Source organism: Leucopleurus acutus, assembly GCF_964270905.1.
Source record: "Leucopleurus acutus genome assembly, chromosome: 13".
In the NCBI taxonomy this organism is placed as follows: domain Eukaryota; kingdom Metazoa; phylum Chordata; class Mammalia; order Artiodactyla; family Delphinidae; genus Leucopleurus; species Leucopleurus acutus.
This window is the reverse complement of record NC_139155.1, coordinates 28,309,628-28,453,806: the sequence shown is the minus strand read 5'-3', so window position 1 is coordinate 28,453,806 and position 144,179 is coordinate 28,309,628. Positions and strand designations below refer to the sequence as shown.

At 45.4% G+C, this 144,179-nt stretch overlaps 1 protein-coding gene across 1 annotated transcript; it reads left to right on the top strand.

Annotated features, from left to right (window-relative positions):
- Positions 1-80,613: 80,613 nt before the first annotated feature.
- SLC14A2 (solute carrier family 14 member 2) lies at positions 80,614-135,429 on the top strand (the record flags this gene model as incomplete). Its single annotated transcript, XM_082852694.1, has 19 exons — positions 80,614-80,769; positions 89,520-89,700; positions 90,681-90,870; positions 93,398-93,526; positions 97,929-98,121; positions 102,025-102,172; positions 103,451-103,585; positions 105,119-105,168; positions 105,672-105,846; positions 121,003-121,125; positions 123,497-123,579; positions 124,635-124,794; positions 125,582-125,771; positions 126,091-126,219; positions 127,075-127,267; positions 130,223-130,370; positions 131,006-131,140; positions 132,211-132,260; positions 135,229-135,429. The coding sequence occupies 19 exons, from the start codon at positions 80,614-80,616 to the stop codon at positions 135,427-135,429; spliced, it is 2,769 nt and encodes a 922-aa protein (XP_082708820.1).
- Positions 135,430-144,179: the final 8,750 nt, after the last annotated feature.

Sequence of the window (144,179 nt, the reverse complement as noted above, 5' to 3'; positions counted from 1 at the left end):
AGCCGGCCCCGCTGGAGCCCAGCCAGGCAGCCCCATCGATCCCAGACCACGCCAGAGAGCCTTTGAAATACAGCTGCCTCTTCCTGGGCCTGCTCCCCGCACCCCCATGGTGTCATTTCCAAATCCATTACATTCCAACGGCTTTGAGATCTTTTAATTACATGTGACGAAACCTCACCATTGCTGGAATGAGACGGCCTGTGCTGACGATTTATAGGCCTCGGCTTTCACGCAAGCAGGGTAATAAATAACACGAAATGGGCCCTTCAGTATTAAAGACTTCAGAGCTACCCACTAAGCCATGACAGAAAGAAAAAAAAAATGACTGGGGAAAAAAATAAAAAAAAACAATAATGTCTGTGTCTCATGTGTTTAAAATACTGTATGTGAAACAGGGAATGTCAAAAATACGGGGTGCTGAGCAATAGGCAACTCATAAAATTTTATCTCTGGTATGAGGATTTCCAACCACATAATGAGGACTTTCCTTTTTTTCTCTCTCTTTTTTAATCCTGGGCAATTCAAGCCTGATGAGGTGACTGAGAGGGAAAATTGCCTGGCACATACATTTGCTTCCCCAGATTTAATGGCAGGGTAAGGACTGTAGGGTGAAGCAGCCCCCCGCTCCCAGCTCCCCCAGCACTTTCCTCGTGGCCCCCTTGAGCAGGCTCGTTCCCTGCCTCAGGCTCCTGCTGGCAGATGCTGGCTCGGGGAGTTACCAAGCCCAGCGGTGCTCGTGGGCCTTATCTGTCCTGCCAGAGTGGAAACTCCCCAAGGGGCGGGCCAGGCCTCCTGCTTCCTTTCTGTTCCCTCTTGGCACCTGGCACAGGTCTGAGCACACAACAGAAACCTCACAAAGCCTTTAAGATTAAGAAGCCAAGAATCAGGAATTCAGGTGGGTTCCAGTCCAGAGAGGCAAGAAATAGCACGTGAGAGAGAATGGTGAGAGGGAAGGGACAGGACTGGAGGAGAAGGAGGAAAGTCTCATCTCAGCCCTGCGCACGGGGAGGAACATGCGCTCAAGATGCCTTGAGCTCAGTGGGGCCTCCTCACCCACAATACAAATGAGAATCGAAGAGAATTGAGATCCAAGGCCTTTGGGGAGGCAGGGATATTTTGTGTCCCGAAGCTGCAGAAGTCTGGTCTTCTTGCCACTGTTCTGCTTCTCCCATGATTCCGCTGCATATGTGTGTCCTTCTCTGCTCCCACTCGCGACAGCCTGATGAGCGCACAGCCCACTGAAAATCACGGCCCACTGAAGTCACCTTGGCCCTTTAGGCAAATCTCTCAAACCAGGAGCCCCTTGTAGGTACCTGACCAGCCTGGAGACAGGCTGGCCCTGGATCAGGTGCCCACCTTAGTTCAATCAACCATCTGTAAGGGGTAGGTTTACAGGCACCAGCTTAGCTGCTCAGGGAAAGGAATGGGCCAGACGTGTGTCCACTGGGGAACCGACGAAGGACAGGCTTCTCTGGGGTCTCCACTACAGAATGGCTTGCAGAAGAAGCTGAACTTTGTTTGAGTCTTAAAAGTTGGTCCCAGTGTAAGTAAGTAGAGGTAATTCTAGACCTGAGAGAGTCTAAGAGCCAGATCCAACCCTGTCTGATGGCCGTGACATCCAAACCTTGTGGATGAGAGAAGGTCTAGATTTTCAAATCTGAAAGAAGGGAGAGAATTGGCAGAGGCCCCAAGGCAGGTGAGGGTGTGTGAGGCCACTGGGCAGTCTACTTTGCCTATGGCTGAGGCTTCTTCATGGCACATAACCTCCATGTGAACGGGAGTCACGAGTGCCACGTTGACTGCTGTGTTCCCAGGGCCTACACAAAATAGGTACTGATGTGTTGAGTGAATTAGTAACATAGAAAGGCAGAGCCCTCTTCCTGACAGCCGTCTCACTTCTTTGACAGGCTTTACCGGGTGCATCTGTCCTCCGGGCTTGTTAGATGAAAGAGAAAAGGGTCTTTTGGTTTTGGGTCCCCCAGGCATCAACAATCAGAAAGCCTAGCTTAAGTTTTCAGCTTTCTTGCCTGAAATAGCCTCCAGGATTATTGCAAAGGTATATTTCCCTGCTTAATAATAACTTTCTAATCTCTGTGGGCTAGGAATTCCCAGAGGGCATGGCTGAGAACTGCAGTTAGTGGCTTTGGAAGTCCCAGTAGAATAGAGAGTAGATAATCAGGGCCAAAATATCGTCGCCAAGGACTGCCTCTCCTGAAGGATGGGCAAGGGGAAAAAAGAGAATCAGGCTAACTCAGCAATGCCAGTATCTCAAGGTGAAAGGTATTTGCTCACTGTACTGCCCACAGGGAGTAGACATGACCTCTGACCTCTGGGCTGTTATTTATTTAACATTATTTAATATTTGTAATTTAATATTTATCTTTAAATTGAACCACTTTTTAAAGTTAGACTTACCCTAATAATATCTACAGTAGCAGGGTTTTATGAAGATGATAGCTAGCTAGCTAGCTAGATATAGATATACACACATATATATACATAGTATCTATAATATATTCTAAAGTATTGTATTATTAATTTTATATTATATATAACTGCATATCAAAATAAATATATAAACATTAAAATATGAAATATTCATCTATAGACAGCCTAAAATCATTCTGCATACCACTAGGGTATATGCTTGCCCTTTGGAAAATACTAGACTAAATGACTAAATGACTTTTATGACCCTTTTTAAGTTTAAGGTTCTCTGATTTCTGAAGAGAAGTTTGGTTTTGTGAGTATTTTGTGAACACCTGGAACACTCTTCCCTTTTCTCTCCTCTTTCCTAAATCATGGCCCTGCTCATATCGCACCTCCCCCATGAAGGTTTCTGTGCAGAAAAGAGATAACTTAGCAGGCCTGAGATCACCATCTTCAGAAAGACCTGCTTGCAAGGCTGGCCTTTGGCTGGCATTTGGGAACTTGGATTTTCGGAATGTTCCCACCATTCCTAACTGTTAAGCCTGGCTTCCTATGCCTAAAATGGTGTACAAACAATGCAATTTATGGTGAACACCTGCTTCCCTCTGGGGGTCTGAAATTATGGTATGTGCTAGGCAGAGGGTGTCTACGTGACCATCCCCAGTAAATACCCTGATCTCTGCATCTCTAATGAGCTTCCCTGGCAGATGACACTTCACATGTGTTGTCACAATTCCATGCTAGAGGAATTAAGCATGCTCTGTGTGACTGCACTGGGAGAGGACTCTGGAAGCTCACTCCTGATTTCCTCCAGACCTTGCGTCATGTGTCTTTTCCCATTGCTGTGTTTGCTTTGCATTCTTTTGCTGTAATAAATCTTAGTCCTGAGTGCAGCTATATGCTGAATCCTGAATCACTGAACCTGGAGGTAGTCTCGGGGACCCCACATACAGCTTCCTTCCATGACCATTCCACCCTCCGATTCTCTTCCTATTCTGAGCCCGTTGAGCAACTTAGATAGAATCATGCAACTCTCCCCTTTGTTTTGTCAGTTAATACATCGCTAGTAATACATGTTATCTCTGTCCCACTCATTAATAAGCTCCTATAAAACCAGGGACCATTTCTTACATGACTTTGATTTGTATTTGTGTTTTTGATTAATAATGTCTTCTTTATAGAAATTGTTCTAGGTTTCTTTCTTTAAAAGAATGCAAAACAAAACCAAATAAAAATTTTAGGTGCATTGGTTATTGTAAAAATAATTTAGAAAATACAGAGAAGCAAAAAAGAAAAATATTAAAATCATCCAAGATTCCCTATCCATAAATAACCATTTTAACCACTTGGTTATATATCCTTTTAGTGCCCTCACTATCCATAAAGGGTTTTTATGAGAATGGTATCATGATTTTTTGTTAGTTACCTTTTTTTTTTACTAAATATTTCATGAGTATGTGTTCTTGTGATCATGTGTTTATTAATAATGTCATTTTCAACAGTTACATAATAACTCGTTGTGTCCCAAACTGGTGACTCTCAAGCAAAACACCACCTACAGACATGCTTTTGTTTGGGGCAGCATAGTACTGACCTACACAATATATATAAATAATATGTTAACATTAGTTGCCAGTATCTGAATATTGGGAGGCTTCACATAAAAAGTCTGTATTTTCTGCTATCCTTTAAAACATGACCTTTGAAACATTCCCATCAGGCCTTATGGATGCAGCAGGGTGGAAGCTGCCCTCTTTAGGTGGAGCTTGTGCCCCAGCCTCCCCAAAACTGAAGCTGTGGGTGAGTTGCTGTTTATCATGCTCTTAAACTAATTATCTTTGGCTACAGTCAAGAAAGAAGAGAAATCTATCTTGTACTCATATGTCTATCAAAAGCTAGACCAAAAGGGACAAATAAAGAAGGTAGTTTTTTTCAACAAAATGGAAGAGAACATATTTCTGCAGTCCCCAAACTGTGTGTCCAGGAACTCCAGGGTGCCACAGGGAACTCACAAAGGCGCTGAAGGGTATTTTTAATTATCAAGGAACACACCGTGATACCTAATCCTGCCAGATACTGTACGAACTACGGGCTTGTGGGAGTTCATATGATATCGTCATACCTGCAAAAGAAAGTACCACACAAAAATCAATGTGGAACAGGAAATGAAGGTGGCGATGTCCAACCCGATTCCAAAGGTTTGACTAATTGAACAATGCCCAACAGGTGCATACATCCTATTAGTAAATAATGAGGATTATTTAAGAATAAAATATAAATATTATTTTTCTTTCAATTTATGTGTAATATTTTTTTCAAACAGCTACTAAGTTGTTAGGACTTAAATGCTAACTAGTTTTCTTGGACCTACATACTTAAACCTAACTATGAGGCGTTTATTTTGGCCTAGGGGTGCTGTAAAAAATACTACTGAGACAAAGCTTGGGTACCTTTGGCATATTCCTTGTAGACTGAAAGATAATGCACTGTGTGGTTTCACTCCTGCCTGACTGGTATCAACCCACATGGCCACTATGTCACTAGAGCCTGTAATGCCTGTATTAGCTACGTCTAGTGTCTGTCAGCTATCCCTGAGACATTTATATTGCCCTTCACTATTTAATAAACAAAGAGAAGCTTCTTCATAGCTAATATTCCCATACATTCAAGATTATGTTCTTAGAATAAACTCCTAGAAAAAGAATTGCTGAGTCAGATTAACCATACTTTCAAGGCTTTTGAAAATTATTTCTGGATTGACTCAGTTTAATTTGAGAATCCCCAAGACAGAGAAAACTTCCTGACACACAAGTAGCACTGAATTTGTGGGAACTGAGTTCAATCAAATCAAATCACAACGAAGCAAATCCAATCAAATTGAATCTCTAAAAGCACAGGACTATGCTTTTACTTCTCTTTGCCTGAAGCTTCCTCTACCTGTGGTACAGGCTCTGGCCACAGCAGTCAACAGCCCTGGAACAGGAGAGCTCTTGCTGTGGAAAAGGAGTCTGTGGACAGATTCTTTTACAAAAGAACTTGTCTGAGTCCTGAAAAGCCAAAGAGCTTAAGACTTAAGTCTGGCTTTGAAGCCAGACTGATTTTAAATCCTCCATTGACTAGTTGTTGACTTCAGGCATATTACTTAAACTTCTGTGACTCAGTTTCCTCATCTGTATAATGGGAATAAAAATAGAACCTATCTCATGAGGTTGCGATGAAGATAAAAATAACACAGTCTAGGTAAATGCTTTGTACAGTGTCTGATATTTTAAGTTCTCAATGATAGCCATTAATTTTATTTGTTCTCCTGGATGCTGTTGGATGTCCTCAAAGCAAGATGCACCTGGATTTCCATTGCTTCCTATAGGTTCTCTGCTCTTGCTGTTGGTCAAAAACGTAGGGAAGACACAGCAGTCTATGTCCAGCCTTCTTATCCCAGGAACTAATCCATTTCCTATCATGGTCCCTGGATCCTTTTGAGCCTCCCTGAACAGGAGGCACTTTCTAACCCCCTTCTGATTAGAATACTGGACAGGAGGTCCAGGGATTCTTGTCCTGGGTAGAGGCAGCTACCAGAGCAACCGGTTCTTAGAGTAACAAAGCCAAGACTATTGCCACCTGAGCTAAGCAAATGGAAAACGAAAAGAAAAATCGCTATTGATTTTGGCTTAAGAAGAAGAAGGGTTTCTTTCTGGTCTTCATCATGGTTAGTGACCCATTGCTTTGAGCATTAGAGGGCTAGGTTTCCACATGTAACATGTACTCTCAGGGAGAATTTTCTCAGGGACATTTAAAGCCTGACTTTGTGTCCCTGAAATGCCCCATGCCTCATGCCTCCAATCCCCTCCTAGTCTGTCTCATCCTGCAGAGATTTCTGTGAAGATACCACTTGGGTATCTTCAGAGAGCTATGAAGTGGGAAGCAAGCTCTCTAGAATACACTAAGCCAGCCAATGGGGATGGCCACAAGCCCCCCAGATACTTGAGTTTCACAGCCTATGCTGCACCTGATACATCTCTTAGCTTGGAACCCAGGAACTGCATGATTCCCTGCCCTGCGCCTTGTGGGCCCCCTGACGACAGCTTCGATCCTCATTTTATTCACTTTTAAAATGGGGGTGATAATGTCTATGAAAGGAAAAATGGAAATAACCTCCACGAAAGTGCCCTGTTAAAATATATATGTAACTATGAGGAATTTTAATTAAGAAAAAAAGTTGAAGCCCACTGTGTATTGATTGATCAGACCTATAGGAAGACTTCTTGTAGAAGAGGACTTTGGATACCAGAAGGGCTGCATAGCAGATGGATAACGAGAAAGTCTATGAGGGCCAGAGGGCCCTGGTGGGGATTGGCCTGGGGTGGACAGGCTAAGACTGAAAGATGGACAGGGTAGGTAGGAAAATGGATCCAAATAAGACTTTGTAAACCAGAAATTGGAGTCTTTTCTGACTAATCAATCATTCAAAATATTGTGATTGAGAACATTCCAAGGGCTCAGCATGGTGCCAACTTGATTACAGCTGTCAGGGAACTCTATAATCTGTTTGTGGGAGGTGAAATTGTCAGAGTCAAAACAACCAGAGATGATCCAGTAGGGGTAGTGGATGCAGAGCTAGGGGTCCAGGGGTGCTCTCAGAAAGGAGGAAGCTGGCCTGAGGTTGCTCTCGTCCTGGGCTCAGGGCTGGGGACGGGGTGAGAGGGTGGGGCTGAGGCTGCCACAATGTCCCTATTAGCTTTTCCCAATAGCGTATGACCAAGATTTCCTTCAGTGATGGACAAGGTGCTGAAAGAAATGACCACAGGAAAAATGATTTTTGACGAGGAAAGATTAGTACAGGAAGGAAGTAAAGGGTTCACAAACTTTAGAGCCGGATGGAGTCAGTTAACCCCAACACAGGGCTCTCATTGCACACAGACTGGAGCTTTGATGGATGATGTCACTTAACCTGGAAGTGAAAAGCAGGTCTCCAGCCTCATCATTTGGCAAACTTTCTACTCCTTGATGATAACCTAAATGGAGCCAGGGCCTAAGACCCTGGGCTACTATGGGGACAGGCCTGGATGGCATGCTGGGACATCTGCAGTGGGAATTGTAAATCCCTAGGCAGCCAGACAAAGGTGAAAAGGGACCCCAGGGAGAGAAGAGAGAGCAACACTCTTGATCAGTCCTGTAATAGTGCCAAAGCTCTGCCTCACCCCCATCTTTCTTCCTACACAGCCAATTCCCTGTGCTACACAGCCAGGATTTGGGATATATCTTGAACCTTGAGTGGAAGTAAAATGGACCAAGGGCTGGAAATACGACCACAGTGGCTCCTTTACCATTCTCTAGATTGGAGCAGGTAGAGAAATAGGAACTTGGCTTCTGATCCATTGATGCTCTGCCCCCAGTGGATACCTGGAGCCAATAAACTCCTGTGCCTCAAATGAAGGGCTATGATTTGTTGCGCTTACAATTTATGCAAACAATTGATATTCAGATGTGCCACAAGCATGGCAGGGCCAGAGCCAGCTGAGGTGTGGGAAGCATTTGAGAAGAAGGCTGGAGCAGCTGCCTTCCAAACTCCCGCACGCCAGCTCTGCACGGCCACAGCTCTGCCTTCCCCAGACAGGAGACAGCATGTTCCAGAGACACTTGTTAACATGAAAAGGGAGAGGGAGGTAAGCAGAGGGGAAGAGATCTGTTCCACCTTGCAGCTTTCCATCTATAGCCCAATGGAGTGTGGGTCATTTGTTATGCTTAATGAGCTAGTGCCACCTTATGTGGAGGCAAAAATGCCAGTGGGATGATTGGGCAGGTTGCTATGGGAGACCAGGGGACCTCCCTGAAATTTGTACAGCCTGGCAAAGGAGTTTTCAGAAGAGGAAAGCTCATCTGTCTCCTTCCGTCAAGGTAATAAGCCCTTGTGTTTGTACTGAGTTTTATGTATTTCAGGGCTTTTTTGCATCTATTGTTATAATTGAGCTTCATAACCATCCAATACACTAGGTGGGTCTATTGTTATTTTCCCTATTTATCAGGTGAAAAGACTTTGGCTCAGAGGAGTTAAAAAAATTGTCCAAAGTCATGAAGGAGATAGATGGATATATCTCAGAACACTAGTTTCCAGGTGTTTTTCCATATGTGTCTTTTTTTTAAAGAACACATCACCAGGGACTTCCCTGGTGGGCCAGTGGTTAAGACTCCACGCTTCCACTGCAGGGGGCGCTGGTCCGATCCCTAGTCAGGGAACTAAGATCCCACACCACATGCCACGTGTGGAGTGGCCGAATAAATTGATTATTAAAAAAAAAAAGAAGAAGAAGACCACTGATAGCAATCAGGGGAGCTTGACCAATTATACCAAATCCCATAGCAAGATGGAAAAAAACAATTTAAGGTGAATCAAGGGAAGTCCCACTTCATAGAGGACAAATCCATAGACCTCGTTACCAAAGAGAAATTTAGATAGATATCTGCACTCAATGCATCTGGAAGAAATGACCAAGGAAAGCTGGGGTGGGAGTCTCTAGCTGAGCAGGGTAGGGTTCCTTGCCCTGGCCCTCGTACCTTTCTAGGCCAACCTGTCAGCACCGCCCCAGCCATACAGAACCACAGCTGCTCCTTGAATCCATCAGACTCTTCCCATTTCTGTGCCTTCTTGCATCCTTTTCCTGAAACTTCAAGTTCTAACATCAAAAAATCTTAAAGCCTGTAATGAGTTCATTGCTCCCTACTCTGAAATCACATTGAAATGCTGGGATGTTCCCCATCTATCTCTTCCACTAGACTGTGAGCTCTTTGAACGTAGGAAATGTGATTTATTCATTACTCAATCCCCAGCATCTAAGAGGCCTGACACTTATTAGGATCCTAGCAGATGTTTATTAATTGAATGGTTCCATCATCATCATCATCTTAATTTAAATCAAAATCATTCATTGAGCATCTCCCTTGAACTGGTCATTATGTAAGTGATGGGGTGTGTGATGTTATCTCCACACTCTAGGGCTTGTGGAGACCTTTGGCAAAGCAAAAAGAGCATGTGCACCATATTGAATTCAAATAATTTAATTGACATAAGAGTCTGAATGGGGTGAAAATCTGAGCTGTTCAAGGATCTGAGGAGCCTTGAAGGAAGAAAAGGAATTATGGGACAACCTAAGACTTGATTGAGGGCTCTTCCAGGGTAAGTTCTACGGCAGCTGCAAGATCAACATGAGGCAAAGCCCAGGTGTCACCAAGCTGAGAGGTACAAAGGCAACACAGCTGCAGCAAAAGAAGAAAATGAAGGACTATTCTAAGGAACTATTTCTGCCATGGAGGTATCAGAGGAGTGAGGACTAGAGTAATAGGGAAGGCTCCATGGAGGAGGTAACATGAACTGGGCTTTGGAATTTATTTAGATAAACAAGATAGATAGGCAGTCCTAGAATAAGGGACACCAGTGGGCCTAGAACCAGTAATTAATCAATATGGCTTGGAACAAGCAACGAGTAGCTCTAAATCTATCCTCTACTGTAGGACAGATTCCACTGCAGGCAGAAAAGACATGAAGATATGATACCTTTCTTCGCACCAAGGAGCTGTTTTTTTTTTTTTTAATATGAAGAACTGAAGAAAAAATAAGGCCTCCAGATGGATTTTAAACACAGTGAGGAATTGGGCGGTGTGACGGCAGATGGCTATTTCAGCTGCACATGGGTAAAAATAATTTCAACTCCCCAATACCCAGGACTGCTCGGAACTTGTGAAAACCTCTTCAGGAAAAGTCTCAGTGTGATGTGCAAAGCCCAGAGCTGCCGCAGATGGGGTCCAGGGCTCAGAGCTTCCCGACAAGAAGAGACCTACCTCTTCTGGAGCAGTAGCACCCAGACCATTTGAGGAGGCTCCCTGCTCACAAGACTCTGCCAGGGCTGACCCTCCGTGTTAGCCCAGCCTGAAGCAAATTCTCAGGCGTTTCTTCCCTTGTGTTGGGAGAGAGGGAAGGGAGATGGGTCAACTTGAGGGCTAGGTGTGGGGCTGTGGGACGAAGACATCAGGAAGCAGAAACTATCTGAAGGGTATAGTGGTGCGTGTGTGCTCATTGTGGAGAAGACGACCCTGGAGGAGGGCAGGGTGGTGACTTTGAAGGTTGGTACGTCTGGGTGTCTGACAGCTGTGGAGTTTGCCAGACTGGCTTTCCTGGGGCAGGCTGGGTTTGCCCACGTTTACTGCCATCTGCATTTCACCCCAGAGATGGAAGAGGAGCCCTATGTGGAAGCTCACTTTATCCATGTGACTACCACCTTCTGGAACACTGACCTTTTGTCACACTATGCTGTAGAGGCTGCAGGAATGAGCCGCCCACAGAAGGCAGCCAGGCCACCAGAGCACGATGAAGCAAGCATGCTAGGGCTCCAGTGCCAAAGAGCAGACAGGCACAAGTAGGTAAAAAACAGGAAGGACATGGGTCTACCTCCCCCAGGAGACTAAATTCCAGAGGAATCATGTAGAACAGGAATGATTGACAGAAGCTCTTGGCTAGTTGTTCTGTGGTCCAAGGTCCAGAAGGTCAAAGGTCCAGGCAGGAGACCCTGAGGTGAGCTCTGACCCTAAACGGAGACAGTGCTTTCTGCCCTGGGTAATAGGTCCTGGTGATTAGGGACCACATTCATATATGATGTGTGCCATGGTTTCCTGGACAATATGGACTTGGCTGGGCAGTATGCTAGGTGCATATTAGCCAGAGGACACAAGTCACAACATGACAGAAAGGCTGGGGGCACACTGTGACATCAGGGAAGACTGAGTTCTAGAAAGGACTCATTTACTTGTGGCCCATCCAGTTTGGCCTTCCCATTTAATGGTGGGAGGATGAAGAGGACGGGGCCATGGGTTTATACACAGCAGTGACTCTCAGTGACAAGCACAACAGGAAGGTCTCTCCAAGTGGACTCAAGGGACCCCAGGGTCAGGACCAACCCCAAGGAGAAACAAGTGAGGGGATCTGTCTCAGGGTCTGGCCTATGGACTGGACTGGGGCTGAGGGCTCAATTCCAGCTGAAGAAAAACGAGTGTGCCTTTCTTCACATGCCACACCATCGAGGGCAAGGCAGAGAAGTATTAACAAAAGGTACTGTTGCTTTGTTGGTTCAAAAGGAGCCTTAACGGCTCCTTGTGTTTACGTGTGTGAAGGATGCTGGGGACCTGAGGTGAGGGTTATGTCTACCATGCCGGCTCCCGTACAGCCAGGCTCCGTGTCCAGCTCGTTCTTATCAGCCATGAGATCCTGCTCTCCCTTCTCTTGCTCTCAGCAGCCTTGTCTGTCAGGTCAGGGTGGACCGAACACCCTCGAGAGGCTTCATGTGACCCGCTCTGCCCCTTGTCAATCTCATTTCTTCACTCTCTCCCCAAGGCTACTACAGACACTTCCCAGTGATGTCCTCTCTCCCTGCTTCCCCCAGGGTCAGGGTCAACCACCAAGAGGAGGCAATGCCTTCTGACCCCAAATGGCAGACAGAGATGATACTGGGAACAGAGGAGGTCATCGGGTGAATAAAGAGACACTCAGGTATTGTGGGTGGTGGGGTTGGCTGCCCGCTAAGTCCGAGTCAGGGTGGGCAGTGCTGAAGCTGCCTCACGTGGGAGTCAAGGACCCGTGAGGAGGCAGAGGCTGGGGCTCCCGGGCAGGCTCTGCGGAGGAAGCAGCCCCTATGCAGCTGTGCACAAAGGGGGGCCTTCAGAGAGGTGGGTAAAGTGGAGCACAGTCACAGATTTGGCATTTTTCTCAAGGGTCCCTGGCAGTGCAGTAAGTATTACTGCATAGCATTCTTAAAAGGGCTTGGAGTTAACTTGCATCTGATATCCCAATTCATAATAAAATCAAACACTTAGATTTTGAGATTTTCAAGACAAATCCTTTCATCTTGTAGATTTAAAAACAAGACCCAGAAAAGTGAAATAATTTGTTTGTGGCAGATCCGTGACCTTTACAGGGCTCCCAGTACCAGGCTCTGGTCCATATATGTCCATCATCATCAGCTCAGCCTTGTCTTGAGCTTGAAAGGTACAGCAGAGAGAGGAGAGTGAAATGGACCCTAGCAAACCCTGTGTGACTGTCAGATGGGAGAGGCAAGGGCGTCTTCTCCACTTACGGACCAGGCGAGTAACTCCTGGTGCCCTTACCACAAAGTGGGCACCAAGCGTGGCTGGCTCTTCCATCCCCCAGGCTTCTCTCCTCCCCTCATGTGCGTGGTTTTCCCTCCTCCTTTCTTAGTCCCCCAGTGCCCTGGAGCTGGGTCCTCACTCACAGAGTACGGATCGCCTAAGTACACACTGTTTGCCTATCACACACTAAGGATTCAGCAGTGGACACCCCAGACAAAGGTCCTGTTCTCAAGGAGCTAGTAGTCTGTGGGGGAAATATGGTCAAACACAAATAAATATGAAGTCAGGAGGTGCTGGGTGCTGTAGAGGAAGTAAAACAAGGAAGAGGGACCAGGAGAGCTGGTGGTGGCGGGAGCTGTGTTAGACGAGGTGCGAGGGAAGGTGGCTCCAGTGAGGGATGACAGCAACCTGGAGGGGGGAGGGAGACCAGCCACTGGAACACCTGGGACTGGTGCACTTATGGGCAGAGGATAGCAGCAAGTGAGAAAGATGTGGGTGGTAGCTGGGCCTACATGTTTGAGGAGAAGCTGGGGGCTGGGGTTGGGGGCTGGGTCTTGGGCTGGGTTGAAGAGAGCAAAGGGGAGAATAATAACAGATGAGGTCAGAGCAGGAGGCCATGGCAAGGCTTTGACCTGGAGCAAGATGGCAGCCATGGGAGGGTTTAAGCTGAGGAGGATCTGACATCTTAAGAGCACCACCTGGCTAGAGTGTGGGGGAAGGGACGTGAGGGAGAAGCATGCTCAGGTAACAGTAGTAATCAAGGTGAGATGTGATGGGACCTGGATCAGTAATAGGGTAGACAGGGGCTCCCAAACTTCCCAGCTCAAAGACCCCATTTTTGCATTAAATAACCTCCCAGCATGATAACAGTTACCTTTTTTTTTTTTTTTTTTTTTTGCGGTACGCGGGCCTCTCACTGTTGTGGCCTCTCCCGTTGCGGAGCACAGGCTCCGGACACGCAGGCTCAGCAGCCATGGCTCACGGGCCCAGCCGCTCCGCGGCATGTGGGATCCTCCCAGACTGGGGCACGAACCCGTGTACCCTGCATCGGCAAGCAGACTCTCAACCACTGCGCCACCAGGGAAGCCCAACAGTTACCATTTTGATATCTGTTGATCAGGCAAACACTTAAGGTCCACATTTCCAAATGAATATTCACATTTCAGCAGCATTTACATACATCCGAGAGAGCCCTAGCAGATGCCTGTGAGTTGCACTGTTTATTAGGTCTGCAGACTATTCAATGAGTAGATGATTTCAGACCTCCTCCCCACATAGTCACCCCAAAATTGAGCACTGAAACTTCACTCTCTCACCTTTCCCGTTGCTCTGGCCAGCCTAAGCCCTGCTTCCTCAGACCTCTGATAGAAGGCTCCAATAAGCTTATGTGGGCCAGGGTGGCAATGGCAATGATAACTGAGCAGGGATTCATGACTTGGAATTGATCCACAGGTGGGATTCGAAAGATCCAAAAACAGCCCAAAACTGTAAGCAAAATATCAGTGAGCGTGTACTATTTAAAGTCAGCTTCCATTCACTTCTCAATGGTCCTTTACTAAGAAAAAGAAGGGGGGAGGGGTAAGAACCACAAGGTAAATCAGTTATTCTTCCCAGATACTATATATGCTTTAACAGGGACTTTCAATGCTTAACCCCTAATCATGAGCACCAGATAGCAGAGGATAGACATTTTATAACCATATCCAGAAAGACCCACACAAGGTATAGATAAAAATGTAGTATCTCTGATTCCAGAAAGACAGCTTTCTTTCCTTCCTAAAGTCGACCTTGAACCCTGCCTCTAACATGCTTAAAACAATGTAGGAGATGAAAAAAGGCCATAGGAGTGTTCCCATATGAGAAACAATATAAAGGCAAAATCATTCATAAGAAACTCAAGTATTTGGAGCAATAAGTAAATAAATATTCCATCCAAAGCCTGTATGCTCCCTTTGGATAAATTATGCTTGATTTGAAGGTCAAGAGCATTACAATGCCCTGCTTCACCAAGGTGTTATGAAAGCTGAAGCTTGTGGTTTGCTAGAAGAATTTGCAGGGTATAACTATGCACCCCTTCAACATCCCCACTGCCTTCCACATGATGTGAAACAATGTGTCACAGTCCTATACAGTCAAAGCAGTAATTTACAAGAGTCAGCTATTCCACAGGGCAGGTAGGCCATATTTCAAAATGGGAAAGGGAGCTGTGGGGAAGGAGTGGGGGACCAGCAGATCAATTTACAAAGATCCTGTTTCTCTGCCACTCTCTTGACCTTTCAGGCAAGACCTAATGCCAATTAGCTCAGTTATAAAGTCCATAATTCTTGTGGGGAAGGCTGTGTGTAGCACATGATCATTTTACAACGTTTGCCCTAATTTGCAGCCCCCAAACATGGACTCCTGGGGCTGCAAGGTGGGGGTGGGGGCAGTGTGTTGGCAAGCGATGGGAGCAGCTGGAAGGGATCACAGAGCACAATTACTGTCTGCGCATGGCCACATCTGGAAAACAGCTCCGTGCTGGCTTTAAAACGCTATTAATGAAGAATGGAACCTTGTGCTGGGAAGGATGGGGTGGGGGGTGATAGGAGGAAATAACGGGGGCGCCCTTCTACCCACCTTGGTGGGGATGAAAAAACAACAAAGGAAACAGCAGGCAGGGTATAAGACCAAATCCAAGGAGGAGTGGGTGTTGACAAGAAAGGGGAGGCAGAGAGATGCCGTGACTTTAGGGAGAGGTCTCTAATCCTTCTCATTTTTGCCAACTTCAAAACTGGGTATCCACACAGGACCGGCCCTTTCTGCATTGACTGGGCAGACATTTGTATATGGTGTGAGATTTTAGTGGCACCTGGAAGATTCTCAACTAAAAGAATGTACCCCACCAGTACCAAGTTCTACCACTAAACATTCAGTCCTGTGGTCAAGGGGTCCCCTCTCCTGACATAGATTTGAAAATGCAGATGCACCAGCTACCTTTGGGATCCCAGGCACATAGTATTTGCTCAATAAATATTTGTTGACTAGAACTGAATGAATGGGCTGAATAAGTCATTTTGTGACTATGACCAAATTAATTCATATCTCTGGTTTCTCAGCTATAAGGGTTACACTAGACCAGTGATGTCAATGTGAGGGCAGAGGGAAAGGGCAGCAGGTCTTTCCAAGGGGGTAAATCAAATTCCATGGGGAGGGGAGAAGGTAGCATTTGTGGTTTGGGAAAGACCATTCAATAGTATAATGTAGTTTTAGTTTGGAAAACTGAAGAATCTGCTCCTAATATTGATACAAGAGACTTCCTTAATATAATCCACAGAAATAAATGCTCGACCAAATCTTCCTGGCTGGTGAGGATTCATAAAATGACCGTAGAATTCAAAATGGGCACTTTCCATCCCAGCAAAAATCAGAGCATCTCTAGATCTCCCAGGGAAGGAGGGGGATTTATATTATCATGGATCAAAAAAAGGCTGAGGGCTTCCCTGGTGGCGCAGTGGTTGAGAGTCCGCCTGCCGAGTCAGGGGACATGGGTTCGTGCCCCGGTCCAGGAAGATCCCACATGCTGCGGAGCAGCTGGGCCCGTGAGCCATGGCCGCTGAGCCTGCGCGTCCGGAGCCTGTGCTCCACAATGGGAAAGGCCACAACAGTGAGAGGCCCGCGTACTGCAAAAAAAAAAAAAAAAAAGGCTGAGAAACTCTGAGCAGAGGGATTTGAAGTTCCCAACTCCAATCTTTTTCATTGGGCTGTTTCATGTTCCCACACTGATCAGACAGATCAGCTTCTCAGGTTCCCAGGGACTAAGGTAAATTTAAAGGGACAGGGCTTCCCTGGTGACTCAGTGGTTAAGAATCTGCCTGTCAATGCAAAGGACACAGGTTCGAGCCCTGGCCCGGGAAGATCCCACATGCCGCGGAGCAACTACAGCCCACGAGCCACAACTACTGAGCCCGTGTGCCACGACTACTGAAGCCTGCGTGCCTAGAACCCGTGCTCCGCAACAACAAAAGCGACAACAATGAGAAGCCCGCGCACCGCAACGAAGAGTAGCCCCTGCTTACCGCAACTAGAGAAAGCCTGCACACAACAATGAAGACCCAACACAGCCATAAATAAATAAATTTATTTTTTTAAAAAAACTTAAAGGGATAGTAAGAACACATTGCAGCGAGAACAGGGAGTCAGGGAAATATAATCAAACTTCACCTTCCTGGCCTTTGTGTCTGTTTCTCCGCCTGCCCGACACTGCATCTTTGACATTGCACAGGGGTGTGGAGGGCATGGCCCTGAACTTAGCATACGTTTCAGTGTTTGCCTGAAAACCCCGGAGGCCAGACCATAGACCTGTAGAGGTGAAAGGAAGCCTATCCACCCCTACCCGTGAGACAGAAATTCCCCATCAGTGTCTGTACAAGACACTCTACACCGTCTCATTAGATACCTCCAGTAAAACATAGAAACTAAGACCTTCAAGCAGCCTTGGGCTCAAGTCCTACCTCAGCCATCTACCAGAGAAGTGACCAGAGAAGGCCAATTTACTTAACCTTTCTATGTCTTGGTTTCCTTTTCTATAAAATGAAGATAGTAGTACTCCCCATCATGGGATTATCATGGGGATTAAATGAGATAATATGTGTTGTGTGATTTCCCTGCTGTTTGGAATTCTACATTATATGCAATCTGTGTGTGGTCACATTCAGCATGAGTTGAGCGTGTGTGCCGAAAATGACGTAGGCAGTTATTTCTGCTTAGAGTCGACCCCTCACATTTAACACCCATAGAGGGCGATGTTTGTGTCACTTTCCCACTCTTGAGAGCACAGGCTTCTGCATGCTTTTACCAATAATAAGTATAAAAAGTTTATACACATGAGAATTCTTTAAAATACTCTTACCAAAGAAAGCATTCCCCACATGTTCCAAATAAGCCCAAAATGACATATCTGCAGACCTGAGCGCAGCCAGCTTTCTGCTATAATGAAATATAGCATCAGGCCCCACCCATAAGTTTTAAGAAAAGAGCAGACAATACTAGTTCAGACAGCACCTTCGCTGGTAGTTCAGTTCTTGTTGGGAAACCTGCACCCTCTAAATGCCTACTTCTGCCCCCGTGGGAGTACTACCCACAAAAGGAGAAGCTCTCACCCAGATGACAGTTCACTAGATATGTGGCAACCACAGTGCTGTGCTCTCCATCTCTCACCCCCATCATCATTTCCCCATGTCTCCCATTTCCCTTCCCTAACAGTTCCTGCCACCTCGATCTGGATGTTCCCTGTGCCAGTGTCTCTCTTAAAAAGGGGGTGTACACTCAGGCAGGCTGCGAGCCCTGTTAACATGTCTAAGTTTGCATCTACTTTCCTGCCAGCCCTGTCATGCCACAGCTTCAGGGACTAAAGCTGTGCACACATAACTTCCTAAGGAAAAGGTATTTGGAAACAGCCTGGAGCAGTTGGGTTTGACTCACAGTCTCCTGTTGTCCCCCCAAAATGTCCCCAACACTGTTTCTTTCAGGGTCCCAATTCCCAGCATCTCTGGACTTGAATTATGGCCATGAGAAGTTCTTGCCTTCATAAGACATGTCAGAGGCCCCACTTATTGGGTCTGGGGTCTGTGGGTAAGCATCACCCCAGTGTGGCTTCCTCTCCTACTTTTGCCTGTTTTGTCTGGAGAGCTTTCTCTCTTTGAAGCACTGGGAGCCCAGCCATAGTTTCTTGCCCACTTAGTTACTCTTGCCTAGAGACCATTCACACTCCTAAAGCAGGTAAGGCACATAGGTGAGACTATCCCCAGACCCACATGGGTATGGACCTATGAGGATGCCCTCTTCCCAACTCCCAGTGGGCTGTAAGAGTGAATTCAGCCTGTGTCTGACGATTTGGGTATTTCCAAGAGTGACACAGGCATAAACCAATCTGATTGTCCCTGGCCCAGCACAAGGTGGGCACTCAGAAACACTTCAGGTATAAATACTTTGTCAGTATGCATAATTCCCAATCCTGGCCCACCATCTACCTTTTTGATCCATCTCTTACAATCCTTTCCAGCCACTCTGTTAGTTCACTTTTCCCAGCACTTTTTGCCCTCTCGCTTCCACATCTCTCTTTCTCTCTCCTTCACCAGTCCAAACCCTGCCTCAAGGCTCAGATCAAGCACCACACACTCTGTGAATCCCAGGACCCCACCTGGAAGAGAGCTCACCTCCTTGAATAGCCATGCCTTGTGTCACTAGGATGACCTTGCCTCGAATGGTGTTAATCTATGAATCTGGTTTACTCGACACCACCCCAGTGGAACTGCAAGACCTCGAGTATCAGGCACAATGCAGAGAAGGTGGAAATGAGAAAGGAATCGTGCTGAGGAAGACAGCCTCTGGGCAACCACCTTGGGCGTGAGCTTGTTTCTCAAGAGCCGGAGGAAGTGGTTAGGAATTGAAGGGGTGTAGAGGAGAGAAGAAGCCACAAAGGCAGCGTCACCATGGCAGGATCACAGAGGTGCTGCATGTTATGTAGGGAACAGTAATGAGTCTAGCCGCACTGGGATAGGGGGACGGGGTATAGGGAGGTGGGAGCTGAAGCCAGGTGATGGTCACGTGTTAACGCTTGCACCTTGGAGAGCATGAAAAGTTCTAATTCCCAAGTGTCCATTTGGTCACAGACACCAAGGGACAAGGTGTTAGTTGGTCACTAAGGACTCTATCTTCCCAAAAGATCATCAAATATTTTTGGTTTCCCTATGTGCCCAGTACTTTCCTAGGTGGATTAAAGGACACACTGAATTATAAACCAAAATAATCAGTGTCTTCAGAGAACTTAACAGTGTAAAAGAAAAGGTGAGGCACTGTGAAACAGCCACGATGCTAGTCAAGGAATATTGAGTCAGGCGGAGGTGGAGGCACTGAGCATTCCGAAGCTTAGGAATGGGAGAGTAGAGTGGTGGAGAGCAAAAGGTGCAGGTGAAGTTGAACCCCTTAACCCAGTGGCAAGAAGATGGGGTTTGGGTGGGGCTCTGATGATGGAACAGAGCGGGCTAGAAAGAGAGAAACAAGAAGGTGTGTTAAAGTGGGTTGGGGTGCTCAGCTCCACTCAGCAGAGAGGAGGTCTGTGCAGGGAGGCCAAAGTGGGAGGAAACACCAGAAAGACCTTCTGGCCGGTTTGTGGAAGGTTCCAGGGTCTAATTAAGAGGTTCAGATTTTCTTTCTCAGGGAACTAGGAAGTTGGGCATCCCAGATACATGAAGCCCTGTGGTATAAAATGTGTCCGGTCCTTACATTCTCCTCCCAGGTATTTCCATCCTGGATTTGATTCTGGGTCTTTCCTAATTAACTTTATGATTGCTGGTCATCTTCTAAACGTGTGGTCTTGGTGCTCTGTGTGCCATTTGACCAGATTACTAAAATCCAAGGGGCTGCTCTGTTTCCCATGTCCTCTGTGGAGTCGACTCAGTCCTGAGCTCTGATGGGGGTGCTTGAACCATCAGTGTCTATAGAGTCTTCCTCTGCCCGCATATCCCCACCCTGGGTCTCTAGACCAACTGTGAGCCATGCCCCTCCAAGGTCTTTCACTCACTTGTCGCTCGCCTATTCCTTCAGACTGGCCTGCGTTGGTCTGGCGTCCATCGTGCTGTCACACTGATGGCATTTATTTGTATAGCACTTGGGGTCGATAAACACTTTCACATATTTTACTTGTTTACATCTCAGCAGCCCAGCAGAGTTGTATCATGCCTTTTCTAAAAATAAGAAACCTGAGTCTCAGGGACGCTAAATGGCTTTGTCCAAAAAATAAAAGGTCAAAAAAATCTGTAACTTACCATTGCTACCCCACAGATGAGGACCCCATCCCCGCTGCCAGGACTTCCTCTCCACCCTGGTCTCCCCCCTCCCCCCACCTGCCTCTCTACCTTTAAACCCCTGGGGCTTAGCCCAGTTCCCTCTCCTTCCCAACCATGGCCTCCCATCCTCTCCCCTGAGTCTTCTCTTCTCCTAAGACTGGCTGACGACTAGGGTGCTGATTCCTGATGTCTCCTCACCTTCCCAGCTGCCTCTGAAAGAAACAACACCCCTGCATTCTATGGGATCTGATCCAATGTCCCTCCAGAGAAGGGTTAAGAAACCCTGGCTGGAGATAACCTTGATCTTCTCTGAAATGAGAATAAACCTCAGCCTTAGCCTCAGGTTCGGAACCCTTGTCCCTAAATCTCCTCGTAGGGCCTTCCATGCTTCGCTCTCTCTTCCAGTCCTGCTTGTCCCCACCCCTCTCCAGGAAGGATCTCTTTTACGCCGACTCTGGAAATTCTGAACAATGTGGAGTAGGCCCATCAGACTTGCAGAGGACACCGGATTAGGCTCTGGTATTCTCGTCCCTTTGCTCAGCACAGAACCAGTCAACTTAGGTCCTTCCCTGACAGAGCGATACAAAGATAAGGCATCTTCCCTGTCACCAAGACAGAAGCGACAGCACAGAGCAGTTTGCGGTTAAAGCCAAACAGGCAGTGCAGATAGGAGTTCTGAGGACTGGAGGGGGAAAGGTGGCATGTGGAGTCACAGGCAGGGCCTGGGCCAGGCAGAAGACGTTTATGGTTCAGAGCACTGCAGGGGGACATCCGGATGGGGAGCAGGTCAGGAACGAGTGAGGTATGTTTTGGGGACAGTGAGGAAGCCAGGCAAGATGAAAAAAAGGTGGAGGGCCTGTCTGGGGGCCCAGCCAGCAACTGGAGACTTCACCCTCATCTTGCAGGCCGCCAAGGTCCCTGGACTTTGCTCAGTGGTCATCTTCCCTCCCTCTTCCTGTTCCCTGCAGCCCAGCAGAGTCTGGGGAAGCTCCCTTGGGAGGTCACAGCAAAGTCAATGACTGGTTTGCTGCCAACCCAGCCCAGGTGTTCCAGGGCCAAGATAAGAAGTGGTATCTGTCCCTGTAGCCCACATGCCCCAGCCAGACCGAGGTCACGTAGCTGCAACTCACTACTGAGGAGGCTGGGAAATGGGGTCCGGGACTGGGCTGGGAAGAGGGGCAGCCCACTAAGAGGACACCTCTCCAGTCGCTACCTCATGGACAGCCATGTACTCACCAAGCCAATCTAGCAAATGTTAACATTCTCTTATTTGCTTCAGATTTTTATAATGAGAAGAAAATATCTAGAAGGAATTGAACAGTCTGGGGTCCCGTTCCCCATTCTCTCCCCTCCCTCTGCAGAGGCAAGCCCTACCAAGATTTACACGTATTTCTTTCTCACCTCTGTGTTCATACATGGATATATTCACATGGCTCCATAAAACGCTGTGTGGTATTGGTTTACGTGGCATTCAATCTACATAAATTGTATCTTAACCAACATATTGTTCTACAGTTTGCCTGTTTCACTCAACATTTCTGTTCTGGGAATCTATATATATTGATAACTCAACTCCATATTCTTTATTTTAATTGCTCTAGAGCATGTTATCATATACCGTATTCTTCTTATCTGTTCCCCATTGATGGACATTTTGCTCAGATTTTTTTTTATTTTTTTGTTATTTATTATTATATTTTTTATTTTTTCTATGCAAACAATGTTGCATTGAAATCCTATTTCCAGAGGCACACAGGTCACTATCCTGTTGTAGAGAAAATGCTGAGACTCTCCATTCCAGTCCAAATGCAATTATTAAGCCTCTATCCCACGCAAAACACCAAACTAAATACAAAGGATGCACCCAGAAGAGTTCCCGCCTTGGAGGAGCTTACAGTCTGGATGTAGGGATAAGCCTGTTAGAAGTGTGTGTGTTAAAAACTCTAGGACGGATGCAGACAGCCCATATGCAATTAAGAGATAATGCGAAGTTGACTCAATGCAGAGGAGCTGAAGGCAGTGAGATTAAGTGGAAAATCTACACGGAGATGGATTTTATCAGGAAAGCTTTCTTAAAAGAACTTGATCTTGATCAGGGCCTCAGAAAAAATATAAGATTGAAGTGCTCAGGGCTAAGTGCTCATGAACAGGAGAGAGGGCATTCCTGGCAAGGGAACCTTAGGAGCAAGTGCCCTGGGGCAGGACTAAGTGTGGAATGTGAGATGTCTGGTTTGGCTGGAACGCCTGGCGGAGATGAGCGGGAGCCGTTCTCTCATTTTCAAAGTTGAGCTCAGGCCCACATGCGGGATGGTGTCCACGTGGCCTGTTGCCTAGGGCAGCCAGCCCGGGTGGTATTTTTCCATTACCCTGAGCAGGGAAGAAGTTCAGTCACTTGTTGATAGCAATGTGACCATTCAAGGAGAAAACAATTAGGGATGCTGACCTCTGGGCCCTCGAGAGGAGGGAGGGAAGGAAAAAATTTTCCCCAGAGGGAAGGGGCCCGGGTGGGAAACATCCAAGAGGGTAATTGGTAAATATTATTGTTTCATACCATGTTTGCCTGCTCCGCTCAGGTCCCTCTGCAAGTGGTGAGTTTAAATCACAGTCTGACTTTGGCAGGTTTAATTGAGTCGCCACTGAAAAAGAAATTAACCCTGTGCTATTAATTTTTATAGTTCCTTAGGGCTTTTAAAAAGTGTTTGGATTTTCTAGGTCTTTGAAAATGAAAACATTAAATTTTATTAAAAGGAAACACAGGGGGGCTGGCAGGGCCCAGCCAGGCCCTGACCAGACTGTTGGTGGAAAGGTTTGGGCCCTCACAGGCAGCGTAACAAAACTTTTGTCCCTTTTAGAATTAGAGTTAGATGGTCTCCAAGGATGTGTGATGTCAGCCAGGCCCGTGTTCCCCACCGGCTCACCGTGGGTGCCCTTGTCAGTGCCACCCAGACCCTGTCCCACATCCAGACCTCCTGCTGGCAGCCACAGGCCTAGGAACAGCTGTGCGAGGGAGCTCCTAGCTGGGCCAAGGGGTACATAGGGCAGACCCAGCTTGGGGGGGTCAGAAAATTTTACAATTTGGGGGACCCTTTTGAAGAAAAAGAATTCAAAATTCCAAATACAAATTATGTTTGAAGGTGAGATTATATTTATAAAGAGAAAAAGCAGTCACAACAAATTACAAATTTTAAAAAGCTGACAAATTCCAGGCATCACAAAATCTAAAATAACTGTCTGACACTCATGTGTAATACTTTTCTTCCTACTTTTTTTTTAGCGACAAACTCTTTGATCATCTCTTTAAATGAGTATCATTTTTCAATCTCATTTTTATAGATAGAATACAAAGATAATTCAGTCTCTCCTCTAACAAGTTGATCCAATTTTGTATTTTATTATTCACGGTTTGAAAAGGTTTCTTTCCGTCTCACAATTTGTCATTGGTAATGCCACGTGAATTTCCAGAATTATTATCAACTTTGGAAAAACCTCTGTCAAGTATCTTTCATGCATGAACTATGAGATTTCAGGGCATTTCAACTTCTTTTTCAGCAACAAATCTAAGATACTCTGTGAATTTATGAAACTTACTACCAGATTGTCATCCAAGTCCTCATTGTAGTGGCGTATAATGAGTTTTATGTTGTCTCCGTCAATGTCACTATTTCCTGTCAAATCAGCAAGACATTTAAACATGAGGATTCTGATAAATTCGATGTCAGTAATTCCCATCAAAAAAGAAACAAAATGAATCGTGCATTTATGATTATATTACTTTGCATGATCAAATACATTCCTGACAAAAGAGAGCTTTCATTTTAAGGAGGCAGTGATGGGAACAGAATCCTCTGCCCACAGACCTGACGATTGGAGGAATCTCCCACCCACCTACTGGCTTCTGGCTCTGTGTGTGTTATACTCTCCCATTCTCCGTGCACTTCCATGTCCCGGCACCATAGGACATGCTCACTCAGGTCTCCCTCTGTGGCCCACACAGAGTCTGTCTGCACAGGGAAGCAGGGTGTTCCTTGAAGACTTCCCCCACAGTGACAGCTAGCCACATGCAACTTATAAGAGAATCGACTAAACACCATGTAAATATGTCCCACTAAACCCAAACCAACACACCCCCAACTCAACTGCCCCTTAGGTAGTTTCCAAAGGGGACACTCTGATGCCACCAAAATGAGGATAGTATGAGGGGGATAAATCAGAGGTGAAAGAAACAGTGATATTAACAGATTATAACTGATATATTTTACATTCACCAGCTACACGAAAATGTATGACCATGAAAACACACTGTGCTGATGGGGGCCCTGAAGTTGAAGTGTCATTAGCATCACAGAAAATTTACTTCTGCACACTATGGAAGATCTGGGGAGAGGACCTTGAATTAACTAACTATGCATCTGGAGACATAAAAAGAGCACAGGACTACACAAAACGCAAACATGACAAGGAAACTGAAGGGACTTGGTGTGGGGCTGCCGTTGAGGTGTAGACAAGTAGGTGGTCAGGGTGTGATGGAGCCCAGGAAGGCAGGAGGTGGACCTTGACCTGATTCAGATGGTGAAGAGGAGTGCAAGTGTGTGTGTGTGTGTGTGTGTGTGTGTGTGTGTGTGTGTACCTGTGCCTCTGTGAGCCTGTATGCTTGGGCATGTGTCATGTGGCATGTGAGCACGTGCAGGGAGGAAAGTAGTAAGGGATCAGCATGAGGTCTGCAGGGGGATCAGCCTGGCGTGATGGTGGACATCAATCCGTCACATGAGGAGGACTCTGAGGCCCAGGAAGGTGAGGCAGCCGGGCCCAGCTTCCACAGGTGGTCAAGGGTAGAACCCAGAGCCACACCAGGCCTCCCGACACCACGTCCAAGGTGTTCTCCTCCACTTCACACCCCAGCTTGGACTCCTTTCCAGGGCTGGACCAGCACATCCTGACCTGCTTCTCCACAGAGAGCACCCTTCTCAGCACAGGAAAGATGCAGGTGAGCCTACAGGCATCCTGCCTCCTCCTGAGGGTCACTGTTGCCGTAAATCAACCAGCCAGCCCTGCCCTCTTACCCTGTCCCCATTTAAAGCCACAGGCACTGGGTGCCAGGTGGGCGTTGAGTTCAGGGGAGATGTGCCTTTTGCTTCAGTGGCAGAGTAGTGGTGTTTTGTGTACTGCTTCCTTAAGGAAACAAAGTAGGTGGGGGTCATTTCTGTCTCAGAAGTAAGAACTCTAGGTGATTTATGCATTGTTTCAGGTGAGGAAACAAGAATGTGGAATAACTCCAATATCAGTTCAGGTAGAAAGTAAAGGAATAATAGTAACTTTAGATTTCTAGCCCTGTGCTAGGCACTCAGCGTTCTCAACCCTATAACGGTAATTCTTTGATCATGCCCATTTTATAGGCAAGGAAACTGAGGCTTAGAGAAGTGAAGGTGTTTGACCAAGCCACACAGGTAGAAGTAGCAGAGGCAGGATTTCAATTCAGAGGGTCTGCTTTCAGAGCCTGTGTCTTAACCACTATGATCTACTGCCCTCAATGGAGAAAAGTGGGATAATGCTCTCATAAGCACAGAACATTGACCAAACCCCCTAAAACATGGGACCATTTAAAAACCCTCTAAACAGAAAGCTGATGTCAGCCCTCTCCCTGCTATCTCTGACACACACACATACATAACACACATATACCACACACACACACACACACACACACACACACACACATACGTCCACATCACTGCCTCCCTGATCTGGCCAGACGTCCTCCCCGTGGCTGTCCCTATCCTGACAATTAAGGCTCCAGCCAGTCAGCTACCGATCTTTGACTCTTGTTTAATCTCCACATGAACCTTCAATACTTGCTGCTTTTGCCTTTTAATATTTCAGTGTATTAAAGGAAAAATCTCAGGGACAGGAGATTCTATCTCTATTAGCAGATAACTGCAGGACAGGGCAGGCAGAGAATACTTCCAGCTTTGCTCAGAAGGTCAGGTTTGCGAGAGATACCAGAGAGGGGGAGGGGGCAAGGTGAAAGGTTTTCAGAATGTGTGTGTGTGTGTGTGTGTGTGTGTGTGTGTGTGTGTGTTTTCAAGGTATTTTCATGTAACACTAAAGATGCATCTTTTAGTGGTCAATGGGAGTCTGGTGACTGATTTGGGTTGAGTATTTGAGAAAATCTAAATGTCAACTACTCTATTGTTCTGTCTCATTTTACAGCTGGTGTATGTGCACATAGCATGTGTGTGTGTGTGTGTGTGTGTGTGTGTGTGTGTGTGTGTGCAACTCACAAGGAGAGAAAGGACCAGAGAGTTAGCCTGACACAGGCTGAGGGATACCAGTTCCAAAGTTTCTTCGTAACTCTGTTTACCATTGTTCATGCCAAGAAGTAAAGGCCAACGCCTTCTCCCAGACTGAAGTCATAAATCTCAGGCCTGTGGGAACAGGGCCCACCCTTCCCAGCAGAGATAGACAGAGACACTGGCCCAGACACACGGAGTGTGGAAACTTCCACTGGCCTGCATTTGACCTCCTTACCTCCAAGTTCTTGAATCTTAAAGGGCCCCTGGCTGACAGAGAGCAAGCTGGCTGGACAGGCAGATCCATCTGCCGGTTTTGAGCTGTTGTCCTTGAGCAGGGGGCAGCTTCTCTGTCTTATTCAACACCTAGGATGCCTGAAAACTTCGGAACGACTCAGAGTGTCCCTTACATGCAGAAGCCTGAGCTTATTTTTACTCTACTTCTGAAAAAGCTAAGCTGTGTCTGGGGGTTAGCTGGGCGAGTGTGAGGCACACAGGGCATGTGCGGAGGCAGGACCCCTGGGCCTCGCTGCCCTGCTCTGAGCCAGCTGCTTGCCTTCTGGGCCTCCACCTTTGCCAACCATTTCATTGGAGAGTTGTTGAGTTCAAAGTCAAAGTGGTCAGTTATGTCAAGAGGAGGCCTGTTTAAGAAAAAAAAAAAAAAAAAACCAAGTAAGTGTAGATAATTCGTGAATAACAGACCCAAGCCACGGTCTTTAGAAGAGAGCAATGAGGACATGGAGAAGGGAAGCTATGGTCTCTCAGAACCTGCCCCTCAGAATCACAGGGCTTGACCCAGGCTTGTCCTTCCAGTGTCCTGACACTAATTACTGCAGTTGAACCAGGGTGGGTGTTGAGCTGTCCTCATCCCCTCAGCCAGACACTCACAGGATGCCCAGCTTCTGCTCCTGAGAGGTGCTGGGGGACTGGGCCTCTCACAATGGCAGCGTCAGTGCCCCGATGATGATGGGCAGCCTCCTTTCTCTGTCTTACTGCTTGTTCCTCATGTCCCCAAACCCTTCCCTTCCATTGCCACCCCCAACAGGACCTTGCCCCACCCATTCCCTGCCTTGTCTGCCTTCTGCATTTTGTGGCCTGTGGCCGTGGGGCCATGCTGATTGGTGAGCTCTGTGGGTGTGGCTGGCACACCACTTCTCGTGCCTGGCACTGTGGCTGCCCAATACGGCACCTCTACCAAGAAGCAGGAGCCCGGCATGGCCTTGCCTTCAGAGAGAATGTTGTCTAGCTGGAGGACTGTGGCAGTCATTAGCACTGTTGGTTAAATATGCATGGGCCTCCTCCATCCAAGGCGTGTAGTAGGATTACTCTTCCTGCTGTCTGTGGAGCGTAGAGTTCCAGCCAATGAGTTGTGAGCAAAAGCGTCGTGTCACTTCCAAGCCAGAACATCTCATTGCTGAGGCAAGACCTCACAAACGTTCTCTTATCTTTGGCATGAAGACCAGCTGCTTCATCAGCCTGAGTCTCTGAAGAACAACGTTGATCAGAGCCCACCACCCCCAACCCCCATAAACCACGTCAGACATTTAGTATGAGGAAGAAATAAGCCTAGTTTTTTAATCCACAGAGATATGGGGGGGCTGTCACTGCAGCACAACCTAAGCTACCCTGACTGGTACAGAGACACTTGGAGTGGAGGGAGATCTTGGATGAGACGAGAGTAATAAAGGGATGTGCATGGTCATATTCTGAATGTTACAGAACTGGTGGTAAGTGCCAGATGCAGTGAAAGAAGAATTTATCACAAGCTGGCATGGTCTGAGAGCACTTCCAGGAGTCTGAGTAGGATTTTAATTTGGTTGATGGGAGAGGGAGGAAATGCTCATCTCCCCAAGTTCCCCTTAAAACTCAGGCGCTTATTCCAGCCACAATGCACTTGCAACATTTCATTAGTCAGGAGGGCATCAGGCTTCACCTGCATCCCTCATGACCCCCTGCCCCCATCCCAACTGCCTCTCTACAAACACCTTCAATCTTCTATGTATTTCTATCTTCTCTCACCCTTACCTCCAGTCTGAGAAAATGTGGTGCCTTCCTCCTGTCCACATCCAATCCACCCACCAACGCTCAGGGGCTCTACTCTCAATGATCCACCCTTCCCTTCTCCTGTGTTCATGCCTCCCTCTCCACTTGTTCCTTGTCAACAGCCTGTAAATGCTCTCAAATGCTTCCCTATTTGAAATAAAAATCACCTCTAAGCCTTGAATCAATCTCTGCTCTAGTCTGAATGATTAATTAATATACCAATTCTATACTTCCCTATTCCTTTAGAATCCACTATGAGCTTCCTCCTTACAAAATCAAATTCAAGATTTAGGAATCAAATGCTATAAAAGCAACTCAAGGTATATTTAGCCCAGACTTCATATCTCATCCCTGGCAAGCGTTAGCCACATTGCAATATATCTGGGAAATCAGTATTCTATAAAATAGGGATTTCAAGAGGAAAGTTTACTTTGGCTGGCTAAATGTGGGTAATTAGGCATGCGGTAATGACAACAGACCTGATTTACTGTGAAATGCTCATGCCATTATGGTAAAATAATTTGGCTCATTAAATAATCTGTCTACCAAGAGTACTGGTCCACACCCTTATCCACTCTCAATGACAGTGGGAGATAGAGCTCTGGGGTGGAAGTCAGGAGTCCTTGGTTCCCAGCCCCTCTACCAGCTAACCAGCTGTGTGACCTTGAGTCCATCATGCGCCTTCTTCAGGCTTCAGTTTGCAGCCCACCCTTAATCAAGAGAGCTTGACTAAAATCCATGCATTGGTCTTTAAAACTGCAAGACTATTTGATTCTTTCTCATCATTCTTTTCTGTGCTAAATTATAGTGTTGTCAAGAATGAAGAAAGAATTGGAACTGTATCAATTTGTTCCAGATAAGCAGGAACAAAGTATCTTTCATCCTGTAGCAAGTGTGCCATTGAGGGGAACCAGCTGGTGAGGGATTGACATGAGCTGGTGTGTGGTTAATATCTCTTAATAGAGAGGAAGTTTAGGAAGAGCACAGCACCCTGTTCTCGTCCCAGCAACACCCCTGTTAGCTGTGTGATCTTGAACTTGTCACTTAACCACTCTGGGCTGCCTTTTGGCTCTAAAATTCCATGACATCTTACATGTTCTTGAAGACCCAATCTGCAGTCTCCCCAAACCCTCACCTCACTCTCACCTTGAAATGAATCTTTTTTTGGATTATATAGTTGGCACTTAACCCAAATAATGGATCTTAAAGAACCATGGCAGAAGTTCTTCCTCTCATCTCCCAAAGCAGACTGCCTGGGCAACTTCCTACTCTAAGACCAACCATGCCTACATGTACCCAAATACTGGGGTCTGAGAGTGACAGGAGAGTAGAACAGCAGTTTAGAGAATTCACAGCTTACTCAGAGTCCACTGTTTTCTGGCACACAGTACATTAGTAACTTGGAATTATAAAATTCTTATAAAAAGTAGCCATCCTTCATATTTACATTGTGTTGAAGTCTGCAAGTAGTGTGACACCATCATTTTAATTGATCCTCACAAGACTCTTCTGGGACTTTTGGCAGTATTACACGAAGGGCCAGGGACCTGGGCCATGGAGCCTCCTACAGCGCCGTTTGACACCAGAATTGTGAAGCAAGGGCAAAGAGGGTGTTAAGAAATTGGAAGATGTAAGTGTTTCCTTGTTTCTATATTAACAAATGCAGATAAATTAAGGAATTTACCCTATCTCCCTCCACTAGAGTAGAAACAACACAAGACCAGGGTCTTTTTATTGTTGTTGTTCTTTGTTGACTCCCAAGTGCTACAGTAGTGCCATGCATATAGTAGATACTCAGGAAAATTTTGATGAATGAATGAAGGCACATAGTATATGAATTTTTAAGCTCAAACTTGAGACTTTGGGGAAATGGTGTCATCAAAGACATGTCACTTTAAGCTCTAACCCTAGGCTCCTTGAAGTTCATTAGTTTATTTGCCTGAGCCTATGGGGCACTTCCTGAAGACTGGAAATTAAGAAGTGATTTATCCCACTTTACAGAGGAGGAAGCAGAGCTCTATGAATGAAAAACATGCTCAAGGATACACAATCCGGAAGGAATGGAAGCCAGGACTAGAACACATGTCAACTTGACAATCATTTATTTAATAAATTCTGTGTGCTGAGCATTGTGTAAGTTGCACTTTTAAATACAAGGGAGCCACGAGGGACTTCTGTTCCCAGCTGGCTTTCTTCCTGGCAGCCCTGTTCTTTTTATTCTCTTGACAGCTGTCCATACCCAGGCCTGGCCTGTGGGTTCCTGCCATTCAAGATGTTATGCCACAAAGCCTTCCATTTTTCCTTTCAGACCCTGACAACAGGCTTGCCATCCTTTTTCAATTCTAAAGATTTACTGGTAAATTCTATGGGGATACACAGAGGAGTATAAAAAAACAAACATGTGATAGTTATAAAGTCTAAGAAATTGGACAACATTTTTACAATTACAGTCCTGATCTGTAGCTCCTGACTGGTTATTAGGCATTATATGGAAGTCTTCAGATGCCTACACCCAGAGTCCTTTCTACTGCTCCACCATACCTTCTCTTTTCTTTTCTGGGTCCATATTTTTTAATATGCCAGCCAAGATCACTTATGTCTGCCAGACTCCCCAGCCTGCCAAGACCATGGCAATCTGCTCCATTATTTGAAAAGCCACCAAAACTCAGAGACAACTGATATCTGAAGCAACAGAAACATTTCCTCATTGAACACTATCTGTGCTGGACCCTCCTGGGGCAGCAGTTTACAACCCCAGCTGCACATGAGAACCACCTGGGGAGCTTTGAAAATATAACAGTGCATGGACCCCATGCTGGACTAATTAAATCTAGATCTCTGGGGTAGGATCCATTTGCTTTTCATTTTTATCTTTTTTTTTTTTTTTTTTTTTTGGCCACACCATGCAGCTCATGGGATCTCAGTTCCCCGACCAGGGACTGAACCATGCCATGGCAGTGAAAGCCCAGAATCCTAACCACTAGGCTACCAGCGAACTTCCCTGAGGTAGGGTCCAGATATGGATTTCTTAAAGCTCCCCTGTGATTCTAATATGTAGCCAAGATTGAGAACCACTGCTGTGATGAACTTGCTCCCTTTCCTCTGGGGTATCTGAAATTTTGTGGTTAGACTAGTCTTTAAAACTATTAGGAGTTAAACACATAGACTGGCTCCATGGAGCCAGCCAAGGTAGATTCCAAGATAAGTTTCAAGGGTTCAGGCCTCAGACTCTGTCTTCTTTCCTGAAAGTATGTGATCAGATGCCCCCAACACAACACCAACTGAATATCCCTTTGACCTTAGAAAAATCTAAAATATTACCAGTGACCTATTATGCCAGTTTTCTCACTCAGAGTTTCCAGATTCCTTTGCCCACTAATAAGACCCTCAATACCTGGCCCCAACATCCTTTTCAAACTTTCACTCATCCCTCAACACAGACCCAACTGCTGGTAGATGGTTCCCATCTGCAAGCCCATTTTAGTCTATATATTTAATCCTGGCATTCACCCACCTGGGCTGATCAAAAGTGCCCTTCCTCACTATCTGTCTCTCCACAGCTTATCTTTAAGTCTCAACTCAAAACCCATTTTTGATATGTAGCATTCTGTGTGACCATGCCAGCTCTCAGAAGCTGTTTTCTCTTTGAGTTTATTGTCCATCACATGTAGCATTTATTCTGACACTTCAAATACACTATATGGCCAAGTGAGTGTGTGTTCCCCAATGGGCTGTAACACCTACATGTGGTAGAAACCAAGATTTCTTGATTGTGAATCCAATGTAATATAATAAGAATCTGGGCTCCCTTGAGAATTCTGAGAGATTTTTAAAAGAATGCTGCTAGAGTGTACATGCAATGAATTATTTGATCTTTAGAAAACCTTGTAAATAGCGTTGTTATTTTCACCATGTCACCAGTCCAGAAAACTAAAATGAGAATAGTCCATCTTTATCCCCAAATATACCAAGACAGACAGAAAAACTGGTATGAGGAAATTAAGACTTAGAGTGAGTCACACAGGCTTTTAATAAAAGCGGCAGAACCAAAATTCAGGGTCTCCACTGCCAGCTCAGTATTTTTCAACTAATAGAGAGGTTCTCAGACTTTATCATACATCAGAATCACCTGAAGGGCTTGTTCAACTAGCAGATCTGGGTGGTGCTGATGGGTATTGGCTATCAGCAGTACCCATCAGATGGATACTGGTTCACAGATGGGTACTGGCTCACACTTTTGAGAACAACTGTTCTAATACAAGATATTTCCTAAAAGAAAAACAGACAGAAACAGAGATTCTGTTAGAAACTTAAACCAAAGTCATATGGAAATAATAAGAAATAATAAATGACTGGGCCTATTTATTTCAACATATGCTTGTCTATGAGAGCAATTTGTTATAAATTGCAAATAAAAACTCAAATTTGTAATAAAGAAATCATTCTTATTAAGACTTCAAGCCAAAATATCAATATGTTCAAAGGGGTTGAAATAAATTCTAGCATGATAGATGCATAATGGAATAGAAATAAACCAATGGAATGATTTAAAAAAAAAAATGGCAAGGGGAGAATGGAAGCCAGACCACCTGAGCTCTTTGCAAATTTCTTTATGCAGGAGGGAGGTTGGCAGCTAATCAACTGATCGCTCCACCAATCTGCCTGTCACTTAATCAGTTGAACTTTGCTGCATATCAACTTTTTATCATTATACTCTGCTGACCAAGGAGTGGAATATGAAAGTAGCTCAACAGAGAGTTCCTGCTCGTGAGAAATATGTGATCCAGTTTCAGTTACAAAATCTACAACTAAGAAAATTTGGAGAGCGATGTAGAAATTTTGTTAAAATTTAGTCACAATAATGTTATACGAAGAAGAAATTAGAAAAATCAAGATCAGGGTGAGTTGAAGTAAAAACAAAGAAAGAAAGAAAGAAAGATAGATAGATAGATAGAAAATAGATAGATAGATAGATAGATCTTCATGGCTGTAACCCAGGAATTGGTACATGCCAGAGTTTCACCGATTAGTTATTCAATGAATTAATTAATGGATAAAAAAAGTTTAAGAAGTTCAACTTGAACTAGATCTTTTTGGCCTTTCCCACTGCGGAGCACAGGCTCCGGATGCACAGGCTCAGCGGCCATGGCTCACGGGCCAAGCCACTCCGCAGCATGTGGGATCTTCCCGGACCGGGGCACGAACCCGTGTCCCCTGCATCGGCAGGCGGACTCTCTACCACTGTGCCACCAGGGAAGCCCACCCTGAACTAGATCTTTAAAACTGGGTAAGATTTGGATGCGTGGAGAGCAGGAGGAATGATATCTGAGAAAGAATGTGTCATGAGTAAACTGAGAGGAAGGAACCTGCTCACGTGTGTGTGTGTGTGTGTGTGTGTGTGTGTGTGTGTGTGTGTGTGTAGTAGAGGAGAGTAGGGAGAAGCAGTGAAGAAGTTTATACTTACACACAGAGGGTTCATGGAGGCAAAGAGGATAGTTTTAGGAAGTAGGTTTAGGACAGTAGATTAAGTCCAGAATGTTCCGTAGGTCTTCAGAGCTTTTCCCATATGAGAGGAGCCTTTGCTGACCCTTGAGCTGAGAAGATTTATGAGAGATACTAAAATTGAAAGCAATACCATCGCACACATACCATCCTACCCTCAAGGGAGAAGGCTGGAGAAAGGCTGAGCTCCCTGCAGTTGACACAATAGACTAAAGTCATGCTCTGTCTCCGCCCTTTGCACAGACCCTCTCCTAACATTTGCAGGTCAAGGCAAGAGTGCATATGGAGGCCCATGTGTGCCATATGGCTACATAGGTCAGAGTTATACATCAAGATAACAAACGTCAAATATTCAATACAATATGTCCCCTCCTCCTCCATTCACAGATATACCTTTATATCAACCTGGAAAACCAAGTTTGAATTTAGAATGCTCAGTTTTCTGTACCAAAGCCTAAGGAGGTATAGGGTCCAGGCTCTGGCCTATATCTCTTTCCTCTTCCCACCCTTGGCTCCATCCACATTTTAAGGGCCTTGTGCACGTGCATGTGAACATCCCAGACCATGTGTCCCAGCTCCTCCTCCTATAAATAGCCACCACCCGGCCAACCCTCAAGTCTTGGGGTGTACACAGCACCTGTGTGGTCTGTCCTCAGAAAGATGAACCAAAGAGGAGGCCCATGCAGTCCCTGGTAGTGGGCTTGGAGCCATTTGGTCAGGGAATTACAGATCCCAGGTACCCAAGGTGAAGTCTAGAAGAGGACAGTGGGCTACAAATGAGCATGTCTTTGTAGTCCTGTGGGTTTCTTGCCTAGGTGGAAGGTGTGGCTGGAAGGGGGCAAAGTAAGGAGCCTGCATCAAAGGCTCCTCTTGCCTGGGTCTAAAGGTGATTCAGCCCCTGACCTGCTGTGGGTCTGGATTCTACTGTTATAATCCACTGCCAATCAGTCTGCTTCCTCCACAATCCTGTCATTCTCTCCATGCTAGAAATTTCTCCTTTCCAGCTAATGAAGGAAGGGTCAATAAATCAGAATGCCAGCCTGGGCTCTCAGATGCACTCTTTGATAGAGAGCTCATTCTATGGGGAGCATGCCAAACAAAGCGTCCTGCAGGAGTCTTACCTGCGGAGATTTGTAGCCCACCCTTCACAGGCCCCCCTCCCCACACTCCAGATGCCTGCAGATCGAGGGTTTCAGAAGCCCATCTCATCACTTCCTTTTTAATCTCCATGTTAGCACTTGTGCCCTCCTTCAAGTGTTCCAAGGTAATTTTAAAGAATACCTCATTTTGCTTTCATTTTGCTCTGGCCTGGCCTTCCCATAAATCAGGGCTGAGGCAGGACTTGAAAGGACTGGGCTAATCAAGACTTCAATCTCGAGAAATGTTTAAATATAAATCAAAAGACTTGAAGGCTCTCCAGATCCTCAATTTTCTTTGAAACCCTGGTTTGTCTCATTTTCGTTTTCTCCCCTCTCCTTTTTTTTTCTTATTGGCCACACTGAGCTCTGAATTTTATCCTGGTGCCCCCAGAAATATTTCTAAATAGTTTTAGATGTTTTCTTTGAGGCATTGCACCAAGTGATACAAGAGGGCTATTACTGGTGCTCTGGGGTAGGGGGGTAGGGGCAGTCTATAGAATCTTGCTAGAACTGGAGGAATTTCAAATTTCAGGAATTAAATGATCCTAAAAGACATGAACAGTGATTCGGCAGTCAGAGGGAACAGGAATGAAATCAGCAGAACCATAACTTTGATCATGCCTCCTGTTTCAGATACCTTTGACTCTGTAACAAACCATCCAAACTGAGCGATACAAAATAATAGTCATTCTTTATAATTACCTCTCACGGGAATTGACTGGCAGCCCTTGCTAAGGGTCATCCATGAGGTTGCAGTCAGAAGGTGGCTGGAGCAGGGGTCTTCTCAAAGGCTCCCACACATATCTAGCACCTGGGTTAAGAGGGCTGCAACATCAGCTGGGTGTCCTTGGGCATCTCCTTCCCTCTCTATGTCATGTCTACATGTGGTCCCTCCAGCATGGTGTTTTCAGTGTACCCAGACTTCTTACCTGGTCTTTTAAAATGTAGGTTTTTTTTTTTAGATGTTGGGGGTAGGAGTTTATTAATTAATTTATTTATTTTTGCTGTCTTGGGTCTTCGTTTCTGCGCGAGGGCTTTCTCTAGTTGCGGCAAGCAAGGGCCACTCTTCATCGTGGTGCACGGGCCTCTCACTATCGCGGCCTCTCTTGTTGCAGAGCACAGGCTCCAGACGCGCAGGCTCAGTAGTTGTGGCTCACGGGCCTAGTTGCTCCACGGCATGTGGGATCTTCCCAGACCAGGGCTCAAACCCCTGTCTCCTGCATTGGCAGGCAGATTCTCAACCACTGCGCCACCAGGGAAGCCCTAAAATGTAGGTTTTATTGTTACTTAGGTATGGTAAGATCAGGAGACAATTTCCATTGAAGAGATAGTTTAGTACACTCACATATCCCAAGAGGAGGGGGCACATGGAGAGCCACAAGAGGAAGCACCAAGGTCTGTTAGGGGTGGGGGAAGGGTGGAACGTAGGGAAGAGCCTCTATTGCATTTCTGTGGGAGGAACTGGTGGTGCTTAAGACTGGCTTGTTTAAATAACCTCAGCAGGCTCAAGGGCATAGGAGCTGTCCCTAGTTGTCTGGTATCAGGCACTGGTGTCATTAGAGTAGGTAAATAATGGCCCAGAATGTGAGAGCCCAATAAAGGAGGTGGCTGGGGACATGGACTGTATTGGTTAGTTTGCATATGAAGTATGTGCTCCCAGGTGATTTCCTTGCTGTCTCTAGGAATTAGCTAATTTTGGAGGGACAGCCCCTTCAGGGTCAGCAAGACATCAAATATCAAAGCATCAAAATGCAGAAAATAAAAAAACACGGTTAATACACATGGTGACTCAGGGCTCCAAAGACGCATGTCCAAAGCTACAGAGAGCCAGGCAGAAGCTATACTGCCTTTTATGAGCTACCTTCAAAAGACCTGCAGTTATCACTTGTCACTTTCTACTTATAAGAAGCAAGTCACTAAGGTTAGCCCATAGTCAAGAGGAAGAGAATCAGCTTCACATTTTTAAAATTTATTTTTATTGAAGTATAGTTGATTTACAATGTTCTGTTAGCTTCTGGTGTATAGCAAAGTGATTCAGATATATATATATATATATATATATATACACACATATATATATATAAATATACATATATATATAAACATATATATGTATACATATATATATTCTTTTTCATATTCTTTTCCATTATGGTTCATTACAGGATATTGAATATAGTTCCCTGTGCTATCCAGTAGGACCTTGTTGCTTATCCATTCTATATATAGTTGTTTGCATCTGCTAATCTCAAACTCCCACTCCATCCCTCCCCCACTCTGCCTCCCCTGCAGCAACCATAAGTCTGTTCTCTATGTCTGTGAGTCTGTTTCTGCTTCATAAATAAGCTCATTTGTGTCATATTTTAGATTCCACATATGAATGACATCATATGGTATTTATCTTTCTCTTTCTGACTTACTTCACTTAGTATGATCATCTCCAGGTCCATCCATGTTGCTGCAGGTGGCATTATTTCATTCTTTTTTATGGCTGAGTAATATTCCATTGTGTGTGTGTGTGTATATATATATATATATATATATGCACATATATACCACATCTTCTTTATTCATTCATCTATCGATGGGCATTTAGGTTGCTTCCGGGTCTTGGCTTTTGTAAACAGTGATTAATGGCTTAAAGACTTAAAAGTAAAACATGGCACCATAAAACTCCTAGAAGATAACATAGGCAAAACATTCTCTAACACGAATTGTACCAATGTTTTCTTAGGTCAGTCTCCAAAGGCAAAAGAAATAAAAGCAAAAATAAACAAATGGGACCAAATTAAACTTAGAAGCTTTTGCACAGCAATGGAAACCATAAACAAAACGAAAAGACAACCTATGGACTGGGAGAAAATATTTGCAAACAATGAGACCGACAAGAGCTACCTTTTGATGGAAGGATTGCCAAAGAATTTGTGAACATGTTTAAAACCAGCACACCTCCCATAATAATCTCCAAAACTTTAATGGCTAATGGGCCCCTTTCCCCATACCTTATAATCCGGAAGTCTTAGACTCAAAAGCTGTGAAGTCTAATTGTCCCTCTCTGTTAGCATCACATTTCCCCAGCCACAATGCTAGGCAGGGTGTTGTGGTCAGAATAATCTTCAGGACTTCCTTAAATGGCAGGAGTCAAGGAGAGGAATTGTGATCCCAATGCTGTGAGTTACAGGAACTTGGCACAGTGAAATTCATCACGTAGTCAACATAAAAGTGTCAACTCTCCCAGTAGACATCCAAACTGCAAGGATGACATAAAGAAAGGAGGAAGCCAATTCTGCCCTCCAGGAACACGCTCTCTGGAGGAGGAGAAAAGTCGTGAAAAAATTAATGCAGGACGTGGAGTTAAGACAAATGATAAACTAGTCTTTGGAGAGGAATCAGGGAAGGCTTCATTGAGGATGTGGGCCTTAAAGGACTTCTCTGACATTGTCCCACTTTCATGATTAACTCACTCCCTTCCAAGGCCCAGAAGCCCTTTTAGCCAGAAGAACCAAACCTCCTGATCAGTCCCACAAAAAATAATGCTCCTACCTTCCCTGGAGCCACATCATTCTCCTCCCTAAGAAGGCTCTTCCCTCTCTCCTTCACTCATTAAAATCCTATCCTGCTTTTCAATCCACCTTTTCCATGACCCCTTTTCTGACTACCCTCAATCAACCACCACCATCTCTACCGCACTCTGAAGACATAGAACTTCTACCAAAAATCTCATCACATACATGTCACCATTTTTATATTGTTCACCATTATTTCAGGCTTGATCTGTTTTTCTCCCACTAGATTGAGGTTATTGCCGACCATAAACTACACATTCTGCTTGCCCTGAATGCCACCAACTGTCTCAAGGCCGCGTCTAAGTAGTTTATATATAGTATACTGGGCCATGATGTAAATATACAGTTTATTTAGGGCCCTGTACCAGCTTGAATGGAAAGAGTGCTCTTTTGACTAGTTTTCCATATTGGGACCCTACACAATTTGACTTGAAGGAAGGACTCTGTGACCAACCAATTATTGAAAGGCATTGTTGTGGAAACAGCATTGAATTAGGAATTGAAGTTTTGGATCATCAAGCCTCCCCATCGATAACTGCCATTCTTGTCCTACTTCTCTCACAGGGAGTGTATCAGTTAGCTAGTGCTGCATAACAATCTATCCCAAACTTAGAGGCATAAAAAACAATTAGTTTAGCTCACAAACTGAAGATTGGCTTGGGAATGGCTGGTCTAGGATGGTCCTGCTCATGGGTCTGCTGGCACATGGAGGGTCAACTACCAGTTGGCTTTGTGAGCTTGTTCATGTGGCAGAGGTCTTGGCTGGGATGAATCAGCTGGCTCAGTTCTGCTCCATGTGGCCTCTCATTCTCCAGTAGACTGGCCTAGACTTATCACATGGTAGTCACAGTGTTCCAACAGAGAGAACAGAAGCCACAAGGCTTTTGGCGGCCTAAACTCATGTTTAGCACAATGTCACTTCCACCAAGTTCTACTGGCCAATGCAAATCACAAGACTGGCACAGATCCATGGGATAGGGAAGTTTATTCCATCTTTTTTTTTTTTTTTTTTTTTGGCAGTACACGGGCCTCTCACTGTTGTGGCCTCTCTCGTTGCGGAGCACAGCCTCCGGACACACAGGCTCAGCAGCCACGGCTCATGGGCCCAGCTGCTCCGCGGCATGTGGGATCTTCCCAGACCGGGGCACGAACCCGTGTCCCCTACATCGGCAGGCAGACTCTCAACCACTGCGCCACCAGGGAAGCCCTATTCCACCTCTTGATAGGACAAGATACAAAGGCTCTTTATAAAGGGCACAGATACAGAGAGAGATGGAAAATTGGGGCGATTTTTGCAGTCTGTCTCAGGGAGGTTATGAAGATCAAATGAGATCACACATATAGAGGTCTTTGAAAGAATATACGACTTTATGCAAGGGATAAATATTGTCATGGGAGTTTCCTTTTTCTCATCAATGGGTTGGCCTGGTAGTGATGATCTAAGACACGTTCAGGTGTTCACATTAACAGGGATGTTCAGAGAGCAGGGATCTTACTTCCCCTCCTTAAATGGTTTTCTAAGTTACAGTTATTCTCAAATGTTTTAAAATTATGTTTCCTTCTCAAAAAGGGGGAAAATATGCTTCCATGATTACAGATTTGCTGTTGCTCAGTATATGTCATTGCCATGCCTGCAGCTTCCACATTAGCAGCATAGGAGCAGGTGGTTCACCCATTCATTTACTAGGCATGGGCCAGGCACTAGCTCTGCACTGGGGCTGCCATAGGCACTAGAGCTACAAGGACAAATAGACCCATCCCTACCCTCAAGGTGCTTATAGATTAGTGGGGGAAACACAGTGCAAAGTACTGGAAGTATAAACTGAAACCTGTAGGAAACACAAAAAGGAGCAGTTAATTTTTCTTGGGGGGAAGCAGGAAAATCTTTGCAGCAAAAGTCAACTGAGTGCTAGAGAAAGAGCCTACGCACCATGCAGAGAGCTGAGAGAAAGGTACACCTGATGGAAGGAGGAGTATGTGCAGAAGCGTGGGGCTGTGGAAGGGGATGGGGAGTTTGTGGAGCCCTGAGATGTGCCTTGAAACCGGAGTGTATGATGTGTAGGATGGTGTGTTGGGATATTGATGCTGGGGAAATAGATTGTGGCAGACCATAAAGAGGTCAGAATACCTCAGTCTTTAGGCAGAGCCATGAGATCAGACCTGGAAGATGTCTGCAGGCATCAGGGAGGCTTTCAGTCATGTAGGAAACCAGACAACCTGAGCCAGAACCATAGCGGGGTCAGTAGGGGATAAAGTATCCGTGAAATATCATCTTTCTGCAGTGGGAACACCTGAATGTGTCTTAGGAATAAGAAAGGGAGCTGAGAAGAGAGGGCAGGAGGGTTGAGGCCCCAGAGAAGCACCTGATAGGCATGGGCCATGTGTATGCCCAGCACTCCCAGCAGAGCTCAGTACCGCAGGGCAGGGCTGCAGGGTGGAAGGACAGGCATGGGATGACATGGGAGCAAGGGGGTCCAACGTCCTCGAGAGAGACCCCCTGGGGTGACCCAGCTCAGGATCCAAGCTAAGTCGAGAGGCCACAGAGCAGAGAGTCCAGAGCAGCAGGGGGACAAGAGAAGGTGCTGAGAAGTAGCACTCTTCATGGGCAGGCTTCACAAGAGAAAAGGAAAGCCAGAGGCTGAACAGGAGGAGAGAGTCACCATGCCACAAGCATTAGGCGGTGGCCAGAAGCCACACCCACATCTGCTCTGAGTCAGAGAGACCGAGCTTGAATACTGGCTCTGCAAGTACACCTGGGGCAAGTGGTGTATCTTCTCTTAGCCTCAGTTTTCTTGTTTGCAAAATGGATATAATAATAGTTCTACTCACACAGCTGTGGAGAAGTGCTTGGCACATAAGCAGTCAGTGTGGGCCTCTGAGTCCTGAGCCAGCCTCCGGGACAGTTATTCAGTCTAGTCTCCAAGTAGCACAAAGAGAACCACAGTCTGAGCTGCTCCTGGTCTTCCAGAGAAGCTGCCCTCATTTTCCTATGAGTCTGGGGAATAAGCCCTCCTGTCTGCACCCCCTTGCAGACACCTCTGAGAGTCCTGTGGCGCCCACAGCCCAGGGCCCACGTGACAGCCCTACTTAGAAATTTCCTTCCTCCCTGAGACCTCCACTTCCTTCTGAATGTCTACAGCCTCCTTCCACCTTCCAGCTCCAATAAATCAACCATCTGCCACCCAACATCCCTTAAGGTGTTTGAAAACAGCTTACGTAACTGCCGCCACCTGAGTCTTTCCGTTTTTTTTTCTTAAAAATATTTATTTATTTGGTTGTGCTGGGTCTCAGTTGCAGCACGTGGGCTGCTTAGTTGCAGCAAGCGAATTCTTAGTTGTGGCATGCATGTGGGATCTAATTCCCTGACCAGGGCTCGAACCCGGGCCCCGTGCATTGGGAGCGTGGAGTCTTAACCACTGTGCCACCAGGGAAGTCTCCCTTCCTTTTTTTTAAACTAAACATGCTCAGTTCCAAACAGACCTATGTCTAAGTTTTCCTGTTTGCATGTTTATTACAGAAATAGCTTGAGGGAAACATCACTGGAACTACTGTCATGACACTTAATCCATCACTGAGGGTTCAGAGCACAAGGCCTGGAAGCGGCACCTGGGTTCCACCTACTTCCTGGTCACTTACTAAGCCCTTCAGCTCCTGTTTTCTATTGTCCATTTTGATCCTCACAAAATCACTGTGAAGGAAGACAGGGAATATTATTCCCCTCTTATAGACAAAGCAGTTAAGGTGCCAATGAGGCAGAAATGTGTACAGGGTCACGCGGCCCATTTGCAGGCAGGCCAGCACCCTACAGGATCTCCGCACTCCCAGACCCACTGTATGCTTTGGAGGGCAAGATGTGGACCGGAGGGACCAGGCAAGGACCCATAGCAAGCGTCTGTAGGTGCTCAGAGGATGTGCAGGGAAAAGACTTGAGACTAGGCAAATTTCACAAAGAGAGAACTTGAAGGAATTGAGAGTCAGAAAGGAAACGAGAGGTGTCTCTGGAGCTGGGTGGGGGGGCAGGTGATCAAGTCATCAGGGTGAGGAGAGGAGGGTCTTGGGAGCAGCCTGAAGGATGGCTAGAGGAGAGCGATGCTGGAAGAAGAGAGCCTCCTTCACCCAGTGGAACTGTGTCCTCTGACTCCCCAGGGTGCCACTGATGGCTAGAGGGCAGAGAGAAAAAAAGCGAGACAAAGCTGTCATTTAGGACCACTTTCTGACATAGGTGGGCAGAGTGACGACAAGTGAGGTACAGATGAAAAAGGAAATGGTCAAATAGAACACGCGTGACCCTGTCCAGTTCAGAAAACCTTTGCTCTTGGCCCACTGGTTTCTGAAGCAGCACTAGCCCCAGCCACGGAGAGATGATGAAAGGAAGGGCCCGCCCTGGGCACCTGGTCCAGGTAGCTGAGTCTCTGCATCTAACAACTAAAGAGAGTAGCCCCCGATCTCAGGATAGACTGAGACAGCCCCTGACAAGTGAGGAAGGAAATGATACTGGGCCAGAGATGAGAAAACTTTTTTTTTCCTTATGTGCTACTGACCAAAACCACAACAATAAAAAAGAAATTAGGGTTTATTTATGAGAAGTAGAAAATATTCTTAAAACTTAAGAAGAGGATACAGAAAATAATCAACAAATATCATAAATGTTGAAACATAGAATTGAATCTAACTTGCCCATTTTAGAGATGAGGAAACTGAGGTCCAAAAGAGGGGGTGATTTTCCTATTATAAACAGCGAGCCTCTGGCCATGTGCTCTTTTCACCATCCTTTACTGTAACGTCTCTATGCTGCTCCTACTCTGCTGCTGGCACCAATGGACAGAGATCTTATTTCACATTCACTCTGCACTTCCAGTGAGACACCCCTGTATTCCAAAATTACCCACCCCCTTAGGAACACTCCAAACGATGAATTACCCCCCAACTTCCACACATGGAGTCTCTGAGTCCATTGCCCTTAGAGGGGTCCAGTCTGATCTCCTCACCACTCACCAGGGTCTGACATTTGAAGTCTGTCTCCTGCATGGAATCCCTGACCCCTGGGAGATGAGGCTTGAAAAGTTAAACGCTGTACATTCCAATTTTCCATTATTAGGAAGAGACATTGGGGAAGGGGAGAAGAAAGGAAAAGAGAAAATATGTCTGAGCCTTCTTTGCATGTTATACAAAGCCTTCCTTGTTGTGTTCCAAAATTCTCTTCCAGTCTTATCTAACATCACTCCCCCATCCTGTTTCCCATGCTGTGCCAACCCCAAGCTACTTGGCAACCTCATTCCCCCTGGAATGATCTTTCCCAGATTCTCTCCTGACAAACTCCTATTCATCCTTAAAGACCCAGCTCAAATAACCCTTCTTCTCTGAAGCCTTTCCTGCCCCTGTGTCTCACCCCTGTCCAGGCTCTGCAGGCTGTCCTATTTATTTGACCCCATCTTTACCACTGTCAGAGTAGTCTGCCCATTTCTGTTCTCACTCCCACTAGATCCTGAATTCCCCAGGAGCAAGACTGTGATTTATTCATCATAAATCTTCATGGTCTAAACTTTATACATAGTACTTATTCAATGATTGTGGATGAAAGAATAAATAAATAAAAACAATAGTACAGGCACTAGGGAAAAGAGACAGAGGAAAACACACAAAACTCCCACAAACCTGCACACCCAGAAAGGAAATCTTAGGAAACAAAACACCTAGAATAGAACTAACAGTGAAATATAATGTGAGGAGTGGTGTGTTGATAAACGAACTCTTTAAAAAAAAAAAAAAATCCCTAATTTCTAGCACTTGCCAATTTCCATGGTGTTAAAAATCCCACCACTACTGATTCCAAGCCACTAACCTGACCTCACTAAATACAGAGTTGGGAAGAAAGGGCACACAACTGGCTCTCACAAGCTGGCATAAGACAGTTCCAGCGACTGCTGAATATAAGCCACATATGTAATTTTAAATGTTTTAGTACTCCCATTAAAATTATTAAAAGGAACAGCCAAAATTAATCTTAATATCTTAACTCAATATATCCAAAATATTACTTCAACATCCAATCCTTATAAAAGATCATTATTAAGATATTTTACCTTCTTGATTTCATAATAAGTCTGTGAAATGCCAGTGTGTATTTTATACTGCAGGACACCCCCCACCCCCACCCAGCCCTGAACTGTACATGTGGCTGGCAACCACCGGTACTGACAGCACTCGTCTCGAATCAGAGTCAGAGCAACACAGAGTGACAGGGACATCCTGCCATTTTAATATTTTGTCAATGGTGATGGTTTTTAAAATGGCCTTGTCTTTTTACAACTCAGGCAGAAAGAGTGCTTGTCCCGTGGGTTGGATTAATTTCAGAGAGGCCAGATCTTCTGCACCTTAACAGGACCTCAGGCCTCCTCTCACCCACATGCCTGAACCCTCGGGACCCTGAGCGCTTACTAATTGCCACACATTCCTTCCAGCTTTCAATATGCGAGAGACTGAAGGCTGCTAATGAACCCAGCTACACCCTCCCCTCCACGGGCCAATTTATCATCAGAAATGGCCCTCCCCCTAGGGCTGCTCCTCCCCCACGCCACTGCTGGAGAGTGCTGGAGCCTGGGGAAGGGGACTGGAATTCTCAGAAGCTAGATGTCAGTGGAAGCACTCAGAAACGCACCTGTCGATTAGCCTAGGAGGCGAGTTACCGCGAGGAGCCCGCAGGGAGATGCCAGGCCTTCATCTTTGAAAGGCGGGTTCTGCGACTCTAAAGTGGTGGCCTGGCGGGCGTTTGCAAGTCAAGGGTTCAGGCTCCAGCTCTGTATGACTTTCAGAAATCCCTTCATCTCTGAAGCTCGGCTTATGCTCCTGTAATCTGACACTGCGAATCTGGCAGCAGGTTTCTGCATATAGGACAAAATGATGTTTGTGAAAAATGGTCTAGAAAATGTTACATGCTGGAATATTGAGATCAAAATCAGCAGGCCTTAGTAAGAGATGCACAGGCTGGAAACTGGAAAGCCTGGGCTCTTTTCTTGGATCTGTCAGAAACAGGCTATGGACTAGTCGTTTTACCTCTCTGGACCTTTTCCTTAGCACTAGAATGAAAGGGTCCGTCTAGGTGACCGTTGAGACAGACAAGACAAAGTTCTCTTCCCTCCTGTGACAGAGACAGACAATAAACAAATATGCTGATAAATATATAATACGCTATTAGGCGATGATAAATACTATGAAAAAAGTGGCATGATTTAGGTACAGAATGTCAGGGAGTGCTGCCCTAGATGCAGTGACCAGGGAAGACTGCCTTGTGAAGACCTCAGTGAAACAAGGGAGTGCGTCACATATCTGGAAACAACGCGTACAAAGGCCCTGAGGCAGGAGTGTGCCTAGCTAGTGCAGGGAGCGTGGAGAATGCTAAATGGCTAAGGAGCGGAGCACAAAAGGAGAGGGGGCGAGAAGTTAGACAGGAAAGATAGCTGGAAGCTAATTCTCATAAACCTTGGAGGCCTTAGCTTGGATTAGGGCCTTGTTCCCAGTGCATTGGAAAGTGATTGAAGGATCCAGAGCAGAGAAGCAGCAAGATCTAATGTTTCTTCTGGCTGCCGCATGGAGAATATTCTGTAAGTGAACAAGAGTGGAGGCAGAAGGGCAGGCCATCGCCATAGTACAGACGATGCTCGGTGGGGGCTCGGACAGGGCCCTGACTGGCTGCACTCCCCGTGCCTACCCCAGCCTATTGCAAGCTTGTGCACCCTTTGAGGACTTGCTCTTCCTTCAGAGCCCACAGGTCTCTTCCCTCCATCCTTCAGTCATGTGTCAGTGGTTGGCAGGCACCGGCTACCTCCCCCTGTAAAATGAATGGGGCTCCCACAGACCACACACTCCCAGATGAGAGGTGGGCGTCCCCAGGCAGGGACTGGTGGGGAAGGGTTCAGTTTTGGGGAAGCAGTGGTGATTAAATGCCAGCTATAACTTTGACCCTTTACCGCTTTAAGAACCTATAATAGAATGTGCATGACTGAGAATAATGTTATAGAAAAATATTCTTATTCTGCTTTATTTTTTTAATTACACACTCACAAACACAGTCCCTTAACTGTTACTAATAACACTTGGCTTGGAACACACCACTGCACAACCAGTTGCTTTCACCAGTGTGGCAACATTGGGAATGAGAATCCCCTTCCAGGATACCCTTTGGGGTACATGGTTATAAGACATCCTGCCCTGTCCTCTGATTCTGTCCTCATTGTACCTCTTGTCTCATGAGCCAGAAGGTAGGTTCCCAGCAGGCAAGAGCCACATCTTCTTCTTCTTGGTCTAGTGCACTGTCGGCACCAGTTGATAGATAAGCAGAAGGCAGTAGGATCAGAGATACAAAAGCTTCCAGGGCCTTGGCTCCAGTTGGCATCAACACCTGCCCTTGTGACCCTGTTAAACTAGAAGGAATCTTGGAAGTCATTTAATCCAGCTCTCTGATTTCCCAGAGGAAGAAGCCAACCCCCAGAGAGGTAAAGTGGCTGGCCCAGAGCCACCCAGCTAGGAAAGGCAGGTGAAGATGGTGAAGAAGGAGGGGAGGCCACCCCACTCTCAGCAGCCAACTGTGTTGGTGCTGAAGAAAAATGCAGCAGAACAAACCTCCATGTCAGGGCCGTCCTCAGTCATTCTAGGCAGTGGGAACAAACGGCAGAACTACCCCTATTTTGTAGGTAGAACAAGCAAAGGCCAAGATTGTGCTGAGTGGTCTAGACCATATATTGAATTGGGGTGGGGGGGAAGGAGTGACGAAAAAGCTGGGCTGGTCCTTTCTTAATCCTTGGAAAGGGATGGTTGGGATGAATATGATAATAATATGATATGGATACAATATGAATATGATAATAGAATATGATAATGTGTGATATGAATATGACTGTCATTCAGAGGGATTGAATTCTATGTAGCTTCGGAGAACAAAATGAAGGCCAGCAAAAGCAAAGAATGAGAATTTGGATCTGGGCTCAATAAGAGAGACAGCTGTCTGATCATTAGAGCTCTCAGAATGTAGAAGAAACTGCCTGAGGAGATGGTGGGCTTTCGAGTGCTGGAAGTCCTGGACACTGTCAAGAGGACCCCAGCTCTTCAGGCGCAGCTGGACTGGATGGCGCCTGAGGTTCCTTCTAAGCCTGATATTCAGCAGTTCTATGCAAAAGGAACTAGGCATTGGGTTTCCTCCCTTTGAAACCAGAAGGAGTTGCTCCTACCCGCTTGGCTGGAGGCATTCTCCCCAGTGAAGTCGTACCAAAGGATGACATCTAAAAGTCTTTCACTTCCTAAGGATGTGATGAAGAGAAATGGCCTTAGATCATGTGACTGCCATAGGGCCTGTGAAAGACTTCCTATACTGTAAGCTTAGAGATGGGGTTCAGTTGCCAGAGAGTGTTACACAAACTCCTCTCTGGGTGATCTCTGAGGAGAGGTGGCTACCCATGGACCTCAGTGCTGTAGATAAAGCAGTGTGGAGGCAGGGGGATGGACTTCGCGACCTCTCTACGTTCCCGCCAGCCCATTCCAGCTATAATTCAATGATAAAACCATTAGAGGGTCCAGAGGTGGTTTAGCCTCATTTCTCTCATCCTGGTGATTGAACACATTTTTTTAAATCCCATAAACCCTAAGCCATAATTCTTTTACAGCAGAGGGAAAGACAGGACAGTCATGCACAGTTTGAAGCAAGGGAGTTGCGGGGAGAGGTTAAAGGAGAGGAAGTCTTGTTTGGATTGTGGTTGTCTTTTTTCATTTGGGGTTGATTGGGGGGGATGTTAAATGTGAAGTTTGATGACCGAACAAAAGCAGAGCAAAAGAGAAAAAAGAATGTGAAAAAACTCAAACCTGCAGTTTTCTGATACACAGAAAGGAAATCCAAACTCCACTCATTATGGCGCATATTTCTGGCAGATCATAACATTAAATTACAACCCCGCAGCCTCGGCCAGGACCGGGGAGTTCTTCCCATGTGCTTCCAATTAAGCGCGTTTGAAGTTGCCCTGGATATTTATTTGTAGGGGATTTAATGCACAGAACGATTAAAGTTTGTTCTTGTTAGGAGTTTGGAGCTAGTTTGGGGGCCAGGGAGATGGAAAAGAAGAAAGCTAGGGAGAAAGGGGGACGTCCAGGGTACCCCCATGAATACGTGTGTATGTTAGAAAGTGCACAAAAACACATACACAAGCGCCCTTTGTTTTCAACATGGGGAGGGTCCAACATCTCTGACTGTGATTTTGTTTATAGGAAATCCTTTATAATGCACGTTTAGTGTTTCCATATGGAATTCTCTTAGGACATTTCCCCGCACCACCCTCCCCCCTCCCCTTTTTTATTTGGATAAGGCAAGAGAAAAGGGACTGTACATTCCAAAGATTCATAGTCATTCCGGATCAAATTCAATGGATTTTGGCAAGAGTTGAAAAACCCAGATGCAGGGCTTCAGTCTCCCGCTGAGCCGCCTCCAGCTGCGAGTGTCTGGTGGAGGTACTTTGTAAAATCATGAAAACCCTATTAAATTCATGAAATATGATATACTGTCATTTCAGACTAACTTTCCATTGAACTGTCCACGAAGAGAGAATTTGGTTAACTTGCAGAAGAAGGGGGAAGTGGCAAGGCTGGGGCAGGGTGGGAACAGGAGGCTCTATGGAGGAAAGTGCAGAGAGGTGCCGGGAATTCCTAAGAGGCTGCACATTCGGGTGGGTGTGGGGAGGTATGGGAGCTCCTCCAGACCCCAGCAGCACCAGGCTTCCTCAAGGTTTGACTCCTCTCAGAAAGGGGATGGTCACCACCATTCCTCTCCCTGTCAAGATGCTGACCAAGACTCCAGCTAAACCGGGGGATATTTAGGTTGCAGACCCTTGTTTTATACCTGAGGGACCCAGGATGGAGGGAAAGAGAATGATTCACCCGAGGTTCCTGAAAACCCAGGGCTCCTGAATCCACCAAAGCATGCCACCTCCCTGCACAGACAGGGCACCAGCTCTCTCTGTCTCAGATCAGAGCTGCTGACATTGTTTTTTGCAGGAACTCACAGACCCAGACTCCCCCCAACTATGAAATGACCCATCCTGAAGGAGTTGAATGCTCTTACTTCATTTCCTATTGAACTATAATTCACATCATAAACTGTTACATGTTTATTTTCAAACAAAACAGGGTGAGGACTCCCTGGAGATGAATTGGTTTTGTTTTCTGGAAACTGCCCCAGGACATGGCAATGGCAGGAGCTCACTTGTGTGTTCAGAGTTCGCCTTGCAGGAAGCCAAGTGGGGCCCTCCTTCCCCAGGCCTTGGCACCCTAGGGACCCAAAGTCCAGACCCCTGGAATGGAAGGGTGCACAGAGCATCATGACTCACTTGTCATTCAAGCGGTGGTCCCTAAAATAGGAATGTCACACTCTGCAGGCAGCGACATCTCTGACCCAGTTGTCAGGGGTGGCTTCATGCATGGAAATGATCAGAATAAAAACTGACTTTAATTAAGCATGTGCAGTGTGCTAAAGCGCTGTTCTAAGGGCTTGGCAAGAGTTAAATCATTTCATCCTAACAACGACGAGATGATGTCGTGATACCATTATCCCCATTTTGCATATGAGAAAACTGAGGCAAATTGCCCTAGGTCTCAAAAGAGACTAAGATCACGTAGCTGACATAGTCAGAGTCAGTTTTTGAACCTCAGAAATCAGGCTCCAGAGCCTAAGCTCTGAAACTACCCACCCCCCTCCCCACCCCACCCCCTCACCACCCCCGCCCAAACACAGACCTAATTACCAATGTCAGACACAGGTCTTAACTCTCCCCTTCTCACCCCATTGGAGGTATACTTTTTGAAATAAACACTTCACACTCTCTCCTTACCCTTTTGTTGTGTAAATACCCCCGAATGCAGCAATGAATTAAGTCACTAATACCCTAAACCAAGGCTTCGTAAGTTGTAATGAGCACACAAATTCCCTAGCAATCCTGCTGAAATGCAGGTTATCATTCAGCAGGTTTGTGGAGGAGCTGAGAGTCCGCATTTCTAACAGGCTCACAGGTGCTTCTGCTGGGCCACGGAGGCACTTTGAGCAGCAAGGCTGCAGGCTATTCACCTGGCTGCTTCCCTACACCAACAGAGACTTCCTCACGAAGGCACACGCACAGGAGGCAGCTGGCAGGGCCAAAGCCATTTCACTAATGTCACGGCTGTGACCCAAACTAGCCCTACTGCCACCCGTCAGTAGAGCCAACAAGTTCCCAAGCTTCAAGTCTCGGGCACTGGGAGACCTGGGGAAGGTGCAGAGTCTTTGGGGCCATGAGAAGCCCTTTGACTGAAATCTTTGCAGCAGCTGGCAACAGCCAGGCACCGCAGGAACAGAGTCCAGTATCTCTACATCCCTGGCAGGGGTGGGGATGAGTGTGCTGTAATCACTGAGGTCAGGAACAGTCAGCACCAATACCTCTCCCACATCTCGAAGGGAAGGCTGCTCGCCAAGAGACACGGGCCCAGTGTGGCAGCTTCCACCTTCTTGATGGTGAGTTTGGGCAGAAGTTTAACCTTTCTGGTTCCATTATTTGACATGTAAAACGAGAGGATCATACTAGAGAATCTTTCAATCTCTTCTCTCCTTCCTATCCCAATCTATGAGTCTCTAAATGCCTGTACGGTAAATAAAAATTCAGCCAATTATCTGCATGTCTAAATATTCTGATGTCTTGTTGTCAGTGCCACACATCAGGATATCAGATGGAACCAGGTTCCTTTCCATCTGGAGGCTGAGTACCATAAACACAGCTCTCCCACGAACCTAGGCATCCCATCCCCATCCACATCTTGGGAAGCAGATGCAGGAGGTTGATTGCCACAGCCAAGCCTGCTGCCAGAGACTGGAAGGTGGAGCCTAGTCCCCAGGGCTCTGCTTCACAGCCCAAACACACCAACTGTATTGTGCCTACCAGTTCTGAAGGCTTCACTCAGCCAAGAGAAACAGGCATTTTAGATCAGGAAGGGACAGCACTTGACCCCTGGCCTCCTCCATCTGGCTGTCTCTGACAAGGAGCCTAGTGAGGGGCAGGGGGCCCAGTGGACGTCTGGTCCACCAGAGCTGGGCTTGGATCCTCACTCCCCCAGATCTCAAGCTCTGTGATCTCTGATGTCACTGTGCATGTCATTCCTTATAAGACTAGGTGCAGAGTAGGTAGGCAATAAGGTGAAGCTATCCTTTCCTTCACATGACTGTTGATAATAAATCAGACACTCCCCAGATCTGTTCTTCAAACTGACAGAGTCCAAGGGTACCCCTGGAACCAGCATCATCAAACAACCAGCGATCCAGGGTTCTAAACCAGCACTGTCTAATAGAAACATAACATGAGCCATTGATGTGTGTTGCATACATAATTTAAAAGTGTTACTAAAAACAGTTTAAAATTTTTAAGTGTATTACATTTTTTAAAAGTAAGGTTTAATTAATTTTAATAATATATTTAATTGAGCCTAATATATCTAAACTAGTATCATCTCAACATGTAATTGACATTAAAACCTATTAATGAAAATTTTCACATTCTTCTTTTGTACTAAGTCTTTGAAATTTGGTGTGTATTTTACATTTACGGCACATTTCAATTTGGACTAGCCGTATTTCAAGTGTTCAGTGGCCACATGTGGGCAGTGGTGACTTACGAAACAGTGTGGATACAGAAGAACCGGTGGGGGCACCATGCCAGGGGTAGCGTTTAGCCTTCCCATCCTCTCTGACACCACCCCCCAGCCATTCCAAATAATAATCCTATTAATAACAATAAAACCCTAAGACTAATGTTCTTAGATACAATGACTAGGCATTTCCTCAATCTTAGGTAAAAGAATTTTTAGAAAAGTTTGCTATTTTTATTTATCTCTAGGATTCCAGCTAAGGAAAAACTCTGGGCTTGCTCATCACATGCAACTGGAAGGTATTAACACCTCACCCTCCCAGCCAGACTATTGCCCTTAAGCTCCTTCAATAAAAAATGTTTGAAACTATGACTGACCAGTGGAGAAGGCAAAAAATATACCTGCGGGAGCTCCTCACTGAAGTGTTCAGTGCTGTTTACTTTTTAAAAATGTTATTTAAATGAGGACCTCGAACACCAGAGCAGAGGACACTGGTAGGATAGCCTGCATGGCTGCAGGGTTTACAACAGTCAGGGCACTGGGGGCAGAGGGAAGCGTTCGTGAATACGAATGGCACAGATTATTTGCTACTAAACTACAGATTTGAGAAGCACCACGGTATAGATTCCAGCACAGGATACCAGGCTAGACGACTCAAGGATGCAGAGTATTAGGGGTCTTGCTATAGCGATGAAGGATTGAAGTATAAGACACATCACAGAATATTGGGCATTAGATACGAGACTCAAGGGAGCCAGGGCCTGGGGTGAAGGGAAAGCAGAGTCTGAACAACCCATGGCCTCCTCCAATCAGTTAGTGGCAGCCTCCAGCCTCGCCACTCCCTCCCAGCCCTCCTCTCTCCCTCCCACACACTCTGCAGCATTGCAGGCAGTGTCCTTGTTCAAGCTGCCTGACTCAGTCCTTGGGAGCCAGCATCAGACTGAGACTGCTGCCCCTAGCAGATGCATTAAGGAGGTTTTTGCCACCCCGACAATCATGAAGACAGTGCAGAAATGGGATCGTGGGGCCCGTGTTGCTCATGCTTCATGGAGGCCCTCCTGTTGAGCCATGTAGATTACATCCAAGAAAAAGAAATCCACCCATCATCATGGACGGGGGGGGTGGGGGGATGTGGGGGGAGAGGCATGGGGAGAAGGAGGCCTCCCCCAGCTCACAAGGACCCTCTCCCTGCCAGCCCTCCTTTAAACTCCACCTATGCACCCAGTTGCCCTCTCCCGTCTCTCCATGGCAGCATGAGGCTAAATTAATAAATGTGGGTAAACCATGTGGAAATGTTTGGCTTGCCAAGCGCTCTAAGTGAGTTTGAAATACTATTGGAAGCAGTGGAAATTGGCACCGCTATCTGGAACAAAACTGATCTCGCCCCCAGGACTCCTGAGATTGAGTTTGGTTAATTGAGGCATATGCAGATAGAGCAGGATCTTCGTTAGAAACTTGGTGGATATATTTCAAACCCTTATTGGGGAGCAGGGAGATATTATTAAAATATTAAAAGAGATGGAAAGACAGCGAGGATGGGGATTCTCCTGTGATGTGATAAACCCACAGGGAATTGCCCAGGAGTTGACAAGAGAAAGGGGGTACTTCTAAAGTGAGGTGCATTGGGCTAGGTTGATTTGGGTCTCTGAGAGCCAAGAATCATTCCTGCCATTGCAGGGACGTGTACTTTGGCACACACACACAAGGTGGGTAGGTACGTGCTTCCCTTCCCCAAACAGACTCATCTTTGCTACTGGCTCCTCCAAGGGGCTCCTGATAAAGGAGGCAGGGGAAGAGGCACCCTGGCCTGGGGAGTGACATGGCTTCAGGGAACCAAGAGGCCTTCCTCAGGTGAGGTGTGGGTTTTGTTTCCTCATAGCTGTTGTATCGATCAGGGTCAACCAGAAGAACAGAACCAGTAGGAGATTAGATAGATAAATAGACAGATAGACAGACAGATAGATAGACAGACACAGACAGATAGACAGATAGATAGATAGATAAATAGATAGCAGATAGACAGACAGATAGATAGACAGACACACAGACAGATAGATAATAGACAGATAGACACATAGATAGATAGATAGATAGATAGACTTATTTAAGGAACTGGCTTATGGCTTATGGGATTGTGGGGGCTGGCTTGGCGAGTCTAAAATCCATAGGGGACTCTCAGCTGCCTGCTATCCTCACCAGTCAGCCCACCTCCTCTACTGTCAGACCCTCGACTACCTCCTGAAGCCTCCCCTCCTCAAGCAGCTCCTAGTGTCCTGGTCCCCTGAGAATGGGGAGCTGTCTGCCAACCAATCCCATCCAAACCTCAAACAGGTCTCCAAGGTGGTTGCCTGCATGCCTCCTTACTCATCACTTCTTACTTACATCAATTCTCAAGTGAGTTCCTGAACAGCCTCCTGGTTGCTCTCCATGCCTTCAAGTCCATGTTACCCAGTGTATTTCTAAGCTATGCACAGGGCCAACCCATTCTGTGCTAGGTCCCCTGCAGCTCCTGGTGCAGCTCCTCCCCTGCCCACTCTTTGCTTCAACTGTCCTGTGCTTTCACAGTTCCTGGACGATCACACTCCATCCTCAACCCTGATGAGGGCTATGCTCTCCTCTGACCATAGCCCAGGTCTTTGCCTCACCACCTCTTCCTCCCCATTAACGACTGGCTCAGAGCACAACGTTCCCTGGTGTGGGAAGCCCCTCTTCTGGGCTCCCTGAGCACCCCTGCTTCCCTCTGCCAGCACTCATCACTCTGTGGCATAACAACCTGTCCGCCGCCTGCCCCTCCACAAACCAATGAGCATCGCACCTCTGCCCCCACCCCCTACCCAGCGCAGGTCCCGGCATCCACCTGGCTCACAATGCGCGTTTCATCAATGTTGGCTGAATTAATGAACAAGATGTTTGCCAGTAAAATTACCTCAGTGCCCCTGTTTCATCGCCAGCTCTTCCAGCAGTGTTCCTCACTTTCTTCCTCTTCCCATAGCTCCATCTGAAATTTATTGGGGTGGGGAAATGATATTTTTCTTCTCCCTCTCCTTTGCCCGTCAATTTGAGAACTGTTTTGAGCAATAATAGTGTCATGATAATTTATGGTGTAAAAAAGTTACGACCTGAAACCGTGGGGCCAGCTTCAGGAACTGAAAAAGCACAGAATGGCTGTCGCCCAGAGGGCGAGGTGGGCGGGGCGGGCATGGAGGCTGGACGCTGGTCTGAGGGGTGTGCTGTTCCCTCGAAGGCTGCCGGGAGCCTCAGCAGGATTCTCGCAGGGGAGGCACGGGCTCTAGCTATATTTTAGAAATACTCTCCATTGGCAACATGTGGCTGGGGCAGGGATACCAGCTACCCAACATTTGAAAAAGGTGAGGGATGGAACTAGGCAGGGGCCCCCATGAGACAAGGAAGAATCAGCAAGATTTGCGGTTCCAAATCTGGGATGAAAATGGAAAACCTGACCATACAGGCAGATGTTCAGACATTTTCAGAGCAAACTACTTTACAGTCCCAATCTTTTTTCCATTCATTCAACAAATATTATTTGAAATGTGATTTCTTGTAAGCCTAGAGATACAACAAGTAAGGCATGGTCCCTCCCTGGGCGGGGAGGGGGGAGGTGCTTTATCCCGATGGGAGGGACAAACAGTAAACAAATGGGGGATGTTAGAGCAGCAGGTGATAGTGAGTGTGTGGGGGAAAGTCCAGCTGGGGCTGCGATAGCAGAGAGGGAGCTGGAGGATGCATTTCTGAGGAGCCATGACTAACCAGGGAGGGTATTCTAAGCAGAGGGAATGGCGCATGCAAAGGTCCTGGAGTAGGAGCAGGTTCCACATGTTCGAGGCAGGAGAGGAGGTGACAGGAAGGAGGTGACATCAAAAAAGTAGCCAGAGTCCAGGTCCTGGAGATGCAGTGGGCAGCAGAAGGACTCTGACCTGTGTCTGAGTGAGCTGGGCAGTCACCAAGGTCTCCTGAGCAGGATCCCAGCTACATACTCAAAGGACCACTCAGGCCGCTCAAGCTGGACTGAAGGAGAAACTGGAGAGACTGGTCCTGGTCCAGAGGCTGCTCACATAACACCGGAGAGACATGATGGTGCCTTAGGCTTGGCCACCTAGCAATGAGCTGATGACAAAAGCTGATTCCACATGTGATTTATAGGAGCAGCTAATAGGAATAGCTGGTGCACCTGGGTGTGGAGTGTGAGAGAAAGAAGGGCCTGAGCCTCTCTGGGCACCTTAGTCTGTTCAGGCCATATAACAAAATTGCACAGACTGGGTGGTCTGTAAACAACAAGCATCTATTTCTCACAGTTTTGGGGGTTAGAAGTCAAAGATGAAGAGGCCAGCAGATTCGGGGTCTGGTGAGAGCTGGCTTCCTAGTTCCTAGATAGTCTTTGCACTGTGTCCCCACATGGAGGAAGGGACTAGGGGACCCTCTGGGGGCTCTCTTATAAGGGCACTAATCCCATCCATGAGGGCTTCACCCTCGTGGCCTAATCACCTCCCACAGTCCCCATCTCCCAATTCCATCACATTGGGGGTTAGGTTTCAACACATGAATTTGGGGGCAACTCAAAGATTCAGTCTATTGCTGTGAGTGACAGTTGCTCTTACTGAGATGGGGGAGCCTAGAAAGCTGATCAGGTTTGAGGAGGTGCAGGCCAATCCACACACACCCAAACAGAGGTATGAAACACATTTTACTAAGTGGAACTTTCTGTAAATGGGCACCCACCCTTTGACATAGCAGCTGTGACTGGTACATACCCTGGAGACCCTCAGGTGCCTTCTGACCAGAACTGAGTTAGCAGGGGTTTGCTGCTCACTGTGTATTTGCTCACGCAGCTTATCTCTATCACTCTTTACCCATCATAACATGTTACTGAGAGCCCCTCTTCCCAGTTTGAAATGATCTTTCTGCAGAGAGATAGACAAAAACACATTTGAGACAAAAGAGTTTACTTATAAAGAGTGGTGTGGGGAGGGGGCAGAACCTCATCACCATGGGGTGGGGCTGATTCAGGAGGCTGGGTCCCCCTACCCCCAAATTTCTCCCACAGCTATCTTGGTTGGTCAGCAGGGCCACATTTTGACTTGTGGGGGCCCTAGGCACTTGGCTTTCATAGGTCCCTTCTTCCATAAAGAAATATTAAAAATTATATTTTATGACTGCATTGGTAATGAGATAAATATAATGCAGGCTGGATTATGTACATTTTTTTCTTATGATTTTAAAAGAAATTAAAGCATTTTTGTGGACCCTTAAAAGTACTGTGGGCTGTGCCTGCTGTGCGCAACGGGGAAGTCGCGCTGTGTACAGGGCGGGTAGGAGGGTGGGTCTGGAAGAGCACTGGACATCAGGAGAGTCAGGCCCTCGTCCTGACTTCTGAGCAACAAGCTATTAAGAGCTCTGATCAGTCCCTCCACCCCTCAAGGCATCTGCCTCCCCAACTTTCCTAGGAGGGTGGAACTTGACCATCTCTCAGCTGCCTACTAAGCAGTAACCTTCCAAGATTCTACCTAAATCGTGCAGACCTCGAGCTTCATTTTTAACTTTCTGATCCCAAAGGAAGGCTCTTCCCCACAACTACAATATTAAACTTGTTTTCCTTTTCTGGATCTCCTTCTCTCATCAAATCATGTGCTGGTGTGTGCAGCCAATGATCTCCAAAAAGCAGCCATAAAACCATAATGAGTGTGGAGATACCAACATGAAAGTGACAGAGAGAAAGCCATAAACATTCAAATAAATATATAAACAAGTCTATAAACTAAACTCTGGAGGTATTTTAAACACATAGTATTTGTATCTCTTACTTTGCGCAGCAGAACTTTCAAAGGAAATTCATTTAATTCTATTGCTCACACCCCTAACCCCTATCCAGGAGTAATCGTTAATAACAAGCACAATTATCACCTCCCTCCTGATCAAGAGTTCATTTCAGAAGCTCATTCTCGAATTCATTATCATGCTGGAAATGAGCTGAATTGCAGTGGATGTGACCACATGATGAGCCCCTTGCTCTCCTTCCAACTGAGTTCAGTGAAATGCCTGCCACAGCCCTGGTCCCGACCTGCCCTGTCTGTTGCAAACGTAGTTACCTGTCAATACCTGGCCCGATTTAAAGAAGTGTGTCTGGAGTTAGGAAGAGAGCAGACAATTCTCTCTTTACTGTGAGCTTGATGGGTGGAGGGACGCCCCCCAGGGAGCATGACTGCAGCCCTCCTGCTGCAGAGGAGCAGAACCTGAGCTGGTCCGCACCACCAGCCAGAAATGGACAAGAGTGCGCTGAGCACGCTTCCGCTGGGCCCTGTGCCCAGCACCTTCAGGTTCTTGCTCATCTAACCCTCACCACAGCCCTGAGGCAGATTCAGGGCCAGATACAAAGCCTGTGGGGCTTCGTGCAAAATGAAAATATGGGGCCCTTGTTCAAAAAGCAGGAGAAATCTACGGTTAAAGGTACTGAAATATAAATTTTTTTATTCTTCCTTGGGTAATTTTCTCACTCTCTTGCTCCCTCTGCCTCTCTCACCTTGGCCTGTCATGGTGTTTTCATCTGCTACTTAATGTTGCACTGGCCAGGTGAGTGCAGACCGTCCCAGATACCAGGAGCCCCACCCTGCATCTCAGTGCAAAGACAGAAGGCCCACTGGCTGCCAGGTTCCCGTCCCCCAGCCCTCAGACAGACACACCTGGTCCAGCGTGGAGGAGTTGAGCCAGGTTTCTCCCCCTGTAAGACGTCACCCCAGCCCTCTGTGAATGGTGACCCCTCCCCCTGACAAGGAATGGCAACCTCTGTGCCTGGATTCACTTGGTACCAGGAATGGCCAAGATTCCTCAGGGTGCACCACCCTACACCTGTGCCCATGTGCCTGAACGCACTTGTGCACAGAGGGCAGCAGCCGTCCCCAGACTCAGGGCAAAGAGGGAGAGGCTAGGCAGGGCCCTGGGCACCTAGAGACGGGGGAGCAGGCGGGAGAGATCAGGGGAGGTAGCAGGAGGCAGGACTGAGTGTGAGCTGAGGATCCAAGCCTCTCCCACTCGTGACCCATTGTCCTATCAGACTGCACTCAACGCAAATTTAAGATTTTGAATAATTGAAGGTATTTGAGTTATGAAGAATTTCAAGATGGCAATTATAAAGAATCAAACCCCAAGCCCAGACCCTCTTAAGCTCAAAACCATGTACAACTGCATTGGTCGTGTGTCCATGAAGCCGACTCTGGGCAGATTATACCATTGTCCTCATTTTGCCCAAGGGAGAACTCAGGCCCTTAGTCTGCCCAAAGTCATGATACTTTGGCGGGGGTGGGGGACACTGAGACTCAAACTCAGTCATCTGGTTCCAGAACCTCATTCTTCACCACTTCCTTATGTTGTCCCTTTTTCCGTCAAATCTGGCTGCCCCTGTGCAGTACAGTACAGTACTACATGATCTTGCAGAACAGGCAAAAGAGAGTGCACGCCCCAATCTGCACTGTCTTATTCAGTCAGCTACCCACTGGCTGTGTGACAATGGGCAGTTCCTTAGCCTCTATTAGCCCAACCTGCCACATGGGGGCGCTGTGGAAAAAACATGGAGTCCTAAAGGTCCATTTATATAGAAGCACCAGTGTCACCTAAAACACAGAAGTGGGAGAACCTGACCAGAATCATCTCCTCCTTTCCCAGGCTTTTCCCCACCCCTCACCAGGCAACTGACCCCAACCTTGAATGTCCAGAGAGGAGAGCGTACACGCTTTGTAAATGTAACTGCTCTGTAGCCCCTCAGTGAGAAAGGGACAAGGTTAGGCCAATTCACCACTCAGGCCACTTAGGGCTGTAATATTTTCGGAGTCTGGGTACAAATGCTTTGATTTCATCATCTAATTCCAGTGGGGTTTTTTCTCTATCTATTTAGTCCAATGGGGTAGCTCTCTCCATTAGTGATCAAGAAGGATGCCCCCAGCCCAGCTGACATCTGTACCACAGAACAGATGTTTGCTGAATGAATGCCTTTGGAGGAAAAGTCTGCATGATGTTTTTCCTCAAATGCATTGATCAGACTGACCCATTAGTAAGCACTGACTTGAGGAACACCAAATCTGTAGTATTGATACCAACCAGGGTTCTTGGCCTTCCCCAATCAATAGAAATTGACTAGAGGCCAGACAAGAAATGCAGGCAAGGCTTTATTGGGGCCCCTGCTGCAGCGGGGGGGGGCGAGAACAAGTAACAGTTTCCCTTGCTCATTCGTTCCCCAAGGGGCGCCGAGCTTGTTCCTTGTATGGGGTAAGGGTAGGGGTGCGTCCAGAGGGGTGGCTTAGGTGTTTTGCCCACCCCTTTGTGGTGTTGAGTGCAGGGGGCATGCACAGTACCCTGCTTTTGCTCCTGACACCCAGTTTTTGCTCCTGGCTCTTCAGAAGTGGCAGTTGGGCATTTTTTCCTTTGGTTTTGTGTATCTTTTGGTCCAGAATTCACCCCAACTGCATATGCACAAAGTTATTTTTAGTCCCATATAGTTTCTTTATGTTTTGTTGCTCGAGGGGAGGTGCGTCCAGGCGCAAACACTGCAGCAAATGTTCCCAGGTCCCAGTCTGTCTCAGGATGATGAGACATAGCTTTGGTGACCCTCAACCTCTGAGTCTTTTCTGCTGAACTAGAGTGACATGGGCTTTCTCAGACAAGGTCAGAAGCATTTCCTTCGGTCTCATCAAAGAAGCTGCTACTTTGGCAGCACTGTCTGAGAGATCTGAACGGTCAGAGCCTTTGGCATCGGCCACTGCAATAACTCACTCTCGGTGAGGGTGTACATGGCCATACATGATACCCAAGGGTCTCCATCATTCTGGGATTCAGGGCCTGTTCCAGGAGTGCCAGTTCACTGCCCAGATCAGGCCAAATGCATCCAGAAATTTGCCAGAACTTCAATTCTAAACTGCCGCCCAGAACGTTAACTCATGAACTACCCAAAAGCTGTAGATGAGCCATATGATGGTCAGGGGTTGTTGGGAACAAGAAATGAGGTAGCATGTGTAAAGTGCTCAGCACAGACCTGGTACACAGTACGTACTGAAATGCCAGTCTCCGATGGGAATGTAATCTCTCTCGGAGAGCGTTAGTGAGCAGAGAGATTTGCCCCTCCTTCCTGGGGGGTATTAGAGGCTATTTATCCTAGAGAGGGACAGCATGAGGGCATTAGACACTCTGATGAAGGAAGTAGGAGGGTGGAAAAAGTCATTTGAGGCAGGCTGAGGAGTGCAGATCACGAAAACTGAAAACTCATTTTACTGGTAGGCAAGGTTTTTCCATGGTCCGGCTCTGGACACCCCAAGGACAGAGTTAGTGTGAGGTCTCTGGTGGAACATAGAAAACATCTACCCTCAGGTTCACTTCTGCTGCTGCTACCCTCCCCAGAGACTTAAAACATGTAATTGTAACGGAGCACATAAGCTGGTCTTTCCTGGAGAAACTCAAGTCCTTACAGAGATCAGAAGACACAAAAGAATCACTCAGGTCTTTCAAAGAATTCTCCTCTCAGCTCTTTGTTTCTTGAAGCCAAACAGCTTGTACTTCCACCTTCTAAAACGCAGACACGAGTGCTTTCTCCAGAGCAAAAATTGGTTGACACTCCCTGCTGATGAATTCAAACATTTTGACTGAACTCATTCAAATTCCTGTCAGTTTAGTCAATTGATGTCATATCAGATATCTGTCAGCATAACCAGCCAAGTCAATTATATACCTGGTCTTTTTAGTTAGTTAAACTTATGTCTAAAAACAAAAATAAAAAATCAAGATAAAAATAACCTATCCATTTATTTAGCAACTGACTAATAACTTCTATCAAAAAAGTACATTTTTGTCAAACTACTTTGATTTTTTTCACTGAATCTACTAAATCAATCAGTTGTGTGTGGCGGTGCATTATCGAACATGCAGGGAGGCGAGCGTCAGAAATGAAATCTTCAAAACATGCCATCAGGACGGCCACAATACCACACTCAATCATCCACAATAACAGGGAGATATGGGATCCTGCAAGAGGATAGGTAACCCCTAATCACAACAATTTTGTGCATTCAAGAGCATTTTTCTATTCTCCCTAGAAATTCCCCTTCCTGTCTCTTGTTTGTCCATAGTTGATAAGAAAATGGTGTGATTGCTCAGAATCTGACTGTGCCTGGATTGCCCTTCAACAATCAAGCCAATACAAGTTCACTGAAAACTGGAAGTGGACTGTATTTATTGGGACCCCTTGAAGGTTGTATTATACTGAATTAATTCTGAAAGATGTGATTCCTACCCAAGTCCAGAGGATTATGATAAATTCAGTGTTTGATACAGTCAGTTTTAAACCTGAGCTAAAGGGTTAAAATCAGGTTCTTTTTTTGTTACAAATGAAACCATTAAAGCTGGCTTTTGGTGCTGTGCTTCTCTAACTTCACTCTCCTCCCACTCGCCCAACCTCCTCCTACATCCCCTCCCAGGATGCTCAGAGCCCTAGTACTCTCCCAGAGCTCTCTGCACAGGGGGAACCATTTAATAGACCAAGACACACTGAGGGACCGTTGACTCTCTGTGCTCTTTCCAGGGCTGCCTGTTTTTTGACAGAAGATACCTGAAGAGATCTGGGTTTAGCTCAGAAGGGTAAATCACTAATGACATACAGTCGTCCCTCCGTATATGCAGAGGATTGGCTCTTGGACCCCAGTGGATACCAAAATCTGCAGATGCTCAAGTCCCTTATATAAAATGGCATAGTACCGTCTGCCCTCTGGATCTGTGGACGCAGATCCCATGGTATGGAGAGCCAACAGTAATTTCAGATGCCAGGTAACTGGGCAGAGTCCAAGTGGCAGCAGACATGATGTTAACAGAAGCAAGTATAGTGAAGAGCCATCTTGCTTAGGGAATCAGAACATATTCACTCTCAAAAATATTCATACAGAATTAAACGACCCACTTTTGTCTGATTCAAATCTTCCTCTGGTCAGATTTTTCTCCTGGTCACAGACATTTCTGCAATGGGAATAAGATGATTATTTGTTGTTAGTCACTCACCACCTACAATTCACTTTTCCAGTTCTCCTGTGTTGCCTATACAGTGCCACTTTGTCAATCCCTGCATTTTATTGACTGTGTTCTGATGGCTGGGGTAAACAAATTACTTCAAGAATGGCTGTGGTGCAAAAACGGCATTGCTTACTGGGTTCTAAATGATGCACGGGTGTGTGATCCAGTTGGTCCTAATGTCAGCAAGCAATTCACCATTACAAGGGTGCAGGTTGCCATAACCCATCCTAGCAGGGACATAATTTTGTATGGTATATAATAATTACCTTTTTTAATTCAAGGAAGTATGAGACAATATCCAGATCAAATGATTTTGCAGATAAAATACTCCAAATTTTCAAGTCTACTCCTTTAAAATACACTGTGAATAACTCCACTTTATAAATGCAATAAAAGCGTCAATAACCAAGAAGTTCACATTCTTGCATTAGGCCAGAGTTCATTAATTGGATCTAGGGCAGGTTCTTACAACGCCTAGACCCAAGTCTATGCGCAGCTCAGTGGTCTCCAAATTTCTTTACTGCGCAATTCTACCATAAAAATATTTTTGAGCAGGCACCCCAATATGTTTGTTTAATTATAATTTATACTCTTGTACTTACAGCAGCCAATATGTCAAGGCACAATACACACTTAGGTGAGGGTCATCTTTAATGACAGTGAATGTAAATCCTTTTTAAAGTCGACTTCATTATTTTTATCTTTTTTTGGCCTAATTCTCATTTTGGCTAATTAGGTTGTCATTGCCTTTACTTCCTAATATGGCTGATAATGAGTTTATAATCAGAACTGAGGAAGCAATAGCACCACCACTTTTTTGTGTGATTTATTTGGGCTTATTTTAGTCAATCTTTCTTTATAATCTGAAGTTTCTTTTTTTTAATTAATTTATTTTTATTTTTGGCTGCGTTGGGTCTTCGTTGCTGCACGTGGGCTTCCTCTAGTTGCGGCGAGCAGGGACTACTCAGTTGCGGTGCGTGGGCTTCTCATTGCAGTGGCTTCTCTTGTTGCAGAGCACGGGCTCTAGGCATGTGGGTTTCAGTAGCTGTGGCACACGGGCTCAGTAGTTGTGGCTCGCAGACTGTAGAGCGCAGGCTCTGTAGTTGTGGCGCATGGGCTTAGTTGCCCCGCAGCATGCGGGATCTTCACGGACCAGGGCTCGAACCTGCGCGCCCTACATTGGCAGGCAGATTGTTAACCACTGCGCCAACAGGGAAGTCCTGAAGTTTCTTTACAAGAGTCTTATTAATTGACTGTCCATTTTGTGTAAATCCTTTTGCACCATGGGGGTTCCACTCTTTACCAGGATGATAATAATAAAATTAAGAAGAATAATATAAGATTAATAACAAATAAAAAGCACGTATCCAGGAAGTCTGACTCCAGAGCCTGCATAGGTGACCTGCAGTGCTGACCTTCACACATGGTACCCAATGTCCACACGTGACATGTGATGACTTGAAAAACGATCTGAGCCAAGACTCCTTATCTTAAATTCACCTTAATTTTTAGATAAAAATATACATAGAAGTTCTAGTATCTTCTACTCACACCCCAGTGGACTGTTTTATGTACCCTTCAGGATGAATGTCCCACTTTGGGAACCACTGGCTCTAGTTCACCTTAAGATACAGCCTATTCTGGAGAGAGGGGTGGAGATGCCTACTGAGACCAAATCAGACTTAATGTCCTGCCCAGGAGTTTTTGACAACCTGGGGGCACTGGGAAGCATTAAAGAGTCTTAAAGAAGAGGGGATATGACCTGATTTGCATTCTTACAAGATTATTCTGGATGCATCTAGAAGAATGGATTGTGGAGTATGCACAGATATCAGGACTTGTAACAGGAGAAATGATAATGGTCTGAGTTAAGGTTGCAGCCTTTTAAATGGAGCAAAGTGGGCAGATTCATGAAATAGTTAAGATCTGGTTATTAATTAAACCTGCCCAAGGTTAAACAGCAGGTAGGCAGCAGAGCTAAATTTAGATCCCAGGTCTCCTCACTCCCAATACAGTGATTTTTCTTCTGATTTGCCATGTCAGAGAACACCTGGTCCCTCTGTTTTATCCTCCCCCAGGGAGACAGGTGATCAGGAACTGAGCCTGGACAGCAGCTTGCAGTTTCCAACAGGGTGATGGAGGAAGGTGAAAGGAAAGGAAAAGCACCGCCTTCTCCAGATGTATTTATCTTTGCAGGATCCATGAGGGGCTCCATGAGAGTCTGTTTTCTGGGTATTGAATCCCATATTGAAATAACACACTTCCCAGTGACAACAAACAGAAACTCCAAGAAACTGTTCATTCAAGTCTAGGCTTTAATGAAAAACATAACCCATCCTGCTGAAGGGTGGAAGGTGACAGAGAGGTACCAGCTTGGGAGGAGAAACAGGCTCTTTTACTCACTCTCACCATGGTGCTCTCATCTCTCCTCTTGGCTGTTTGAAATCCTTATTCCTTTATGCTAAAAATTTACCTCTTCCCCAAATTCCTTTCTTATTACCCCTTCTCAACTGTCCCCTGCTCTAATCTCTGAACACTGGGTTTTTTCTCTGACATCTATCAGTCAGGGCTCAGTACAGGAAACAGAAAACCTTGCAGGTATTGTAAGCAGAAAGGGATTTAACACAGGTATTTAGGGGCTTACAAAATTTGGGGCAGAGTTGTAGGAGGAAGCTCTCTAGGTTGGGCCAGAAATTACTCCCGGAAACTACAGAACTGATTTACCATAGGAGCTACTACCTCTGAGGCCACCACTGAAACTTGAGTTCAAGAACCACCACTGAATTCCAGGAATCAGGAAGCCAGAATCACGAAGTCACTACAGCTACTGCCTCTCAAACCCCACAAAGCTGGCAGCTGAGCACCGAGTGGCAGAGAACATCATATGTCCTTACAATTAAATTAATTTTAATTTAATTCTTAAAAGAATATGATTATTGGGTGGGTTATACTGTCATATCATTTTTAATGTGTATTCCCAAAAATTTATGTCTTAGAACCTCAGAAGCCCTTGAAGATGTTATAGATGGGTCATCAGTTTTTAGAGGGGTTTTCCTGACTCTTGTCTTAGTGAGTTAGCATACAGACATAATGCAGCCAAAGACAGTGTGTTCAGATCCACAATGAGCCATTTGTCTTCTCCCAAATCTGTGGTCCCCATCTGTACCCCTAATCAAAGCTAGACTCCTGGTAGAGGCAAATCGCTGATCAAGGGGGTCTGTGAATCCTAGAATCCTGATTAAACCCCACTTCTTAGTTCACAGTTGGTTGCATGAGCTTTGTGCGTGAAGGAATTAGGAATATTACCAAAAAATGAATGTAATCATTATATAGAAGGCAAGGCCCTAGGAGAAAAAGGCCTAGAAAATCTGGAAAACAAAAGAAACAGGATACAAGATCCCTTAACACCCAATTCAAAGATCTCTTAAAAGCTGATGTTAGGGAAATGATGATATTAAAAATATTTCTACCAGCAGGCAAGTTTTTGGTTTCCATGACTTTTTTCACACTTGGTCTATGATGGTTTCTCACCGAGCATTTTGAGTGGGACAATCCCTTGTCATATAGGCTTGTCCTGCATATTGCAGGATTTTTAGCCTCCCCATTCTTCCTCCCAAACATCCTAGTTATGTCCCTCAGTCTCTCAGGTCACCAAGAGGTGCTCCCTTGTTTTCATCAGAAAACAACTGAAGTCTTCTGATTCACTTACACCTTCTAAATATTTCCTAAATGCCTCTAATTGACAAAAGCTGATTTTCTTCTAAAGCCTAGCTTCAAGGGATGCTGAAAATTTTGACATTTAACTTTCCAGCCTCTTGGGTATAGTAAGGTACCCTAGAAGGAGGATTAGACAATCCAAGCTACAGGTTCCACCATGGGAATTTTCCAAATAATACATCCTACGTCATTTTTACATGTCTAACCATCCTTCAGTCCCCAGAGGAAGGAAATCATGTATTTCACATTCTTCAAGGCTACAGCCTTGCAAATGAGAGGCCCTTGCTAAGGACAGCCAAATAATTAAATGATGGAGTGCTTTAACTCTGTCAGCACTTTCTCAATTTGCTTTCTGATTCTGTTCCTGCATTTAAGTGTTGTCTCTGCCCCCTTGAAGGTAATACTGGTTAGTACTTCTCAGGCAGGTCCCCACAGAATGTGCCACAGGGCTGGGTATATACATTCCTCAAACACTGGGTTGATTGTGTTTCACAGCCAATATTCACAGCCAAAAATATTCACAGTCAATATTTTTCCCAAAAGATATTTCTGCCCCATGATAATCAATAGGAAACAAATTTCCTGCAAAAGTGTGAGGCAAACAGATCTTTTTTATAGGTCCTGTCATCACATTTTGGCAGCAGACTACCTCTAAGCTGGTAAGCAAGTGCCCTCCACACTATTCTACAGGGTTGCTATCAGGATTAAGTAAGATAGCATAGGGTAACAATACCTACCACACTGTAGGTGTTCAATAAATATTGGTTCCTTCCTTCTCCCCAAGAACCTTTTCCTATGAAGAAATGCCTTTCAAGATTCCTGCTAAGAGACTGGCTAAAATCAGATCCTTGAAGAGATATTGATGGCTAATGTATTCATTAGCAATTGATGTGTAACAAATTGCCCAAAACTTAGCAGCTTAAAACAACAATAAATATTTATTATCCTCAGAATGTCTTTGGCCAGGAATCCAGAAGCAGCACAGCTGGGTCATTCTGGGTCATTCTGGGTCTATAATAAGACAGCAGTCAAGATGGCGACGGGGCTGCTGTCATCTGAAGGCTTGCCCAGGGCTGGAGGATCCACTCTGAAGGTGGCTCACTCACACAGCTGGTGAGCTGATGCTGGTTGTTGAGGAACTCCTAAGGCTGCTTGAGTGTCATCACGACGTGGCAGCAGTTTCCCCGAGAACAAGCGAGCCAAGAGTGCAAGGCTGTCTTTTATAACCCAGCCTCAGAAGTCACAGACCATTATTTCTACAATGTTCCACTGGTTACACAGGTCAGCGCTGTGACTACCAGCAGGCAAGGATCATTGAGGCCCACCTAATAATAGTCTAATATATTAGTTCTTTTTTCTCTGGATAAATAGAATTAGAGATAGAAGACAACTTTGAATTACAATTAAAGAATAAAATAAAAACGTATAAACCTTGACAAAGCAAAAATAATAATGGTAATAAAATTAATAAAAATTGATAAAAGTATGGAAAACCAATTTCCTCATTTTTCTTAGTGAAGAGGTAATCAACACTACCTAAAAATGAAACATGGAATTTTTTTAAAGATACTGAATTCTTGATTTTTTTCCAAATAGTTTTTCTGTTTTCTTAGTCTTAAAGGGTTATAAAAACCAAAAATATTTCCTGTGATAAACACTTATCTGAAGATCAGCAGTTTCTTTAGTTTCACTTTAATTCATTTTTCTTTTGTTAAGGTCACATAAAATTAAATATAATACTTTTAACTTTAAAAAATATTTTGTAAAGCATGATCCTATTTCTAGAAAATTATTTTTGTCTGTCCATTTCTCTGGCTGCTTGTGACTATAAGCAAAGAGTTGTTTGGAATGATAGATCCCCAATGTTTATGATGGCCTTTTCTGCATCTGGACAATGGAATGAGTTTTTGCTCTCTTCCTGTACTCTTCAGTAGTTTACGTTTTCACAATGAATGTATATGATTTTATGAACATGATAAGTATAAACATGGTTAAATTTTAATTTAATTACAATTAAATTAATTTTAATTTAATTCTTAAAAGAATATGATTATTGGGTGGGTTATACTGTCATATCATTTTTAATGTGTATTCCCAAAAATTTATGTCTTAGAACCTCAGAAGCCCTTGAAGATGTTATAGATGGGTCATCAGTTTTTAGAGGGGTTTTCCTGACTCTTGTCTTAGTGAGTTAGCATACAGACATAATGCAGCCAAAGACAGTGTGTTCAGATCCACAATGAGCCATTTGTCTTCTCCCAAATCTGTGGTCCCCATCTGTACCCCTAATCAAAGCTAGACTCCTGGTAGAGGCAAATCGCTGATCAAGGGGGTCTGTGAATCCTAGAATCCTGATTAAACCCCACTTCTTAGTTCACAGTTGGTTGCATGAGCTTTGTGCATGAAGGAATTAGGAATATTACCAAAAAATGAATGTAATCATTATATAGAAGGCAAGGCCCTAGGAGAAAAAGGCCTAGAAAATCTGGAAAACAAAAGAAACAGGATACAAGATCCCTTAACACCCAATTCAAAGATCTCTTAAAAGCTGATGTTAGGGAAATGATGATATTAAAAATATTTCTACCAGCAGGCAAGTTTTTGGTTTCCATGACTTTTTTCACACTTGGTCTATGATGGTTTCTCACCGAGCATTTTGAGTGGGACAATCCCTTGTCATATAGGCTTGTCCTGCATATTGCAGGATTTTTAGCCTCCCCATTCTTCCTCCCAAACATCCTAGTTATGTCCCTCAGTCTCTCAGGTCACCAAGAGGTGCTCCCTTGTTTTCACTTCCATAATCTACACTCCCGCCATGGGAACCAGACAATCCCAATCCCTGGGCACTTACAGGTTACCTTCTGGTTTCCCTTAGGACAAGAAGGGCTCTTTCTTTCTCACTGTTGAATCTCCAGTGACTGGCACATAGTAGGTGCTCAACAAATACTTTTGAATGAAAGAATAACATCCGATATAAGACCTGCTATGAAGAGATTTTTGGAAGATTAACATTTCTAAATATTTACATCAGCCAATCCACTCTCTTAAAATCCCTGGTAGTTGGAGTCCTTAGAATTTGTGGACAACCCCAGAACATGTGGGTGGATAGAGGTAGAAACTGACACCGGTTGACACCCACCGCATGCCAGGCAGTGAGCTAGGCCCTCTGCATGTGGCCTTGCAAGGTAGTTACCAACATCCTGCTTCACAGTGAGGAAGGATCTGTGTCTGAGGTGGCACTGTGGTGACTGGCAGAGCTGGAATTTGGCTGGACTCCAGAGTCCATGTGCTTTTTGTTCCATCCCAGTGGGATTTGCTCATCAACACTCACCCTCCTTTCAGATGTTCAAGAGAAAACACATCTTCAGAGATTTCACAACAAGCTCAATTTACTTTCCAGTGATGTCCAGACAAATTCCATCTCTTCAGATTTTTGGCTGTTTAAATATAGCCGACTTAGCTCTCCCATTACCTCAGTCAAGCCTCAGGGAGTCAGAAAACAAGCAGCTCGGCAAATGCCTTCAGCCGCTTCCAAATGCACACATTCCTTGACACCCAACTGATGCAACCCCAAGTGGCTTCTTTGGGCATCTGAAGAAAGATTGTTTTGTCAATCTGATTAGTCATATGGGAGGAGTGAGGGTGGGATGGAGCTGGAATTGTTAAGCTCCTCTTTTCCTTTTTAGATAGCTGGCCCGGGGGCTATTTCTGAGTCCAGATGATATGCCAGGGTGATGAAAAAGAAGCTCCCCGATTCCTCTTCTCTATCCTTCACAGGATTCATGGAAGAGGGGAGGAGGGGGAAGCCAAGCCAAGGGGTGTGGCAGCTGGAAGGCCGTTGCCCCATCAGAGCAGAGACAACAGGCTCAGGGGCTGCTGTCTGCCTGCCCCGCCCCGTCCGTCTCCTCCGCAGCCTGGTTTTGCCCCCTTTCCTTTACTACCAGCACGTCAGCGTCTACAGCGTCTACTGCGCTGTGACTTCATTTGCTCTTTTTTCCTCTCCTCAGTCACATCTTTTCTCCTTCTTCTTCTTCCTCCTCCTCTTCTTCTCCTTCTTCTTCTTGTGTCTAGAATTCTCCAATCCTTCCACTTTTTCCTTCATTTCTGCCAATCCCAGCTGTATTTCTCTTCTCACTGCCTGCACAAAATGTCCCTTTCCACATCAGGTGGGGCTCTCTCTGTCCTCTCCTCTCTGAGAGTGCACACTAATCTCTTGATCACTGAGTGTTTTCCTCCTGCTGTGTTCATCCCCACTGAAGCTTCTGGCAAGGCTGCATGAGGCCGCCACAACCGAAGCCCCCTAACTTCCACTCACCCCAATGTGGGTCCAAGCTTCTGTTCTCTTCGGGGATGGGCAAATCCACAACCCGTCTGTGTCTCCTCTTTATATTCTTGTATGGGCTTACAAGGCAAGGTGAGCATTCGATTTCGATATTCCAACAACTGAATGAGCCTCTGTTTCCATAGGCAGTACATGCTTATTTCTGAACTTGTGCAGCCCCTATAACTAGCTTCCTTGAGAGTAGGCCATTGCTATGACCCTGAGCAGGTTGCATGGAAAGCAGGCACTTAGCTTCTGCAGGCCGAGGCACACACTGGAAAAGACTGGAGCGTTTGCTACATCCTTTCATCTGGAGATAGAGGACGTAATGACATTTAACTAAAGTCATACATCTTTTGTTTTGATTTTGTTTTGCTGTTCTTAAATCTGTCTGGTTTTGCTTGTTTACTGCATGCTCTGACCACTAAGCAAAAAAGTTCTGAATTGAATGAAGATCTTTTCCAGGCCCTCTCCTACAGCTCCCACAGCCCACCTCTGCCACCAGCTGAGACCCCCACATCTGTGCCACTCAGACCTGAAGGAGCAGACATGGGGCTCTTGTTCAAATGCAGATTCTGCTTCTGCAGGTGGGGCTGAGCTCCTGAGTTCAGAACTGGAGCTGATGCTCATCACGCATCTTGAGCAGGTGGGAGCAGACTGTATGCAAAACAAGAACAGACTTAGCGACCTAGGTCAGCACTTCTCCATCTGTGCTGCACGTCAGCATCCCTGGGGAGCTTTTAACCATCCCAGGCTGCAGCCCAGACTACTTAAGTCAGAATCTCTGGAGAAGGAGCCCAGGCAGCAGCATTTTTAAAGCTCCCTAGAAAGAGACGATGCCCGTGTGCTGTCAAGGTTGAGGACCTTAGCTCTCAGGGTTTAAAGGAAGGGGCATTCACATCCGGCTGGAGGGAATGGGGAGGTGCTTTGAAAACAATTCATCCCTACTCAGTTCCCACCAAACCAGATGAAAATGGTGGCTTGGGTTCATCATGTGCAGAAAATGGCTTATGTGAAGCCAGTTTTGAAAACTGGGAGACTGGGGGAAAGCCAGCTCCTAAGCATGTTACAGCACATTGAGAAGCGCTGTCTAAAGCCGTGGAGGATGGGGCAGGTGGGATGCCGCACTGGGAGGATCCAGTCCAGTCGCCCCTTCGGCTGGTGCTTAAGAATGACCTGAGATTGAACACCGGCCCCTTAGCTGCCTCCCCTCCCCCTCCCATCAGTACCCCTCACCCCATTCTAAACGCCTCCACTCTGTCCACAGAGGCCTTCCATATTCACCTGACTCTGTTTTAGCTGAATAAGAGGCTCCAAGGACAGCGCCTGATGGGATCTGTCCCAGTTTCTGCACCCTCCCAGGGACAGCCTGACTCCCCTCTCTAATCAGTGTCGCTTTCAGAAAGCAAACATCTGTGCCGGGAAAAAAATTATCAAAGTTTGGTTGAAAAGAAAGGGCGTAGCTCAAGGGCCTTACGGACATGCCAAACAAAGCCTTTTGGAGAGGTCAAGTACAGAACTCTCTCCCTGCCACGGTGGCAGATGGGGCTACACACCATCCCAGTTACACACGCAAAGTCCCAGCTCACACTGTGGTCCAGTTCATGAAAGGAGGCATGTGTTTGTACACACGGCATCCAAAGACCAAAAGCATAAACTATATACAGCCAGGCCCCTGGTATATGCATGCGAGGAGAGAGTCCTCCTCAGGGAAGAGTCCAGGACCCGTAGCAAGGGTGTCAGTGATGCAGAAAGAGCCCAGGTCTGAGCATTAGGAGGCAGGGTCAGCCCCAGCTCCTGTGTCAACCCCCATGTGACTTCAGGCAGCTAGCCTCACTTTGCTGGGCCTGTGAAGTGAGATGAATACACCATCCTACCTCTCTCCACACATCATGGGATCGTTTGAGGAGACAAATGCGGTTATAGTAAGGAAAGTGCTTTGTAAAGTATGAAATACTATGCGCATGAAGGCTTAAAGCAGTGCAAAATGTGTAGTGTTCATAGTGTGTGCACGTGTATATGTGTGTGCAAGAGATATGAGTGTGTGAGTGTATGTATGATTGTGTGCGTGTGGCGGGGGCATGTACATGAGTGAATGTGTGGATGAGTGTGTGTGTGTATGTGTGTGTGTGTGAGACTCTTGCACTGTAAAACAAATCCCAGCCACCACATGGGTCAAAGACAAGGTCAGAGCACCTCCGGGTGGTCAGGAAGGTACCATAGTGATGACAGGGCCAGGCGTGGGCAGAATCAGGGTGGATAATGGAGAGCACCACACATGACGCAGAATCAAGCCTGAGGGGGCCATGGGGCCAAAGGAAACCTCCTGCCCAAGCCAGGGGCACATGCTCAGGTACAGGGGGCCCAGCCCTCAGGCAGAGCCGCAGGGGAGTGAGGACAGTGGCCTCCTTCAGTGCTGCTTAAGTTTTCCCCCAACTGATGGAAGCACTTGACGCATCGCCCCCAGGCGGTCTGCGGACATGCCCAAAGCAGCCAGCTACATCCAGAAATGTTTATCTTAAAAATTAAAATGTTTGCACGCTACTCTTTTATAAGCCATGTTTGCTTAAATATACAACAATTTCCCACCAAAAACAATTAGCATCTGGAGCAGTGTGCATAGCCCGTCCAGAGGTAATGAGACACTCAGACCTGGAGCACCTGGGAAGCTTTTTGAGCCGTGGCATGACCAAGTAGTGTTTTAAGATAATATATCCACCACCAGTGGGGAGGTGGAAAGGGATGTGAGCTGGCCTGGACAGGGGAGGGCCTGGCCCAGAGGGAGAGAATAGACTGATGCAGACAAAGGCCCTCGAAGGGAACTCTGACGGCCTGGTAATTGCTGCAGTTGGGATGGTGAGGCAGTGGCTCAGTACATAGCCCATGGAAGGGTCATCCCACTTGAAAAGTGTCAGCTGAGAAGGGTGTGGTGCACACCTCTGAATGTCCTTCCAAACACAAGCTAGTATCTAAGGCGGAGATCAAAGGTCTGGTCTCTTACCTCCACCTCACATAGACTCCTGAGACTTTCAGCTGAGGGCTCTGGTTAAATTCCCAGCTACAGGCCCCAGCCCTGGCCCTGAAGGAGAGGCCAGAAAGATACGGCCCCCGGCACACTGGCCACCAGCCGTCTAACCCCAGACAGTCTGCTGATGGCCCAGAGGAGTTTTGCTGCCTCCTGACTCCCGTCCCACCCACCTGACCTTCTGGCCCCAGTGAGTCAGGCTCCTCTGAGCCCAAATCAAACTCATTGGGCCGGAGCTGCCAAGAAAAGCTCTGAGCCACTCCTAACAAGAGGCAGCACTTGGACAACATCTTATACAACTGACCCTGAGAAAGGCACCTCTCACCTAGGCCCGGTGGCCTGCCAGGCCCCTTCCTTTCTTCCCCAGCCTATCTGTCTATTGACCAGGCCTCTCCCTGGCCTCCCTGGGGATGATCCACCAGCCCATGGGCCTCTTCTGTCCCCATTCCAGCGTCCACTGAGCCCTGCACAGCTGATTTCTCCCTTTCAGCAGCTGTCCACCAAGCTCAGGGATCCGCAGAGCCCCTGGCCTAGGGACCCAGCCTGACTCAGCAAGGTCCTTCAGAGCGAAGTCCCTGCCTTTGATCCTGCTGTCACTGTGATCGTAGCAAGACGGCAGAGAGTCTGGGGGCCTTGTCTGCTGAGCCAAATCAAAGGAAGCTCAAGGGCTCTGCCCTAGAGAAAGGAAGGTTTGGACTCAATCCCTGAAGTGCTCTTATGTGGCACAGGGAGTGCGAGCATCCTGTGCCAACGTGATAGACAGAACCAGAGCCCGCGATGGGTAAAACTCAGGGGCTTGATGTCAGCTCCACAGACCCAAGGGTTTCCAGTAATCAGAGCTGTTCACAGTGAGAGCAGACTGCCTCATGGGATTGTGGGACCCCAGCCAACAGTCAGAGGCACTAAAAAATGGACCTTCAAAGTTTGAAAGGGGCAAAGGATATCCCTTTCCGTCCTACGGTTGTAGAAATTTATGGAAACTCTCCCTTTCCATAATTGTATCAATTGTAAAGTCTTGGGTAAAATTAATCAATTCAGTAAATATTTTGGAAAACGTACTAATCACTTTTCCTTCTCCAGAGCACTGCAACCTCAGTAACTCAGCTGGGTGGAAGATGACGTAAATGAGGCCATTTTAGATTCACTCCCCATGACAAGGTCACGGGCAGACTTAAACCCAACAAGCCACAGCGAGGGGGAGCTTCTACTGTGCACTGATTCACACCAAAAACTCAAGAAACCCTTCAAAAAAAAAAAAAAGATGGGCTTCCCTGGTGGCGCAGTGGTTGAGAGTTCGCCTGCCAATGCAGGGGACACGGGTTCGTGCCCCAGTCCGGGAAGATCCCACATGCCGCGGAGCGGCTGGGCCTGTGAGCCATGGCCACTGAGCCTGCACGTCCGGAGCCTGTGCTCCGCAACGGGAGAGACCACAGCAGTGAGAGGCCTGCGTACCGCAAAAAAAAAAAAAAAAAAAAAACACAGAAACCCCTCAATCACAGGCCCTTTCCTCTCATAACTGCAGGAATATGCCAGGGAGGGTGCAGCTTCTCTCCACTGGGCAGAGGCATGTTTTTACATTGCTACTGGAAACAGTCTTTTAGAGAAAAGAGCTAGAAGAAGAATTTCAAAATTAGTACAGTAGAGTGGAAGCCACACTTTCTGATGTTGGGAGGTGAAATGGGGTCCAAGTATATGGACTGAGAACTCACAGTCTGGCTTCTAACACCCAGCTTCGCCTTGGCTGCTGGCTGACTCCGGCTCCAGCAGGCCCACAACTGGGATTTCCTGGCACAAAACAGGTGTGTATTTTTTCAGGCATTTCCTTGGCTGGAGTGCTCGCCTGCCTCTTGCCTGCTCAGCCAAGCCCTAACAGGAAAGCCTGGGCTGGTCTCCCTGAGGCAGGGAGGTTGGGGAACTGCCCTGTGCTTCGACAGCAGTCCCTGCATCCCCCCCACCCTGGCCCACTTTCCCTCCACACTGAGAGTCTGCTGCCTCTCTCCCTGCTTCTCTACCGCCAGAGCAGCAGCTCCGTGCCCCCTGGGATAGCCTAAGGGCACACAGTAAGTATTCAACAGGGAGCTTCTTACAAAGAGGAAGGAGGGCCCAGTCTATCTGAGAAGCCTCCTTGCGGAACGTTGAGGCCTGGCTTTTTGGAGAGATAGGAGGCTGATCCAAACAACCATTTCTGTCCACATTTCTGAGGGAGAAGAGGAGGTGCGGGCAGCCAAGGAGAACGTTCTCACGCCAAGCAGATAATTATGTGTTCTTGGAAGCAGGTTTCATGGACTGGCTCAGAACTGAACTGGGAATGGGCTCTGAGGGCTGCCGCCTTCTGACGGGACGTGGCTCGGGCAGCGATTTCACTGTCCAGTTTTAACAAGTGGCCGACGCCTTATGGAAACTTTTGAAAGGCATTCTGCTTCAGACCAGCCAGTTTGCACCTCATCTGGTTGCTTTAGCCATCTTTCCCTTCAATTTGGGAGAACACGAAGGGAGGAAAATAAAAATCACTGAGCACCTACTGTGTGCCAAGAACCAAGTCAGCAGTTTCACTGTCCTAAGAACCCGTTAAAGAGGGAGAGACAGAGGCCCATGCAGCAACTCCTGGCAGAGAAAAGAGTGAAGCTGGGCATCTCAGCTTCCACAGCCTTTGCTCTTTCCAAACAGTGACCTTCTCTTTACAAGGCCATTTTTGCTGCACGTCTCGCCCCTACCCCAAAGCCAAAATTCCCCCATTTGAACAGGATAAACATTCCCATGGCAAAGGAACGCTGTGTTCCCCAGAGGAGATGCAATCACGTTGTGGGCTTATGAAATAGGACACTGGGCTGAGGGCCTGGCCCCAGGCTGGAGGGCTGCCTGCCTCCCCCCCGCCTCCCCCAGCTGTGCCCTGCAAGGCAGTTGGAGTAATAGAAGGAGCCCAGGGTGGGAAACTGGGTCTAATCTTGACTCTGCAGCAAGCTGGTGTCTTCCCTGGGTCTCTGCTCCCTGTAGCCGTCACAAGGCAGCAAGTTTGCTTCAGAAAGTGCAGAGAGTTAATCCACGTGAGAAACAACTCTTGCTTTGCTTTCCTGGGCCTTGATTTCTCCATCGGTAATTGGGAATATTATCTGCATACAGGAGGGACTCAAAGGAAGAGAAGATGGAGCCTTTTTGGAGACACTCTGGAGAGTATTTCCGTTGTGCAATCATTCATTCTTTCCATAATCATTAAACATATATTGAGGGTTTATTATGTGTCAGGCTTTCTACTGAGCAATGCAAATACAGAAATCAACAAGGTAACAGGCCCTGTTCTTAAAGGGCTCATAATATACACACACATTTTTCATCAAAAAAATATATAAATGTTTGAAGTCCCGTAGTTAGAAAACAATTCCTACTCCTGAGTATTCCTGAGCCGCATCACTATGATTTTTATCATGTTTCCTTGATTATATAATAGACATCTTTCTCATATTTTAACATTTCTTAACTCAGGGTGCAACCTGCAATTTTAATTGCCAGCATTTTCTTCTTTCTTGGTTATATATGAAACAATGATACATCTTACAGTTGATAACATCTTAGATTCAATGAAATATGTTTGGGGAAAAAACTTATTTTTCAACTGGATTTTTAATGTAATTCACAGCCACTGAATTTAATACACGATTTTTCCAGAACATTTCTAGTTCATTCAGATATATAGTGTCATGCAGATCGTGTGTCTAGATATCTCACTGCCCCTCACGTTTTCAACTAGGTGACTTGGAAGGAATCGTACCAACAGGCCGGGATGCTGTATCACCTCTTGGCCACCAGAGGGAGAGAGTGCATTGGGAAGGGACAGATTCTCAGGCTTGCGGGCTTTCCCTCTCCTAAACCTTTCCAGGGTGCCCCCTCCAGGGCAGTCTGAAACTCACTGAAACGCCACCTGCAAAGTCAGAATAGAGGAAAGGCCCTCTTTCAGAGCCATGGCAGAACGAGAAAGAGGAGTTGGTTGGATCTGAATGATGTTTGCTGACCCATGCTAAAAATCACCCATGGTTCAAATGAGCTCTTCCTGGGAATGAGAACAAGTGCTAGACACAGCAGAGTTTTGCCTCAAAGTGCAGAGCTGGTGGGCAGGCCCACACCTTCTTAAACCATTCAACACCTGAGACCCACAGTGATTTGTAAAGTTCCCCCACTCTAGCAGTTACCTGTAGCTTTCCACCCTTCCTGCCCCCTTTTCTTCCTTCCCTCCTTCTCCTTCACTGAACTACTTATTTATCGAATACCTACTATGTGCCAGGCTCTGTGCTAGGAGCTGGGATACAGCAGTATAAGGAAAAATACTGGGTCCCATGAGGACATGTGACAGGAGACCATCAGGGAACGCATCACTGATAGGTGATAATTGACACAAAGGGAAAAGTAGGAGTCACCCAGGTAAAGAATAAGGGAGAAGCCTTCCAGGCAGATGGACCAGCGTTTACAGAGACCCTGAGGTAGAAAGTGCTAGAAGGAGGCCAGTGTGGAGCCCAGTGGCTTTCCCTCTGTAGCCACTGAAGGGATTTAATCAGGAAACAGACATGAGTAGTCTTGAGTGTTAATATGACAACTCTGACTGCCTGTGGAGCACGGCGTGGAGGAGAAATCTGAGAAGAGGTAGAGGTGATCATTTGAGAGTTATTGGAGAAGTGACAAGAAGTAATGACAACTAAGTGGTGATACTGTACATCAAGGTGTATCTTAGAGATAGAATTACTGGATTTGGAGAGTGGAAGAGAAGGGAGCATGAAGTTTGACTCCTGAGTTGTCTGAAGGAGCAGTTTGGAAGGGGGAGGGGACTTTTCCTGGGATGGGCCCCTTTGAGGGAGGAGGACAGGACTTGGGAAGGGAACATTATGAGTTGTCTCAGTGTATTAAGTTTAAGCTGCTTCTGGAACATCCACATGCAAGTATGAAGTAAAGAATTAAATCTATGAATCTAGTGCTCAAAACTGGGCTGGAAATGTTAGATTTGGGAGTTACAGGTATGTAGATGGAAGGTTAACCCATGGCAGCACGGACCAATGAGGAAAACTCTAGCTCATACTGAGATGAGACTGTATGCAGATCCAAAACCACCTCCCAAAGAAGCAATAAAGTCAAAGTCAAGGAAGACATAACTGAGCTGGAAGAGGCCAAGGAAGAATGGCTGAGACAGGAAGAAGAGAAGTACAGAGCTACGAGGGGGCAGGCGGACTAAACTGGAAACTAAGGACGCTGGGCAGAGGTTGTTTAAAACCAAGTCCTGGCATAAGCCCTGGCCCAGTGGTGAAAGGAAAAGGAGCCCCACATGGAGGGACCGGTGCACATAGCCTCCAAGAGATCGTACCAGAGCTGCTTACTGCTACTGGGGAAGGGAAGGGGGAAGGAGCTGGAAAGGGCACTGAGGGCAGAGGGGAGAGAGGGGGTACTGCAGGCCAACTGTCAGCAATATAAGCTGCACAGCAACTAAGAAAACAAATCTCTCTTAGACCCCCATTTTATTGGAAGAACCAGATCCACATGTATGTATCAAGGGGAAAATATATGTACAACTAATTACCACAATAAGAGAGTACAATGGACGATATGAAAGGTAGAGAAAAAATATTTCAGTGATCAGAAAAAAAAAAAAGAGATCTAGTCTAACTGGGTGGTCAGGGAAATCTGCACAGCAGAAATGGACTTTCTTCTGGGCTTGGAAGAATGGGGGGATTTTGAAAGGTACAGGTCACGTGGGTTGAGGAATGGCTTCAGGCCCCTCTGGAGACTGGAGGAGTAGGTCCCTTGTGTCAGGACAGACCTCAGTCCTCCTGGGGCCTCCATCCAGCCTTGGTCAAGTCCCTGAGGCCCCATCCTGACTCACCTGTTCTTTCCCTTTCCTTTCACCAGTCACATGATCCATGAGTGACCGCCGCATGGAAGAGATGTCTGACACTCACATTCACAGCAGTCCTCTCCTGCCAGAGCCTCTTTCCAGCAGACACAAACTCTACGAGTCAGAGTTTACCAGCCCTAGCTGGCCCTCAAGCCCCCAGGATACACACCCAGCTCTGCCCCTCCTGGAAATGCCTGAAGAAAAGGTGAGGAACGTCCCTCCCAGGGTGTTTCCCAGGTGGATGGTAGGAGAAAGGGTGTAGAAAGATGCTGCTCTCCCAGCACATGTGACCTAATGCCATGGAAGTGTCGCCGCTGGGGAGATTCTGCCCCCCATACATGCTCACACCCACAAGCAGCCCTACTTGGCCTTAGATGGAAAATGTGGCTCTGTGTGCGACATGATTTTAAGGACAAGTAGAGAATGCACACACACACATACCAGTCTTCCAACCAGTCCCCAAAATCTTTCCCCTTACACCTGCACCCTTGAATTACTCTACTATCTCCAAAAGGAAGCCCTCATTCAAACACAGGCCTTCAGCACTCCTTGGACCCAGAAGCACCAAGGCAGCCCGGCTAGCTACAGATTCAGTGGAAGAGAACCCAAGACTGCTTAGGTTTTTTTAATGAGATGTAATTCAGGTACCGTAAAATTCACGCCTTTCAAGTATACATTACAGTTTTTTAGCATATTTACAAAGCTGTGCAAACATCATCATTATCTAATGCCAGAATATTTTTATCACCTCAAAAAGAAAATACATACTCATTAGCAGTCAGTCCTCATTCCGTCCTCCCCCCAACCCCTGGCAACCACCAATCTACTTTCTGTCCCTATGGATTTGCCTACTCTGTACATTTCATATAAATGGAATCATATAATTTGTGGCCTTTTGTGGTTGGTTTCATTCATTTAGCATAATGTTTTTGGGTTCTTTCAGTAGATCATTCCTTTTTATGGCCAAATAATATTTCATTGTATGAATATACTGTATTTTATTTATCCATCAGCTGATGGACATTTGGGTTGTTTCTGCTTTGAGGCTGTATAAGTAGTAATCCTACTATAAGCATCTGTGTAGAAGTTTTTGTGTGGACACGTTTCTATTTTTCTTGGGTATATACCTAGAAGTGGTATTTCTTGGTCATATGTTAAGTCTATGTTTAATATTTTAACAAACTGCCAAACTCTTTTTCCAAAGTGGCTGCATTAGTGTATATTCTCACCAGCAATGTGCACATCGTGCCACTACACCTCCTCACCAAAATGTGTTGTTGTCTTTTTTGTTACAGCCTAGGTGAATGTGAAATGGCATCTCATTGTGATTTTGATTAGCATTTCCCTAATGGCAAATGATGTCGAACATCTTTTCATGTTCTTACTGGCCACTTGTATATCTTCTTTGGAAAAATGTCTTTTCACACCTTTTGCCCATTTTTTAAATTGGGTTATTGGTCTTTCTATTGTGGAGTTGTAATCATTCTTTTTATATTCTGGATATTAGACCCTGTCCAGATATATAATTTGCAAATAATTTCTCCCACTCTGTAGGTTATCTTTTCACTTTCTTGATAGTGTCCTAGAAGCAGAGTTTTTCATTCTGATTAAGTCCAATTTATCTATTTTTTCTTTGATTGCTTATGCTTTTGGCATCATATGCAAGAATACATTTTCTTATCCAAGGTCACAAAGATTTACTCCAATGTTTTAATCTAAGGGTTTTATAGTTTTAGCTCTTACATGTAAGTCTTTTATCCGTTTTGAGTTCCCTTCTGTATATGATATTAAGTAGGGGTCCAATTTTAATATTTTACCAAGTGGATGTCCACTTGTCCCAGAATCATTTGTTAAAAAGATTATCCTTCCTCCACTGAATTGTCTTGATATTCCTATCAACAATCAATTGACTATAAATGTATGGGTTTGTTTCTGGACTCTCATTTCTATTGAACTGATTTATATGTTTATCCTTATGGCAATACCACACCACCTTGATCACTGTAGCTTTGCAGTAAGTTTTGAAATCAGAAAGTATGAGTTCTCCAACTTTGTTCTTCTTTTCCAAGATTGTTGTATCTATTCTGAGATCCTTAAATTTCCATATGAATTTTAGGATGCAACTTTCAATTTCTGAAAAAAAATAAAAAGGCACTGGCATTTTGATAGGGATTGTGTTAAATCTATAGATCAATTTGGAGAATATTGTCATCTTAACAATATTAAGTCTTTCAGTCCTTGGACATAGGTTATCTTTCCTTTTATTGAGTCTTTAATTTCTTTCAAAGATGTTTCGTAGTTTTTAAGTGTACAGTCTTGCACCTCTTTTGTTAAATTCATTCCAAAATATTTGATTCTTTTTCATACTGCATAAATAGAACTGTTTTCTTAATCTTATTTTTCAATTGTTCATTGCCAATGTATAAAAATAAATTTGTTTTGTATATTGATTGTCTATCCTGCAAACTTGCTGAACTCATTCATTATCTCTAATAGTTTTTTGTAGATTCCTTAAGGATTTTATGTATAAAAGGATGTTCCATCTTCAAATAGAGATAGTTTAAATTCTTTCTTTCCAATATGGGTCCCTTTTGTCTGTTTTTTTCTTACCTAATTCCTCTGGTTAGAACTTCCAGTACAATGTTGAATAGTAGTGACAAGAGCACACATCTTTCTCTTGTTCCTGATCTTAGAGGGAAAGCATCCAGTCTTTCACCATTAAGTTTGATATTAGCTGTGGGTTTTTATTATTAGGTTGAGGAACTTCCTTTCTATTCCTAGTCTGTTGACTGTTTTTTATCAGGAAATGTTGCTTAATTTTTCAAATGTTTTTTCTGTGTTTATCAAGATAATCATGTGAGTTTTTTTCTTTATTCTATTAAACAATCTGTTGATAGTTTTTATAGGTTGAAACAGTCTCAAATTCTTAGAATTCTCTTTTGGTCATAATCTTTTTTATATCCTGCTTGGATTTGTTTTGCTAGTATTTTGTTAAGGATTTTTGCATCTATATTCATAAAGCATATTGGTCTATAGTTTTCTTTCTTGTGATTACTTTGTCTGGTTTTGATATCAGGATAATAGTAGCCTCATAGAATGTGTTAAGAAGTGTTCCCTTCTCTTCTACTCTTTAGAAGATACTGGTATTAATTCTTTAAACATTTGGTGCAATTCACAAGTGAAGCCACCAGGACTTGGGGTTTTGTGGGAAATTTTGGTTTGGTTTGGTTTGGTTTTTAACTAATTCAGTTGCTTTACCTTGTTATGAGTCAAATCAGATTTTCTATTTCTTCCTGAGTCAGTTTTGGTAGTTTGTGGCTTTCTAAGAATTTATACAGTTCATCTAGGTTATCTAATTTATTAGCATACAATTATTAATTTCTTTATAATCCACTTCCTTATAATCCTGTCTTTTTCTTTAAGGTTGGTAGTAATGCACCCTCTTTCATTTCTGATTCTAGTTATTTCAATCAATCTGCTCTTTTTTTTCTTTGTAAAACTAGTTAAAAGTTTGTCAATTTTGATCTTTCCAAAGAACCAGCTTTTCCTTCCTTCTACTTGCTTTGGGTTTAATTCGCTGTTATTTTTCTAGTTTCTTAAAGTGAAAGGTTAGGTTGTTGAGATGTTTCTTCTTTTTTAACATAGGTATTTATATTTACAAATTTCACTCTACTCAGTGATTTAGCTGCATCCCATAAGTTTTGGTGTGTTGTGGTTTTGTTTTCATTCATCTCAATGAATGAAATATTTTCCAATTTCTCTTCTGATTTCCTCTCTGATCCATGGATTATTTAGGAGTGTGTTGTTTAATTTCCACATATTTTCCAAATATCCTTCTATGTTTGATTTCTGATTTCACTCCATTGTGACCAGAGAACATATTGTGAATGATTTCAATCCCTTTACTGATATTTTTATCAGTAAAAATGTTTTACTTATTTATGGCCTAGCATGGTCTATATTGGAGAAGGTTCCATGTGCACTATAAAAGGTATATTCTGCGATTGCTGGGTGAAGTGTTCTATAGATATGTATTAGGTCTAGTTAGTTTATAGTGTTGTTCAAGTCTTCTATTTCCTTGATCTTCTGTCTAGTTATTCTATCCATTTTTTCAAGTGGAGTATAGAAGTCTCCAATTATTATTATTGAGTTGACTTTTCCTCCCTTCAGTTCTGCCAACTTCTGCTTCATGTATTTTGGGGCTTTGTTAGGCATGTTAGTGTTTATAATTCTTATATCTTCTTCATAGATTGATCCTTTTATCATTAAAATTGTTTTTCTTACTCTCTAGTAACATTTTTTGTCTTAGCAAAAGGTTTATTTTGCTGATCTTAGTATAGTCACTCCAGCTTTTTTTTTTTGGTAATGGTTTGCACAATATTATCTTTTTCCATCCTTACAATCTATTTACATATTTGAATATAAATTGTTTCTCTTGTAGACAAGATATAGTTGTATAACTTTTTAAATTCCGTTCTGCCAATCTCTGTCTTTTAATTGAATTGTGAATCCATTTATATTTAATTTAGTTACTGATAAGGTAGGATTTATGCCTGCCATTTTGCTATTTGTTTTCTATGTCTTTTTTCTGTTTCTCTATTATTTCACTATGCCATCTTTTGTCTTAAACAGATATTTTCTAGTGTATCATTTTAATTCTTCTGTCATTGTTTTCTATATGTTTCTAGTTATTTTCTGAGTAGTTGCCCTGGATATTACAACTAAACATCTTAATTTATAACATTCTAGCTTGGATTAAAACCAACTTAATTACAATATTATCCAAAAGCTGTGTTCCTGTGTAGCTCTATCCCCACCTCCTTTGTGCTGTTACTGTCATACAAATTATATCTTTATACACTGTATGCCCACCAACACAGACTTACAATTATTTTATGAAGTTGTCTTTACATCAGAAGGGGAAGAAGAGAATTACCAAAAATACATTTATACTGTCTATTATATTTACCTATGTAGTTACCTTTACCAATGCTCTTTATTTCTTCTTGAGATACTAGTGTCCTTCTTAATGTCCTTTCATATCAGCCTGAAGGACTCATTTTAATATTTCTCATAGGCAGGTCTACTAGCAATAAATTCTCTCAGTTTTCATTTATCTCAGAATGTGTTAATTTCTCCTTCATTTTTAAAAATCTGTTTTGCTGAATATAGAATTCTTGATTGACAGTCTTTCTTTCAGCACTTTCAATATGTCATTCCACTGCCTTCAGACTTCCATGGTTTCTGAAATTGGGTGTTAATTCTATTGAGGATTTCTTGTATGTAATGACTTGATTCACTCTTGCTGCTTTCAAGAGTCTATACAAAATTACTCTTGTCTTTGACTTTTAATAGTTTATGATATGTCTAGGTGAAGATCTCTTTGAGTTTATCTTACTGGAAGTTTGTTGAGCTACTTTGATGTGTCTATTACTGATTTTCATCAAATTTGGGAAGTTGTCCAACATTTCTGCCCCTTTCTCTCTCCTTCCCTTCTGGAATGCCCATTATGCATATGGTGGTACACTTGACGGGTCCCACAGGTCTCTGAGGCTATGTTCATTTTGCATCTTTCTGTTTTCTTTCTGTTCCTCAGATTGGATAATCTCAATTGACTTGCCTTTAGGTTTTCTGATTCTTCCTTTTTTGTTGTTTTTTTTGTTGTTTTTTTTGAGGTACACAGGCCTCTCACTGTTGTGGTCTCTCCCGTTGTGGAGCACAGGCTCCGGACGCTCAGGCTCAGCAGCCATGGCTCACAGGCCCAGCTGCTCCGCGGCATGTGGGATCTTCCCGGACCGGGGCACGAACCCATGTCCCCTGCATCGGCAGGCAGAATCTCAACCACTGCTCCACCAGGGAAGCCCTGATTCTTTCTTCTGAATGCTCCAAGCTGCTGTTGAGCTCCTCTAACAAATTTTTCATTTCCATTTTTATACCTTTCAACTTCAGGATTTCTATTTGTTTCTTTTTTATAATTTCCTCTTTATTGATAATCTCTATTTAGTGAGATTGTTCTCATATTTCTCATACTCTCCTTTAGTTTTTAAACATGGTTTTCTTTTGTTCCCTGATGATATTTTAAGGTGATTTTAAATCTTTGTTTAATAAGTCTGGCCTTCCTCAGGGACAGTTCCTATTGATTGCTTTATTTCCCTTGTCTCACACTTTCTTGTTTCTTTGCATGTCTCATAATTGTTTGTTAAAAAACTGGAAGTCTTAAATAATGTGACAACTCTGAAAATCAGATTCTTCCCTCTCCCCAGGTTTTGTCGTTGCTGGCTTGTTTGTTTAATGGCTTTTCTGGACTAGTTCTGGAAAGTCTTTATTCTTTTGTCATTTGTAGCCACTGAAATCTCTGCTCAGTCAGCTTAAAGTTTAGCTAATTATTGGCCAGAGATTTCCTTAAATGCCTGGGATCAGTAAGCTTCTCAGTCTTTGCCAAGGAGAGCTGTCTGTGTGTTGGGGCATCTTCAACACTCACCTAGGCAGTTTTCAACTCCGCCTAGCCTTTAATTTCTGCTTTCATAGAGATTCAAACTAAGCCAGAGGTGAGAGCTTAGGGCATTCTCAAGTCTTCCTTGAGCATACATACTGTCCTGGGCATGTGCAAGCCCTACACATGCATGAGGTGTTCTAGATTCACAGCAATATGCCCAAGGCTTTTAAAGCCCCCTTTGGAGATCTCATTCCCCAGTTTTTCCTTTTAAGCTTTTTGATGAGCTTCTTGTTTTCCTCAACTGTTATCCACCACCTCCAGCACATTTTTTTCCAACGTTCTCATTGCCTTAATGGAGGAGAGAATTTGAGGAGGTCCTCACTTCACCATTTCTACTGACATCTTCAAGACATTTAAGTTTTGATGCAGTGATGAGGTTAGAGAAAGCTGTAGACCATCAGTATACAATAGTAATGTAATATGAGCCACACATGTAAGTTTAAATTTATATTAACTACATTTTAAAAAGTAAAAAGAAAAAGAAGCAGGTGAAATTAATTTATTTTTATTGAAGTATGGTTGATTTACAATGTTGTGTTAGTTTCAGATATACAGCATAGTGATTCTGTTATATATATAACCATATATATATTATTGTTCAGTTTTATATATATATATATGTTCTTTTTCAGATTCTTTTCCCTTATAGGTTATTACAAAATATTGAGTGTAGTTCTCTGTGCTATATAGTAGGTCCTTGTTGGTTATCTATTTTATACATAGTAATGTATATATGTTAATCCAAACTAACCATCCCTCCCCCCACTTCCCCGTTGGTAACCATGAGTCTATTTTCTAAGTCTATGAGTCTATTTCTGTTTTGTATATAAGTTCCTTTGCATTATTTTTTCTTTAGATTCCACATATGAGCAATATCATATATTTGTCTTTCTCTGACTGACTTACCTCATCTAGTATGATAATCTCAAGGTCCATCCATGTTGCTGCAAATGGCATTATTTCATTCTTTCTTATGGCTGAGTAATATTCCATTGTATAAATATACCACATCTTCTTTGTCTATTCATCTGTTGATGGACACTTAGGTTGCTTCCATGTCTTGTCTATTGTAAATAGTGATGCAATGAACATTGGGGTGCATGTATCTTTTTGAATTATGTTTTTCCCCGTATATATGCCTAGGATTGGGATTGAAGGATCATATGGTAGCTCTATTTTTAGTTTTTTCAGGAACCTCCATGCTGTTCTCCATAGTGGCTGCACCAATTTACATTCCCACCAACAGTGTAGGAGGGCTCCCTTTTCTCGACACCCTCTCCAGCATTTATTGTTTGTAGACTTTTTGATGATGGCCATTCTGACTGGTATGAGGTGATACCTCACTGCAGTTTTCATTTGCATTTCTCTTATAATTAGTAATGTTGAGCATATTTTATGTACCTTTTGGCTATCTGTATTAATCAGGTGAAATTAATTTTAATAATATATTTTATTTAGCCTAATATATATAAATACATATATTATTATTTTAATATTTAATCAATATAAAGTATCACTGAGAACTTTTACACATTCTTTTTTCGTACTAAACCTTCAAAACCCACTTCGAGCACATCTCAGTTCAGATTAGCCACATTTTAAGTGCCATATGGATACTATATTGGAAAGCACAGTTTTAGAGCAAGGAGTCCTGACCCAGGCATCCATAGACAAGATTGACGGGGATATGAACTTGGATGGAAAAACTAATTTATCTTTGTTTTCACTAACCTCCAATGAACTTTAGCATTTACTTCAATTATAAATATAAGCAAAGAACAACAGCCGTATTAGTAGTACCTGAGATTTTTGTCATTGTCACATGATTGGGTTCCCCAAGAAAGCTGACTCTGAGATGGAGAGTTGGATGTAAGAAGTTTACTGGAGTGTATCCTTGGGGTCAATACTTGTAGAGAAGTAAAGGCAGCAGAATTAGGCAGAAGTTGGGCTGTGATGCAGTCACAATAAAGGCCTCAGGTGAGCCTACGGCGAGTTCTGGAGCTAGAATGGCCCTATAGAGTTGTCCTGAGTTGTTATCCCGCATAGTCACTCATCAATGCTTTAAAATTATAATTGGTATTGGATCTGCTGCCCCTATATGCATAGCAGGTTTTTTTTTTAATACTGTGATAACTGCATTTCAATATAATTGGTTTTCATTGCAATCTTATTTATTTTATTCATTTACAAACATTCTGGAAGGAAGCCCACAGGCCTACCAAACTGCCAAAGGGGATCCATGGCACAAAAAGTTAAGAACCCTGCTATGAGGAATGTGTAGAAGTCCTGGGAAGAGCAGGCCTGCGTGGAGCACTCTAGACAGCATTGCACAATGGACATTTATTTGTCTCATGATCCTCTACCTTTATCAAAAAATCTGACAATCTTCCCTACCCCCAAATGCCCCTGCTCTCAAAAAGCTATATTATTTGATGTTTTGTCATGGCTTCTCCTTAAAGGATCTTCGGTCATCCAGCGAAGAAAGCCACATTGTGAAGATTGAAAAACCCAATGAAAAGGGTAGAAGAAGAGAAAGTGGGGCAGCCCCTCAGGGCTCTTTGGGCCAAGGGGGCATCAGCCTCTTTCAAGCTGTGGGCTACCTCACAGGCGAGATGAAGGAATGCAGGAACTGGCTGAAAGGTAGGCCAATGCCCAGGGCAGAAGCAGCCAGGCCAGGCCAGAGAGCCAGCCCTCCCTCTGGCTTGGACTGAGGAAGCTGCTCCCACACTCACCAATGGCAGGGCCCCCACATTTGAGGTCCTCAAGCTCAGGGCTGGCTCTGGGTGGCCGTAATGTATCCTACTACCTGAATTCCCATGGTTTCAGAATTCAGTGCATTCCACTGATTTTAGTTCTTTGCAAATTCTTCACTCTTACATGGAATAGATATAGGACAACCACATTAGCAACGTAGAAGCCATTTTCAAACAAACTGAATGGTCATTCCTTCACTTATTCCACAGTCATTTTCTATGTGCCAAGAAAATATTGACCTCAGCCTCCCCAATGTTCCAGATTCTTCCCTTTTAACATCATTCTTCTCCTAGTTTCCCTAAACTAAATGTTGCAACAAATATCCCTAACCTACCCTCCCCCACTTGCCCCCCACTTGTATATATTGTCCTGGAAACCAAACCAGAGAATGAGACAGAATGCATGTCAATACTCAATGTCAATACATAACTCAATGCTGATTTCACAGCTGGGCTAAAATCATTTCTTTCCAAGCCTTTTTTTCTCCAGACTGTATTCTTTGCTGCTCAGATACCAGCCCTCAACTGAGTCATACAGCTCTACACAAAAAGAGTTTCCTTCCCTCCCCACCTCTTCCTTTGGACCAATAAATTTCCCTTGGAATGTTCCTGGGGCTTCCTTACCAACCAAGGCGATGGCTGGAATAGCGTTAAATTGGTCTCAGCATGGTGCCTCAGTCTGTATGGCAAAACTGACACCACTGTGGACTGATTGTCAGGCCACGCAGAGATTCGGGCTGGGCGGCCAGACTGAGGGAAAATGTCCTGGCTAGTGCATCCCTGTCTGCCTTGGTTGCCTCGCCAACCAGTGGTCCAGCAGGGAAGCACAGGCTGATCCCTGCTGATGACTCTGCTTATCTCTTTCAGATAAGCCCCTGGCCTTCCAGTTCACAGACTGGGTTCTGAGGGGGGCCGCTCAGGTGATGTTCGTCAACAATCCTCTCAGCGGGCTCATCATCTTCATAGGGCTCCTGATCCAGAATCCCTGGTGGACAATTGCTGGGGGTCTGGGGACAGTGGTGTCAACTTTAACTGCCCTTGTCTTGAGCCAGGACAGGTGAGTTCCTCTCTCTGAGGGTCTTGGGTTCTTGGGATAGACAGGTGGAGAAGTGTTTACTTGAGTGACCTTATCCTAGTATCAGCCAACCACAGTCTCCTGAGTATCAGCTTTAAACATGTCACTGGAGTTCTTTACACAGTTAAACTTCTCTTAAGTTCACAACAAGTGACAGTACCAGGCTCCATCTGACTGTAGAGACTTCTGGAAACACTCCCTCAAAGGCAGGTGCAGAGGAACACTTAAACTGCTCTTCCTTCATGGAGCCTACAATCTAGTTGAGGGAGATAAGACTAACAGATAAGAAATGTCTCAGAATAATACAAGACAGTATATACTGGAGAGCTCAGAGAAGGCAGACCTCATTAAGTGTTGGAAAGTTTAGAGAGGGCAGCCTTGAGTTAGTAACATTGATGTGGGAGAGAGGAAGGCGAGAGGAGAGGGCAGTGAGGGCGTGGGGGGGTGGCATGGAGAAGGGAACAACAGGGGCTGAGAGGGGGCAGGTTGGGTCGGGGGGTGGGGGGCAGCTCTGCACCGGTGGTCACAAAGCCCAGTAACAACAACAAGTGCATTTTAGAGAACGGGACCATTTCCTCAGACTTTGCCATATGTTATTCCAATGGTTCCCAAACTTTCCTGATGGCCAGAAACACCTGGAGTGATTGTTAAGCAATGTAGTTTCTCAGCACCGCCCCAGTCCCCCTCCCTCCCAGAGATATTCCCATTCAGTGGATCTGGAGGTGGGCGTTGTTTTAAACAAGATTCTCCTGGGTAGTTCTGATGATCAGAGAGGTCTGGGAATGCCCAGAGTCTCAGGTTTTTTTAAATTTGGTGGTCACCACTTCATTTGTAGATCATGAATTTTTAAAAACAGGATTTTTTTAAATTAAAATAATAGAGTAAAATAAAACAGATTAGAGTAATCCATATGTAGTAAAGGTAAATATTATTTTGTGAAATTTTTGTTTCAATCATGTTGGGTGTGTGTGGGGGGGGGGTGAGAGAGAGAGAGAGAGAGAGAGAGAGAGAGAGAAACTGGGCCATACTATAAAATATGAACACATTCCTTCCTTACCATGGGGTACTGTAAAAATATTGAAAAACACTGTCGTGCCTTGTTACCTGTGATTCTTCCTGCCACTTCACAAGGCAGACAGTGAAGGTAAGAGGGTCCACATTTTGCAAGTGAGAGAAAGAAGGCTAGGAGGAGTAAGGTGCTCACGGAAGGAGCCACAGCCAGTGGATGGCAGGGTTCAGGCTTGGACACGTGACCTGCGTCTTCTAGGCTGGAGGTCAGTGCTCTCCCTGGCACGTGGACAGAGTGGACGGCAGATCCGGGGGCCCCTGGTGACCCCAGAGCCTGGGGAGTGATCCGAGTTGCTTGTGTTATAACCAACGCTGCACTCCTCCAGCCCCCCTGACATTCCAGCTCCACCAAGGCACAGGCGTGGGTTGACTTGTCTCCCATGAGAAGTGTCAGTGCCCCTCTAAGGTGGCCTTGGGGGACCACGCCAATTCTAGCTGGGAGACCATACGAGATCAGATGAATAAGAGGCTGAATTCTTTGGGGTGTAGGTCTGGTAGGTGACAGAAGAAATGGGCTCCAGCCAAGATTTGTGTCTCTGTTTCAAGCAGTGGGTTCCCTATTCCTTGCTGCCACTCACCTACAGCCTCACGGAGAGCTGGCATAGAAATGGCCTCCAACAGGATCAGCTCTTGTCCTACTGTTCCATCACTGTTCTCCAAAACTGCCCTGAGGTGAACTCCATCCAGCCCACCTACAGGTCACCTTCAAGAAGCCTGTGTCCCTTCCTGCTCTGACAGTCTAATTCGCCAACTTCCCTCCTGACCATAATCCACTGGAAAACTTGCCAAGCCATTCAAAGAGTTGCTCCATGGACTCTTTTTTTGCTCCCAGTTTTATGAGGGAAACACACACACATTCCCTGCCTAATCTTCCCAAATATCCTGATTAAGAATCTAAGACAAGTGTGCATTAGCTAAAAACCCAATCCCTCAGCTTGGTTTCCAAAGCCTTCTCTGACGGGTCCCACCCAACCTACCATGTAGCATCACACTCTTCCCAACTGAGCACTTTTGCTTCGGCCTAACTAATCCTACCCTTCCTTCAAATCCCTCCTCTGCCAGGGAGCCACCCCTGACTACCCCAGTGCTCTCTGAACCCTCCTTTCTCTCTGAAAAACCACACACGCACACACCCCTTCCCCGTGACACACCTCAGGTTTCTCTTAGATTTCCCTCTATATAAAGCAGTCTAGACTCCCCTGAGAAGCAAAGGGAGCTTAGACACAAAGTGCATTATTTAATTCTAGATCAGTAAGGGTAATCAAGGTGTGTGTGTGTGTGTGTGTGTGTGTGTGTGTGTGTGTGTGATCTAGAAATGTGCCGGCAGCTGTGTGACTACCCTATATTCATTGACTAAGCTGACTTTTTTCTGTGAGCAGCAGGAGGAACAGACCCAGTAAGTGCCAACAAATTCACATAGTACCTCTGTTTTCAACCCTAGGACCACCATCGCTTCGGGTCTCCATGGGTACAATGGGATGCTGGTGGGAATGCTGATAGCTGTGTTCTCCGAGAAGTTAGACTATTACTGGTGGCTTCTGCTTCCTGTGACCTTTACAGCCATGTCCTGGTGAGGCACCTCCTTCTTTCCGCTCTCGGACCTACAGGGCCCCAAGGTGCTGTGTCTGACACTGTTGTGGGGCCCAGTGTCTTCATAGTCAACCTGGTTTGTCTCTATCTTGCAAGAGTCCATGAGTTGAGTTGCAACAGAAGAGGATCATTTTGAGTTTGGAATAACACAGACCTTTCAAAGAGCAAACGCTACATTTTTTTTTTTTGCGGTACGCAGGCCTCTCACTGTTGTGGCCTCTCCCGTTGCAGAGCACAGGCTCCGGACGCGCAGGCTCAGCGGCCATGGCTCACGGGCCCAGCCGCTCCACGGCATGTGGGATCTTCCCGGACCGGGGCACGAACCCGTGTCCCCTGCATCAGCAGGCGGACGTTCAAATACTGCGCCACCAGGGAAGCCCTGCTACATATTTTTTTTTTTTTTTTTTTTTTTTTACTGTGCTGACAACCTCCTCTGAATGATAGGCTTAGTAATAAAGGTTAACATTTACTGAGTATTTTCTACATGCCAGGCACAGTGCTAGGCAAGGGAGGACTATTACTGTCCCCAATTTACAGAAGGGAAGGCTAAGGCATGCAGAGGCTATGCAACCTGCCCCAGATGATGAACCCAGAGTCTGCACTATTCAACTCCAGCCTACATGGGAATCGTCTATCCCATGGCCTAACCAAGACCCAAAAGCTGAAACTCACTTGTGATAGAATCAGAGAGCTTTCTTGAAACAAAATGTCTATATTTAAAGCATAGAATCTTTGAACAAGAAGCATCAGTTGAGGTCTTGCTGTGCATTTGCCTCATTTTTCAGAAGGAATAAAATTCAAGATGAAGGGTGTTAGCAACAAATAGGCCTCTTACATATGTAATGTTCAGCTCACTTGAACCTACAGTGGTTCCTATAGTGTTCCTATAGGTTCCTATAGGTTCCTAACCTATAGCGTCAAGGGGTCTGGTCGCACCCACTGTCACATGGTAGCAGGAAGCCTGAGGGGAGCCCATGTCCCCCAACCCCCTGAACTCTACCACTCTCTGACATGTCGACTGATTTTTAACATCTTTCTTTGGTTTCAAAGTCTGGAGTTACTAAAACCAGTTAGTTTAATTTAGTTTAAGTGCTGTTCCGTTACTTTTTAGGAGTGTTTGCAAATAAATTACTACATTAAGCATTCTGGGCAATTTACATTTCTTCTTAGGATTTCTTCATTAATCTATCAAGACAAAATGCTAACACAGTCATTTCTGTGGGGATTTCCTTAATGTCCCCCACACGCCACGCCTGAGGAGGAGGAGAACTTGTCTTCATTTGCATACATTTGGTTTATAACTACATAGATTAAGCCCCTCAGACACAGTGCACTGGGTGGCAGTGTGTCTACCGTGCCCCCATCCCCACCCTCACTTCCCAATTTAAAGTGAAAAAAAAAAAAAGAAAAAAACATTGGACCCCTACGCTGGCTGAGCTCTGTGCTACTATCCGGGCACTTCATGAATCCACTCACACAATCCTGGAAATCCAATCCACAGCGTAGGTACTAAGTAGTGCTGGAGTTATCCAACAAACAAAAATTTGCTGAGGGCCTGCTAATGTGCAGAGACTATTCTAGATGTCGGGGAGAGCTGTGAGCAAGAGAAAGTCTCCATCCTCTGGGAGCTGACATTCTTCTTGGCAAAGATAGAAATAAACTCATCAATTGTTCAGTAAAACGATCGTTTCAAGATATGATATGTGCTTTGAGGAAAGCAAAATGGAGCAAATGGGACAAAGAGTGATCCCAGACTTGGGTGGTCAGGGAAGGCCACTTGGAAGAGGAGACATCTGAACTGTCACCTAAATAAGAAAGTACCTGCCATCTGAAGATCTGGGTGAAGTATATTGCAGGCAGAACCAGTGGCATATGCAAAGACACCTACTGGAGAAGTATGATGTGTTCAAGAAAAAAGACCAGAGGGGCTGAAGCCCAGTGAATGAAGGAGGGGTGGCAGGAGGTGAGGGCAGAAGTAGATGATGGCCAAGGCCCATACACCTTGTGGATCTAGTAAGCCTTTCTTTTAATTGAAATATAGTTGCTGTACAACGTTATATAAGTTATAGGTGTACAATATAGTGATTCACAATTTTTAAAGGTTATACTCCATTTATAGTTATTATAAGATTGGTTATATTCCCCGTATTGTACAATATATCCTTGTAGCTTATTTTGTACCTAATAGTTTGTACCTCTCCAGTAAGCCTTTTGAGTTTTACAGCTGTGATGAGAAGCAGTTAAAGGGTTTTAAGCAGAGGAGTGACAGGATGTGGTTTAAATTTAAACAAATCACTCTGCTGGTAGTGTGGAGAATGGATTTTAGCTGGAGTGGGAGTGGATGCTAGAAGCATAGTTAGGTCTGCTGCAATAACCCACAGAGGACAGGAATGTTTTAACCAGGGTGATGTCCATGAAGGTGAAGAGAAGTGGTTGGGCTTGGGGTATATTTTAAGGAAGGTAGTTGGCAGGACTTTCTGGGAGGCTGTGGAGTTTGGGGGTGGGGATGAAGGAAGACTCGGTGCACTCCTATAATTTGCCTGAGCACCTGGGTTGATGGAGGAGACGGAAAGAAAAACCAGTTGATGGTGAGGGACAGGACACACGTCAAGAGTTCTGTCTGGACATATTAAACTTCAGCATTCTGAGTAGAGATACTGAGAAAGAAATTGGATGTGCAAATCTGGAACTTAGTGATTTGGTCAAGATTAGGAAGGCAGAAGCATATGGAAGATATTTCATCCTTGAAACTAAAGGTTATCACCCAGGAGGAGAGGATTCCAAAAGAGAAGATCCAAGACAGAGCTGTAGGATCTTCCAAGATTTAGATGCCTGGCAGAAGAGTGGAAGAACCACTGAAGGGGATTTGAGAAGGAGAAGCTAGAGAAGCAACAAAGTGCAGTGTCGTGGTAGCCCTGACAGAAAGTGTTTCGATCCAGGCGGAGGATCCAACTGTCAAATGAAAGGGCAGAGAATGACCACGGCAAGAGAGATGTCATCGGTGAACTGGACTAAAGCCATTTCTGTGGTGTGGGGAGAACATCCACCTGACTGGAGTGGGTTTAGGAAAGAATGGGAGTAGAAAAATTGGGGACAACAAAGATAGACAAGTTTTGAAGAGTATTGTTGTGCAGGGGGCAGAGAAAAGGGGCAATATTTGGAGCAGAAATAAGAAAGGGGGAGGATTTTTAAGGTAGAAGGTACTAGAACACATTATGTATTTATGAGAGTGACCTGGAGAAAAAGTAGAGGTTGAAGCTGCAGGAGAGAAAGGAGAGAATTGCAAGAATGAAGTCTTTGAGAGACTGGATCCCAAAGTACAAGGAAAAGAATTGGCCTGATAAGGGAGCAAGGACACTTCCATTATATGAAAAAGGCAGAGAGGAAGAGTATGTGGGAACAAAGCAGTCGGAGTATGAATCTTATGGCCGGGAAAATGAAGCATTTCTCATCTTGTCATTTCTGTTTTCTTAGTGGCGTAAAGCAAGGTGGTTAGCTGAAACTAAAGGGAAGCAGAAAGTGAAGAATTGAGAAAGGAGAAAATGCAAAATTGTCTCAGCAAGTTGGAGAGTTAATTTGCTAGGGACGTATAGTAGGGATTTCAGGCAGTCTTAAATGCCCAATTGAGATTCATCGTACTTAATTAAAAGTGAGCCAATCAACTGCATCACATGAGTTCAAGTTTTGTCCTGCAGCTCACTGCTTGTGGGAGATGTAGAGTGTTGGGTGCCAGGTGGATGGCCCTTTCAGAGGAAACTGAGGCTAAGGAAGGTTAATTTCCTAACGCAGCTCACTCAGCCTGTAAGTGTAGGAGTTAGGATTTGCACCTCGCTCCATCTTTCTCCAGAATCCACTCTCTCCCCAAGGAAGACACCAGGAAGACAGAGGACACAGTCAACTGAAGGTTTCATTTTCACATGGTGGCTTCTAGCATAATTCCAAGTACTTCAGCTGAATTGCTATATTCGTAGCAGCCTCCTCTTAGAAGGTTATTTAAAGCATACAGTCTAAATGTTATCACAGCCCAGGATACACTGTGATGTACATTGTAATGATCCAAAGGCAATACATGACATTTTGTAAGGATAAGATTTTGTTTAGTTTTCTTGGTTTAAGAAACAAGGAAATATATAAATTATTTTGTAACATTTTCTATTGAAAACAAGTTATAAGACTTTTAAGTTTTGTTTCCCAAAGATGTAGACTTATATTGAACACCTTATTTCCAGTCCCAGGTAAATGGACCACTCGAGTCTCAAGGGAGCCAGGAATGGCTGTGCCAAGGAGAGGGGATAGTGAGTGGTCCAGTGACCAGAGCTGACTAGACAGTATAGACTGAAGGATGAGCACAGTGATTAATCCTTTGTCCCTTCCATCTCCAGCCCTGTCTTTTCTAGTGCCTTGAGTTCCATCTTCAGCAAGTGGGACCTCCCGGTCTTCACACTGCCCTTCAACATCGCAGTGACCCTGTACTTGGCGGCCATGGGCCACTACAACCTCTTCTTCCCCACGACGCTGGTGGAGCCCGTGTCTTCAGTGCCGAACATCACCTGGTCAGAGATTGAGATGTCTTTGGTAAGTCACCAGTGACAGGTGTGTGGGGCCCTGTTTCCACTGCAGACCGTCTCACTCACCACTTTATGGATTACTCAGGCTCTCATCTTCTCTAGATGCACCTCCAGCAGATGATGGGTCTTAGCAGAGAGGAGGACAGGAAACGGTCACTGCCACCTCCATATGTTCTTTCAATAAACCCCTACTGAGGACCTTATCAGACACTGGGAATACATGGAGAACAAAACGACATCCCTGCCTTCATGACACCTACACTCTGCACAGGGAAACAGATAATAAACAAGTTTACAGATAAAGGTTAAGTTGACAAGACAGAACGGTGGGATTAAGGGGAAAATATTAAATAAAACAGATAGTTGGGTGAAGGGTCAGGACACTAAAATAATGTTTAAAATTAAGATTTTAAAGATATTATTAATAGAAGATGGGGTTAAATTTTTGTTTATTTTCCATATCAGCGGTTCTCAAGCAGGAGTGATTTTTGCCCTCCTGGGGAAGGCAAATGTCTGCAGAAATGTTATAATTATCAAGACTGGGGAGAAAGGGGGCCACTGGCATCTAGCGGGTAGAGGCGAGGGATGCTGCTAGATATCCCACAATGCACAGGTCAGCCCCTGTCCCACAGCAAAGAATTAACCAGCCCAAAATTTCAGCAATTCCAAAGTTGAGAAACCCTGCCTTATATTCTATCGCACATGTACATATTCATTTATTCTACTGATCTCTAGACATCAGAGATCAAGGGATATAATAAAAACCTAACATAAGATTAGATATACAGAATCGTAAAATTTTGCCTTTGTTAATGAATATAGAGATAGCTAACAGCTTACACTAAAGCAAGTTTATTATGTATCAGACACTGTTCCAAGCCCTTAGCTTACTAACTCATTTAACCCTCATCATAACCCAATGCTGTAAGTTCTATCATCATCCCCTTTCACAGACAGGAAAACCAAGGCACAGAGAGGGTTAGATCCCTGAGGTCAAACTGTAGCTAGTGCCTCAAATATTGTTCACAAAATCTGATTTCTGAGCCCTCCCCCGCCAGCCAAGTCCTTTGCCTAGATGTGCTTAAACCTCTGGGTGGCCCTGGTGCCGGGCAGACACCAGGTGGGGTGGACAGCACAGGCCCTGCAGCGTCAGCCAAACTCCGAGCCTGAACCTGTCAGAAAAGGAAAGGCGCCCCTGCCCCTCATGGCAAACACTGCTGCCAGCAATGCCAAACCTTTTTCAAGCTTTTGTCTTTTTAAAAGCTTTACCTGAGGCTGAGGTTAGAATGGGATCAGAGGCAGGATTAGGGCCTAAATTCAAGACAATGGAAAAGACAGGAAAAGATAGAGCCCTGCATTTAAGCAAAAGCCCACCCTCTCCAATGGAAACTGCTGGGGTCAGAGCAGGGACAAAACTAATTTTGGATCATCAATGATCAGCCATCTGGCGACTGGACACACGCGGCCTCAGGGGCACAACCCGCTACCCCTGAGCCCTAAGGGTGAGTCTGAGCGACAGCCACAGGGACATGTGGCACTGCCAGAGAGAAAGGGCCACCAAGCCCCCCACCCACCCTGCACGGTGAGGCTGTACTGTCCTGTGCTGAGGGGACCAGAGTGGAGACAGCCACACAGAAGAGGCACCTCTTGTTCATCTTCAAAACAAAGTGGTAGGAGCCAAATCCAGATACCCTGAGGCCCAAGCACACCCTCTGAATTCCCCACCACCACCACTCTGACCACTGGCTCCTTTTCTTCTGCACGTCCAGATCTGAGTTTTGAAGAATCAATGCCATTTCCCTCTTTCTCTTCAAAACAATGAGGGGAGTGATTTCTGTTTTGTTTAACCAGCTTGTTGTTGTTACACAAGGATTATCCGGAGTACATAGGAGGCCGGTCCTTAGTAAATTTCCACCGCACACCTGACTGCACTGAGCACCAGGGTATTGGCTGTGGCCCGGAGCACAGCTTGGAGGGACCAGGGCCACCATTCGCCAGGCTGAAATTTGGAAACCGGCAGAGCTTCATTCTAAACCCAGGCTTCACTCCAAAGCAGCTCGTCCCCTCATTCTTCTCATTCTTGCCTGCTTGGGCTTTAAACCTGGGTCCCCAGTTGGGAAGGTGGGAGTCGGATTCCCCGCAGCATCCTGCATTCCTCAGATGTAGGGAAGTCATGGAATATTTACTGAGTAGATTTCCAACCTGTTCCCACTCTGAAGCTGAGCTCCCTGGACTGGTACAAAGGGTTTTCAGGGTTTCTTTAAATAAGATGGGGCCCCCACCCTGTGATTCCTTGCAGAAGTCTATAGACTCTGGCCCAAACAGTGCTTGGTGATTAAAAGGCCACCCATTCGGAGACAAGAATGGACATAGTTTAAAAGCTCTCTGGGACTCCTCAAATTCTCTAAAGAAATCATACTGACTCCAGAATTAAGTCAAGTTGTTAAAAAGAACAAAATTTCATCAAAGGGAGAAATGCAATGCACTCCCTACATCTACAGTAGCTAATGTCTGTAGCTAATGTCTGTAGCTAATCCATTGGTCCCCAAGCTCTGTTGTACATTAGAGTCACCAGAGGCCCCAGCCATGCCTCCTGGCCCCCCACACCAGTTAAAACAGAATGTCTGGGGAGGGGCCAGACATCAACATTGTTTTAAAAGACCTTTAGGTGATTCCAATGTACACAAAGTTTGGAAACCACTGAGCTAACCAACACATATTTATTAAGCACCTATTATGGGCCCAGGTAAAGGAGGCCTGTCCTCAAAAAGGTCATGTGAGCTGGTAATGGAGAAAGGAGTTGGCAGAACCTTAAAGCTGGAAGATAGTCGGCTAGGACAGCCTCCCCATCTTACGGAGGAGGCCACCAGAGCCCAGATTATGAGGCAACATGCCAGCGGTTACACAATGACCTCCTGCAGAGCCCCCTAAAAGCTAGAGCTCTCGGGCTTCCCTGGTGGCGCAGTGGTTGAGAGTCTGCCTGTGAGCCATGGCCGCTGAGCCTGCGCGCCTGGAGCCTGTGCTCCGCGATGGGAGAGGCCACAACAGTAAGAGGCCCGCGTACCGCAAAAAAAAAAAAAAAAAAAAGCTAGAGCTCTCGACTCCCAAGCCAGTCCTCTCCCTGCCCTGTCAATCTCCCTCCTTTCCTTTTTGCCCTCAAAGAACTTTTTGCCAAGGTGTGGGTGGTTCAGCTAGGGCAAAAAAAGGCTATCTGACATCACTGCCAAATCAATCACCTCCAATTCCAGCGCCACCCAATGACTGTCAGGCCCAGGGATTTGGGGCTCCATGCTGTTCTCCAGATGTTCCTCGCGCTACCTTTCTGCAATGCGAAGTGCTCCTCCAGAGCAGGGGAAGTGGCTTCCCCTCCTTCCCAGGGTCCCACCATCCCCCAGGTAGCACTGAATGTGAGGCAGCCACCAGTAGACTAGGGGTCAAGCTCAGAGGCTCTAGCCTGGGTTTGTCCACAATGAGCTGGCTGACCTTTGGTCAAATCATTCATCAAAATGGCCTAGAATATTTCCAAAATTCGTGGAATATTTCTAGAATTTCAGAAGGTCTAGGGGAAATCCCCTAGTGCCTGAAATCCCCAGTGGCAGTCCAGGGAGGTATCCTCTGGTCCCCTCAAAGCAAAAGCCATGTGTCCCTCAGAAGCACTTCTGTCTGGCCTCTGTGTTGGGGGACCTGCCCGACTTTGCATGAGGGATGCTCAGATGCCTGCCAGGTGGTGGAGTGAGGAGTTATTTGTTCCAGTTTGTGCCCTCCCACGTTCTCCCACACACTGGAGGGCACAGCCATCCTTCCGTTCCACCCCATTACCCACCCAGGAATGGCTCACTCCTGGCCCTAGGGCCTGGTCCTTGCATTATCAGCCCACGCTCCAGTGACCTGGATTCTGTTGACTTTGCAGCTGCTACAATCCATCCCCATTGGGGTCGGACAGGTGTATGGCTGCGACAATCCCTGGACAGGTGGCGTGTTCCTGGTGGCCCTGTTCATCTGCTCGCCACTCATCTGCTTGCATGCAGCCATTGGCTCAATCGTGGGGATGCTAGCAGGTAGGACAGGGCCCCCTCTCTGCAGGGATCATTTTCCTGGGGTCATTTTTCCCCAGCACACAGCAAATTGTCTAGACTTATCTTCACTGGAGTTTTTAAATACTGTCAGGGCTTGAGAATTATTTTTCCATTTCTCGAGTCCGCAAAGGGAGCAGATTGCAGTAGCAGGATGTGTGGAGAGATGCAAAGGGACTGAGACGTGTTGACCTGTAAACTGAGCCCCTGGGAGCTGAGGGGTGGGAGGAGGGTAACCCAGTGAGGGTGGGGGCCAGTAGCAGACCAAGCAGAGGTATAAATGACCCAGCCCTTCGAAATTTTGACTAAGCTGAAAGGAAAACTTTTCTCAGAAATTGAATTGCCATTTGACAGATGTCATTTAATTTCTATATATGTGTATATATACACATTTATATATGTAACTGCAGACAGTAGAGTCAGAAATAGACGTCAGGAGCTTTAAGAATAGGAGCCTGTTGATTTATCGCAATATTTTTCAAAAATTTCTTGGAAGCACAACTTTAAAAATAATTTGTTTTATTTGGAAAGAATTTCAAACTTATCAAAAATTATGAAAATAGGGCTTCCCTCGTGGCGCAGTGGTTGAGAGTCCGCCTGCCGATACAGGGGACACGGGTTTGTGTCCCGGTCCGGGAAGATCCCACATGCCGCTGAGTGGCTGGGCCCGTGAGCCATGGCCGCTGAGCCCGCGCGTCCAGAGCCTGTGCTCCGCAACGGGAGAGGCCACAACAGTGAGAGGCTCATGTACCACAAAAAAAAAAAAAAAAAAATTACGAAAATAAAAATAGTCCAAGAGGCACCCACAAATTCTTTACCCAGATCACCTGCTGTTCACATCCTACCCCTTTTGCTTCTCATTTCTCCAACTGTATATATAGATATAGCTATATCTGTATATACATAATGTTTTTCAACCAGTTGAAGCAGAACTTTTTCAACTGAAATCTTTCTTGCTAAAAATGCTGCTGCTCTGGCCAAAGGAGTGGGGAGGGCCTAGAGTCCACCTGTTTGGCTTACCCTCACCATAGAAGTAGTCATACCTCTGAGTGAAATCTTTGAAAAACAGTGGAAACCACTGCTCTCCTCCCATTTTTGGTTTCCTAAGACCAGACACTATTTGCAGAGGCTCCTCTGATGAGTAGGGGTAGCAGGTGTGGGGGGAACGATGGAAGAGAGGCCACCTGAGACCTGGCACCAGCATGGGGTGATCTTTGCACCGTGACCCTGAATCAGCCAGAAATGCAACACCTTGTCCCACAGCCCTGACGGTGGCCACGCCCTTCAAGACTATCTACCTGGGCCTCTGGAGCTACAACTGCGTCCTCTCCTGCATCGCCATCGGTGGCATGTTCTATGCCCTTACCTGGCAGACCCACCTGCTGGCCCTCATCTGCGGTGCGTATCTGGGAAAGCTGGCAACCAAGCCACTCTGCTGTTCCTTGCCCTCCCCACTCCCCTGGTTATGTGACATCCATGGTGGCCACTAATCAGTACTGAGCAGTAGTGATGGAAGGACTGTGGCTGGGGTCCTATCACTAGAGGGTTTAATGGTAGGGTCCCTAACAGCTGGGGGATTTGAGGCTCCTCCACTGTCAGATGGAGTCACCACCACTATTACTGCTACTATATGTACACAGTGTTATAAATTTCACAAGGAAATCCCACACACGTTTCCTCATGTGCTAGTGGCAGTGTTCCTGCCCTGAATAACTCTTCATTCAACCACTATTTGTAAGGCACCACTAAGTTCTAGGCCCTTGGCTAGGCATGGAGAATACAGAGGTGACCACATCCTCATGAAGCCATGGTCTAGCAGAGGAGAAATAATTGCACAATTATTCAGGCTAAGATATCTAAAAAGATGGTTGGAAAGATCCAGTGAGATGATGTATGTACCTGGCAGCACTGAGGTCCCAGAAAATGAGAACATAGCGCTAAGGAAGCTTGATTTCCATAGAGTAAACAGAGAAGAGAAGAGAAATGGGCCACGATCATTACACCTGCACCCCAGCACCATGCTCTTAAAGGGCAGAATATCATCTAGAAGAGCTTTTCCTGTTTTTTCCCCACTTACGTGTGGGGACTGTAAATGACTTCCATGTCTCTCGTATCCTCCTCAGCATCCGGCACAAGGCTGGGCTTGGAGACAGTGGGCTCTGTAAATATTTACCAAGACAAAAGTGCCGGGTATTTTGAGGTTCAGACTGTAACTGTCTTTGTCCTTCAGAGGAGTGGCAGATTCCTGTGGCTGGAATCATCTGGGAAGGCTTCAAGAGGAGGCTGGGATTTATCTCAACACTTTCAGGGTGGGATTTGGATGGGCAAAGATGGGGGAAAAGGTGCTCTGGACAGAGAAACAGAGCAAAGGTACAGCGGTAGAAGGAGCTTGTCCAGAGGCACCAGGGGTATGGATGCGCTCCCCTAACTGTCCAACTACTCTCATCCTATGGGTGAACCCACATGCCTGGCTCAGGGACCCAATAAGGCCCAGCCGTGGTGGGACTTGATTAAGGTCCAACAGCATCACAGCAGCTCAGAATCTTGGACAGGAAGGACTTTATCCAGAGCTCACATAGTCTGACCGCTCACCCCCAGACAGATCAGCCTGTGCTAGACCATCACCAAGGTCAGTGTGGACAAGTGAAAGATGTTTATTGACCCCTGACTCTATTCAAGGCCACCATGGAAGTGGGGAGGGGATAAAGGGGTATGTAAGCTTTAATCTCTACCCTCAGAGAACACACAGCCTGATGGGAGATGGGTCACATCTACCTGCAAAGATAACTAATAATGTCAGGCAAACATGCCAGATGTCAGGGTATGGTGCAAACACCAAAGCTGCTGGAGCCAGAGCGGAGCCCTGCTCTTGGGGAGGACTGGGGGTGGACCCTGGAAAGCTGACTCCCGATGGTCCTTGTTTTTCCACAGCCCTGTTCTGTGCATACATGGGAGCAGCCCTCTCCAACATAATGTCAGTGGTAAGTTTGGGGTCTCCTGACACTACCCTAAAGTGCCCCTCCCCAGCCAGGACTTCAGGACATTTGGAGTCTTGTGATTGTGTTCTGGTAGCTAGCACTCCATACAACACCCTTGTCAAGGTTTATCCAGGGTCTGTGCAGAGAAGGACTGGCAATAGCATACATGTGCCTCTGAGGGTGTGTGTGTGTGTGTGTGTGTGTGTGTGTGTGTGTGTGTGTGTGTGTGAAAGAGAGTATTGTAACTAGCAGTGGAGAACATGGATGGACAGATGGAGGTATTCATGTTTGGCCAGATATGGGAGATCATCCCTGGGGGATTTTCAGCTCCATCATTAAAAGATTCTGATTGTGCCCAAAGGTACAAACACCTCAAATTCAGACCAACTACTCTGACATGATAAATCCAGAAACCAATGCCCCATCCTCAACCCCTACCGCATCCTTCTCCCCCAAGGTCCCTGGAACCCAGGAACATTTTCAGATCCCAGTGTTTTTGATTTCAGGTTGGTGTGCCACCAGGAACCTGGCCCTTCTGCCTCTCGGCACTCACCTTCCTGCTCCTAACGACCAACAACCCGGCCATCTACAAGCTCCCGCTCAGCAAAGTCACCTACCCAGAGGCCAACCGCATCTACTACTTGACAGTGAAAAGCAGTGAAGAAGAGAAGTCCCTCAGTGGTGATTAACCAAGTTACAGGCAGAAATGCTCTTTGCCTGGACCTGGGTCTGCTCCCTGTAATCTCAACTCTGGGTCAATCAGCTGCAGCACTCACTTTCTTTGCTTCTCTTTGTACCCGTGTGGAACCAAACACACCTGTAACTCCCTTTCCCTGGTGCTGATTTTCTCTTCCTGCCCAGATCACCTTAACTAACCATTGTGCATCGTTAGAGGAAGTTGGTGAGGAGCTTGCTGGCACTAATAGTAAGGGATGTGTTTTCAATGTCATTGGCTTAAGTCTTTTGGAAAGGTGATTAAGAGATGATCTTTTGGCATGTTTAACTAAATAATAGATGCTGTGAAACTGAACTTGCTGAGTGGTTCCTGAGTGGGTGGAAATTCGGGGGATGCAGGCACCACGGTGCACAGAGCTAATGGCTGATGGGCACATACAGCTTTCCATTAAAGAGAGGAATTTCACACAGGTAGTTTTAAAGTAAAAACAGGGACAGCTAGGGCACTGAAAGTGTCTAGATAGGGAGTCTTGAATGTTCAGGGGTCAAAGTAAAGGACAAGAGGGTATTCCGTAGCAGGAAGGAATCAGTAAGTTAGAATCCTATATGACTCATGATGAAGGATAAGCATTTCTCAGTGTAGGTCAAGCCAGCAACTTTGAGCAGGGAATTCAGTTGAGGAAAGTACCTGAGCTCAGTATGTGAGAGGCTGGGGAAATTTATTTCATTTTCCTGTCTGCTTGTGGGTGTTGGAAGCTTTATGAGATTTATGATACTTTAAACAAAGGGTTAAGCTTGAGTAGAAGAACAAAACTTATCCATGAATTTCATAATTTGCCTTCCCAATTACAGGCATTAGCTTACATTCAATCTTTATTTATATATAGATCAGGGGTTGTCAACTTTTTCCCAGAAAGTGTCCAATAGTAAATATTTTTGGCTCTGGGGGCTATACAGTCTCTTACAAACACTCAACTCTGTCATTGTAGAGCAAAGCAGTCTTAGACAACATGTAAATGAATGATGGTAGCTGTGTTCCAATAAGACTGTATTAAGCAAGCAGCTAGATTGGGCCCACAAGCCATAGTCGGCTAGTCCCTGATGTAGATGATCAATATAGCAATGCTTAGGAGCTGGAGATCCACATAACAGTTATAGGAGCTGGTGGGAAGTGGGCAGACCCAGAGGACACCACCATGTTCTTTACACCAGATAAAGCCACAAGGCATTTCCATGCTGGGTGATAGTGTGAAGATCCTTAGGAAATGGAGGGCACTCAAGAAACAGTGATCAGTGTGACCGGAAGCAGGAAAATCTGCCCTGAGGCTCTTTCAGAGACTGACAGGCCCAGTGACGAGCACCAAGAGGCGCAGTTTTACACGGGGACTTCCTTCCACACACGTCTGGGAACCACCCCAAGGCTCACCCTCTCCGGCCCCTCGCTCTCTTTCCCCTCTGCCAGCAGGTACACCACCACGAGAGGAAGAAGAAAACTCAGGCCCTTCAGTGCAGGGGTTTCTAGGCAGGAAGAGGAGGGGGGCTCTGGAATCTCAGGGTTATAAGGGAGCATGCAGGCCAGGTTGTCCCACCATCCCGTGATGAGTGATCCCCTCCATATGGAGGATGAAGGCTTCTGGGGCTCAATCACCCAAAACAGAGGGAGACACCCCACCCCCACTCCGGCTATTCTAACAAGAGATAGAACCAGAAACCCTATTCATTCATTATGGGCAAATTGTCATAGGAAATCCCCTCTTCTCGCTGTTAAGCCCTTGAGAATCTCCATCCAAAGCACTGGATCTGATGGGAACAGTCCTTCAACCATGCTTTCTATTGGATTTTCAGGAGAGGAAAACTATTTGGATATGAAAAATGCTTTCAGCTCAACTGGACAAGATTATCTCTCCCCCTCCCTTCTCTCCCCACACCACTTCATAGTTTGTCATTTACAAGGTACCACTTTGGTCACTGGTATCTGGGTTGTTTTTCCCTCCCAAGTTCCCCCTTTAACCCCCACAGGAATTAAAAGTTAACGGTAATACAAGCTGCCAAACTCATTTGGAAAAAAATGGATAAAAGCTAAGTTATTCAGAGAAAGGAAAAAGTATGTCCAGCAAGTCTGGAAAAGCCACAGGACCCCAGAAACTCTATAACGCACTGTGATCAAGATGGCCAGGTTATATATGTACAAATAAAAAAACACATTATCTGCTAGTGTGATGTAAGAAAGAACCGCCGGGGCCAAGTATTATTAATCACTGAATTCTCTGGCCAAGAGAAGTTGTACAGGAGTGATAAAATGTTTAAAAAAAAAAAATCTTTGGGGGCTAAGAGGCCGAAAATTGATGGTAATTTTTCAAATTTGGTCAAACAATCTCCTTCCAGAGGCAGAACAATTCTCATTAAGCCAGGCTGGTGGGCAGAAGCGGCATCTCTCTCTCTCAAGTATGGATGAGGGTGGGGTAGAAGTGAAAATCCCCACCCCTCTAAGAAAACTCTGCCCAGTGCAGGGCACTCTTCCCACAGGCCCAGATGTCCTCTGAAGTAGCCCAAATAGCCTTTCGGGACCTGAGAGCTAGCTCCCTGGAGTGATCTTGTCCCACCTTCACCAGAGCTTTGCCAACTACTGTCCCCTTGAATGAGTATGTCACGAGCCCTAACCTTACAGATTCTCACCACCAACATGGGGTTGCTTGGGAGCAGGCCCCCAGGAGGGAAGGAGAAGGGCTTCAGGGAGCATATCATAGCTGTTTTCCTACTATCACCCCAAACTACCAGCAGCAGCCCTTGGGTATACAAATGATAGTTGAACATAAGTATTTATGGATGAACAGAAATAAGCAGTCATTAAAGAGAGTAGGAATGTATGTGTGGGGTTGGGGATAAGGGGGCTTTAGAGGAGGCACTGTCTTAAACTATCTTTCCCCAACATACCCCTTTCTCCCTCTCTCCACTGTCTCTTCCCTCTGACCTGGCCATCTCACCCTCCCATTTTCATCTTCTCTCCTACAACACTGATGAGTTCTACTATCACTGTGAAATAGTTTTGTTCTATTTTTAGAACAAAAAATTCTATTTTTTGTTCTATTTTTTTGCTGTATTTTTAAATAATATTAAATCATCTCTCCTGTCTTCTTCTTCTATGATAATTGACATAATAAATTTTTTTACTTCTTCTTGGTCAAACTTGGGAGTTTGCTAGAGAATAATCCATTTTCTTTAATTGTAAAATTTTGTTGCCATACTATTACTCATAATATTCTCATGATAATCTCTATCTCTCCTGTTATCTGTTGCTTTGTCTCCTTTTTCATTTCTAATCTTATGTAATTTTGCTCTCTTTTGCTTAATCAGGCTTGTGAGGGCTTCATCCATTTTATTGGTTTGTTTCAAAGAAACAGTTTAGAATTTATTTGTCCTTTTCTACTCATTTTGGTTTTTTTTTCTATGTCTTTTTCCTATTTTCTCATGGTTTATTTAAATGGTTTTCTTCCTAATGTTTTAAAATTCATATAAAGTTCCTTTATTTTAGATCTTTCTCTTTTAACAACAAAGGCATTTTAAGGCTATTAATTTCCCTCTGAGTACAGCTTTAGCTGTGTACTGTAGGTTTTGGAATATTCTACTTTCATCAGTTTTAAACAGTTCATAACTTTACTTTTTATTTCTCTTTGACGCAAGGATTATTTAAGAATGTGTCTTTTTAATTTCTAGCACTTTAAACTTTTTGATATTTTTTAACTTCTTATATCTAGCTTTATTGGATTATGAGCAAAGAATATGGTCTGTTCAATCTCTATTTTAAAATGTTATGCATTTTTCTGTGTGGCCAAGTATTTGATTGATTTTGAACATACAAAATGCAGATTTTTGATTTGAAGGAAATACATATTAAATTCATTTATTAATTGCATCATTCAACTCTTCTATGCACTTATTTATTTTTTGTCTATGAATCTTAATTCTGAAGTGTTTATTAAAATTCAACTATAATTGTATAGTTTTATTAAACTCTCTTTATATTTCTGAAATATTTGTCTCATATAATTAGCAGCTACATTGTTTGGTGCCTATGGACTATGACTGTCATTTTTTCTTCTTAAATTTTATCTTTTACTATTACAAAGTACCCATTTTTATACTCATTAGTGCCTTTAACCAAATTCCAGCTCAGCTGACATTTATGTTGCCATACTTTCTTTCTGGTATTTTCTTTTTTTTTTTTTTTCTGGTGTATTCTTATCCCTTTATTTTAAACTTTATCATTTCCTTTTAACTTTATCATTTCCTTTTAACTGTTTTTCTGACTTCATTCACTCATTCATCCAGAAGATATTGTATGGGGATCTATTAATATGTTACTCAGGCCCCCCTGACAACAAACCAGGAAAGAATCAGACCAGTTCCTGCCTTCAAGGAATTCACTTTATGCGGATTTGCCTGAGCAGGTGATTAGTCTCACCTGAAGTAAAGGTGAGGCTGTCACCACAGACTACCTGTGCCACATAAGGTCACAGCACCAGTTTCATGATTTTGAGTGACTTATCTTGTCGAGTTAGTCTTCTGTTTAGGAAAAGTATCAAGCATGATATTAAGGGTTTAAGGAAAATTTCTATGCCTCTTCTGCTCTTGTCCTCTATCTTGCCATTATCTGCTGCCCAAACATTCCCAGCCATCCCTTCAGTTCAAGTCTTTGAACCTGTTAAAATGTAAACAGTCCTGGGAAGGTAACACAGTAAACATGATCAATCACTTGCATCTTAGTTTGAAGGAGTCATTTCTGAGAATAGGTTGGATGAAAAAAGAGGGGAGAGTACAAAGGAAAAAATGGGTAGCACATTCTGAGAGCATCTTTGGCAAGGGAGGGCATGCTGACATGGGGCTGGGCTGGGTGAATGAGGTCTGGAGGCCCCTTTGTTTCATCAGGAATGATGATGAAACTGTCGTATTCGGCTTGGAGAAGAAACGTCTGGGGCCATGACTGTCCGTAGTATGAGGTAACACATGTGGAAGAAGAAGTCAGTTTACTCAACAATACTTCAGAGCATGGAATACGGACTACTACATGGGAGTGTTAAGCAAGCAGATATTGAATCAGTGGAGAGGAGTGCTTTTTCACAGTGGAAGTTGCCTAAAAAATGGTTGTCCTCTGAGACCCTGAGCTCAGGAACAGGGCTGGGGGCCTGTTGGAGATGCTTGCTTTGGGTGGATGTAGACCAGCTGACAACTGCAGCCTCTCTTCCAGCTCCAAGTTTCAGTGATTCTATAGCCCTGAGTTCCTACAGAAGAATAAGGGGGAGGTATCATTAAGGTGGCAAAAAGGTAAGAACATGGAGATAAATATATCAAAAGTATACCATTGCTGCCATTATAGCTTTTCCTAGAGCTTGACTAGTTAGCCATTTGGTCAGTCTACCAAAATGCTCAACATGGCTGCTTGTGTGAATGCAAACTGAGGGGCCAGCATCACTCAACTGTGCCTTGTCCTTGACTTTCTCCTCTTCATCACTCTCCCCTCTCCAGGGATTCTTCTTCTGGTCAACCCTCTAAGATCTGCCCATCAAAAAACTTAATCTTCCTGGCCTACTTCTGTGGCTACATCAAACCTGTGTGCCCCAGTTTGTTTGTGCTTCCTGTATGAGTCTGAGCTTTGTCTCCTCAGGTCATAAATGCTGTGAGGGCCTGGGGACAACTATTACCTAAAACCAGCTAGGAGCTGGCAGTTTCAGTGTGGGTATGATTTCCACCCGATAAACCACAGTCTCACCTGACAACTTTAAAAGGTATTCACTTTTTAATGTGAGATTTTTCAACTTGCCTGGGCTTCCCTGCCTCTTGCCATTCAGAGAAGATAGAAGAATCCATAGAGAACACTTCTGTCCCTAATGGAACTAGAATTCCAAGGCCCCAAGGAGGGAGGCAGGGGGCATTGCTAAATAAGTCCTTATTCTCTGTGAACTGATAACTAGGAGTTGCCAGCCCCTCCTACAGCTACACAGGCTGCTGGAACAGAATGAAGTAAAGGAAGTAACTCTCCGGGGAACTTCTAGCTTGGCTTTCATTTATTCCACAGGAACTCTAGGCTTTTCCCCTGGAGGAATCTGACCTCCCCAAGTTTGGCTCCTGGAGGTCAATGCAGGCTCCTCCCCCTACGAAGTTGGAAATGCAGAGTTGAAGCCATGAGCATTATGAAGAAGACTTAGTTCTGAAGTAAATTCTGATGACCAAGCCCTCCAGGAGATAATCTGTATGCATAGATTATCTTGGGGATGCCGCAGAATCTGAGCTGTGGCCTCTGGTAAGACCCTCAGGGGACAAGGGTCCACCTCAGTCTTCTGCTTTCCAGGAGCACTCGACTGCCCCTCCCTAATCTAGTGTGCGTGACAGATACTCACCACACTTCTGAGTACACAGCTCCATTTGGCTCATGGAACGTGTGAGAATTTCCTGGATGGCTCCTCCCTCCCAGGTGATCATTTCTTGTCTTTTCAAACTGTTTACATGTTGTACGTGGGTAGCATCTCCCTGTCACTTTTAGATGCTTAAGGGCTGGAGTGAACACACCACAGGAAGTTCAGGAGCCTTCAAGGAGAGGCTAGAGTAAGAGGTCAAGAGATGGGCCTCCAGAGCTGAGCCAAGAGACCAGCCAGCTGGGGGGACAAGGAACGTGTCCTCAGCAGACAGCCATGGGCCTTGAACTTGCAACACCAAAAGAAGGCCCCCTGTGCAGGAAGCTGACCTCTTGTCAGTTCCCCACCCCTCCCTGGAATGTGGGTCCCTCCGGGGCTCCTCCCTCACTCTTTTGTTTGCTTTCCTTCTTCATGAGGCCCTCCGTAATCAGGACCCCTCCTCTGCAGTTCCAAAACACCTGGCCTGGTGAGAAGGGGGCCTTTGACGTCAGTGGGGAGTTTGTCTACTCAGGTGTAGCTAATATCCTCAGTGTGAGGTTCTGTTTCTGAACTTGGGTAGCCACCTCACACCCTGTCACTGAGGGGGGTTGGGGGTATACATGTGCAGGGGTGGGGGTGGGTATACAGTTGATGCTTGACCCATCATACTCACAAAGCCAAACAAAACATGTTTGGATTGGGCCTCATCCCCAGACTCCAGCCCACCAGAGCCCCGCCCCCCCAAAGGCCTCATGGGACTTGGGAGGGCCGCTTCCCTAATATATAGAGCTCAGAGTCCTTTCTGGATGCGGGCGTTAGGTCATGCCCTTCTTGCTCTGAGACAGACCCCAGGACCCAGTCAGCAGAAGTCAGAAGGAGGAAAGGTCTAAAAATTTCCACAAAACCAGAAAGACAGCATCTAGTATTAGGCTGTGCAGAAATAACCATCAAGACGCTGATGGCAATACTGTTCCCCAGCCTGTGCCCTGCCTGTGGTGGGGGGAGTTAAGGGAGTTCATTGAGGTGGGAAGGCAAATTGGCACCCTGAGGAGACAACACTTAGGTAATTGCTTTAAAGGCAAATACTGGAGCAAGAATTCTAAGGAGAGGAGTAACTGGGAGGTGATGCTTGAGGGAGGACAGGGAAGCTATTATCAGGCAGTCCAGGCTCTGGCCCTTTAAAGGAAACCTGCCTGATCAAACCAGTTTGGAGGAACCATGGTAGCCAAACCAGTCTTCCCCGGGGAGTTTAGGAAGGTCGGAGAGTGAGCAAGCTGCAGGAAGAACGTTGTCTTTCCTCTCCCTCTTCCTCCATGGTACCCTTCCTCAAGTGGAAGGCGTGCACAAGGCATAGGGTTAGGAGACACAAAGGGAATTTACAGAAAGCCAGTAAGAGGATGAGCTGCGGGCTCTGGGAACCGAAGGGGTTCGGCTTTAGGGAGAAGTCCAGCGCCTGAGTTGAGGACCAGAGACGCCGCCCAATTGGAAAGGAGCTTCTTCCCAAATCCTGGTGGTCTAGATTCCTCCAGCCCTGTGCAGAAAATCAAAAAGAGCTCAGGTAAGAGGTCCTGGGGGAGAGAAATGAATCAGATAGAGCCCTAGCCAACAGGACCATCTATCTGACTTTTCAAAGGAAGAGAAAAAAGGTAGGCCAATCTTTTTCCATTCCTTTCTTCTGCTGAGCTGCAGGAGGGCAATCCTGGGGTGGGGGACCTTATTAAGAACTCCAGAGAGAGTTCAGATCCTGGAAGCTTGAAGCTGGAAGGGCTCTTAAATAGTTATAGTTCAAACCCTTTACTTTTAGATGAGGAAACCTGCTTGTCCAGGAACCTGCCCAGGTGATAAATGAGCCTGGACAAATGCCCAGGTGTTCCAACTCACAACTCTGAGCTCTTCTTGCTTATCTAGTGATGGATCCAAGTTAACCCATCAGCCCTCAAATCCCCTTACCACCTTCCTGCCCACTGGATGAGCCTTCATATTATTTATCATCCTTTCCACAACTCTGTAACCCACAGCTCTGACATCAGTATGGTTCCCAGGGCAGCCCCTTGTTGAGCTGACTGTGGGATGCTAATGAGGTAGATTTGAAAACCTTCTTCCCAGGAGTCCTTCCTTACCTGCTGCTTCCAGGGTGGAGGCACCTGGTCCAGGCTCCTTAGCCTTTCTCCTCAGGTCCTGTACACCTTCCACAGACAAGCCAATAGAAGTAGAGCATCTCAGGAACCACAAATATCTTAACATCCCAGCTTAACAGCCCATCTCCTCAATGGCCCTCTCTTACATGGCCATCTTAGATTACTTTAGACATGTTGTGTGTAGCTACAGAGAGTGGATGTAGAAACATCCAGAAGGAAACAGATAGCCATGCCATGAGGAACAACATTCCAGGACATTGAAGTTATCTGATCAGAGAATGGGATCTCCTCAAAAACTGGCCCCAAAGGATATGAGCCTTGGTGAACTTGCTGAAGTTAGGCCATCCTGTGAGTCTTGGAAAGCCCATGGCCAGGCCTCTGCCTACTGTCACATACCCCTTCTCTCCGACTTGTATAGCATCCACACCCTCATTTAAGATTAGAGGGGAAAAATAAGTTTACTCTCAAGTGTCAACTGTGACTAACTGCTATTGGTTGTCTGGAGCTTTGTGTTAAGAAGGATTCTGAGGCTGTATTGAAACTTATTGGGAAAGAGTGCTATGATCAGTTAGCTATGTTTGCCATTGGTAATGCAAAGAAAGGGTGGCAGGGAAGAGGATGTGGGGAAAGGGTGTATGGAAACATTGCCACAAGAGAAGAAGCTGGTATACAATGGCCCAGAATTTCCTTGGGCTTTCATTGGATGGCACAAATGCAATGGTACACAGGTGGGTTCTTTTTATTTGTTTTTGGTGACTTTTGTTACTCCTTTTAGGGTATGATATACTTCATAATTTTTTTTTAAATAAAAAAGTCACAAGTCCATTGGTATCATTTGCGAAGGCTCCAGCTATCTGTAAAACACCTACACTACATGGGAAAAGAATCAAAACCAGGATGTCAAAATCTAGCTCCATGAATAATTAGCTGTATAGCCTCAAGGAAGCTACTTCTCTTTGGGCCTCAGTTTTTTTCTGCTAATGCCTAGACCTAAAGTTCACTTGGTTATAAAGGATTGATAATTTCAAGTAATTTCATTTGATTGGAAAATTTTCATGTGGATTGTAACTATAAAAGTCCACCATGGCCCTAACTCCAAAAGATGGATCTAGGGTACCTTCTGCAAATAATGGAATGATCCATGTGGCCAAATAAGCCAAGGATGGCTTCACGGAGGAAGTAGAACATAAAGCAGACACTGAAGGGTGCATAGAAACTAGGCAAGAAGAGGCACAGAGGGCCAGAGATAAGGCCAGAATACCAAGGCAGGGTGTGTGTTGGGCAGAGAAGGCTGAGCAGGTTGATGAAGTCAGCTGTATTGTGGAATACCTGGAAAGCATGGCAGAGGAGTTTGAGCATTATTGTACTCTTGGCAATAGGGAGCCATGTAGACTGTTGAGTAACAGAGTCATGTAATGATATGGTCTAACAGTTGAAGCACAGAATGGATTGAAAGGAGGGAAACTGACAATGTACACAGGTAATGCTGAGGTGTGAGCTCGGTGTAAATAGGGGAAGGAGAGTGAAAACTCACTCTAAAGGAAGGTCAGTCAGGTGTTACCCCAGTGACAGAATGGGCACTCTGACCTTTGCACTCTCTTCAGCCTCATTCATGAGGTTGTAAATGAGGACCAACTCATATAGGCTAATTAATATCTTCACGGCATGAGACAGAGACACCAAAGTCCCCCCAATACTCCAAGCCTTCATTTCCTCCTCTATGAGGGGGCGGGTACTCGGTGGGGGGGGGGACTGTATGAGAGGGCTGGACTGGATAATCTCTAAAGCCTTTTCCAATTCTAACGTTCGATGCCTCTGATAGTTTATAGAATGATCTTTGAAAATGTCAGCTAAACACAACTTCACAGAAAAAGATAGCACCTCGTTTACCACCCACAGGTATCTATATCACACACACACATACACACACACAGAGTAGCCTTGAAAATTACACATCACAGTGCAAAGCTCAACTTCCACATGGGGAAACATATGCCTAAATTGCGGCCAAAGTGTTATCCTGTAGAACTGGGTGTAGGAAGAAATCAAGTTATGTACTATTGTCACTTCAAAAAATCCTGCTGGCATAGTAGCTAGGAAATTACCTCCTGGTGTGTGGTTGTGTCTGCCACAGTAAGTTGGAGGAATAAGAGACCCAGTGATCTGGGGAGGGATGACAAAAGGGTCTTGATAGTAGGTTCCAGATCCTCTATATGTTGGGCATTGCTAGTGATAGATGGACAGTATTGGTCCACCTCCAGGAGACAGGAAAACCTGTTCAAAACCTGAGAAAGACAGCTTGTAGAAGGAGTATAGGTAAAGGCTTGAGTAAAGGTTGATTTTAGTAAAATAGACTAGATCATTTTTCTTCTGAAAGGATGTCATATATGGTTTGGGTTTGTTTTTTTCCTTTCAAAGAAATTGCAGTAAGCTTCAAACTTGTATTTGACAGGTGGGCTCTTCTGTAAAATGTTTTTTACCCAGGATATTTGAACGGATTGCATTTTCTGTATGTTAGCAGTCAGTAGAGGTGTGGGTACTATGGGATACTACTCTCCAGGAAAAAAAAAAAAAAGTGCTTCTGAACAAATCATTATGGCTCATGACTATTCTTTTCTTCTCTGAGTCAATGGGAGGAAAGCATCACTGGACTCTTGCCTGTTAAAACACAGGATGGTGGCAATCCTCAAGGGCAGGGACCATGCCCCTGAAATGGTCCTGAACAGCCCCAGTGTGAAGCTACACACATTGGGACACTTGAAAGGCTTGTTAGAGAAGGAGGGGGCAGCAGTTCCTACACCAGGTGGGAAAGCCGAGGAGTTACTCAGCTGCTAAGGTTTACCTGCAGGTTCTCAAGGACAGAGCTTCTCAGCACGTATGTAGCTAAGCCACGAGAGCAAAGCCCTTGGTCCTCGAAGCAGACAGAGGTGGGCTGGTGAGGCCAGAGTCCTCAGGCCCAGGCCGTAAACATCATCATCTGTTTTCTGCACCATGCCACACAGTATTATTTTTATGTGTGCCATGATGCTGGGGGGCAGGGGGAAGGGGAAGCTGGAAAGAACTCCCCAGGGTGAGTTATTGTCAAAAAAAAAATTTGTTCTTGGGCTTCAGAACACCCAGCTGCCCTCTTCCAAGAAGCTTTGGGGTTTTCAACCACCTGGTGTAATCTCTTGTTAACCAAAGCAAATCCCATCAAGCAAGATCTCTGTCTTCAGTGGCCTGTTTTATTCTCTCTCATTAACTGGGTTCTTCTATCCACTCATGAAGGATTTCTGGGTTTCTGGTTGGTTGGTCATAGATGGCCAATCACTTTATCACATCTATAAACTTCCCTTCTTTTCTCCAGGTACTGCTGGAGATAATCAGCTCTTGCCCTGAAACTTCTAAATCCCTACACAACTCAGCTATTACCATCGTTAACCTATGAAAGGCTCACTTTTATTTCAATATTTATCAAGCATTTAACATTTACAACGAGATATATTATTTTTTTAATAGTTCATACCCCAAAATAGCCAACGGTTGTTCATTTTACTATTCAGAAATTAAAATGTGTAGGATAATTATCCCTCATTAATGTATTCAACAAATACTTCTGAGTGCCTACAATAGGCCAGGCTCATGCTAGGTGCTGGAAGTGCCAATATAAACCTCTGTAACCCAGGCTGTCAAGGATCCCAGCGTCCTGTGAAGGTGACAGACAGGAACACGAAGTAGGAGTGGGTGATGATAGGTATAAAATGCCAGGCCTGCCCTGACTTAAGGACCCACCCTGCCCAGAGCACAGGCTGTTCCAGAGACATGGCCTCCCTGAGGAGATACTGACATGAGCTCTGCAAAATTATTTTCCCCAACATTTTGCAAGCATTAATTTCATCTTCATAACAATATGAGAACGAAATAGCAGGTACCCTCCGAAATATCTGTCATCATTCTATAGGTTGGGTTTGCAAGGTCAGCTCTACGGGGTCTGTATATCTCCTTCTGAGCGCCGTGCTTGCAATGAGGGAAACTGTCGATGAAATTACTTGACTTGCAAAATGCCGTGCAGAATGAGCGATGCTGGTTCCCGGCCAGTGTTATCGTTGTTTTCTTTTTTCCCCACCACACCAATGGAACATTTATTTCTAGAACATTTGATAGATGTGTTCATGATATTTTTGAAATTGCCTTTATCCATTATGAAAGCCCTGAAAATCTGTCCCAAAGGTAGTGGTAAGTTGCTATCATCTTAGCTTTAAGTATTTTCACAGCCTCAGGAAATGTGTTACTTTCTCTCCAATCTTCCTTGTGGCATCCGTCCCACCTGTCATCCTCACCGCTTAGCCGGCACATCTGGAGGGGCCATCGCCCTCCCTGGGTGGTTGGTCTACAGCTCAGCACTCCCGTCCTGCCCACGGGAGGTCCAGGAGCAACACGATGTCAGACCACATTTGGGGCTACCTCCGCAATCACCCCAAATAAGAAAAAAAAATGTGTTCAAGGAAAAGAAAGATACTCTTCATTTTTGTTTCTGTGGCTGGGACATCGATTCTGGGAACACGTAGTACTGTGGACCCTGACCCACTTTCCTGGGCTCTGAGCAAGCAGCACAATCTAAGTGCTGAAAGCGAAGGGCCAGGGCAGGAAACGGGAGCCAGGTCTTCTGTGGCCATCCATAGAGCAGCGAACTGGGAGTCTGGAGACCTGGGTGCAGCTCCTGGCTGTGCCATAATTAATAAGCTATGTGACTCGGGTGGGGCGAGGTGATTTCTCTGGATATGGGAGGTAGACTGTGATCTTGAAGATCCATGCAAGTCTGAACCTATGATGCTAAGGTCAAAATATGGCTCTGCGCAGGGCGTGGCTAGGGTGGCTGACCATTGGCACGTGAGAAATGAGAAGCATTGAGCCAGCAGAGGTGCCCTTCCAGCCTGGGAGGTGTACACTGTGGACTGGCTATGGGAGAATGCCCTGCTTTGCCAGATGATGCAATAATACCCCCTCGGTCCTCACTCCCCTGCCCAGAACCTATCTGCAGAGGTGCCCTACGGAAGGCTGACCTTCCACGTGTGTCTTAAGCACAGGGTCAAGGGGGCTTCTCCAGCCTCTGGAGTTATGGCTCCATGGTGACCCACGGGCAGGGTGATGAGTGAAAAAGGAGCTTTTTTCCCATTCCGAGCCTAGAGGGAAGGGACACAGTCACATGTGTGACCTTTCAGTCTGAGAGTATAGACAGAATACCTTCTTTGCTCACACATGTCCCACATACTCCGGTTGTTGGTCCTGCTATATTCTCAGCTTTGCTAAAGTTGTTTCTACATGAGTAGTGTGAACTAGACCAGTTTTTTCAAACTTTAATGTGCACACAAGTCAGTTGGAGATCTCATTTAAAAAGAAAAAACAAAAAACTTATTCCAATTCAGTGGGTCTGAGATGGGACCTGAGAGTCTGCATTTCTAACAAGCTCCCTTGGATGTCCATGAAGCTGGTCCACAAACCAAACGCTGAGAAACAAAGCTGCAAAGAAGACTGAGGGCTGAGAGCCACATGGCTCACTGTTTGTAGGATGCTTCAGAAATCATCTGAGCCTCAATTTTCCATCTTTTGGTGATAACAATGCCCAAGTGAGTTAACTTACAGAAGTGTGCAAATGTAGTAACAGTGTGAAAGCTCTCCAGGCAGCCACTTGATCATCTAACTCTAGACTTCACTGGAACCACAAGCAGAAAGTGTCAGAAGTGTCTGTCTTGGGGACCACCACGTACTCCAATTAGTCAGTGTGGGCCGGGTGTAGTAGGGTTTGGGGCACGCATCATGACAAGCCGTCAGGTGACCTGACACTGTCAATTCTCAGACCCAGTTTGAGAAACTCTGTGCCACGTGGTAAGCTACTCTGTTCTCCACAAGGATAGAAATGTTTCTTGTAGCTGATTGCAGCTTCTTAGTTCCCCACAGAGCAAAGCAATGTGCACAGAAATCACCTGGGGAACCTTGTTGAACTGTAGATTCTGATTCCATCAGCCTGGGTGGAAACTGAGATTCTGTATTTCTAACAAGCTCCCAGAGGAGGCTGCCGGTCCAGGGACTACACTTTGAGCAGCAAAACCCTAGATGAGAGGTTCTCAGCCCAAACTGCACCTTAGGGCCACCTCCTAAAACATCTTGGGCATTAAAAACTCCAATTTTTAAAATGGGTCTGGGGTAGGGGTCAGGCATTTTTTTAAGCACCCAGGTGATTCTGATGTGCAGCGAGCACTGAGGACCCACACACACAAACTCCCTACTGCAGGCGGAGGCCAGGCCACCGGCTGAAGGACGGGAACGGGCAGTCAGCTCGGGCCCACCATCCACGCCAGTCCGAGACCAAGTGAAGGAGGTCTTAGAGCAGTGTATTACTGGGGAAACAAGGCAGGCTGGCCTGTCCATATCTTGACACTGATAGGTGTCTGGGATGCAGTTTCTGTGAGGAAAGGAAGTTTCATCGGGAGGAATGGAAAAGAGGGATTTTTCCGCAGATACTGGTGCACTCACTGCTGCAGCTCACGCCACGCTGCTCCTCTGGCTCTGCACATGATTTCTCTGCACTCTCTGCTTGTCTCTCGGGGGGTGGTCCAGGGTGGGACACTGACCTGTCTTGTTTTGCCCCCGGCCAGGCAGCGCTGGGGGGCCGCCGCCCACGACGAGCCCAAAGGCAGATGAGGGCTCGGAGGCTGTGCACCCCAAGCCCAGGAACGTGTTCCACATCGAATGGTCATCCATTCGCAGAAGGAGCAAAGGTGTGCGCTTCCCACTACCCCCCACCCCTGACCCCGCTCCCGGGTCCTTGATCTGCTCACCTCTAAAATGGGGACCATGGCAACACCTCCATCACAAGGTAGTGGGGAGAGCCACAAGGGTGAGGTTCAGTCTCATCACCCTCGACCTCTGACCACAGCCACGGGTTCCAGGGTCTAGACGCCCTGGGGCAGGGAGACTGGAGCCACGACAAGCAGCTGACTCTGTCAGTCTAGGCCAGGAGGTTGCAAACTTCACTGCACATTGGAACCACCTGCATCTCATTCCCGGAAGTGCTAATCCAATTCACCTGGGAAGAAGCCTGGGTGGCAGAAGGAGCTTTAAAAGCTCTCCATGAGGGAGTTCCCTGGTGGCCTAATGGTTAGGATTTGGCCCGTTCACTGCAGAGGCCTGGGTTTGATCCCTGGTCAGGGAACCATCCCATATGCCGTGCAGCACAGCCAAAATACAAAAAATAAAATAAAAATAAATAAAACTTTGCACTTTTAAAATGACCCCAAAAAAAGCTCTCCATGAGATTCTAATGTGCTGCCAAGTCACAACCACTGATCCTGATGCTACTGGTCCTGATGCTGATGCTGGTCCTGATGCTAGACAGTGGTGATGTCTAGACAAGGGAACAGATGGAGAGCCCTGGAGGGGAGGGGCTCCCAAGGTCAAGAGGAGGGTCTAGAGGGCAGCCAAAGCGGGGAAGCCAGAAACTTGAATTTGGACGCTGAGGACATGTTGTGTCAAACAGGGAAGAACTGGCAGTGGGGGAGGGGTGTGGGGTCAAGTGGGGGTCTCCCCAGTCAGATGCACGGTGGGAGCAGCGTCATGAAGACCCAGGGCAGAGGGGCAATCTAACTTTGCCCTCCAGAGAAGGAAGGCGACTTGCCCAGGGTCACACAGCTGGTGAGGGCATGGCAGGGATAAAACTGATTCCTGGGTTAGCGTCCTTTTACAGTATCACATGCTTCCCAGAAGCATGTGACTTTCTTGCCCCAGTTTGTCTGAGCCTCCTTGTTTTATAGCCAAAGTAGCCAGCCAGAGAAATGGCCTGGGGTGGTCTGGGGAATACCTCATACACTGGGGAGAGGGCACCAAATTAAATCAAGGACCCCTTTAGCCCAGGAGTTTGTGTTTCACAGAGGCCCCAGGGCATCCTCAGGAAGAAAGCATAGTTTGCCTCAAAAAGTTAACAATCTCCCTGCAAACATATTCTTAGGATAGTGGCTGGGGGCTGGGGTGAAAGAGGGCCTAGCAGAGAGCCCCACGCAAAGGAGCCTGGGAGGCGGGTTAGCAGAAGCTGCTGAAGAGCTGGCGCTTCAGACAGAAGCAGAGAATCCATCAGGATATCAAACACACTAGCCTCACAGTCTAGAGTCATCCTCTTTGCTTCCTACTCTTCCTTTCAAACTTCCTTAATTTGTTTCTCTTACATAGTGTAACTTCCCAACCACACTGGTATTTGCAGTCCCTGCTCCTTCAGATGGGGGAGCTCAGAGCCATTGACGTGTCTCTTCTAGTGTTTAGTTGCCTTGAAATCTCACGAATGCAGACAGAATGGCCAATTGAAGATACAGGGCATTCTGAGCCCAGACAGCCATTCTCACACTGGACCACAAGAGGGCACCAGAGCATAAACAGCAAAACCTCCAAGGGCCTTCTTTCATGTTACTTAAAACCTTTCTGAAATTACTCACCTTTACAAATAAATTATCTTGTAATAATGAAAAATACATTCAGAGCTACTTAATAACAGTTTTCTAGAATTACAAGGACATGCCAAAATCTGTGTCAAGTGACAACACGGATATCACTTGTCTTAATCCAACAAGAAGCTGCTGCTAAAATACCTAAAATTCTAAGACATACATCCTAAAAATAGCAAAACAGCTGAGGTTATCCAGTTGGAAAAAGTTGTAGTATAATTTGAACACAGACGTATGGTTCAGGCAGCTTAATGCTTTATGAGCAATAATGCCTCATAAATACCAATCTTCGTGTTCATGTGGAAAAAGAACCCTGGGTTCAGGGCTCACAGACAGCTTTGTTTCCTCACCTAAAAAATAGGGGAGTTGAACAAGATCAGAGCCTCTTAACTAAAAGTCAGCTGAGTCTCTGAATTCCCTAAATTCTTGTAAAATGTCCAATTTACATGAAGATGTGAATTTTTTTCCCCGAAGAGCTTGCCCAATTGGGTGTGTGCAGTAGCAGAGGAGGGGGTCCTCCTGTCCCAGGCGCAGAGGCTGGGGCATCCTCACTGGGGTAGAAAGTGCTGAGTATTCCAACTTGAGCCTTGAAGGAAATTTGCTGCTAAGGTGCCAGGGTAGAGGTCCTAACAGATGATGTTCTCCCTGCCAACTCCAGTATTTGGAAAAGGTGAACACCAGGAAAGGCGCACCAAAGACCCTTCTCCCCACCAATACCGGAAGCCCACGGTCGAGTTGCTGGTGAGTAAAGAGTGGCCCGAATCAGGGGCAGCGCCCACATCACATAGTCCGCAGCAAGGTAGAGAGCTGAGGTCCAGAAAAGACGTCCTCTGATTTAGGCAAACTTTTCTTGAGTTCATATTTCCAGAAACATAATTATGTGGGATAAAGATGTCTACTTTTCAGTTTACTTTATAAAGTTTCATGTTTCTTTTATTTTGATTATTTCTTATCCATCTTCCTCTGAATCCAGCATTCAAGCACTTAGGAAATAAGCTGGTGCCAATTTTCAAAACAGAACATTTACTTGTTTAATTTTATGGACAGTTAAATTTTAAAGACTAGACATGCTAGGGTGGGAGGGGATACTTTCTTCTGGAAAGAGTATGGTACAGTAGAAGTAATATTTGTTTTAAAAAAAGAATCTAAAAATCGGTGGGTAAATCTAAATTCTATCATTTGACCTTGACTTTTACAAATGAGAACCTCTCCATCCATGCCTGAGACCTCATCCACAGAATGAGGATAAAGATGTTGTCTTGTTATACTACAGTCATGAGGGATTGGTTCCAGGACACCTGATGTGTACCAAAATCTGTGGATGCTCAAATCCTTTACATAAAATGGCATAGTATTTGCATATAACCTACGCACATCCTCTGGAATACTTTAAATCATCTCTAGATTACTTACAATACCTAATACAATGTAAATGCTATGTAAATAGTTGTAAGTACAATGTAAATGCTATGTAAAAAGTTGCCAGTGTGCAGCAAATTCAAGTTTTGCTTTATGGAACTTTCTAGAAATTGTTTTTGAGTATTTTTAACCTGAAGTTAGCTGAATCCATGGATGATACAGATGGCTGACTGTGCAAGGCTGTTGCCCATATTAACTGAGGTAAAAGATCAAACAAAACAAAAGATATTCTGGTCTACAGAAACAAAAATGATTAAATAGCGGTTTCACTAAATACCAAGTGAAAATCTTAGCTTGTCCCCAAGCAAACAAGTCACTCCTCAGTGTGAGAGCCTCAGAATGTGGGAGCTTCTTGCCCGTCTCTTGTCCCTGGACAGGATCTGGACACCATGGAGGAGAGCTCCGAGATAAAGGTAGAAACAGACATCTCCAAGACTTCCTGGATTCAGAGTTCCCTGGCTGCCAGCGGGAAGAGGGTCCGCAAAGCCCTCGGGTACATCACAGGAGAGATGAAGGAGTGCGGAGAGGGGCTTAAAGGTAAAGTTTCCGTGAGAGCAGCCCCTGCTCCTATCCCTAAAAATGTCCTCTCTGGTCGTCCCCAGGAAACACGCTGCACAGGTCTCTGTAGATGAGACTGAGTCCCATTTCCATGGATAGGATAGGATAGGATAGGATAGGGTAGGGTAGGATAGGAGTTTCACTCTTATGACAGACACGCAGTCTCTCAGGATGTAAATGCCATTACATGTAGGTATACAAGCTCTCAGTTCTGAACATAACAGTCATGTGCTTTCAAATATCGCCTCAGAATGTCACATTGTACACAACATTGCAAAGCAACGATACTCCAATAAAATTTTTTTTTAAATAAAGAATGTCACATTGTAGGACTGGGATTCTAGAGCCAGCATTCTAGAAACATGCCTGCCCTAGAGATGGATCGTGGGAGAGCCGTGTCTACTATTCCAATAGGTTCCCGTTAGCAATCCTCCAGACCTCAGGCCATGGGTTTGATGCCTGCTGGGCTGCAAGAGTTTTCTTTCTGGATCCCTCCTCTTGAAAATTCATGCCACTCTCACAGGGGCACAGGTCACACAGGGTACCCACTGCCTGAATGACAACCTAAAGACCACAGCCAGCTCTCAGTGGGTCTGAAGGGTTTTCTGGGCAGTCAGATGCCCCCTCAGGTTCTTGGTGTACCCTCCTCTGTGGCAGGTGACAGCAGGGAGCTGAACCCACCTTGACGCCCAGCTTCCCTCACCCCTCGCCCTCTGGGGCCTCGCCTAGAGGTGTAACAGCTGAGCCTTGACTGGTTCTATTTCAGACAAATCCCCAGTGTTCCAGTTCCTCGACTGGGTGCTGCGGGGCACATCCCAGGTGATGTTTGTGAACAATCCCCTCAGTGGCATCCTCATCGTCCTCGGCCTCTTCGTCCAGAACCCCTGGTGGGCCATCTCGGGCTGCCTGGGCACCGTGGTGTCCACCCTGACAGCCCTCATCCTGAGTCAGGACAAGTAAGTCCCAGGAAACCCAGGGTCCAGGCCTGAGACCACAGGTAGATCCCCGTGGGGACATTCACCAGCCTCACATCCTCACTGCCTGGCTCCCGGCTCAGAAACCCCTCACAATAAGGTCACTAATCACTCAAAACAACCATTCCCTGGTTACTTTTAACAACCACACATTGTCTAGGGGACTGTGAAGGGTTGATGGTTTGAAGGGGTGTGTGGTCAGGCTCCAGCTGAGAAAAGCCTGACTCAGAAGGAAAATCAAGAAGGCAGGGCCCTGCGTCAGGCCTCGGGGAACCCCTTCTTCACCAGCCCTCCCCCCCAGGTCCGCCATCGCAGCCGGACTTCACGGCTACAACGGGGTGCTGGTGGGGCTGCTGATGGCTGTGTTCTCGGACAAAGGCGACTATTACTGGTGGCTTCTACTCCCCGTCATCGTAATGTCCGTGTCTTGGTAAGTTTGCTTCCAAGGCTGTGGGTGTAGATCAAGGGCTGCCAGCCTTTCTACCCCAACTCCGTGACTGTCTGTCCAAACTGGAGTTTAAAGAAGCATTTCCTTAGCTTGCACATCAGAAACAGCCACTAGAAATAATTACTGATGTTAGACAGCAACAGCACCACTGTGCTAGGTGGTCTGTACACAGTATCTCATTTACTCTTCATTTTTGTAAGATCTAAAAGAGCCCCTGGTCCTACCCCGGCAGAGCACAGGGAAGAGAACTGAGGCCCACAGAGGTTAAGAGCCATACCACGGGGTCCTGTCAGTGTCTGGAGATCTTCCCATCCCTCCTGCTCCCCCAGTGCTACCCTGTCCTTGGGCACCCTGACCAGACAGGGACAACCTCCCAGTGTGGGCTGCAGGCCCAGCCCTGCCCAGAGCCCTCATACGGCCAGGCTCCAGGTCCTTACTCACCTGCAGAAACCACAGGGCACCCCGGCCAGGAGTGCTCTCAGCCTCAACAGACATTTGCTGAATGATTGAATGAATGTGATTCCCCTCACCATCAGCCCCTTTCCCATGCCTGCGCAGGGAGCCATGTGGCTCTTCAGGGAAGGTCTGTGGCTCCCCGCCTTAGGATCTCCCCTGAAAGCCCTCCTTCTGAAGTTGAGTCTGGCCGTCCACCCTGTTGCTGTGCAGGGGCAGAGGAAGGAGGTCCAGGGGAGGAGCTGCCCAGGGCCAGTCAGGCTGGGAGAGGGAGCCAGCCAGCTGCTTTTCCCTGGGAAGGCACAGGGGCCCCCTAAAACCACTCAGGCTAGTGTCAGGGCCAGGGGGCATCTTGAACAGCATCTCCTGTGCTTCTGCCCTCAGCCCCATCCTCTCCAGTGCCCTGGGCACCATCTTCAGCAAGTGGGACCTCCCGGTCTTCACGCTGCCCTTCAACATCGCAGTGACCTTGTACCTGGCGGCCACGGGCCACTACAATCTCTTCTTCCCCACGAAGCTGCTGCAGCCCTCCTCCTCCATGCCCAATATCACCTGGTCGGAGGTCCAAGTGCCCTTGGTAGGTATCGTGGAAGGTGGAAGGGCAGCGTCTGTCCAAACTCAGTGTTAAAGTGGCATTTACTTATTTTGCATGTCAGAAACATCCATGAGGGGCTTTCCTGGTGGCGCAGTGGTTGAGAGTCCGCCTGCCAATGCAGGGGACACGGGTTCGTGCCCCGGTCCGGGAAGATCCCGCATGCCGCAGAGCGGCTGGGCCCGTGAGCTACGGCCGCTGAGCCTGCGCGTCCGGAGCCTGTGCTCTGCAACGGGAGAAGCCACAGCAGTGAAAGGCCCGCGTACCGAAAAAAAAAAAAAAAAAAAGGAAACAAACATCCATAAGTAACAACTATTACCAATTATACAGTGCGAGACACTCTACCTCAATATGTCATTAGACACCAGCTTTTTCTTTCCTCTTTTTAAGAGCTAAAACGGCCATTTTTGGCCGCACAATGTCCTATCATAGCACAGGGGGAGAGACTAAAGACAGGTTAAGAGACTGCCTGAGGTCACATGGTTAATCAGTAAGGAGCAAAGTCAAGACTAGAACTCCCGCCTCCTGACTCCTAGACTTGGGTTCTTTTATCTTTTTTTTTTTTTTTTTTAAAAAGCCTTTTTGATGCTTTACTCCAGTTTCAATCCAAGCGACTCTGTGTATTTTTTTCCTCATTCAATGTCATTGAATCATTGAAGATGTGCACATCACACACACTGCCATCTGTTGGCTCGACAAGTCTCTGCTCCAGCCTGGGGAGCAGCTTCCCCTTGCTCTCTGGGGCATCCTCACACTGTAAAGCACAGGTGTTGCTCCACTAAGAAATATCTATATAACAGAGATTTTTACGCTTTTGGCAAGTATTCTGTATATACTGCTGGCCGCTGGAAGTCTGCCAAACTAAATAAGAAGCTACTCTAAAAGCGTTAAGTCAGCCTGGAGAACTATGCCCATCAGCCTTCTTTTCTAACTGGGCACGTTTTCTCTGAGGTCCCCCTACTCTCTGTTACACTAAATGACTCCATAGGCTAGAGCTCACTCTGAACTTTGTTATTGGCAATTCATCATCTAACCACAAAGCCACCTGGGCTTGTTGAAGGGAATTTGTGTCAGAAATAATGGTGCCTAGTTTCTCTGAACAGTTCAAGGAAACAGCAGCATGGCAGGGCAGAAAGAGCCCTCCATTTGTCCAAGACGCATTATCTAGGAAGAGACGTATTCACATTAGCCCCATCCTTGTTGGTGTGTGTGTGTGTGTGTGTGTGTGTGTGTGTGTGTGTATGTCTGTGTGTGTGTGTGTCTGTGTGTCTGTGTGTGTGTGTCTGTGTGTGTGTGTGTGTGTGTCTGTGTGTGTGTGTGTGTGAGAGTACCTTCATGAGCCAAAGGTGAGAAAAGGTGCTGTTAGCAGTTCAGCCCCTCAGGCTTCCCTTTCACAATATTAAACCAATCAGTATCTTTTGAAGTCAAAATTGCTCTAATTGGCGTGCTATGGGGAAATGATGGTAGAAAAGGCAAGTTTAAGATATTTTGCATGCTCCAAACCACATTTTTAATTGAAAAGATAACCAGGAATTTTGTAAAAATGAAAAAAATGGAAAATATTGTACAAATGCTTTAGAACCCCCAAATTTCCAGGAAAGACAAATTCAATGTTCGGTGGTTATTCTTTAAGAAATACCTTTCTGGCCAGTTTTGAATGGATTATGCTAATAGTGAGTACGTTTTGTCATTTTGACAATTATAACTAGAGCCTTGAGTTTTGGGGAAACAAGTGGTAGATGTCAGAGAGAGGGTCTAAACCTCCCAATGATTTTGAGGCCCCACAAGCTCCTCTGCTCTTTGGCGAGGGGAGAGCGTGCTGGAGGGTGCAACCGGCTGAAGACCAGAGGAACCAGCACCACTGCCTCTGCAACAAACTCTCTGCCTGTCCCGCCATCCCCCGCGTGGCGATGCCGGAGCCCAGTCTTGCTCTTTGTCCTGGGATAACGGGGGATGGAGCCCAGAGGGTTGCCCATTAGACTACCCTGCAGCCCTGTCCCTGCACACTCTCGTGTGGGGCGAGGGCCCTGGAGCTACAGGACCTCCCTCCCCTGCACCCCAGGAGGAGTCCTCAGAGGACTTGGGCTGAGGGAAGAACTGCCTCATCATGAAATATACACAAGGGGAAGGACGGACCCCAGTGCATCCCAGCAGGGCCCAGAGCCCCTCCTGTAAGCATTTCTTTGCTCAAGGGCCTTTGGCCAACCTTCCAAAATACAGGACCCAGTCTCAGTTGCTGGGGAAGCCCATGTGCCCTGGATCCTTTTCCCAAACTCCAGAGTACGTGTGCAAGTGCCCACTCGACATTGCACCCTGGCCTTCCTGTCTCATTCACACACAGTTCTGCTACCTGAGACACACGGAGGCCTAACACATCAGGGTTCTCCTCCATCAGCCATGTGACAGGTTTATCAATAAAACCCGCAGATGCCAAGATACCACCTGCCCAGGTGCTGCTCTGTGGATACGAGTCCAGCTCCTCGCCCAGACGATGGCACAAACGTGACCACAGCCCAGACATGCTGTTCTTGGAAACAAAAAGGACCATTTTTCCATCTAATATTTAGCCTTCTAGTCATGTTTTTAGCTTTAAAAAAATGTTACAAGAGTTATTCAACCCCAACTTTGGTTAGACATCTATTACTTTTCTAATGAATAACACCCTCATTTGAAGTATTCAGTTTCTCTTCACTGAGAGTTTAGTGCCTTACACTCATGTTTCTAAATAAAGGAAATGACATTTTAACCCCTTACTGTTCTAAGAACTTAAGATTAAAACAATAAATCTTGTGTGCCTTTTAGAGTGAACCTATTTGAAAATACCTTGGAAAACTGTTGCAAAATATTAGTGTGGAGGGTTTGGCCCCAAACCTTTTCCAGCCAAGCTTCAAGTTGTCTCTTTTGCCTCCATAATTGCATGTGCTCTTGTTGGACCTGCAGCTTTTGAGAGCCATCCCTGTTGGAATCGGCCAAGTGTACGGCTGCGATAACCCCTGGACTGGAGGCATTTTCCTCATAGCTTTGTTCATATCGTCACCTCTTATTTGCTTGCATGCTGCGATCGGATCCGCCATGGGGATGTTAGCAGGTTAGTGTCATTATTAATTAATGGGCCCCTTATTAATGGGCGATAAGGATGCTGTATCTGGGGCCTGCTCCAAAGAAAATGGTGCCATGTGTCTTCCATGCTCCACCGGCTTATTCCTATAAACTCTCCCTCCTTCCATTACACCTGTCTTTCCATTTTGGGTGCCGGTGCCCTCCTACCCCCCTGAGCAAAAGCTGTCCTCAGGAAAGGCTCTGGTGTTAGTCATTTCCACCTCAGTATAAATTAAAAGCTGGGGAGGAGTTGCTTCCAGGCATGTTTATATTTTAAGTCTTATCTCTAATCACGATAAGAAGCATTTGTCCTCCATTAGAGAACGTTAAGGTTCTGTTAACCCGCCTTTTTCTGGCAGGGAAGGGACCTTCTCTGGACTGCTCACTCAGACTTCAGATCACTACTCAAAAGGGTCTCTTGTACCCATCCCAGCTTAACCACTGATATGCATGTGACCAAGGCCATTTGTTTCCTTTAGATGTTTTTTCACTGAATAGTCAGAAGTCCTTTTTATACATACCTTGGTGTTGATAACTGGTCTGGGTTGAGGACTGTGGAGGGCTTTGGGGCTGGTGGGTGGGCCCACGCGACCTGCACAGCCCTCAGCCTGTCTTCTCCCCCAGCCCTCACTCTCGCGACACCCTTTGACTCCATCTACTTCGGGCTGTGTGGCTTCAATAGCACGCTGGCCTGCATCGCCATAGGAGGCATGTTCTACGTCATCACCTGGCAGACGCACCTCCTCGCCGTCGCCTGCGGTGGGTACTGCCAGCGGGATTCCCTTTCCACCTCCGATGATGCCGGCGTCCATGCCCACAGGGAAACCGCCCCGCGGAAATTCTGCTGGTCCTCCAAAGATAAATGGGAGGATGTGTTTGCTTTATAAAAGTGTTTTTATTTTAAGCTGTTTTGAATGGTCCTTTAGTGATTAGTACATTGAAAACTATTTTCAGTGAACACTAAGTGTTCAGCCACATGGAGGTTGTTCGGTTGTTGCCCATGGGCTGTCTGCTGTGGTTACTGCTTTCCGTGCTGGTGGTTGGAACTTTCCGACAGAGCAAGTCTTATGCAAATTAATCTTTATATGTGGAATTGGGCAGTTTACATCAGATACAGCAGTTAACCTTATGCACCCAAACATTAACCACAGAACCTTCAAATAATGCTTGTAGGAATGCTGAAGAATGTGGTCAGGGCACTCAGTAACTCTCTGATAAAGATTTGCTGTTGTTAATATCCTAGGGACCATTGGGATGGTTTTAGTGGAGAAAGTGAGAGCTCAGAAGTAAAGCCAAATTACTGTGGCCCGTTTTCACGGAACCTCACCTCTCACCAGCACTTGGGTCTTCCCAGTGGCCAGCCTAGTGGTACCCTCCACATACAAAGCCCAGAAGATGAGGCAGTAGGTGTATTTGGTCTTCCTCAAGCTTAAAGAATGCTGTTCCTCCCTGGAAACCCATATTATGTTAATAACTTGTGATGAAATATCACAGCAGGGAGTTCTGGGATTCACGTTCCTTGGCTGTATAGTAAAATGTTCATTTATGGTTTATGCTCCTAAATGTTCCTTTGCTAGAATGCAAGGTGGTAGGACCCAGGAGAACTGTAACAGCTAAATTCTGGTCCTTTTCAACAAAGTTCATCTGCTGTCTTAGTTGTGCTGGAATTTGCATGGAATTTAACACTTTTCAAAGCTGCCAAGCAACGGAAACATAACTCGATTTTTTTTAACCTGAGAGATAGCATTTGTGGCATGAAACGTATTGGGGGAGAATATGTAAACTCGAGGCACTCTTAGTCACCTGACTATTTCTTGGTTCTTTCGCAGCTCTGTTTGCAGCCTACCTGGGTGCTGCCCTGGCTAACGTATTATCTGTGGTGAGTCAACATGGGCTAGGAATGTGCATTACACCCTCCTCTGTATTCTCTCAGCTCCCCAAACCTCTCCTCCAGGAACCCCTTCGCAATCCATCCCTCATGTCTCAAATCACGCTTCCCTCCTCCACAGCCGCAGACAGAAAGAGCTGGGCCTCAAAAGTGTTAATGTCAACACTGGTCAATCAGATCCCGTGGTCAGTGGGCCAGTGGGGCTCCGTATAGAAGGACAGTCTGAAGAGCATTATCTTGTAAATCAGACTCATTTCTTGTAAATTTCTTGTAAATCAAACTCCTCTACAACTAGTTTTAAATCTTCATATTTAATTTTTTTTCCTATGTTTCTAGATCATCTACCCAAGTAGCTTGTGGGCCAGTGTACTTCTTTGTTCACCCCATAGCAACTACCAGGGAGTCAGGAGTCACGAGGCAAGGCTTCCAGGAGGACAAGGCCAAGCCCGAGGGAAGCCAGAGCTGGCGGCTGAGGGCCTGTGCAGCAGTCTGAGAGCCCTTCTCTGCCTGAGCCCCAGTGCAGGTTGTGTGTGAGGTTGGGGGAGCCACATGGCCAGCCCAGCCCCCAACACACACAGGAGGGACACTGGCCCCATCGCAGAGCACACAGGGCTCAGCCTACAGTCGATGCCTCCCCCTCCATAAAGGTTCAAGGCCCAGCTCACACAGGCAACCAGGAAAAGTCCCATTGGTCCTGCAGGTGGAGGTGGAGATGGGCATTCCACTAACCCGTGTTTAAATCCCTCCTCCATCCTCAGTGAAATTGCATGGTTTGGACAGAGCATAGGAAGGAATTTTGTAAGCAATAGAATTCGACTTCCCTAATACCATCCTGTGTCCCCCAGTGGACTAAGTCCCTCTTCTGGGCCACATCACGTTTTGTGTTTATATCTGCTACGACGCTTGACAACATTGTGACAAGTCTAGTACACACCAGTCCTCTTCCACCTTCAGCCCTTGTGCTCCTTCGAACAGGGGCCCGGTTGTATTCTTATCTTTATCTCTAGTACCTATTATAGTGCCCAGCTCATTGTAGGTGCTCAAGAAATGCAGAATGAATGAAACCCTAAGGTAGTGAGTCCCCACCATGGGATACATTAGAGCTGGGGCTAGATAGCCGACCATCAGAAACAGGACAGAGCCTGGCCTCTGAGGTTCCTGCCTGCCCCAGGCTTTCCCACCTCTTCTTGCCCCCATCCTTTCACCCAACTGTCCATCCAGTAAATACGTGTCACGTGCCTTCCTTGGACAAGGTACTAGAAGGGATGCAAACGGGATACTTTGGTTCCTGATCATAGGAATTTACAGGATAACTGGCCCCTTCATCTTGTGCAGAGAAGTTACAGGTTATATCACTCTACCTAGACATTTTTCAAAACAAAATCATGTTTATTTTCTGTGTACCTACTATGTTTAAGACACTGTACTGCCCACTCTCAGGGATACAAAAAAAAGTGCAAGCTATTAATTCACTCTGAAGGAATTTCCAGTCTCCTTGAGGAACAGGATATAAAAATGTTGAATGACATTTATGAGACCGTTCAAGCCTCTACAGAAGAGGGCACTTAGGAGCCACACAATTTGCTTTCTAATCGGCTCCTGCATGTGCAGCCCCGTATCTTCAACAGCACTGCCCTCTGCCTCACGACAATGACCACAAACTGAGGACCATTTACTGAGCGCTTAGTATGCACTAGGCACCAACTCTGAGTAGATATCTTTATCCCTATTTTGCTGTTGAGGAAATAGTTGTCAGAAAGAGGAAATGGCTCCAACAAGGTAACCAGAGCTGAGATTTGGATTTGGGTCTGTGGAACTCCCAGCCCACATCCTTCTCACTGTAGGACTTGAAGGAGATGCTTTCCAAAACACCCTATGCAGTCTTAGCAGGGCTTTGGTAAGACTCACGGAGTGGAATTCTTCAGTCATGGGTGTTCCTTAAGGCTACAGTTCTGGTACCAGGCTGTCATTGCTCCTCCTAAAGTCCCACCCAACAGGGCCATCTTTGACCACACACCAAGTGGAATCACTCCTTCAATGGTACTCCCTGAGGCTTTTACTGCTTATGATAAAAGGATGTTTGGGGGAGAAGGGGCATTGATTTGCTCGGCTTCATAGTTGACTTTGTAGGCTCTTTGCTAACAAGCTATCCAGGTTATCTCAAATGAAGAATGGGGAAGGGTATGTAAAAGCCTCAGGGCATCTTAAGATACAAAAAACAGGGGAACATCATGAGAAAGGCTGTTGGGAATGGGAGAGCCCTTGAGGAGAGAGGTAGCTACTCCTGATCTCCAGCTCCCTGGGACTAGGATGTGACATCTCTGCCTCTCTCCATACGTCTGTTCTGTTTCTGTGTCTCTCTGGGATGGGTTTCTTCTGCTGCACAGAGGCCCCCAAATATCCACCCAGCACTGGTTGGCTCTCTAGTTTTTTCAGATCGAGTCTTTGGACGCAGTCTCTGTATCTCTTAGCTCAAATTCTCAAGACAGGGATTCTATTCCCAGGTAGCCTGCCTATGGGAAGCTGCATTTGGGTCAGGCGCTTATCTCTAGTGCAAGCAGACATGACCAAAGAGAAAAAGGTTTTGAACGAAAAATGGCTGCCGATGCTGTTCCTTCCACAGGGGCTTTGGGAGAAGGTGGGGAATGGCCACAAGTCCTAGAGTGGGAGGTAGAGCCTGGCCAGACACCCAAGACAAAATATGTCTTCCACATAAAGGCATATTATAAGAGGGTTCCAGCGGCTGCATTTTGAAGAATATGTGTCCCCTGTTACAATGCAGACTGACCCCAATGGAACGATTTGATTTATGTTGGTCATGAATTAAGTATTATTCTGCTCAGTGCCCACCAAGCCTCCCCTCCTCCACCCAGGACCCTAGGTGATTGTGAAGGGCCGATGAGACGAGCACAGGCATCTGATATAACCAAGGCTTCTCTTGTGATCCGCCTCCCCCCAGTTTGGATTACCGCCCTGCACCTGGCCCTTCTGCCTCTCGGCACTCACCTTCCTGCTCCTGACGACCAACAACCCGGCCATCTACAAGCTCCCGCTCAGCAAAGTCACCTACCCAGAGGCCAACCGCATCTACTACCTGTCCCAGGAGAAAAACAGAAGAGCATCGACCATCACAAAGTACCAGGCCTACGATGTCTCCTAAGTTGCCCTTTCCAAAACATGTCACTGTAAATTCAGCCTTCAGCAGGCTGTCCAGGTCCCCAGGCTGAAGGCCACTTAAATTCTCCTTCTGATGGTTCTGTGATTCTGCCCCCAAGCAAGCCTATACCCCAGTTATTCCCAAGAACAGGGAAATAAGCATGCAGTCCCTATTCAGGAAGTTCTATGTTCTAAGATGCACAATACGTATCAAAAACATGGTTAATTTAGACCTTATACCTATAGCTCACTCCACAAGAGCTCTCTTTGTGGGGAATTTTCTCTCTTTTGCAAAATAAGCCACACCCCTAAAGAGAATTCACCAGGAAGGGGACAGAGATGGGTGACATTGTTAGCCAACTCAGTCATTTGATGCAGTGACGTAGTGTCAGGAAATCAGTCTACAAGGCAAAAGGGCAGGTCTACCCCCAGCTCTGCCATGAGTGAACTCCAACCACTTGGGTAGGTCCATCCCCCCCTCAGCCTCAGTTTCTTATTGGTTTCATGACGAGGAGGGGCCCTACAGTCCCTTCCACCTCAGAAGTATTGATTCTTCTCTTTCCTATAAACTGACAAAATCAGCATGACCAATAAATAATTACTTTAAGTAAAAGATGAAAGGGCTATCTGGAGAAGAGGCAGGACAATTTTAATGTTGTGTGGAGATTTATTCTTGAGTCATGAGATGTTCTCCAGACTTGGGATTAGGAACCTAAGTTCACTGGAAATTCCAACATGCCTTCCTTTACGTAACAATTATTACTAGAAATGTCATCAGATGAAAATTGATCTTTTTCAACATTTAAATCATATTTTAAACAAATGTGTTTCCTTTTATAATATTCATAAGCATACTCTCATTAAATGTTTAAGGTTGCAAGTTGGTGTCAGGGTTTTCTTAAAATGCGGCTCAGCTACATTGTCCACACCGTGCTCATTTGAGGGGCTTTCCACGGTCAAGGATGTGTTTGAAAAGAGATGAGGATGAATAGATAAAATGCATTCTTACCTCTTTCCACAGAATCACTTGCCACCCATTCTGTCTTAACACTGAAAAAGAAACAGCTATGTATTCACTGTAATGACTGTATTACATAAAGTCCAAAACAATAAAAGATACCTCTTCCAAAAAAAAACAGAGAGAGAGGAGGGTGGGTTGAAAGTTATCAGAAGAAGGTTTGATTTGCTTACAAAGGGAATTATACAGTAATGACCATGGTCATTGTTTTCTGTTTCAGTTGAAGTGCAAGTTGTTGCAACCCATCTCATTTCTTAGGGGATAGTCTTGCACCCTAAAATTATTAATCCAGCCCTTCTTGAATGGCCAGTAACTCTTGTTATTTAGTTGCTGTGGTTATAGCATTGAGGTCCTAAAACACAGGGTCCCTTTGCGGGAAGCCACGTGGCTCAGCCTTCCCACCCCTCCCCCAAAAGACAGGGATGAACCACTTATAGTGCCTCAGTGCCCACCCCCTGCACCCTTCCAGGTTAGCATTGTGGGGTGAGGACATAAGGCGGGAGATGAGGGAAGGAAACAAGGGGGAACGGACAAACTATAAATCCATCATTTAGCAAAAGCTGGTGTCTACGTTTATATTTTCTTTCCTCTGTCAGCCCTGAGATCCCAGCCCTCTTCCATCAGCCCAAAAATACTTGGCTGCCTATTTCTCTTCCAGATTATATCTATCCAATTATGGCTTCTCCAGGAAAACAGAACACTTCTCGCTGGAAACAAATGCCCCACATAGGAAATGGGAACAAGTCACACTCCAGAGGCTACCTCTGAGTTTGTGATCACACCTTGAGGCCAAGAAAGTCTCAGGCTCTATTTTCATGACCAGTGAGTTATGGCTGTCTGAGGATCAAGCATCCGAGAATTTCACCAGAAGGCTGTTTATGCTCACAGCTCACTCAGCTGCCCCAGAACCTCTAAGTGATGACATAGAACAATTAAAATACCATTTTTCATGCATTTTCCACCAAAGTGTTATAATCTGGTTCTATTAAGAGCAGGAAACCCTCCACATGCATGCCATTCTGATTATTGACCACTAACAAATCCATTCAGCTTTTCTAAGTATTTCAATATCCTCACCTATAAAGCAAGTTGAGTTGGCCCAGGATACCAAGCAAGGTGGAAATAGATGGGATAAAAGAATTTGATTTATGAAATGTATGACATCTAGAGGTTACCAAAGGATTTCTCCTCCAGCCCTTCAATTCCATGTCAGCAGTGGAGAGGGGAGACAGCTCCAACCAGCTCCTGAAAGCTGGTTACCCAAGTGAGCATATCCCTCCAGTGCCACACTTAGTGACATCACCTTGGTAGCTGGGAATCAGAGAGGGTGGGAGTATTTACACCCCAGAAATTACAAACCTGATCTTTGTTTTCCCGGATGGCCAGTTCACCAGCACACCACTGACACATCAGTTTGGTGAGAAGGAACTAATGTAGGCTTCCTAACCAGAGACTCCAAGACTAGGACCAAAATATTCAATCCAGCGATGCTACATGGATGCCACTCTACATACAGGAGGCAGCTGAGAGAATAACAAAAGTGTTCTCAATCATAAGATTTACCCACAGAAGCCTGTACTGAAAACACTTTGAGTGGAAGCATCCAAATAAGGAGAAAAATGAAACCAGGAAATGCTGCAAAGGACACAAGAAGTGTAAGGTGATCAAACATGTTTATTGTTTATTAGGACCAAAGGGGAAAAACAGAAGAAATAGACCTACAACTGGAATATCAAATGATGGTGGCAGGGTGGGTGGGGGAAGAGGCAGGAGAGCCTATTAGAGTATTTAGCTTGTACAAAAATTCATACGTTTACAAGGTCCACAGGGAGGAATAAACATGGGTGATAAGGGCAACCACCATGAGAACAAAATCAGAATTATAAATTTTAAACCAGAGGAAAATTCTCTTTGCAATGGAAAGTAAAAAAGGAGTAAAATATTATAGAAAGTCTCCCTTCCAAAAAAAAAATAAGCACAAAAAAATAAGCAGAAGGTAGAAATTAGTCATAATATGACCTTAATTGACCCAAAAAAAAAGTTAACTATTAAATTCACCACTGAAAGACAGACTCTCAGGCTGCATTTTTTTAAAGACTGAACAATTTTCTATTTACAATAAACATTTAAAACAGAAAGACATAAATGTTTGAATACGAGAGGATGAAATAAGATATACTAAACAAATCCGGACTGAAAGAAAGCTAGGGTATCAGCCATAATACCTTGAAAAGTGAAATTAAAGCCCAAAAATAAAGGACAAATAATGATGTAAAGGGAACAATAAGCCAAGAGCACACACTCATCATCAACACTTGTGACCTAAACAGTCAGTCTCAAAATACATCAAGCAACAAATGACTGAACTGCAGGGGGAAACAAACAAATTAATAATTGTAGCTAAGATTTTACCAAAACCTCAGAAACAGATCTATCATGAGAACAAAACTGAGCAGAGATATCAGGGCTATGAACATTACAATTAATAAGTGTGAGCTCTTATGTACATGTAGGATTCCAAACCCTCCCACTCAACACCCCTCAAAAAATGTGTTCTCAAATAGAGAACAGATGTTCTTTTAAAGCACTCATGGAGCAAGCTTGGGGTCCTCATGAGATGCTGGTGGGAAATTGAACACTGTTGCCTTTTGGAGAGCAGGTCCTCAGAATTCAGTCATGTTGAGTATCTACACACCTTGTGGCCCAGAAATTCCTGGCCAGAGTATAAACAGTTCCAGATGGGGCTGTTCACCACGGCCTTGGTTGCATTGCAGAAAGCTGGAGAGAGGGCAGAGGCTGAGTGGGGTGCTGCACACCAGGGAGCCAGCACAGCAGGTAGAAGCCCAGAACCACACATAGAGCCATGAGGATAGATCTTAAAAACATAGTGCTGGCATAAAGAGGAAAATGACATTTATAATCATACCAATTCATAAATTTAAAATGCACGCACACAAAATAATAGATATTTTGCAAGCATGCAAACAAAAAAAGAGGTACACTGGAATGTGAGAGAGAAAAGAGAAAGGAGCATAGAAATGAAAAGACACACAGACCTTCACACATTCAAGAGAGGGGCTTGCACAGACCAAGAAGATAATATGGAGGGACTAAGCCACATGATTAACTCAATCCTCGGTCAGAAGAAATTATAAAAGGGGTGGGGCATAGTGTGTGCTCTGCTCAGCTCTGTCAGAGCCTCAGAGTGAACGCAGAATTGGGTGGGGTCAACCTGCAAAGCCTGAGAGCATCCCATCTACCTCCACTAGCATATGGAAGCACTCTGGCCACACTACAAACTGAGATAGATAGATGATAAATAGATAGATAGATAGATAGATAGATAGATAGATAGATAGATAGATAGATAGATAGATACTTAGATAGATACTTAGATAGATGATAGATAGATGATAGATACTTTGATAGATACATAGATACATAGATAGATAGGTAAATAGATGATAGATAGATAGATAATAGATAGACTGATGATAGATAGATGGGTAAATAGATAGATGATAGACAGGTAGATGATAGATACATAGATAGATAATAGATGGATAGATAGATATAGATAGATAGGTAGATAGACAGATAGATACATAGATGATAGATGACAGATAGATGAGAGATAAATAGATAGATGATAGATAGATAATAGATAGAGGATAGACAGATACATGATACATAGATAGATAGATATGTATTAGATAGACAGATGATAGATAGATGGGTAGATAGATGATAGATAGATGATAGATAGATAGATAGATAGATAGATAGATAGATAGATAGATAGATGATAGATACTTAGATGATAGAGAGATGATAGATGATAGATAGATACTTAGATGATAGATAGATGATAGATGATAAATAGATAGATGATAGGTAGATGGATAGATAGATGATAGATAGATATAGATGATAGATAATAGATAGATAGATAGTTAGATGATAGATAGATAGATATAGATGTGAAGATTTTGCACTTCACCTCCAAATTAGTTGAACATATTTTAACCCCTAGAAGAACAATAGTAAAGAATGTATGTTTTATTTCTTCTTTTAGAGTGTTTTAGAATCTCTGATGAAATGTAGGAATAAGAGGAAATTTTTGTTGCTGTTGAGATTGCAGAAAGGTGGGAAAGAACATTTCTAAAAATGAAAGATGTAGGAATTGAGGATACAAACTGAGTTCAGAAAGATCATGAACCTACGAGAAAGATAATAAATTCACAACACCTCCTACAGTCATCAAACCTAGTTGGTGAGTCAGAAGGTAGGTGTGAAGAGGTCCCAGCTGTGAACTAACCTGGTTTTGAATCCAGTCCTTACAGGCTGGGAGGTTATCTCAGAGCCTGCAGCTCATTGTCTATGAAACGAGGGCTGTACCTGCCTCAGAGCAGTGTTCATGTGAAGGCTACTTAAGAACCCTTGGGGTCAAGATGGCGGGGTGGGAAGACGCGGAGTTTTTATATCCCCACAACTAGGGCACTGGCCAGACGCTGGTGGGGACTTCGACACCCAAGGAGATGGGAGGAACCCCCGAGTGACCGAGTAGAACGTTGGGGGGAGTGAGGGGAAGGAGAAGTGAAGACCAGACAAGACTTGTGCCCCTGAGTGGTGGCTGGAAGAGGCGAGGGGTTCCCATGCCTGGAGGGACCCTCAGGGGCCTGGAAGATCAGACGGACAGGGGAGAGCACAGCTAACATTTCCCCTGCCCAATTGGACCCCGGGAAGCCTGCTGGGCTCCTAGGACTGGTCCTCTGCCCTCCAAGGCCAGAGGCACTCCTGGGCCCCTCTTGTGGCACTGAACCTAAGCCCCACCCCCTACCCCCTCCAGGGCCGCCTTTTTGGGCAATGTGGGTATTAAGCATAGGCCCCGTCCCCCACCTAAACTCCATCCATGCCTAAGCTCCACACCCCACCGACCAGGCCTTTTCTGGCTTTCTTTTTTTTTCCTTCGATAGCTACTTGCAAATATAATAAAATGCTTAAGAGTAACAATTTTATTTTTTTAATTTGAATTTTATTTTTTTATACAGCAGCTTTTTATTAGTTATCTATTTTATACGTATTAGTGTATACATGTCGATCCCAATCTCCGAATTCATCCCACCAAAAACAACAACACACCCCCAGCTTTCTTCCTTTGGTGTCCATACATTTGTGCTCTGCATCTCTATCTCTATTTCTGCCTTTCAAACTGGTTCATCTGTACTATTTTTCTAGATTCCAAATATATGCATTAATATACAATATTTGTTTTTCTCTTTCTGATTACTTCACTCTGTATGACAGTCTCTAGGTCCATCCATGTCTCTACAAATAACCCAATTTTGTTCCTTTTTATGGCTAAGTAATATTCCATTGTATATATGTACCACATCTTCTTTATCCACTTGTCTGTCGATGGGCATTGAGGTTGCTTCTATGACCTGGCTATTGTAAATAGTTCTACAATGAAAATTGGGGTACAAGTGTCTTTTTCAATTATGGTTTTCGCTGGGTATATGCCCAGTAGTGGGATTGCTGGGTCATATGTAATTCTATTTTCAGTTTCCTAAGGAACCTCCATACTGTTTTCCATAGCGGCTGTATCGATTTACATTCCCACCAACAGTGCAACAGGGTTCCCTTTTCTTCACACCCTCTCTGGCATTTGTTGTTTGTAGATTTTCTGATGATGCCCATTCTAACCAGTGTGAGGTGATACCTCAATGTAGTTTTGATTTGCACTTCTCTAATAATTAGTGATGTTGAGAAGCTTTTCATGTTCCTCTTGGCCATCTGTATGTCTTCTTTGGAAGAATGTCTATTTAGGTCTTCTGCCCATCTTTTGATTGGGTTGTTTGTTTTTTTAATATTGAGCTGCATGAGCTGTTTATATATTTTGGAGATTAGTCCTTTGTCCGTTGACTGGTTTGCAAATATTTTCTCCTATTTTGAGGGTTGTCTTTTCATCTTGTGTATAGTTTCCTTTGCTGTGCAAAAGCTCTTAAATTTCATTAGGTCCCATTTGTTTATTTTTCTTTTTATTTCCATTACTCTGGGAGGTGGGTCAAAAAAGATCTTGCTGTGATTTATGTCAAAGAATGTTCTGCCTATGTTTTCCTCTAAGAGTTTTATAGTGTCCAGTCTTACATTTAGGTCTTTAATCCATTTTGAGTTCATTTTTGTGTATGGTGTTAGGGGGCGTTCCAATTTCCTTCTTTAACGTGTAGCTGTCCAGCTTTCCTAGCACCACTTATTGAAGAGACTATCTTTTCTCCATTGTATATCCTTGCCTCCTTTGTCATAGATTATTTGACCATAGGTGCATGGATTTATCTCTGCACTTTCTATCCTGTTCCATTGATCTATATTTCTGTCTTTGTGCCAGTACCATATTGTCTTGATTACTATATCTTTGTAGTATAGTCTGAAATCAGAGAGTCTGATTCCTCCAACTCCATTTTTTTCCCTCAAGATTGCTTTGGCTATTCAGGGTCTTTTGTGTTTCATTACAAATTTTAAGATTTTTTTGTTCTAGTTCTGTAAAAAAATGCCACCGGTAATTTGATAGGGATTGCAGTGAATCTCTAGATTACCTTGGGTAGTATAGTCATTTTCAAAATATTGATTCTTCCAGTCCAAGAACATGGTATATATCTCCATCTGTTTGCATCATCTTTGATTTCTTTCATCATTGTCTTATAGTTTTCTGAGTACAACTCTTTTACCTCATTGGGTAGGTTTATTCCTAGGTATTTTATTCTTTCTGTTGAAGTGGTGAATGGGATTGTTTTCCTTAATTTCTCTTTCTGATCTTTCATTATTACTGTATAGGAATGCAAGAGACTTCTGTGCATTAATTTTGTATCCTGCAACTTTACCAAATTCACTGATTAGCTCTAGTAGTTCTCTGGTGGCATCTTTAGGATTATCTATGCATAGTATCATGTCATCTGCAAACAGTGACAGTTTTATTTCTTTTCCAATTTGGATTCCTTTTATTTCTTCTTCTTCTCTGACTGCTATTGCTAGGACTTCCAAAACAATGTTGAATAATAGTGGCGAGAGTGGACATCCTTGTCTTTTTCCTAATCTTAGAGGAAATGCTTTCAGTTTTTCACCATTGAGAATGATGTTTGCTGTGGGTTTGTCATGTATGGCCTTTATTATGTTGAGGTATGTTCCCTCTATGCCCACTTTCTGGAGAGTTTTTATCATAAACCGGTGTTGAACTTTGTCAAAAGCTTTTTCTGCATCTATTGAGATGATCATATGGTTTTTATTCTTCAATTTGTTAATATGGTGTATCACATTGATTGATTTGCATATATTGAAAAATCCTTGCATCCCTGGGATAAATCCCACTTGATCATGGTGTATGATCCTTTTAATGTGTTGTTGGATTCTGTTTGTTAGTGTTTTGTTGAGGATTTTTGCATCTATATTCACCAGTGATATTAGTCTGTAATTTTCTTTTTTTGTAGTATCTTTGTCTGATTTTGGTATCAGGGTGATTGTGGTGTCATAGAATGAGTTTGGGAGTGTTCCTTCCTCTGCAATTTTTTGAAAGAGTTTGAGAAGGATAGGTGTTAGCTCTTCTCTAAATGTTTGATAGAATTCACCTGTGAAGCCATCGGGTGCTGGACTTTTGTTTGTTGGAAGATTTTCCATCACACTTTCAATTTCATTACTTGTAATTGGTCTGTTCATATTTTCTATTTCTTCCTGGTTCAGTC